This window comes from Neopsephotus bourkii, unplaced genomic scaffold, assembly GCF_033783945.1.
Source record: "Neopsephotus bourkii isolate Nb327-2 ecotype Australia unplaced genomic scaffold, CSIRO-AGI_Nbou_v1 NB_1820, whole genome shotgun sequence".
Classification (NCBI taxonomy): Eukaryota; Metazoa; Chordata; class Aves; order Psittaciformes; family Psittacidae; genus Neopsephotus; species Neopsephotus bourkii.
In genome coordinates, this window is record NW_026902293.1 from 6,420,252 (window position 1) to 6,540,592 (window position 120,341).

The window sequence follows — 120,341 nt, forward strand, 5'->3', positions numbered from 1 at the left end:
AACAGCTAAAGAGAGGTGCAGGAGAGCGTCACGATGTGCCAGGAGTTCAGTTTCCAATCATCCAAGGTTGAGCAGTGTATTAGGCCTTTTCCAAGTAAGCGATTAACAAGGGAAGGCCTGAGAAGGTCATGGTGTAAGGTAAGTCCTTAGCAAATAGGAGCACACAACAACGAAGCAAATAATGCTTAAAAACATCTCAACCCCACAAATCACAACCCAAACTACCAGATGTTTTAGGTAATCTGTTGTACTTGGTGCTGAGGAATCTTGAACACAGCCATTTAAAAAGGAAGTGGGCAGATGTGGGTAAAGGGTATGTGACTAGCTGTTATAGCAGTGCTCTGGGTCACAGATAGATAGTACCAGTAACACCACTTGCCACTGGTGTAAGGGAGAGTCTGGTATCAAGAGGGATGGGAAGACATTATAGGTATTCCAAGCATTATTACTGGTCACTGTCAGCCACAACGTACTTTGGGTCTGACCTAGTACAGTGGTTTAACCTTTAAACATTACACAACAAACTGAAAAAACCCCAAAATACAGCCCAAGAAGAAAGGCTGTACAACTGCAGTTAATAACCTCAGTTCTCCCCCTTCTGACTTTAAATGCTATCTGGTTTTGCTGCACTCCAGTTAACATTATGAGAAAACTAGTCACAGGTCATGCTGTTTAATTCCCTTCACTGCACTGAACTGCTCACTTTTGTGAGCAGCTACAGGGAGATGTACTTCTCTGTCAGATCAGAGTCCCTTGTCCTCTTCTCAGTTGTCACACTTCTATCCTCTGCTAGCCCCAAGTTTTATCACAGAATAGTCTGGGGTGGAAGGGACATTAAAGATCACGTAGTTCACTAGAACCAGGATACTGCCAGGTACGGGGCAGCCACAGCTTCTCTGGCCAACCTGTGCCAGTGCCTCACCACATATTTCTTCCAAATACCTAAATCTCATCTCAGCTTAAAGCCTTTCCACTACCTCAACTTGGAAAAAGTCCCTCTCAGATTTCTTGTAGGCCCCCCTCTGAGCACTGGAAGCTGCTCTAATGTCTCCCTGGAACCTTCTCTTCTCCACACTGAACAAGCCCAGTTCCCTGGGCCTTCCTTCATAGCAGAGGTGCTCCAGCTGGCTGACGTATTCCCAGGCAGCAGTTACAATGTTATAAAGACAAAATGTTATAATCTGTTTCCTATTAATATGTTAATTTCCAGAAAGCAAACTGCAGTGTTTGTTTCTATCTGTGCAGCACTGCAGGGCTCATTTGACTGGTCCACCTACAAGCACCTCTGTTCTTTCAACCAAGGGCACCCACCTATCTGCCCCCAGAGGCCCGGGATTTGTTCCTTTGGAATGAGAGCACGAGAGGCAAAGGAAGCTGTAGGACAAGTAGCTGTGGGTTAGACTGGTTTTGATTGCACTGATGAAAGAGTTCAAAAACTTTATTGACCTATAACCTGATTAGAATATGCCAGATGAGAACCAAATATTGTACAGAAAGTTGTACAGAATTTTTTTTACATAGAAAACTTTACATATCTGTACCATATACATTTTGTCCATCTGAAAAAAATTTCTACATCCATTGTAATACAGAATGCTTGACAATCTTGTCTTTCAACCATCAGAGCACAATTCACAGTATGAATACATTTCCAATAAATTTAACCACCCCCAAACCATGCCAGATTTGTTACTTGAATATATTCAACATTAAATTCTGTACATAAGAGTGAAATCTACATCAAACAAAAAACATCTGACAGCAGACACAACCTAGACTTGTTTGCAGCGATTCAAGTTCCAGTCCTTGAAGGATCGTCATTTCAATGGCTCGTTATAGTTAAAAGCCCTAAAACATGTATATTACAGGCAGTTATGTCAGTCGTGGTATTTCTACCTCTGTTCTTGACAAAAGTCAGCAACACCAACTTCTGGGCTACAACGAAACCAAAAAAGAAGGAAGAAAAAAAAAGAACGAAAGCAAGAAAGAAAAGAAAAAGATCACAACCCCAGAAAAATAAACCCAAACTTCTAGTGCATCTGGTAAAGAGTGAAGTGTTACGGGTTTTCAGCAAATCAAGAATACAGAAATAAAACAATCCAGGAAGAACTGTATAGTGTTAAAGAGTTTATATTACAGACCTGCATCTCTGTACATTTTTCACAGAAGGATGATTCCCAATGTCTCAGACAGCCTGAGTGTGCAAAAATCTTAGAATATCAGACATAGTTGCTAAATATCTTTTCCCATGAACAATACTCTTAATTTTCTTTTCACTATAAACATTTTATCGTTCAAAATACAGCTCTCCTGAGTTGTACTTCTTGCAGAAGCTCAAACCTTTACATATACAGTTCTTTGGGTACATTTTACTTTCACACCCACCATAAATATCTGTTGCTAAACTGCTGTCTAGGACAGTAAAGGATACTGCAGCCCATGCTGACAGGAGGACTGTGCTAAAAACTGGCTTTGGCCTCAGCATGAGCCAGGTAAGAGAAACCAACAGAGATAATCCGTCAGAAAATAAAGGGACTGGAGTATTGCAAGCCTTAATTACAGTTGTAAGCATCTGTACCGTTAACCCTTGGATACACGTTGCCAGACAAAGAAATCATTTTTATGGATATCCAGACAGAATGGCTCAGCTACCTGGTCCTTTTGCTTAGCTGAGGAATAGAAACTTTTCAACAGAGCAATACTCAGTCACTATCTGCTACTGCTTGCTTAACCCAGACTCGTGTTCTGGTGGTTGGGATATCTGGAAAACCATACCAATGCGCAGAAAAAACCTCCGCAGAACAGCTCGAAGTTCAGGAATAAGGTCAAACTGCATAATTTCACACAACAGAGGGTAGTAGAATGAGGCATGAGCCTTGAACTGAGGAGAAAACAAACAGAAGAAATTATTCTATTACGCCTCAATACACCTCAGAGGGCATGCTGCCAGTGAAGGCTTTTAAAACATCTCACAAGTCAAGGTGAGAAACCCACAAAGGGACAAGCAGGAACACTTTGTAACCGAAGCCAGCAGTGTTAGAGTAAGGCTAAGACAGCAGTGAGGTACTCTGACAGATGCTCAATGGCTACACACAGCTCCTTGCCAATGCTTGTTTTTTAACAGAAAAGTTTTCTGTCACCAGGTTTTTGTTACAGGGGACCCTTTTCACTTAGTATTTCAGCCAAGTTTTGTTAGAAATAAAGGGAGACCCAAATATGGATTCATTTACTGCAGAATTGCTTTGGAGAAGGTCAAGGTGATGTACACGTAGCACTGGAAGCAGAAACAGGAATTACTTCCTTGAGTAAATTATCAGCCACTAACCCTCTTCCTCAGCAGCAAAGGGGTAAAAGCAATTTCATACACACCTCTTTTGAATTTTCTCACACACGTTCTATTTCATCACTTCCTGCACCCTCAGCATGTCAAGTGTATGCATTTCAATGTACATTCCCTCAATGAAGAGGGTCTACAGAGCGGCAGGAACTTTTAATGTCAAGTATTTAACTGTGTGTGTGAAGAACTGGCCTCAAACTACTTCTTACCTCTAAGTGGTGTCTTAAACACCATTCCAAACAGTTACTTACCCTTTCATCACTTATCTTCAGGACTTTAGTCAAGAATAAGAGTAATAGATTAGTCCAGGCTTCCCGATGACTTTCTGAAGTAAGAGTAAGGAAGTAACTCAGAGCCTCACTGCAGACACTAGAGAGAAAAGACACGAAACCTAGTAACTAGGATCTGACTTTGAGCTCTGCTGCAAAGAGGGCTTTACAGCTACACCAGTGTAGAGGCCTGGTGCAGAACAGCATCATTTTATGAAAGCTACTGTAAGCCAGAGTCGTAACAGAAAGCAGTGATTTTTGTTCAACTCAAAAGCAAAGTCCCAGGACTCCAGGAATAAATACACTGACAAAACAGGACTGCGCAGTTTGTGCGTGTATTTAAAGCATATCAAGTGCTCTTTGAGAGTTATTAGAATGCGTGTGACAAAACGGTATGTAGACTTCAAAAATTAATCTCATGCTGATGTAACCACTTCTGCTCCCTGGTCTGTAAACCTTAAAATACTTCCACTGTGTTACTGCCATGTTTTAAGCCCTCTGTTATATCAATACTTGCTTGAGCAGCTTTGTAAAGTAAGAACATTCAGGTGAAACTCAGTATTCACAGTAATAACCAAAAAGCCAAAAGCTTCTGTATGCCCACAGGCTCCTCCATCCCAGTGCTCCTTGCAGACAAAACCAAACTGCATCAGTTCCCTAAACTATCTGAGGACAGTGAAAGAAAAAAACAGGGTTTAGGTGACAGAATCATAGAATAGTTAGGGTTGGAAAGGACCGTAAGATCTTCAAGTTCCAACCCCCCTGCCATGGGCAGGGCCACCTCGCTCTAAACCATGTCACCCAAGGCTTTGTCCAACCTCACCTTGAACACTGCCAGGGATGGAGCATTCACAGCCTCCCTGGGCAACCCATTCCAGTGACTCACCACCCTAACAGGAAAGAATTTCCTCCTTATACCCAATCTAAACTTCCCCTGCTTAAGTTTCAACCTGTTAAGCCTTGTCCTGTCACTACAGCCCCTAATGAAGAGTCCATCCCCAGCATCCCTATAGGCCCCCTTCAGATACTGGAAGGCTGCTATGAGGTCTCCATGAAGCCTTCTCTTCTCCAGGATGAACAGCCCCAACTTTCTCAGCCTGTCTTCATACAGGAGGTGCTCCAGTCCCCTGATCATCCTCGTGGCCCTCTTCTGGACTTGTTCCAACAGTTCCATGTCCTTTTTATGTTGAGGACACCAGAGCTGCACACAATACTCCAAGCGAGGTCTCACAAGAGCAGAAGAGAGGGGCAGGATCACCTCCTTCGACCTGCTGGTCACACTCCTTTTGATGCAGCCCAGGATACAGTTGGCTTTCTGGGCTGCAAGCGCACACTGCCGGCTCATGTTCATTTTCTCATTGATCAGCACCCCCAAGTCCTTCTCTGCAGGGCTGCTCTGAATCTCTTCTCTGCCCAGCCTGTAGCTGTGCCTGGGATTGCTCCGACCCAGGTGTAGGACCCTGCACTTGTCATGGTTAAACTTCATGGGGTTGGCATCAGCCCACCTCACAAGCGCGTCAAGGTCCCTCTGGATGGCATTCCTTCCCTCCAGTGTATCAACTGAACCACACAGCTTGGTGTCATCGGCAAACTTGCTGAGGGCGCACTCAATCCCACTGTCCATGTCAGCGACGAAGATGTTGAACAAGACCGGTCCCAACACCAATCCCTGAGGGACACCACTTGTTACTGGTCTCCCACTGGACGCTGAGACATTGACCACAACTCTGTGTGCGGCCATCCAGCCAGTTCTTTATCCACTGAGTGGTCCATGTGGGAGAGGGTCGAACGCAGTTGGATAGCTGCTTCTCTTTTTAAAGAGGAACTACTAACCATCTCTCACCTACCCACATGCTGCAATACCCTCGTTTTTTCATAAAAATGTAGTGAGAACAAAAAGCTGAGGCAGCACTAGAGCTGGAGGCACAGCACCCTTCACACAACATAGAAGTTCTTAATATTAGCTGTGTCCACCACGTTACTGTGTTAGCTCTAGGAAGTTCACTGCAAACAGAGGAAGTCTACCCTTTTAAATAAACATTCTTTAACATCAGAAGTAACATCTACAGGTTCAGCTATGTGGAACTTACTTGAGTAGCCTTTGCTGGACTTCCTCCCATGCACTGGTACGGCTTTCATCCATGTACATACGGAAGAGGATGCGCAGCCCACAGGCAAGACTGCTAGTTTCCTGTTTCAGAAGATTAGGCTTTGATTTGCCTTTAAAACCTACAGAAATTCCAAACATCTGTTTAGCTTCCTGTTTCCTTATAGTCCTCCACCTTCTAAGCATTTTCTGCATATAGACAAAAGAACCAGCTTATGGAATTTTTTAATCATTACATTTAGTACAATGGAGTCCTGCTAAAAATTAACCTATGCATATGTACCAGAATTGTGTTTGGCACCCATTTTTGTATAGGCTTCCAAGTACATCTGAAACGTGGGTGTATGTTAAAAGTGCACTCTAACCACCAGAACAATGGACCAATTTGTCTCAACCATATATATATATCTATAGTGTATACTGGTTTATTGCTGGTTTTGGATTCAAATCTTAATATAGCTAACTCTGGTGCGAAGAACAGACCAGACGCAATGCTAAAGAGAGTTCATTTTCCAGCTATTTCAGAAAATGACACTTATACAACACTGGTAGGTAAAGCAACCACCCTTAATAGTTTTGGAGCTTTCTGGTGGCAGCTTCCAAGTATGAGGCTCACACTGACAACCAGGGATCAGCCTGGCAGCTGTAACACAGTGAATCCTTAAGTCTTAAGAAATCCAAAGGGTATTTGCTCAGATGAGGTGGTTTCCACTTAGGGGTTTTAGGGTTATGAAGTTAAAACCTTCTATTCAATTTCACTTTCAGCATCCAAGTACTTTTGACCTATTTTTGGGTCACTTCAAAGCACAGTAACACATTTGCACAAAACGACTCTCCAACGCGACTGACTCACCTGCTTTCCAGAGAGCAGTTCTTTGTTCGTTGTTGGAGTTAAATGCTTTAGCAAATCTGTGAGATTCCAGCAGACAATCGAGGAGTTTGAAAAGCTGCTGTGACGTTAGAAAACGATACATCCCTTGATCTTGTGTATCCACACGGACATCGAAGTCTACTGCATCTCTCTATTACAGAAGAAGAGATCTCAAGTAAAAATTTGCAACTGACTTCAGGAAGCTCCAGTGATAACTCAGATCGTACCCTGTTTCCATCTGTACTTGTGTTTAAACTTAAAACTGCATTTGGGAGTTGTACCTACATCCCAGTTATAGAAATCCCTTTAAACAATACATGTTTTAACCTCCAGAGTGTGCTGCTCCAGCACAGCAAGTGCAATTTAATACAAGATTTAAAAGACCTTAACAGTCTGCTGGAAATTCTCCAGAACTTCTAAAAACTGTAAATTAGAATATATTATGGGAATTTATGAACTTTTATTCGCTAGAGAAAAACCTGTTAAAAAGAAAGACACCAACCAGTTCTACTTACTTGTGCTGCTGCTAGATTCTCCGCATCCTCTTTTTTGCTAGTTGCTGGGAAGAACACAATGTTGTCGATAGTCTGAATGAGTTCCAGTTGTACAACACATTTGATTAAAAGAGCGGCAAATAACTTCTGTTCTGGGAATTCTTTAAGGGAAAGAAAACTGCTCATTAACTGAAGAACTACAATACTTGCTCCTTTTTGGAGTTATTTTGGGGGTAAGTTGAAGAACAGTTTAATAACTTCAAGCACATTCATAAACCAAACCTGGAATCCACCCATCTGAATTACTCTTCTAAAACCAGGACTGACAACCACTGTTAACAATTGGCAGGTTCTTAAGAACTACTTCCTAACCTTAAAGCCCCCTGACATACACTGGACAAATATTCAGTGCTACCTAAGTCACCAGAATGAGTGATATTGTTAGCATCAGTGCAATGGCAAGAATGACGGGCTAAGACTGCACAAAGGCAGAGGAAGGTTAGGACAGCACTGATAAAATTGATGCTTGCTTGTACTTGTGGCAAGTACTATAACACCACCAGATATGAGCATTTTAAGCACCGACACATTAACTCTGTACAAATATCTTGATATACGCTCTTCAAATCAGTCTAAATACACTTTCCTCCCTGCTCCCCCCTCACCCAGCTATCGCTTTTGTTGATCTCTGCACAGAAAGAACTCGGCTCTTAAGAAAAAACAATATATTGTTTCAGGTTAAAAGCCTGTGAGTTAGCAGCTGAACTCTAGCTTTGTAAGGCACAGGTAAAAAATGTGGACCCACAGGAGCCCAACAGTATTCTGTCATGCTACATGAAGACAAATGTAATTTTCTTCACATCATGTTCCTCAAGTTACAGCTGGGGCTGTAACTAAAGATATTAAACCTCTGCTAAATAAACTTCTGCTAAATACTACTATTTAATGGATATAAAATGCCAAATCACTACAAAACACGCACTTGCTGTTGGCCTGGTTTTACTCATTTCTTCACCTACTGTGGACCCTGTGCTGGGTTGGTATGGTCGTCCATCTGAAGATCTAGGCTGAACAGAATCATGAATATCTACTGACTTCTGTGAGATGGTATCCTGAGAAAAACAAAACAAAACAAAACGATTAAAACTTAATTTACAGAAACCTCCTGTGATCTGATCCTCAACAGTGTTGTGCTCTTTATAGCTTCAGACATCTGCTGTTTCAACACAGACTGAATGCGTGAGGTTTGCTGCAAGGTTTTGATACTGGTAAATACAGTTATCTACCCTGATCTACAATAAAACCTCTAACAGCTTCTGTGAGTATTCCTTTTGTAACAGGTGAAAATATGAACATGCAGATCTTAAATGACAAGTCTGATGAATAAGAGGTATTATCAAACCCTGATTTTTACCTCGCCTTTACTCCCTTGAATGTTCTGATTTACAAGCTCCTAACATGTTTGTAGGTGCTATGGGAATTTACCACAGTAAAACGATGAAGAAGGAGAATATATGTGGGTCAAGAAAATGTTTTCCTTTAAAATGCTCTTGCCAGAGAGCTGCTTCAGCAGCCTTCTTCAGTGTATTCTTATTCTCCATCTTGCAATGTTATATTGTGAGGTAAATCACAATGACTTTGGAAGATGAATTGCTGGGGTTTTGATTTATTTTTTTAAAAAGTATCTTCCTTCTTGAGCAGTTGAATGTGAAGTGTTACGACCAGTGGTAATACCTAGTGTCAATAACGTAATTAATGGCAAAATATGTTATCATTAACTGCAAAGCAGTTATATATAACAGTTGTTGCCCCTTTCAACAACCCAGCATTTCTATTGGCATTTGTTCCCTAAGTGCCACTGGAGACTACACAGTAATTCCCTATGCTGTTAGCAAGATTTACATCTACACATACAGTTCCTATGAAGAATGTATCAGCTTCTCTTGCCAGTGAATTACAAAGGTTTTCATCTCTATTAAGTGTAAACACACTTTCAATATTAGATAATAGAACACTTCATTAGATTTGAACTACCTGAAGAAAAATCAGATGGAAATATCTAAAGCCTGCAAAAATTCTACCCTACCAAAAGAAAGCATCCAAAATGTATCTCTTTTAACACTATTATACAAGTTCTGTTAACTTTGGAGTAATAAAGTGTGTTCTTTTACACTAAAGACAAACTTTTTGAAAACACTTAAACTATTTCAATTAAATCTTTCAATTTATTCATGACTAAGACATTGAATATATTTGCCATTTTGCATGCTGTTATATTTGACATAAAATGCAGCCGAGATAAAACTTTTTATATATCAAACCACTACAAGTGACTGAAGGTATAACAAACACATTCAGTCATGGATGTGAAATACTATCACTGGCTATTTACGCTCTGTTGAAAGTAAAAGATGCTAGCACTCCATGAAGTTAAATGGAGGGAGTCAGGTCTCTCTTAGTAGAACTCATTTGGCACCATATCCTTGAGCAATTTTTATCAAATGCTTCATTAATCTATAAAGAACTCGCAGCAATCTAGTGAGAATATCCAAAAGCAAAACTAATTCTCATGAGTAGTGAAGTAGCTACAGAGCTGCCACTCGTAGGCAAATCTAAATTTTACATCAACTTATTCAATCACTGCTACAGAATCTGACGGTTATACACATTCTATTTTAAATACTGATGTTTAAATTCTTATTACCAGAGAAAATTTGAAAGAAAAAGTCAGTCTAATTGGCAATCTTTCCACCTCCAGCTTTTTCTCCTCATACCAATATATCAAAGAGAATACTGAGCAAAATGAAACAAAAATGATGGCCCAAATCAGAAAACAAACCCTAAATACAGTATTACAGAGACCTACCAGACACAGGACATTACCTAAAACATACACAGATAATGACCAACAGCCAACTTCTGCAAGCTACCTTTGCTGCAAACAAATACATACTTCTTTCTCCTGAGCGCTAAATAGCGCTTTATTTGGAAAAACACCTTTTCAAGTAAATCAAAACTGAGAAATGGTTTTAAACCAAGTGTACTTTTCTACATCAGAACACTTCTGCACCAAACTCTCAAAGTGTATTTTTTATTTCAGCAGCTTACCAGTTTTTCCTTTGCATCAGAGGGAGATACAGAGCCCAACTCCCCACTGACTGGTCGCCAAGTCAGCAGCCTTGAAAACACATAACCAGCACCAAATTAGTTAAGTTTGAAACACAAATCAGAACCGATATTCTAAAATGCCTTCTTCAATATGGTGGGGTTTTTGTTTGGTTTTATTTAAATCAGTTGAACATAGGGTCAGATACAGATAATTCCACAAAGCAATAAACTAGTTGATGCTTTAAGTATATATATATTTTGTTCTTCCACACATACTGAAAAATCTAAGTATTGGGTTTTTTGAACTTCACCATTTCTGCCAATGGCCCTGGACAGTCAACTGGCTTATGTGGAGGCTGATTCACCTTTCTCATAAATACTGTATTTGGCTTTGGACTTGTTACCTCACAGTGCCTTAAGATTCACATGGAATAAGGAATGAATGTACACCAGGACACATCAGCACGAACATCTGGAGATGTTCTGCATTCTCTGTCTGGGATACGTTACAACACTGTAGTTCTATTTCCACTTAGGATTCACTGCTGTTACTAGGTATCAAGTCACTGACAATACTTCTGATGTCTTCCCTAGCACTTTTTTCTCTTAAGGATCTTTGCCTTTAAGCAGTAAAAAATTTCTGCATTAACTATCCTACTGAGCCTGGCTCTTCCTGCCAGGAATTGAGGGAAATTCAATTAAATAACCTAAGTGGCCCCATCATCTTTGTTCTTTCAAATTTACTGCTACACAGTAAGATTAAAGTTATCTGTCATTGTTAAGATCTCTAACTATTTAGCCTCAATCTGTGTGAGGGAACACATGATGGACATTTGTGTCTGCTATCCTAAATGAGATCTTCACCACTGTGTTAAGGATCCTGAATTAACATATCACTGGTGTCCACACAACTACAGATCATATAACTAAAAGACAAACTGGAGATAAGAAAATATAGAACCTTGAGGCATGTAATGAGACAAGAACTAAAGAAGAGCAGAGAACTGAATTGATTCTTGAAAGCCACCAGGACACAAATTGCAGATTATTCTGGACTAGAGGTAACATTTTTATTTTGGGCTATAAAGTCTTACACTTCCATCTGCCAAAGGAATTAATGGAATAATGAGCCATTATAAGCCAGTAAAGGCTAGATCATCATAATTTGTGCAAGGAACCAATTTTACGTCTTGAATTTCCTGAGGACAAGAGGGCATTCATCCTGCCTTTCTCAGCACCAGCGAGCCAAGGGTTGCTCTCATGAAGCTTCAAAACATTTCAATTAAAAACTTACAAACAGAATAAAAATGAAATAAAAAGAAGTCTCAAGGAAGCTGTTAAAATGAGCTAATGAAGTATGGGCTGGATGAGCACACAGTGAGGTGGACTGAAAGCTGGCTGAATCGCCAAGCCAAGAGGATGGTGATCAGGGGCATGAAGTCTAGTTGGAGACCAGTAACTAGTGGTGTACTCCAGAGGTTAATAGTTGGTCCAAGTCTGTTCAACATCTTCATTAGTGATCTGCATGATGGGGCAGAATAGACCCTCAGCAAGTCTGCTGATGACACAAAACTGATATGAGTGCTGCCACCCAAAGGGACCCCAATAAGGTAGAGAAATGGGCTCACTGGAACATCATACAGTTTAACAAGGGAAAGTGCAAAGTTCTTCTGCAGAGGAACAACCCCTGGCACCAGTACATGCTGGGGGCCACCCAGATGGAAAGAAGCTTGGCAGAGAAGGGCCTGGGGGTCCAGGTCAAGGGACGTGATCTTGTCCTTCTACTCAGCGCTGTGTGCAATCCTGGGCTCCCCAGTACAAGAGGGACATAGATATACTGGAGAGTCCAGCAAAAGGCCACAAAGATCATGAAGGGACTGGAGCATCTCTCCTATGAGGAAAGGCTGAGAGAGCTCAGACTGTTCAGCCTGGAGAAGGCTCAGGGAACTCATCAAAGTATATAAGTATCTGAAGGAAGGATACTAAGATAATTGAGCCAGGCTCTTCCCAGTGGTGCCCAGTGACAGCACTAGAGGTAATGGGCACAAATTGAAACTCCTCTAAACATCTGGAGGCACTTTTTCACTGAGCATGAAAGAGCACTGGCACAGGTTGCCCAGAAGCTGTGGAGCTTCCCTCCTTGGAGATACTCAAAAGGCAGGACATGGTCTTGGGGAAACTGCTCTGAGTGGCCATGCCTGAGCAAGAGGCTTTGACCAGTCAACCTCCAGAGAGCCTTTCAAACTCAGCCCTTCTGTGTGATCCTGTGTTAGTATCTTCGCCTATCAAGACCTCAATTATCCTGTGGAATCCTGACAGGAGTAGTTCGGGCTTTTCTAGTAAGTGATCCTTGCTGAAATTGGTAGCTGAGTAAACAATCTAGTGCTAAGTTTTCCAAATAAGGAAATCACATGATCATCCTTCTTGCAAAAAGGGAATTTGCCAAGAATTGGCAGAGGCTAGTACTGCAACCAGGAACTCCTGCAGCCAGTGCTGCACTCTTAAATTGACGACGTGGAAGATGTTTTATATGAATATTAGAAAAGAACAAATTAATCCCACCTGATCAGATTAATAAAAACCTCTGACAAGACACTTTACACTTTATAGAGATTCGTAGCATTTGACTGCTTCAGAACAATTAGCAATAAAGCACTTGCCCATAAAACCTGCATATATATACTGTGATTTGTCTCTGTCTTCATTTCAATGTTAACTACTGTGTTACTTCCACATATGGTGAAACAAAGCTAAAAGGAGAATCTGATGCCTTCTTTAAGTACTGGGACTAACAGAGGGACTACAAAATACAAATATGAAATGCCAAACCATGAAACAGAAAAATAACCACATCACATAAAAAGAGAGGAGAAAAAAGCGAAGAAGCCGTATAAAAACTAGTATCCTTCTAGGCTCAGAAAGAGAAGGAAAAAAGAGGGAGTACAAAGACTCCATTAAAAATGTGAATGAATACCTGTATGTTGCTATCATAATTTTTATCTTACCCACCTAAAAAGCTTCATCTTTCATCAAAACAAAAAGACTGTTTTGAGCACTTTTATGTCACCCAACGATTATTTGGAAGAAAGCAGGCACGCTTTCCCCACAGGAAAGAAGACTGATTATGTGTTTTCAAGGGATTATTTGTGTAAAATTCAAATAAGATTCACTTTACCCTGCAAAAGTTGGGAACTCCACCCCTACCCAGAAATATAAAAAGGAATAATATAAAGAAGTTCTCAAAGAAGGCACAGAAAGATTGGAAAAGGAGATGAGAAGTAAATAATGGAAATCTATGGAAGGAGTTAGATACTCTCCTAGGAAAAATAACCCATTTGAAAAGCAGACGTGCCATAAGCAAAGGGAATAATGCTTGTAGCTGTATCTGCGTTGACACATACGCAACAAGAGTATTTTGAACGTGTCTAAAAACTAAGATGTCCAAAATGGTGCTCTAGAAGGATTTCTAACATTCACCTACAAGAAACCTGTAAGAAATTTTGGTCATATGTGGAAATCAAACCAAATGTTCTGCTAGTGAGTATTTACTTCAAAATCTTTCCAGGTATAGGACACAGTAAGTTATGGCTAATACAACTGGACTTTTACATCTGGAAACTTGGTTTCAAATTCTATTTTTGACAGTTATCAAAATGCAAACAAATTTTCCTGCTAATTCCCAGATGTTCCTGTTTTATTTTAGTATTATTTTTTTGGATGTAAGTAATTCATACCTACTCACACAGAAAAGTGGTTGAGGTAGTGACAGATGGATTAACTCGTCTTTTTAAGCATGAATGAAGCTGTCTTACAGTGCTATCTGATACTTAACTCTAAATTAAGGAAAGACTGATGTGCAGAAGGTTCCCTTTTGTTTCAGTTTTCTTTAGGCCTGAAGTAGGTAATACCCAGAAGCAAATGTTATAAACTAGTTGATAAACACAGAACAAGTAATAGTACAACAGTTCAACATTAAGACCATCAGATTTGAAAAACTAGTGGTGTTTCACCTCAGTATTGCTAGAACAGGGGAAAACAAACCCTCATCTTTGTTAAAATGCTGAGTGTGATCCCTTGTTATTCTGCTCTATGATGTATCTGTATAACATAATACCTACAACAGTACAGGCCTTGTTCCGAGAAATTTCACACAGAGTTAAACATGAAAGGAAAAAGTTACCAAATACGCCAGATAATTTTCATTCAAAAATTAGGATTCATAGAAACCTATGATGGAAGTTAACTATCATCCACAGAGGCTCAGATCTCTTGGATTGTTGTAGTATTTTAGTATGTCACAAAAAAAGCCTCCTAACAAGTCTACCTATCAACAGCATGCTTCTATTATGAAAACAACAAAAAAAATTAGGTAGTACTTCGCAAAAAATCCACCTTTTAAAAACTGAATTAGGTTACCGTTTCAGGGTTTGGGTTTTTTTCCCCTTACTCCAAATGGCAATTCTATTTTTTAACAGTTCCACCATTTACAACACAAAAGTAGTATATCTAGCACATAATTTATCACTACATTGCAAGAGTGCTTCTCTTACCTAACAGCTTTTTGTTCACCCCAGCTACAGTTGGAAATTAGTAAGTCATCTAGCTAAACTATTTTACATAAGTCATCTAGCTAAACTATTTTACAAAGTATAAATATTAACAATCATCTTACGCATGAGGGATTGTAGTTTTGAAAATATCCAGCATGCAAGTACAAGTTTTATCCCAGATTTCTAAGGTAAACTTTTCACCATTCAGGATGACAACATTCTCCAAACAGTTTGTACCAGACCGTGCCAGTTGTTCATTGTCTGAAAGACAAACAGTGCATTTGTTTATTCACACCCAACACAGTAAAACGTTAACATTGTTTAGCATAATTTGGTACAATCCTACCTTGCTGCACACACCAGTACAGCTGTGCAAATATATCATCCAAAAGAACATCACTAAGTACTTCTAAATATTGTGTGAATACATCACATATTGCATAAAGTGCGTGGTTGCAAGTAGTTGTCATCCATTCAGCTTTCTAGAAGGGAAAAGAAAAAAAGTTACAACTTCATTTAACATGAAACTTTTAGGATATACATCCTTGCAGGCAGACACATATTTGTATTTACTCAATTTGAATTGCTTCATAATGACATGCAATTCCTTTCTATTATTTCAAAACACCTGAAACTGGAGCCCCAACTTTTGCTTTGCTAACTAACTAGCAGGTTTAAAGAACTACAGAAACAGACAAAGCAAGCTAAGTTTTCAATGATTCTCATAAATATTTGCCAGGGAATAGCCAGAGACTCCCAACAGCTGACAATTTTGATCAGACTTCTAATGTTAATAATTGATGCATAATTCACATTAAAGACATTTCTTTTTCACTTCCTTGTCAGGACAGTAGTACGTGGTCCTGGTTTGGCAAGTCAAAACCTGTTCGGCTGATTGAAAGGATGTAGTGAAACATAGTGCTGTTTTGGGTAGGCTCTTTTGTTTGGTTGGTTGTGATTTTTTATTTCCCTAGTCAACAAAAAGTTTTGAATTAGCAGATCCTATTTCTTCTGATCATGAAATGATGTGTACTCTGATTCCAGACACCATTTGTAAAAGCTGCAGTTCTTATAAACCCTGGATCTGTTGCATTTTATGACAGTCTGCTATTGTTTGTAGTGTAAACTACTAGGGGTTCTACACACATGGTTTAAAAAAATGAGAAAAGTGACAATACCTCTGACAGAATGCTAATAAAACAAAGTAAATTCACTAGAACCACAGGTAAACTATGCAAGTTTTGAGGTTTGCTTTATATTACTTGATAAGCTATATTACTAATCAGGTGTTCTACAATAAGTATAGACCTCATCTATATAAACATAGATCCCACTTGTTTTCACCTCAGTCTGCTGCTCTGGCAGTTTCATGTTGTCAAATATCCTGAAGACAATCCGAAACAAATCTTGCCACCAGTGTTTCTCGTAAGTATGGCCATATGTCTTCATTATTTCAAACATTACTGTCAAGCCCCTGAAATGAAGAAATAACAACATGTACTAAAGAGTTACGAAAAGACATGCACTAGGTCCATACGTCCAAACGTAACAATTTAACACATATGGACTATAAATTGCATTTAGAGTTGACCTTCAATATTAACATAATGCTGCCTGTTACGTGTTAGGAAAGTTAAAAATTGTCTTTCACATTTTGCTGTGTTCAATGTTATGTTCACTGTGTTTGGACGAAGCCTTGAGTGGCATGGTTTAGTGTGAGCTGTCCCTGCCCATGGCAGGGGGGTTGGAACTAGGTGATTTTAAGGTCCTTTCCAACCCTAACTATTCTATGATTCTGTGAATGCTTAAACTGATTGTAAATTCAGCTGAGCTGTTTTAAATAGTTTATAGGTTCTATAATAAACAGGAAGCAGTCACTGTGTTCTAATTTACTTAAGTGTTAATTCAATTTCAAATGAACTATTTAAATAGTTTATGGCTATTCATCCTAAACAGGTGCTATTTGAATATTTAACTTTAAGGAAGTGAAATAATTATCTATTTAACATAGTGCCATCACAACCACGTAACTTCATTGCTCAGTATAATGGAATAGAATGATTTCATGCGTAAAGAACACAGACTTTCTACATAGCAGCATCTATTTAAAAGGTGTTTTTAAAAAGTCTGTTTATAAAGAGTTTGGTGTTGCCACAGTGGTATCGCCTAAATTAAAATATCTAAGTCATTCTACGATAGCTGTGTTTACTAAGAGTTGTTTCAATTTTAAAAGTACAAAGTAAGCCTTTTAAATTTTGAATTACAAACACTGATTGTTACCTGGTTCTTACATCTAATTTGCATCTATTGATGATACATGACAACTCAAACAGGATTGGGAACCATCCTCGCACCCACACTCTGTCTTCAGGAGCTACATTCATATCATCACTTGTGTATTCCTTGAATGCCTTTAGAAGAAAAGACGGGGTTACACAGAGTCATAAGAGCTAGGTATTTTCAAAACAGAACAGTATCTGAACTGTAAATAACAATCCCAGCTATATTAGTACACACCCTGATACCGCAGTTGAGCTGGCAATCAAAATAATAATACTAAGGTCAAGCGTTTTCAAAGTAATGCTTAGTATATGAATATGATGAAAAATAAACAAAAAGAAATCACCAAACAAGATGAGACATTCAAGCATCAGTTTTTTGCCTGCACTTCAGTGTGAATCTCTTACTCTCTCTTTATAGAGACAGCATTGAAAGTGAGGTTCTACCATAACAGTTTGAGGATATGATGTGTTTTTGCTTATGCCGTTATCCATTCTTCACAACATTTCTCCGCAGAGAGCACATCCTGAGATACTCTGAGTTCCAGCAGCTCTCCGGAAAGCTAACCACTGCTGAACTGGGTGGATGGAGATGGGGGGAGAGATTAAAGAAAAACAAAACTAAAAAACCTGATACTTTCAAACCCTGTGGCATTTTATACTCCTATTGCTTCTGAATAAGGCACATTTCTCATTGATGTCTGAAACTTGAAGGGAAGCCAGTAAGATTAGCATGAGTATTTTTTCTTTGCAAAAGCACTATTGATTAAAGCACTTTTAATTTAGTTAATACAGATAATACCTGAGGTCTGTCAGATACGTATTTTGCACAGTGGCGAATGAGGCGGATCGCTTCCATACTAGTATCTGGAAATGCTGCATTGCAGGCAAATTCAGACAAGCACTTTACTGCATCCTGGAAAGAATCTATGGTTGCTGGGAAGTGTTTCTCAAACACAATTGCTGGAGAAAAGCATGAACAGAAGAAAAGAAGCGTCATGCTTTAAAACCTATTAACTCTAATACGAACTGATTGTAACAGAAGTCATGAGAGACTGGTTCACTGATTGGTGTTGTCAAATGCATGAGTAGGAATAAAACCTAAGAAATGAACACTCAACCATAAAACCACCTAGAGGGCATTCTGTTTTGACAGTAAGTATCTAAATTAAAACAAGGTAGCATTTAATCTAAATGGGGGAAATTTTAACAGTTAAGCAAGAGCAGAGCAATAGGCTGTTATGATCAGAGCTTAAGAGGGATACCTAGAGCAGAGAGTGACATCTACAAAAGGACTTCCTTCAGCACTATAGTCCTGTTGCCTTTATTCTATGTCACTTTTGAGGAAAGAAAAAATAATCAAACCCATTCTTCATCAGTGCTGAAAGTTTTAAGAAGCTGAAGAGGTTGAGACAGAAAAAAAGAGGTCCCTTATGGCACTTATAAAGTCTGAGATCTGAATTAGAATGGGAATTAAAAAGTCATCATAGTGCCACCTTGCTCAGTCCTTTTTCCTTAATAGGGACATAGACAAGCACAACTCAGAAACAAGGAAAAGGATAAGCAAACAACGTAATAGTAAAATGACTATAGTGACTATTTAAGGCTTGACTTGTTTTACTTCAGAATGCTATACACAGGTAAGCTTGTTTTCTTTTTATTTATTTTTTTTTTTTGAAAGGCATAAAGGAAGACAGATAACTATAATCTTATTGAATTAATTTCCTAAGTATTTTTCCAGAGGACTGGTCAAAAGTGTAAAACATTGGTTCTACAGCATGAAGTAGGTTTTACTCTGCAGGCTGTAGAGCCAAAGATAAACAAAGCTGCTCAGTCACTGGAGTCACATGGACCTTTATGATGTCTGAATATGGTCAATACTCACTGACAATGTGTCCTGTAGTCTGGAATGCAAGTTCCACTATACTTTCATCCTGATCTGAGGCTGCCAGATGAAATACTGAAAAAATGTTTTTCCAGCCAGAACGAATGTTAGCAGCCTGGGAATTTACCATCTGTGCAATACAGCGTACAACCATATCTCGAATAGTAGGAGACCTAAATTATGATAATAAACAATAATTGTTTAAACTAAATTACATCATCAATTAGAACAGTATAATTACCCAGCAACTGACTTTACAAAAGCAATTTGAAACATTAATTGCAGAGGTTGGTGCTTATGATCCCAGGTGATTTAGTTAATTATATGTTATTACCTGTTTCTCTTCATGATATGTTCAAATGGTCTTAGAAAGTCCTTCTGGAATCGGAAATTAGCAAGTTCTCCTTTTTCTAAGAACTTCATTGATAACTGCCTTAATGAGTCCACTGCAAAAATAGCTACATCTTCATTGGGATTGCAGCCAACCTGATAACGTAGAGTAGAAATGCATAGTAAGCTTGCATCAGAAATGGATTCTGCCTAAGCTGCCTTCACATTTGATAATGGAGAAATAAGCAGAACTGGAAAATTAACAAAATTAAACAGTAGCCAGTTCCACAAACTGCACTGCTAATGCAATTCAATAATCCCTAACCAATTCAAGTTATATTCTACATTATCTACCCTAGCATTTAAAACTTTCTAAAAGTAAGCAAGCTGCCTAGAAAGACTTCAACAAGTTATATTAAAAATGCGTTGTCAAATATTCACCCGATAAACAGTCAATTTAAACTTGAACAGAAAACAGCCTTGTATCCCAAACCTCATATGACATCCCTAAAAATTAGAACACATAAATAAAGGCACAGTTCTAGACCTAGGTCACAATAAATAACGTTAAGCTACTTATACAGAAGGAAGAAAAAAAACAGTGTAATTCAGAGGAGCACATGCTTTTCCAACAAAACTCTAAACAAAATTTCTTTGTATCAATAACTCAAGGGGTATGTAGTACAATTATTAACAGGAATACCTTATTAAAATGATCTCCAATAACTTCCCAGATTCTAGACCACTGTAGCCTTATCCGGCCCATGTTGTAGTAAGAAATTTCTACTATCTTCTGCAGACTAAACATTCGAGGGTGGGTAGCAGACAGCAGTTCATCCATAGAAACAGCACAAAGCCAGCGAACGAAATCCACTGTTAAATGACCACAGATTTAGATGCAGTGTTTTCAGAGGGTTTAAGACAAAGCTGCTTTGTAGTTTATAGGGAAGGGGGGAAAGATAAAACCTACCAATAGCATTTCCATCCAACCTTGTAGATCCCGTAAATATTCTGTAAAGGGCAGTTTACGACACTGTTACAATTTCTTAAAAAAGAATCTATTAAACATGTACTCAAGATTTTTGGAAACTGTATCTAGACACCATGAAATACTTGTATTTTTTAAAATTATATTAATTATATCAGAAATATTTTCATAATTTTTAATATTTAAAAATAGCTCCCATAAGCAGGTGGGGAGCCTGGGAGGAGAGCACTGATTCTAATACTATTCCGTCTCTGACAGTGACTGATGAATAATGGCAGTAGTTTATAGACTATTCATCCTTGCTCCAAATACAGAAGTCAAGACTTCCACAGTGATCAATTCCTGTTTATCATGACAAATATTTGAAACACTTCACATTATGAAGAGGGGAGAAATACTGCAAATCTAAAGAGCCATTATGTGTTTGACAGTAAGAATCTAGTTCACTTGATGTGAGATTACTGCAAGGCAACTTTCATTGAACTGACATTGATTCTTGCTGCCTATATTCAATCTAATAATTTAGGTCCTCAAACGGCTTGTTGCCTAATCTTTGCTCTGTTCTTTCCTGCAAAAATACTTCTGGCTCCATAAAAAAAGGAAAAAACCCACAAAACCAAAATGCACTTTAATAGTGTAATATTTATATAGCACAAGGTACTGAAATACTGCTTAAAAAATTTGGAGTGGCAGCAGCAAATTTAATCCAATACCTGTCTACAGCAACGACAACACTTTGGGAGCTGGTTTCACCAATGGATTCCTGAATACTTGCTATCTGCTTCCAATCCACATTTCCACCAACTACAATGAACAAAATTGGAAAAATAAGTAAGAGATAACAGAGAAAGGGCTGGGAAGAAAGAAGAGAAGTCATGCCACTATCAGTGTAATTAAATATATTTCTAATTCACAAAAAAGAGAAGTACATTATTAATTTCCCCTGCATGAATTCAGCATCTCATTGAACAGCTGCATGTCAGTCTAATTATCTTAAATTCTTTATCCATTTATAAACTGTATTACTCCCAGAAAATTGTCCACATTGGAACAACTGTCTGAATAGATACAAATGAAAAAAAAATAAAAAATTAATCACAAGCAAAAGAACCACCTTTTTGTCTGTATCTTTCAATGGGTATTTCAATGGTAATTCAGATACTGAAAATACAGAACACAGGATGGATAATACTGCACAGAGGAGGAATTTTCACCCTTTATTAGCAGCAAGTGAGTAAATCTGTCCTGGTAGGGGTTTTTTAATCATTCACGGAGAAGAGCTCCCACTAAAACTCCAGTTACAGCTACATCTCAAGTGCAACAAAATTATCACCTAACAACAGTGAGAAAATCCTGTAAATAAAAATAGCAGTACTGAGTTTGGAGGCTAGAAACTGTCACCCACACCTTGGAAAGATCATGTTAAGAAAATGCTAACTCACAGTGAGCAAATTTCTGGCTATCTGGCTATGTAAGTCTTCTTCCATGCCCCATAATAAAATAAAAAAAAAGCAAATAAGGAAACTTGCAGGAATCTTGAGGAATCTTGCAACCATTGTCGGTACCCTGTATTTTCTGATGTTTTTTTTTCCTTGGGCTGCCTATCAGAAAGATAGGGGAGAACAGAAGACTTGTAAGGAGGCCAGTCGACCTGTTCTCAGAGCTTTGCAAAGACAAGGAGCTCTCATGTTTCAGACTGCCTTCTGAAAGTTTGTCTCTGAGCCTTGCTGTGCTCCACACTCGGAAGTGGCTGGAGATGACTGGCTATTCATTCTATATAAACTACCCATTTTTCCAGAGCACAGTAACCTTTTTGTACATACAAGCACACATACGTAACCTCACACTAGTATTCCAGCAACTTAGATTACTGTTGGGTTTGACTGAGACTTCTCATATCTCTCTATTCTTTTACTGGCACAAAAGCTTCCAGTATCACAGAATCCCAAGGGTTGGAAGGGACCTCAAGAGCTCATCCAGTCCAGCCCCCCTGCAAGAGCAGGGTAATCTAGAGTACATCACACAGGAACTTGTCCAGACGAGCCTTGAATATCTCCAATGTGGGAGACTCCACAACCCTCCTGGGCAACCTGTTCCAGTGCTCAATTAGCCTCTATCTTGGTAATGCTTTAACTAAGAAACATACCAAATGAGCAGCTGTGTGAACTTGAAGGGCTATTTCTAAGAAGTTTGGTAACCATAACCAACTCTGCTAGTTTGCATGAAAATTCCTTACACCACTAGATTTCTAATCAATGTTGGAAAACCTACACAGACAGAAGATTTATGTTCCAGCAGGTACGAGATCTTTTACAATGAAATGTTGAGTCACCTATATAATTCTGCTTTATGAAAAACTGATTCATCACATTCCTTTGTCCAAAGAGGATTTCTGCTTATCTGGGAAGTACTCTTTGGCTATGACCTACTCAGAGCAGCAGGATTTGTCTTTCAATTTTGTGAACAGAAACTAGAGAAGAAAGCTGAACTTCACAGTTACAAGTCAGACAACATTCCTACCAAAGAAACAAAGGAGTAAGACGCTTTTACAACCCACATGATTGTGATGCTTTGTATTTTCAAGCTGGTTTGAAAGATGAAGCTTTCGTGTCACCAGACTGCAACTTCACTTACTCGAATTGTACAACTATTTTCTTTACTGTAAAATATGTGTCTGTATACATGGACATAAGCTATATGGGTTCTCACAAGAATTTAGATTTATAGGAAGGTTGCTTGAAAGCCATAGTTTCAAAGGATCATAGAAAGAAAATGTAAGTATCTGCAACATGGAATTTGTGGAGAAGAGTGAAAAAACTAAACAGTTGAGAAAAATTATTATGTTCTAACAGCGCCTAAATGCAAGAAACCCAAACTGAGTTGGCATTTTCCTGTAATACTGAAGTGTTATTATTAAAAACTAACATATATTTAAAAAAAAGTACAAAAAGGTAAAGTTTCCATATTCCAATTATGCACTGTAACAGGCATTCAAGAAAGTCAATTCAGAGAAACATTTTATGCATTTGGGCACAGCCTGTCTTCCTTAGTAATGTAGTTGAAAGAGGGGAAAAAAGTCTTTATGAGCTGGATCTACACCAAGAACTAGCAAGTATGATTTACAGACACCTGACTACAGTTTACATTCTTGAGCTATTACGGCTTAAAATCTTTAAAGGCCAGTCACTTCAGTATACAGAAACTGCCAGCATTTGGATATAGCAAAGTTGGATGGGCCACTGGGGAACACTAAACTGAAGGATGCATATTAGAAGGGCAGGGAGAAGCTCAGTATATGAGAAGCTGGCAGACGCATTAATTTCAGGTGCAAGGTTTCCCTTCAGCAGCTCTTGGCATGGTGAGGGGAGTACAGAGGCAGGCCAAAGGAGAGCCTGAAGGAAAGAAAATGACTGACTGCAGAGTAAGAAAAACTGTCTGAGAATGCAAAACCAGACATCTAGGACTAGCCGAGGGCTATGATCAGGAAAACTAGTAAAATAATAATTTCTTCTAGAAAAAGAATAGTTACATGAAAACCAGATGGAACACAAAGCTCTTGCTCAGCTGTGGGTTAAGCTGTTCAAAAGGCAGGAATTACTGAGCATCATACTGAAATGGAAACTTTCTAAAGTCAAGTGAAGCTCTACATACTTGCTTAATGCTTTCATAGTTTCCTAATACCCTACACCTGTGGGCCTTCAGCTGTCCCCCTATTTAAAAAAAAATAAATAAAAAATCAACCTTTTCAAGATAGCTGAAGCTAAGGCTGGTATAGTTTTTTCTGGGACAGGAAACAACATCTTACTTACAGAATAAATTTTGGATCTCAAGCCAACCTACAAAAGACACTTCTTCAGTGCCACAGTAACTAAAAGAGGAGGAAACAAGATTTCACCATTTGAGCTAAAATAACCTCCTACTTGGTTTGCATACTGTAGATTTCTTGCAGTTTCATAACAGGATGCTTAACCTACACATACTAACTTGCCTGACTGGTAAAATACTTGGTAAACTAACATTGCGACATCCTTAAATCTACTCATACCGTCCCGTCTGCAATCCATTCTTACTTGGTTGGATATATTGTAATAGAAATTAACAATTTATTATTTTCTACCATTTCCTGCTCACCCATCCTAGCATTAATACTTATCAGAGCAAAACAAATACTCCAGAAATAGGAGTAAGTCTATTCAAAGTCTAAGACAGTTTTAGAACTTCTTCATGGTCTCATCTCCAAATCACACAGCCAACAACAACGAAAACAAAGGACAAACTTCAATATCTGTCTGAACAGAGCCAGTGAAACGAAATACTTTGTATATCCATTACTTACCCAGTCCCAGCCCCACAAATTCATCGGGTGCCTGATCTTTTGTTCCAGTAAAAGAGCCTTCCCTGCCACGCACTGTCCCTGAGATGTAGCGGGGTTTTACTCCAGTTCCTATTAACTGTGCCAGTTCAAGTTGACTAATGCATTTCAGAATCTATTCCAGGAAATAAAGAAGTTGTTTATCAACAGAAAGCAGTCTGAAATAGTACAAAATAAGTAAATAAAAGTCTTTAGGCAGATCTTTAGAAATAAAAAATTCTAAACACTCAAGGTCAGAAAAGTATTTCTGTTCTATCCAAAATGAGTATTAATTTTAATATTACTGGATTAACCTTTCATAATTTAATTTGTCACTTGGACATGTTTTACTACTTTAATTGGCTGCATAATGTGCAATTCTACATTATGTATGTACAGAAGTACATACTTGGCACTTATCTAAAACCCACTATATTCATGCACAAGCAAGTACACTACTATGTTCAAAATCAATACAAGTGCTTTTTACAGTTTAAGTACAAATTACTTTTGTACCTCATGCCAGGAATTTCCTAAGTAGTTTCCATCTGTATGAGCCACTGTGATGAGAGTTTTAATTGTGTCAATATTCTTCTGCTTCATTTCAGTAATACCAGAACTCACTGTAAGTAACGTAAATCTTGCTAATGCTTGGACATAGGCATCTCTTTCAAGCTACAAATGGGAGGGAGAACAAACAGAAAAGTTGTCTGGTAAGTATTTTCTCGGTTTCTTGGTTCTTAGTGCAATCTGTGTGATTTCAGCAACTATATCGTTTACCTTTTTCTTCCTAGAACTGAATTTCTAAAGCATTTCTACATAGGGAAAATGTCTCTTCTTCTTCTGTAGTAAGCTGTGGGGTAAAACCAGGCTCTCTCTATTCAGGAACATGATGTGTAATGCCTGAAAGAATACAACACTTTCTCTGTTGTTTTTTTTTTTTTTTTGTTTCTGGCTTTGGTATTTTGGGGAGGGGTGGGTTTTTTTGGGGGCTTTTTTTTTTTTTTTTTTTTTTTTAGGAAACAGGATGCTGTTTCACAAGAAGCGTGGCTTCTTAGTTAACTTAGTTAATATTCTTGTGCTATACCTGGACCTACTCTGAAAAGTCTGCCTCAGCAGACTCTCTCAAGTTGTAGGATCATTTTGGCAACAGGATCTAAGTAATATATCTAAAAGGCATATTTTGCCAATTCCACAAAACTGCTCTTTAGTTGTTTTAATCCACACAATTTGAAGTACTCCAGAAGCTTGTGAGGCAAGACTTCCATGGGTGGGTGAATCTTACAAAAATAGGATGTTCCACATATGGTACCTGATTTTTATGTATAGGGTACTTATAATATCAAAAGAAGCTTCTAAGATCCCGTATGAACCAATTACAATAATAAAAGGGATTACAGTTGAGCTCAGACATGAATTTTACATTCCCATTATGTATGACCTGAAGGCCATAAAGTGAAATCAGAGTTGTTGGTCATCAGAGAAACAAATGACAACTATGAAATATATTTAGCTCTTTGCATGTTTAAGACTATTTTGAAAAAAATAAATTATTAAGCACATAATAAAATCAAATATAAAATATATAAAAAAGCCCTAGGAAGAATGTCTGTTTCATAAAGACAAACACCACAACAGGCTGCAGTAACAGGGTGGATTCTCACTAAGCCACATAGCATGGCTTCCACATTCAAACCCAATTACTACTACAAGGTTAAGCTGGCAAAGGAACAGCAAATGATGTATAACCACGGAAACATGGAAGTTTCATGGAAAGAGTACTATGCACAGAAGCTTCAGTCTTCTGTGTATCTGCTGTAAAAAGAAAATGTTTTCAGTTCTACCTTCCCTTTCTGTTCCATACAGGTATTCCCCCTTCTGTCCCTTCTCTAAGCCATCAAAGTACAAGAAACATACAATGCGCCCATCAACCAGAAAGTAAAGCTAGATGATACAAGCAAATTAAGTACATCCTTTTGATGTGTATCTTGTCCCAGATGCTTAAAGACAAAAGCCAGACTGTGACAGCCTAAGATTAAAAGCACAAATAATTAAAAACAGACTCTTTAACTGATGTTTTAGAGGTGAACATGCAGAGTTTAGACTGTATTGTGTACTTCCGGGATTTTCTTAGAACTAAAAGTCTACAGCTCCCTCTATTATCAATTAAGAAGTGTAAACTAATGTTAACTGCTCTTAGGAGGCACCAATCTGAGCTTCTGTATATTTATTCAATGAAATAGAAAAGCTGCCAGCACCAGTTAAGCACCAGAGGAAAAACCTGCTTCCAACAGAAAAGATCCCCAGGTCAGCTCAAGTGCAGATGTGTCAGTCTCCTTCAAACCACTAGAGCTATCTGGCATCTGAAGTCAGACTACACTGCCACCTAATCAGGACCTTGTGCAATGGAATAATCCTGGATCATACGTAACATACTGAAATCATCAACAAACCAGTATTGTTTTTAATGACATCAACCAAACAGAATTCCCATAGGAAACCAAGTAGTAATACCACTTATATTGAAAAAACAAACCAAGAGTTTTTAAATTTCAGCAAATGAGAATTGCTGGTTTTGAAACGCCTCCAGTTCAACCACGTTTGTCCCAAGCCAAATGCAAGGGAACAACTGATTCTGGTAAATTCTTGGGGCATGGGGATCTCACAGCATGTGTCCTTGCCCTCCCCATTCAAGGCAGATCACACTGCAGGTCTGGGAGTCAACCTCTGCAGCTGCTGGCACTGATACTTGTACCAGTTCCACTTTTACAACTTAGAAACAAAATAACAGGAGTGTGAATTACATTGCACTACTGAAGGCTCCAGGGAAGGCTCTACTGACCACATTTTTTAAGTCTGTTCAGCTTGGGGGGCTGGCAGGGTGCTTCTCGTCAGCTATCCTTACAATGGATTTACTGCAGACCAGTACTCCATTTATTAACTAATAGTCTACAATAACATAATTATATATTAACTACCAATGATTTTAAAATAGGAGAAAAAAAGTAATCACCCCCCCAGCTTAAACAGAATTACCCTCTGGAGTCAGAGGGTCTGGAATTCCTGGCATTGTGCTTAATGCAACATACATTCATGCATTACCTCAGGAATGACATTTCCAGTGCCATAACTGTTAAAATGGTATCCAATAGAAGTTTCAGATTAGTATAATCTCTCTGAAGCTAGGATCAGTATTTCAAACACAGTTCACAGAGATACTATTTTACTTATGGAACAGGTTAGAACTATTTTATGAATCATAACAAAGGCAAACAGCTTTGTAAGCTAGAAAGAAAATACTTTGACATGAAGTATTCAATTTGTGGGGATACAAAAATTCAGTACATAGGCATGGCAGCCACCTACCAGCTACAAAACACCAGGAAAAATGAAAGGTCACTTTAAAGTGCTTCCAGTCAACTATCAGATGAAGTAGTAATTGCAGAAGCAGGCAGTCTCTAGGTATTGCAGTGCATACAAGGACTCCTAGAACCCCAGTAACATTTTGCTAGTACATAAATCAAAGTATTGTCTCAATGTCAAGTTTTTTACCTGAATGTTGAAAATGCAAGCAATGCGGATTGCACATCGTATACCTTCCAAACAAAGAGAGGCAACTTCTGTGTCATCACAGTCCTGAAGACCCACACTGAATGCAGCCAGAAAGGGTGTCCATGCCAACTGCAACATATGCAAAATAAAAGCTCCGTTAGCAACTGCTGGTATTTGAAGGGAATGATATAGTTTCAACAGCTTGCTAAAGTGTAAATCCTGTCCTTAACTCACATCATTAACCTTGAAGGTACCTTTTGCCAAAAGAGAAATGGAATAGAATAGACATGAAGCATAGAACACAAATAGATTAATGCTCCCCTAAAAAACACTCTCCCTTACTCCCCTCAAAAACACTCCCCCTTACCAACCAACACACACAATCATTTTCAGATACCTTGAAAAAAACCCAATCCCCCCCCCCTAAAAAACCACCCAAAATTCTATGTCATTTAGATGTCTGCTGGAGGTTTGGCACACTTGAGATTATTTTTCTTTCTCATTGTAAAAAGATGAAGGTTGAGTCAACAGTCACTGCAAGAACCAACAGTGTGCAATAGATTCTTTTACGATGGAATGTATGTACTTAAGTTTCGCTCTGATAACACTAGAAAGAAGGGGGGGGGGAAGGAAGGGAGGGTCAGAGAGGGAGAGGGTAGAGAGGGGAGAAGAAAAGAGAGAGTAGGGTAGAATAGGGTAGCAAACTAGTAATTCCACTAAAATTATAAAACAATAGTAAGAGATGGGACACAACTCTTTCCTTCATCTCTTTGCTTTTAATTTTCTTGCCCTTGGCCCTCAATCTTTTTCCATCTAAGGAACTGTAGATGTTTCCCATTCCTCTTGCTTTACTTGAGACTAAGACTGTAATACACCCAAGTAAAAATTATCACAGGAGAGTCCACGTGGTCCTGTCCTTGTGACTAAGGCTCCCTCTCCCACAGGCAGAAAAATCAATCAGTAGATGCAGAGGATCCTGCCATAACTACACGTGGTCATGGATCGAAACCCCAGGATATCTGGATGATTTTAGAAATAATTTCACCTGAAGAGGTGAAATAGTCAATGGGCACAGCAGGGAGCAATATATTTCACACTTCATTTCATAATAAAATGATGCACCACAGAGCTTTGGTTTCATTTAAGCCAGCAATTCCAAAAGCACGAACTCAGAGAAATGTTTTAACACTTGCACTCACCAATCCATAACTTCAGAACAATATTAAAGGCATCAGATGCATTCTTAGATCCAGGACTTGATTTCCTATTGCATGACCTTTAAAGGTTCCTTCCAACTCAAATTATTCTACAATTTTATGTTCCAGAATTGTATGTTTCTCCCCCCCTTTTCTAATTTTTCATTCCTATTGAAACGTACACTGATTTTAAAAATCATAAAATTGAAATACTTTACTACCTAGAGATTGGTATAGTATGCTTTATAACTAAATTTATGCTGTTATTTGTAATAGACTGTTTTGTCCTTCAAGGTGAAAATTAAGTCTCTTAAAATAGACAATTTATGGCTACTTATGTGGGTGCATAAAGTGAATTTTTCTTCTGTTTTAGTAAGTTACCAAATCTATCTGTAAATACAGTTATAATGATAAATTTTAAGTTTGCATCAATAGGTGAGATACCCAGAAACTCATAAAGCTTTGATGAAATGAAAATTAAAATGTCTAAATAAAAAATGTGAAATTAAATAAATTCCACAGTTCTCACATTTTTTGAGAAGACAGCTCTCTGTTCAACATATTACACTGTCCTCAGTACATTGATTATTTTATGAACTAATAAATGTTTGTAAGTAAGAAGACTTTTTATTCATATCACTTTCACAAAATACGTTTAGGGTGTTAATTTACCCCAGTGCTTTGTATTTTGCTCCTTTGAAAATGAATTTGCAAATGTACTTTTCAGGTACTAAAGGCTAGGAATATTACAGAATAATAGGTCTGGTATCTTAAGGAATGATAGTCTGTGGATTTTACAATTGCCTGCATGCAAGTTATTTCATGTCAGCCTTAAAAAAAGTCAACTGAGAGAAATTATCTACAGTACACCTCTGCTAAGTGACACCCTGAAAGAAGATCCTAAACAAGGGCTTCAGGTTTCATTTAGTGTTATTCTGTACAAAGAGAGTACTATTCTACTTCTATTAATATGGTGATAAAGAACTCAAAGGTTTCCCTCATGGACAGCAATTTTACAGCTAGATCCTCAGTGTGCCCAGGTGGCCAAGGTACTCAATAGCATCTTTGCTTGTATCAGAAATAGTGTGGCCAAGAAGACGACTAAGGAAGTGACTGCCCCCTGTTCTCAGCACCGGTGAGGCCATGCCTTGAACACTATGCACAGTTTTGGGCACCTGACTATAAGACACTGAGGTGCTGGAGCATGTCCAGAAAGGGCAACAAAACTGGTGAAGGGTCTAGAGAGCAAGTCTTAGGAGGAGCATCTCAGAGATCTGTGGTTGATTAGTCTGGAGAAGAGAAGTCTCAGGGGAGACCTTACTGCTCTCTACAACTACCCAAATGGAGGTGGTAGTGAGGTGGGTTTTGGTCTCTTTTCCCAAGTAGCAAGCTACAGGACAAGAGGAAATGGCCCTCAAGTTGTGCCAGGAGAAGTTTAGACTGGCTACTAGAAAAAGGGTTGTCAAACATTAGAACAAACTGTCCAGGTAAGTGGTTGAGTCACCATCCCTGGAAGTATTTAAAAGACATGCAGATGTGGCACTTACAGACACGGTTTAGTGGTGGACTTGGTAGTGTTGACAGCTGGACTTTACTTATGCCAAAGACCATATCCAATTGCATACTGAGGCATAATACACTACTGAACATACTCTTTTATTTACAGATCGGAACCACTGGTAAGGAAAAGGCATTTGGGATGCAGATGGCTTTGCATAAACACAATAGAAAGGCAGGTGTTTAGAATAATGTTTCATATAGGTCCATCTACCTCCCCCAAAACTAAATGGCAGCCCTAAGCTTTCTGAAATATCAGTTTGCAACAGACATTGGTCAGAATTTTGATCTGATAATCGCAGGGTTAATGAAACTGGAGTAGAAGGTTCAAAATCCCTTCTTCCCTGAAGCAAGTTAAACAACTTACAAAATGATCATAACACAACAGATGCAAATCTTTTCAACAAGTACTTTTAACAAACCCTGACATTCAGTATTTTGTGTTAAGAAACTGTGATATTCTCAGTGAGTATCAAAATATGCATCTCACCTTAAACATGGGTCTCACATGCTCGAGGTGTGTTGCACTAGTAAAAGGTGCCTGAACGTGACTCACTGCCTCCATAAGTGCTTTAGCTGTTTTGGCCATTTGCTCCATTTCCAAGTTATATAGAAGTCTTCTCTGTTTTTCACTAGCAACACCTGTAAACACATTTTTCCTTTCATTTGTGCACATTTAACAGTGGTGTCTTCATAAATATAATTCAAAATTTTTCGTTAAATGTCACACTCTGATGCATTTTTTATATTAGTTGTACTTCCTAAAATTACACTAGCAAAATATTTCTTTTACAATATAGATAAAATTTAAGTCAAAATAATGTATAAAATGGTTATCGCAGGAAAACACAATGGCCACCTTAGAAACAGAAGGCACAACTACTGTGTGTTTTACGCCCTATGCCGGTCAGCAACATCATTACTTTATAAAGCCCTCAAATGCATTTTCTTATGTTGCTGTTCAGCAGCAAAATCTGTCTTCTCCATGGTCAATGCACTGAATACAGGGAATTCAGCTACAAGGGGAAGTGAAAATAACACTTGCATTTAACACAGGTTTGAACATCATGCATTTATGTTAAAAGGAAAAGGTTATGAAACTAGGAGTTAGGACTCATTTTGAATTAAGTAAGCGGTGCTTGCTTCATTTCTCATTTTAAAAAGGAGATTGTTCCATTGAACTGTAAAGACAACACTGAAGAAAGCTAACACTGTAGCTACTTACTTTGTTTACTGGATTTTGTGGGTATTGTTAATTCTTTTGTTTCTTTCATTGAAATCTTCTTTCCAGCTATTTCATTATAGATAGCAGACAAATATTCTTCAGGGAGATCTTTACTGTCATTGATACCTCTATTCATTTTAATATACTGTTCTTTTGTCATTTTATTCTTAACCTGAAACCCAGAAAGCAGCTATTAATATCAACAAATGAGGCAAATTCATAGCAGCGACAATGCTGCTCATAAAGCACCCAAACAGATGAAAAGTTGACATCAAGGACAAGCCTGCTGATTCAGAAGACATTTTTGAGTATCTAACATATGCGAGATTACACTGTCAAGTCTACAAAATAACACAAGGCTACGTGAACATTACAACATACACAAACATTCAGTAGGATCTGCAGATCAATAAGACACACATTACTAAAAAATAAGTGTTTTATCTTGTCATACAGACCAAGCTAGCTATTACCTCAACTTCAAATATTAGGCTTTGGCTGCAGGTTAGATTGCTACTGTGAGTGCCATAATATGAAAGCAAATCCATACAATTCCTATTCAGAGAGTAGGGAAATGATACCTTACAGAAAGGTCTAATCAAAAGAACTTAAAAATCTCAACACCCATGAAACACGTATTGTTACTTAAAAGATGGATAAAACCATTACTACACACTAAATTACACACACTGCTGTCAAATGTTGGTGTTAGACATGAAGCTTTTACAACAACCTTGGCACAAAGCCTGAAAGTTAGTCTGTGGAGTACACAAATATTTTTCTAGCAACATACCTGTGGACTGTGAAGATCTGTTGTCAACATGATAATTGAATAAGCTAAAACATACGCAGTATCTGCACTAGCAAAAAGAGTTTGCCTGAAGGCAGAAAGGAGAAAAAGAACAGCAAATTTAACATAGTAGGAATTTTTACTTATTATTCATCTTTCCAAAGCTCTGAAGACAAAGTATGGCTTACCCTTGGTTACATTCTAAATATCTAGCAGCAAATTTCTCCATCAGGCGATCAATTTTTTGAGCCTCTCCTGGAAGACGGAATCCCTCTAGAAACATACGCAGAGCTGAAACAAAATCCTTTCCTGAGAAGTCGTGTTGGTCCACATACGCATACATGACTTCTTTGTTAAATTTATCATTGTCTCCCAGGAACTCCCCAACCTGAGTCTAAAATGAGAACAGGAAAGACAACCTAGTGCATTTACAATGGAAAAGAAAAAAGTAAATGTGAACAACAAAGTCATACTACCCACAAGTCCCACAAAAGAAGAGGCAGTTAAGCATGATGTATTTGCTTCTCCTCTACTCTATAAAGCAAAGTATTTTGGCCATATATTACCTCAAAATATGCTTACATGCTCATACGTATCTGCCTGCGTTCCTTTTTCTCTCATTTTACTCAGGTACTATTTTTTGTAATAGGTGAATTACATGAGTGCACAAGACAAAGTTAAGATTACCAATGATTATTTGTTCTTTGCTGTAATGATTTTTGTAATTAGGAAACTTACTACAGGAATGAAAAGTTTACTAAACTTTGTCTTCTTTAATGCTCAAATATAAACAGCTGGCACACTAATGCATCCAAGTTGATCACTGTCAACATGAGACCAGTGAAAAATACTGTGCATTCATATAAAGATGTCTGTATATACAAACTGAGCTTAAAGATCTGTTTTGATGCCTGATTCTAAGTTCCAATTCTGAAATTTGTGACTTCAGTCACAGTTGCGAGCACGGGCACGTATGCAAGCTTTTCCTTACAGAACAATGGGAGTGGCTACTAAGCACAGTGGTGCAGACTGCTGTTTCAGAAAGCAAAGGTTTTCATGACAATACCCATGACATAGTCCTACCCCCCTCTTGCAGGTCTCTTCCAAGTCCAGCAACAGCCGCTAGTTGTAAGTAAGATCAAAGAACTGATCTAGATTAAGTAACTTTCTTTTGGGAGGCAGCAAAAAAAAACGCTTCTCATGCTGTTGCATGCGTCATTTTTTAGCTGTCTCTGAAGGACAGTTACTTCTGGCAGTCCCTTACTAGACTAAAGTACATACTGTTTAGTAAGATGCTTCTAGCTGTATTACCAACTAAGTCTCCCCTTACCCTTCAATGAACTGCAGGACATTATAGTACAGTGTATAGCTCTAACGCATACTCCAAATTCCTTGAGCTTACAATTTTAGAATCTGTAGAGAGAAGTCTCCTTTTCTTTACTGTACAATAAAACTGAGCTCTTCAAAACACTATAAGGTGATTTGCAGTAAGTATAAAATCCATCATCATGAGCAAAAACAACCATCAGGAAAAGAGTTTTCTTACTGAATCTAATCTTTCCTCTTGATGCAAGAACTGAGCAATATCTTCAGGGGTAGTGCCAAGCATTCCTTGTTCTTGCAGGTACTGAATCCCCCTCTTTGGTTTCTTATTGAATCTGTACAACGAAGATCAGGATGGAATGAGAGTTAACACACTTAGCCACACACAAAGCCTCACCAGCTTAGGTAAAAAGATTCAATGATTTTGGATGAGGTAATGAAAAATCTATGTATTAAATATTTTTCCTTCATCAAACTGTGCATTAGACAGGAATATGCTATTCCCTTCTATGATTATTACTCCCTTTATTATTGGATGATTTTATATTTTTTCGCCTGTAAACAGCCTCCTCTTCCTCTCTGCTACATAACTGCCAGCATTGCATCTATGCAACTCCCAGTAAAGAGTCCTAAACAGTATGATTTACTCTGGCACTTGTGAAGAAAAAGGTACTTCACAAAAATAGCAAAGTCTTGGCTTGGAATGGAACAATTACACTGTTGCTTTTGGTTTAATCTGTATGAAACAATCAAGAAATCCATGAGTTGCCTGCAAGAATGGAAATGTATGAAGACATGGAACCATGTAACTGAAAAACTGAAATCCTGAAGGACTAACAGATGTTGTTCAGGTTTGAGAACCATACTGCAGAAAACTTTTATTTTTGCATAAATTGCTCTCACTAAGAAGGCAAGATGACAAAGCTGAAATCCCACAGAAGATTCATGGCAGACTGCACAGAAAAATGCTATCTCCCAGTTCTAATTATGACAAATTAATCAGAAGAAGCGTGAGATTAAGCATACAGATACTTTCATCAGTAATGCGTACACTAGAACAGGTTGTATTCAATTGATCACGAGTTCAATGTTCTTTTTATCCAAATATAAAAATCTTATTTTAGACAAGCAGGTCTGGAGAAAAAAGAACAAACATTCAGAGTACTCATCTTCTAGCTGTGAGGAATTAGGTTAACACAAAACACTGTTGACAGGCTCCAAAGGGGACACCATTCAGCACTCTTTCACCAGAGGAAGTGCTGTTACATCCAGTTTTTTTCCTAACACAAGATGAGTATCTATGAGGAGAAGGAAGAAAAACCCAGGAATCTTCATAGCTCCATAAGAATCCACCCTCCCATGGGTGATAAAAGGGCACTCACAAGTCAATTCCTTGTTCTATTATTTCCTTTTGTTGCTTTAGGACCTCAAACTGCTCTGGGTTGTCAGTGCCAGACATCTGTGTGCTATAACTGCCAATTCCAGATGAAGCAGTAGAATCCAAGGAGTTTAAGCTTCCATATCTATTAATTGTCTCAGGGTGTTTGGTTTCATTGCTATCCTGCTCTGTCGGTTTTTCTTGGCCTATAAATTGGAAAGGGTTACATACATACAAAATACATACAATGAAAAGAAATTAAAATCACAGGTTATCCTTCACATCCTCTCTGAAGGTTTCTAAAACTCATGAGGGTTATTATCTTCAATTACCCATTTGTTTTTACATAAATATTCTGCTTTTGTTTTGATTTGGAAAATAACAAGAAAAAAAATCACTACAATGTATCAAGGACGATTCTTCCAGTCCATCACATACCTGAAATTTAAGCCTTAAATTACAACTATAATTTGTAAACACTTAGAAAAAAAAAATTAATCTAAACAACCATGGCACCATGGAAACTCAGTTACAGATCTTTCCTTTTATTTTCAAGTCTGATGTTACTTTTGACCTGAAGCAAATCACGCTGTTTTTGAAACAGAGTGTCTAAAAGTGTTTATGATCACACATGCTAAAGGAGCTGGTGCTCTCAGTTCACAGCAGCAGCTGTGCTAACCACTCTAAAAAGGTTATTACTTCACCTACCAATATTATCTGCTCAATCTGAAATTTCTACCATAACCTTGGTATTTTTTCTCTCAGGTCAGATGGAAACCAGATTAAAACAAGTAATGATTTATTTACTTCACTGCTTACAACACTGAAAATCCTACACCTATATATTAATGACAAAATTCTCTCCATCCAGCTTGCTTCAGTAGTAATTCGATCAATATGAAGTTAGATGAAATTAAGGGAGCTTCAAAGTAAGTTTTGTGAGCCTTTTAAAATTACAAATACAGAAAATAACAGGATTTAGTAATTTTCAGTGTAGTAGCTTTCTAGGACATCACATGATTAAGAAAAGACAATTTATGACATGTTGTTCAAAAAACGTTAATCCAATTTACCAATACTTCTACCAAATTAAAAAAAAATTATTATCTTTTTTTAAGCAAGAGGTTTTACCTATCTGGAAACCAGCAGTATCAAAATACTGGAAAAAAAATGCACTGAAGTCTTTGAGCTTTAGCATCTCTTGATTAAAGGCAGAAGAATCACATCTTGTGTCTTACCGAGTGTTGTCTGAGAGTTGGGATTTACATATTGATCCTTACTCCACTCCACCATGCACTTCAAGATCGAAACTAAGCATTCCAATCCTTTTTTTCTCAAACTTAATTCCTAGAAAAGATTTTAAAAGCAATATATGAGTGGAATGGAGAGTTTAGACTTAAACTATCATGGCAAAACCCATGAAGCTTCCTGAAGTTTTGGTGGAATTTTTACCTGAACACTGGACATGCCAAGTTCTTGACTACCCCTTCCTTGAGCAATCTTTGATAGGTCATTAACCAGCCTTTCAAATATATTTGCTGCATTTAAATCGCAATCATAGTTCACATAGATGTCAACAACACTCTGGGCATCTATAAAACAATGGGACATTGTCAAACTTATTAGAAAAAATAGATCATTCAATAAAAGGAGTACAGTTTTGTTCTTCAGCATAAAACCATAAAAAAATATAACCAAATGGTCCTTAATACCTGCGCATATCCTTGTCAGCGTCTGTATAACCATCCATTTATGATCAAATGAGCTAGTAGAGGTTTCCAAGATATACAGGAATATTTCTTTGAAGAAAACCTAACAAATATTCCAAGAAGAGGGAGAAAAAAAAAAATCTATTAAAAAAAAGTCACTTAACTTTGACGGCCAACATTCTGACAGAATTCTGAAAGCAGCACTTTAGAGGTACAAGGTAAAAAAAAAAAAAAAGAGGCGAGGAAATGCAACTTACACTTGATACATTCAAACTAGGAATTTGAATTGTTACTGATGTACTTCTGGAGTTCTGTCCAGCTGAAAAATTTGGGTTATATTCTGATCACTCAAAAATGGAAGAACCTGGAATAATGTGAAATCTTGAAGCCTTTTTGAACACTTCAGCCTAACAAGAAGTCTAAGCTGCTGTTAAGAGTTCATTGGTGATCTTGACAGAAAATGTATTACCTCATCCACAGAATATTCTTCTCTATAAGACTATTATGCCACAAACATAACAAACAGCCACTTACACAGATTTAACGTATTGGACCTTCATTAGAAGGGAAACTTATTGACACAATACGGATCACTGTGGTCTTAAGATTATTGGAAGAAGGGTACTAGTCACGCACAGCATAAAAAATGCAGCAGGTCCTGTAACAGGGAAGTTACTCTTCCTTAAAAGAGATATAGTTTTCCCTAAAACTGCTTTAGTACAGATGCTTTTGTTTGGAACAGAGCCTATTTTATCCCCTCTCAATTCGTTCCTCACCAGATTCGTTAGTATTACAAGCTATTTCAGCTCAGCAAGTTTAGCAGCTTGGGCAGGCTTTTTCTCACTTCTCCCCTGAACAGCAGCAACTGCTGAAACAGCGCATGAGCTCAAAATGTGAACTACTACATGGCATTACATCACCATGCCACACTGCATTACACCACTGTTCTGTACTTCTGAGAGCTGACCTCTTCTCAGCCAGTTGTGGCTATCAAATCCACCAACACAGGCATTTTCTAGAACACTGACAACAGTCTCAAGCCATCAAGCTTCTTCAACAGCAGCATACAATTATCCAAATACACAACTACTCTTGTTTTTAATATCAGATATTCCTTTATACCACAGAATTTCTACAAAGATTTTAGGTACGCAGAGATAAGTGTAAAAGTAATTTCGCTTTAATTGAAAGCGTCTGGGGAGAGCCAGCAACACTGATTTTTAAGCAACTTTGATGGCAAGCCATTTCCTCAAGCAAACTGCGCTGCTAATACTTCTATTTTATTGGCCTCTTTAGAGAAAAAGGGACACACAGCACAGTACCAGTTATTAATCTTAATAAGGAAAGCATCCCTATGAAACCTAAGGAGTTCAAAATGTAACAGATCAAAAACTTTCAAGTGCTCAAATACACTCAAGAGAACTAGGCTGGTTTCAGTCACAACTTCGTGTAAACCAACCAGAGGAAGACATTACATTTTAAGAAAGGTCACGCTATGAGCAATCCTTAGTTACAGATTTGCTGTTTTCTGATTTTTTTACTGAAAGACAGTAATGCCATAAACCCTCTGAACTGGGAAAATGATTTTTTTTTTTTTTTTTTTTTGTAATAACGGAATTTTAAAGAAGTCACTGATGGAGCAGAGAAGAAAGTTTCAGGTATGAAATTTAACCCCAAATCTAAGCTAGAAGAGATAGTACCTGAAAGGTCTGCATACTATAAAGATATAAAGACACTTTAGATCTCTATGCTTCCGAGACAGAATTGACTTCTTGCTTCTGGTGTCAACTTTGGACAAGCATTATCTTGGAATGAACAGATTCTCAAAATCGTACTGATTTTTTTACATTTCAGATATTTTAAAATGCTACCTATCACTATGTTACTTTCTGCAATTCATGTCACAAAGCTGAGACTTGACTTTACTCCTAGAGTATCACAGTAAGTTAGAGATTGGAAGGGACCTCAAAAGATCATCTAGTCCAATCCCCCTGCCGGAGCAGGAACACCTAGATAAGGTTACACAGGAACGTGTCCAGGCGGGTTTTGAATGTCTCCAAAGAAGGAGATTCCACAACCTCCCTGGGCAGCCTGTTCCAGTGTTCCGTCACCCTCACTGAGAAGAAGTTTCTTCTCAAGTTTAAGTGGAACCTCTTGTGTTCCAGTTTGTACCCATTGCCGCTTGTCCTATCATTGTTTGCCACTGAGAAGAGCCTGGCTCCATCCTCGTGACACTCCCCCTTTATATATTTATATACACTAATAAGGTCACCCCTCAATCTCCTCTTCTCCAAACTATAGAGACCCAGCTCCCTCAGTCTTTCCTCATAAGGGAGATGCTCCACTCCCTTAATCATCTTAGTTGCCCTGCGCTGGACTCTCTCCAGCAGGTCCCTGTCCTTCTTAAACTGAGGGGCCCAGAACTGGACACAATATTCCAGATGAGGTCTCACCAGGGCAGAGTAGAGGGGAAAAGAGTATTGGAAAAGTAAACCAGAAATGAGCTAATTGTTTAGTCTGGTCAACTGATTGCTCCTGGGTCGGAGCAATCCCAGGTACAGCTACAGGCTAGCTGGAGAAGAGATTCAGAGCAGCCCTGCAGAAAAGGACTTGGGGGTGTTGGTTGATGAGAAAATGAACACGAAGAGGGCTTCAGTGTGCGCTTGCAGCCCAGAAAGCCGAACATATTCTGGGCTGCATCAAAAGAAGCATGACCAGCAGGTTGAAGGTGGTGATCCTGCCCCTCTGCTCTGCTCTTTTGAGACCTCATTCAGAATACTGTGTGCAGTTCTGGTGTCTTCAACATAAAAAGGACATGGAACTGCTGGAACAAGTCCAGAGAAGGGCCAGGAGGATGATCAGGGGACTGAAGCACCTCCCATATGAAGATAGGCTGAGAAAGTTGGGGCTGTTCAGCCTGGAGAAGGCTGTGTGGAGACCTCATAGCAGCTTTCCAGTATCTGAAGGGGGCCTGTAAGGATGCTGGGGAGGGACTCTTCATTAGGGACTGTAGTGATAGGACAAGGGGTAACAGGTCAAAGCTTAAACAGGGGAAGTTTAGATTGGATATAAGGAAGAAGTTGTTTACTGAAAGGGTGGTTAGGCACTGGAATGGGTTGCCCAGGGAGGCTCTGAATGTTCCATCCTTGGCGGCTGGACAGAGCCTTGGGTGACATGGTTTAGTGTGAGGTGTCCCTGCCCATGGCAGGGGGGTTGGAACTTGATGATCTTAAGGTCCTTTCCACTCCTAACTATTCTATTAATTTATGATTCTGTGAAAATGAGAGTTTTAACAAGGCTTATTCAGTTATGGAAGGGTGGTAATGGTAAGTATAGTTAAATGACACCCCGGTATCTGGGAATTGACTTACTGCAAACATATTCATTGACTCATTTAGGAATACAGTTACAATAAAATTAAGATATGGTTATACCTTACTTGAGGGCAGTGATACCTGAATATTTAAGTCAAAGGACCAAGGCAGGCTCAGTTTCAACGAAATCTTAAACTATTATTTTAAAATATGCCAAAAAATGTCTTACATAGATGAAGAATGTAGCTTCATTCCCAAAATACACAGATATTGCATATTATAAATCAGAGCATATGGCTCTCCTTACAGCTCTAAGACACTGAATGTGAAGTTTTCTACTTCTCTGCCCACATCTTCTGAATAACCTTTAGGATCAGTAGCTGAAAGAAGAGGAATTCTTATCTCACAACCAGGAAAAAGAGTAAGTTTCCAGAAATTGCTATGCCCTGTACTTTGTAATAGATGGATACTTTGGCAGCATCAAGGTTTTGGCTTTCCTATTTGTGAGGAGGAAAGGCAGCCCTGCTATGTGCTGATGGTCCTGATTTAGCATAGTCTAAAAGCTGCTACAATAGTGTAGGGTACCCTGTATTCAGTTTTCCTTAGATATGTCTTCATCCCTTACCCAGTTTTCCTCAGATGTGTCTTAATTTTCCATTGGGAATTTGGGGAAAGAATAGCAGTGGTGGAAGCTGATCAAATTTCTGTCAGGGAAGCTGGATTGCAATGCATTTACCACCTACACGCTGACTTGTAACTCTGCAAAAACACAGCAAATCCAACACTTGCTGGGAAGCAGGCTGTGTGACTGAAAAGCAGCTCAGCCCAGTCTGTCTGATGTGCTGAACACCACACATGCGCTACAGTCTTGTTGAGCACACCCAGTTTGTCTTGAAAGTCTTCAGAATGCATCACATTTTCAAGGCACATCACTCACCAAACCTGTATTTCTATCCAACCTATACTCAAGGAAATACTGGAAATCCTATTGCTTTTTCCCCAGAAAGTATCAAAGTAACCTGGTAAGCAATCGGAACACAAGACCCTTCTGACATAATACCAGCAAAATTAGGATCTTTCTCCAAAGCTGCCACAACATACCAACTTACACAGTCACATCCATAGGTGAAGAAATCCCTGAATTCAAGCTCCTTATAATAGCAACGTTATCAACATTTCCTAGCATCTTTTCATGTACTTAATCTCCACACTCAGAGGGCAATATGTAGGCTTCAGTATTCACATTGATTCCCCAAACACAAAATTACCAAAATGGAAAGTAGGAGCACATTGTGCACACTACTATATTCACTGTGGAGGTAAGTTCTTTATCACACAGGATACACAAGGTATCCATGTGGTTCAAATGGCCAGAATCATTCCAAGAAACTGCCTGTACCCTACAGCACAAGAGTCAGAAGTCAAGAACAAAGTCTCTATATATGTCTTGCTTTCCTCCAAGACTTAGAATATATTGATCCAGTGAGAAAATCTGCAGTGTTTGTCAGGACTTGGATAACTCTCATTGCTAAGAATATGGACTTACTTCTATTTATGGCCCAGGGAGTTAGACTGTGCATTCACTTTTTGAGACCAGAGGAATGAGATTATCTTATTCAGGATATTATTGATGTAGGCCCTGATATATGAAGAAAAGTGGTTACACTAATCAAACAGCTGGGATTTCCCTAGAGAAAGAAACTTGTTCAAGCAACCTCAAAGAGAAACACAATGCATTTCAAGGCATTAATTCTTATTCTGAAATCCCTTTGCAAAACCATGTATTACGTATTCCTTTTATAAGTTTACTCTTTTTTAATTTGTACTACATAGTGCAGAGCTAAAACTTCTGAATTGCATTGCTGAGCATTATTTGACCAAACTTATCCACAAACCTACTCATTTCTGAGTTTCATCATCATAATAATACCACGCCACAGCCAACAAAAAACTCTACTTCAAAACAGAGCAAACTAACTCATACAGTAAAAGTAGTGGGTTTGAGCATGGTTAAGTTGACTGTAAAAATTCAACTCAAACACAGCATAAATCAAGGCATGATTTGCACTGTAAAATTTCTTAGTTTATGTTAACATCTATTATTAAGGGATGAAACAGCCTTACTTATTATTTTCCCATCACTTTCCACTTCACCAAACAACACTACCACACATCACATTACTTCTGATCTTAGAGAGTAAATGTTATTTAATTTGTAAATGTTCCAAAGGAAATGTTGCTATTTTATCTGAAGGGGGTTTCAAGGTATTCTTGCAAGCAAGTCCACTGCCCCTGGGTAAAAAATAGCATAGGAAGATCTGGCAAGTATTACACAAAAGCAGAGATACCAAAAAGAGAACAAATTTGTCTAAGAGCAAACTACACAAAAATATAAACAAATCACTTAACAGCCCACCCCTTAAATTAGAAATTCATGTAACATACCTCGATCTGCATCTTTAGATGAGTCTTAAAGTTTGAGAGGAGGGTAAGAAATATGGAAAGTGAAAGCTCAAAAACTTCTGGAACTGATGAGACTCCATTTTTTGACAGTGCAACACAAAGGTACTGTTTAATAGCATTAATAAACATCTCATTTGTCCTGAAGACAGGTCCTGCATTTTGCAGAATGGACAGAAGCAACTGCAATGAAAGAATCTTTGATCGTAGTTCATGAGATCTAGAATAAAACAGTGCAGCATATCAGCTCAGTGTAAGTCATAAAAAAATACAACAGCCTCTTGAAAGGTCAATACACACCACAATGACTTTGTATGTTAATGAAATAAAGCTTACACAACCTGGTGCCGAAAGAGGCATCAAAAGATGTTGACCTTTTTTGTTGAAGTGGTCACTCTTCAGCCAAGAAGTTGGGAGAAGAATAACCTTTTGCAGTTACTGTTTCTCCCTATTACTACTGCACCACTCTTCTGCAAGACATCACTGCAGAACACCAGCAACAGTAGGCAATGCTGCCCATCTTAGCCAGAAGATGAAGGGAGCATTTTTTCCTTGGAATGGTTATTTTTTTTCTGGAAGAACCCGTCTAAAATAGCCAGTCCATTGACAGAACTTTGAGTACCAAAAGGTGGAAAATTCTCCTCCTCCTCTATTTCCACCAGTATGGAGAGCCGAGGGATCATAAAGCCAGCTGTACTGCCTGACCTACTTGCTTCCAACACTGAAATATCTTTTCTCAAAGACTGTTATTTCATATTAGTTATCAACCACTTTCCCCATCACACTCCAAGAGCAGCTAAGATATATAACATGCCTCACTTAAGCACAGAAATAGCAAAGTCAGGCAACTGTAGCGTTGTCAAGGGCTCCACAGTAACATCATGCTTTTTACAGAGTGAGATAAGCTAGAATTCATGTCAGAAGAGTGCTACTATTTATGCTTTAAAAACAAAACAAAACAAAAAACAAACCAGCCCCCAAAAACCCCAAACCACACACACACCAAAGTGTAAAGGAAATCTGTATCTATAAAAATATAATGAATTTAAATAGTACTCTGGGTGAATGTATTCTCTCCCACTTGTGATAATCTGAAAAAAAGACTACAGCTCTTCTGAAGAGCAGGTACAGACACAAATGGTTTTCCCAACAAGATAGTCCACAGTTTTCACAGAACCACCACCCACTGACAGAAGGACAGTTACGAAACAAAAGGAACAATGACAGGAAATTTTTCAGAGTACGGCCCAAACATGGCAAGGAGCACTTCAAGTCAACATGCAACACGCACAGTAGTTGGCTATTTGCTGTATGGTTGCAAAAATACAAGCTTAACAACAACAGCAACAGTAATTCCAGTAGCAAGTCTGTTGCAAATAAATTCAATGCTTTCTAGATGCTGGCAAAAAAAAAAAGAAAAAAAGAGGGTATTGACGGGGAAAAAAGAAAAAAATCAATCTGCAAACATTTCAAACTCATAGAATATAATCCCAAATGTAGACTTTGAAGACGCTTTTGAGAAGAAAAACATTGGCAGTTAAATTGAGTGAAGAATTTGTTCCTCACATTGCTCTTAATGGAATGTAGGTCAAAGTAAAAGCCCCAAAATAGCTCTTCTTAGGAGTTCTGCAAGAAAATGCCTGGCTCTGAACACTGAACAGCTGCATGGAACCTAGCATAACCTTTTGATGCAAAAGGCCTGATTTTTGCATCCCATTGTACCAAGTATGCAGGCAGCATGTGACCAGACCACGCTCTGCTATAAAATGTAAGAATTTAAATATGAATTTCAATAATAAACACAATATTAGATATTGCCTACTTCCAGCAAGAGTCAGCTCATAACTGAAGTCCTAATTTGCTGGCCTTACTAATTCTGTATGATGTGTAAAGTCCACTTAATTTAAAACAAGTTTAAGGACTAAAATCTAGTAAGTGAACCTTAAAGTCATTTCTCCCCCATTTTATTTCTTTCCATGGAAAAAGAAGATAAAGGCATTAAGACATTAACCAGGTTCCCATGAACATAACCTTGATTTCAACTCTCAGCCTTCTGATTTTAAGCTAAAGGTCCATGTCCTGTTAGCTAAATTTAAAATATTTTGAATACAGACTTCACAGCTACTTTCACTGGAAAGACGTTTTTCAGAGAGGCATATAAGACTTCTTTTAAATGCTGTAGATATCCCTACACCTCCTCTTCCAATTACAGCATGTTTGTTACTAGTTGAAAAAGCCATCAACGCCTCAGAACCACCAATAAATTCTAGGCACTCCTCCAAACACAGGACATCTTCAAATGGTTTTGCAGCTAATTCTTGTTGCTCTAAATGCCATTTCCTTCAATTTATTCTACATGAAGGGCTTAATCCATTCCAATACAAATGTCAAGGACTCCATGGATTCAGGTGAGGTTCTCCAAGTGCCTCAATAGCTATTGCTGCTCTTTCCAGAGGGAGTTAACCCTGTAAAGCCTTTAATAAATGGACAGTTTTAGGCTCAGAGAACTGACTAAAACCACAGGATTTTCATGGCATTTCCTCTTCTCAAAAAGTGAGGAAAAAACCCATGCCTTAGTCTTCATTCTTTAAAGTCCTGACTTTCTGTAGTACATCACTAGATAATTTGAAAATGGCTCTAGACTAACCCTTCAAAACCCTTTTTACTCCATCAATTTTTTTGTCAGCTTATGAAATTCACAACACTTATCAGCAATTAAATTGAAGTGTCTTAAGGTTACCTGCTGTAAAAGTTAGACCACGAAACAGTAAAGCTGGTTCAATTTTGAAAAATACTGAGCCTCCATCAGAAGTCATACCATAGTTTTAATATCTTATGAACAAAATAGCAATCTTCTTGAATTGCTTCTAATGCTCAAAAACCATGCATATACATTGCATTAAAGATCACAAAACCAAAGTTCTTTGCCAATACTCACAACTAATATTGGCACCCATCTATAAAGGAGAGTGTTTTTTTGTTTACTGTAAAGCCAAGTTGAAAACATGCTATCTTTAATCAGAGGGAAAGATTTTCAAAATAGCCATATAAAGGGTGTGTTTCAAAACATTTGGTTTTGTTTTTGTTTTTTTTTATTAAGGATGTTTCCAAAATTATCCAATCTGAGCAAAAGAATGGAACATTGTATCATGAGTTTATCATAACCACTATCAGGTCAAAACGAGGAGCTTATATTAAGATGGAGCTGGGTGTGCACTGGATACCCAGTATGCAAGAGATGTAAGAAACTACGGGGCATAAACAGAACCTAGGTATTACTTAAAAGCAGAGCAACATTAGCTGAGACCAAAGATACCTGAAGACCTTCTGTACAGACCCTTCTGAAAAGCATTAGGAAGAGCATCCAGGAAGAGCATCCAGCATAAAATATACTTCCAGAAAGAAAAGCTTTTGTTATGAAACTTCAAAACAGGTCGATGGGTAGCAACAACTGCTTTCATTTGACAGACAAAAGATGGATTAGAACATAAAAGTACCTTTTCAAAGTTTCTAAGTTCACTTTACTATACCATTATTTTCTCAGTGACTGAGGACTCTCAAAATTATTGAAAGAAATTTTTTTTTTTTTTTTTTTCCCAAATAGAAAGATTGGTTAGGAGAACTCTCAATTCTACTTACTTTGGATCTGGTGGTCCATCTGACAGGGGCTTCATGGAGAGTTTACAGAGTGACCTGAATACAAGGAAGGCATCCTTCTGTAAAATGTGGGAAAACTTAGCACCAGGGGTAGGTCCTGAAGAATTTCCAGATTCCTAAAGAAGTTAACATATTTCAGTATTCCATTTTGCATTAGCAGCGTGTGTAGGGAAATCCCTATCTCCTAGCAACAAGATGTTAACATATACAAATATAACCAATTCACTGTAGCTTTATGGTCTCAAGACTAAACTAAAACAAAAGAAAATAAATACTCTGTTGGCCAGTTAAAATAAACTCACTAATAAATATTGCTATCTAAGTTAAAAGTCAGAATTAAAGACTGTAATGAAAATAGTTAGGTCAAGTCTAAGTAAGGTAACTTGCAGTGAATTCCCTTCATATATCTTCAGTATATGACCAGTGTTATAAAAGCTAAACATAACATTTTAATAGAATGCAAGTATTTACATATCTGTGGCAAGATACAATTGGTAAAATTTCTATAGTACAATAATTACCCCTATTACTAAGTACAATAGTACAATAATTACCCCTATTACTAAGTTCTTGCAACTTGTACTTTTGCTCCTTATATAAGCAACATGTTTAATGCTTATCTATTTGCATGGCATATGTGACTACAGCTTTCTAAGCTTAAGATCTAATATTCCCAAACCTAATTACTCAGTACACTTTGGCAACAGATACCCTGTCAGTTGAGACTGCACACATGCTGGTATCTTATACAACAGAGTGTATTTTCACATCTCTTTTGTTAATGAAAATAAAATCCTCTCGGGCATGACATTTTTTATCAGAAATCGCTGCATTAAGGTCATGCTATAGGCTTGAAATACCTATTTATCAGTTGAAAAGAGCACACTGAAATTAGGCAATTATGTCTATAATTGGCTACATTCTTCACCATGTATATTGAATGTTAGTTTTATAGTTTCTCAGAAGCACTTTAAAAACCAGGGAACTAAGCTGTCTAATTTTGGAACTGTGTATCCTATGGGGCAACATATTAACACATACTACTTTTTTAGTATTTCCTAATTTACAGCTGTCTGTACCTGAGTGTCGTTGGAAGAGACAGATAATCTGTCATCAGGTAAAGATGGTGTATAAGCAACAGAAATTGGAGTCCCTGGAATTCCATTTGCCTGAATGTTTTCACTGTCACTGCCATCCTCTAATGTTACAATTGTGCCATCGCCACCTGCACTTTCAGCAGTCCCTTCCACATCTATTAAAAAGATGTAAAAATTATACACAAATGTTACATAAGATTGCAAATTAAAAAGTTTTTAAATCTAATATCTAAATACTATATCAATCATAACTATCATAGGAGGAGCTTAAGGTAGATAGACTTCAGTTGTCATCATATAGCTAAAAAGATTCCCAAATGCTCCTTAATTCTAATGGAAATTATAATTAAAAAACTGATAAAATTTGACATTGATAGGTTCACTATTCTACCAAGTTTCCAAGAAGTACTGGGGGAGGTGGGGGAAGGCATTCACTGATTTGATATATACTTTCTAACAAGCTGAAGTATGTAGTGCAACCCTGCTACTGCAGACAGGACATTTCTGAAGAGTTTATTGTGGAAAACAAACAGGAAAAAAATAAAGGAACAAGAACTTGTATTTTTGCAAAGAACATTAGTCTCCAATTCAGGGAGTGTACATCAACACAGGAAACCTTGTCCGTTTTACTGTTAAATAATGCCCAGCTAGATTTGCAAACCAGCCAAATAAAGACAACTGAAACTGGGTTTTTTTCAGCACATCAGTTCAATAATGACATATTTTAGTTAAATACTCAGAAGTGTTAAGATAATTCTTAATGTCAAGATTCAGACTGCGGTTGCTATTGACTAGACAGAAACTAATAATACCTCCAACCACTATGTTCACCATTTCCTGCACAATACTTTCTACAATTTCTTGTGCCTTCTCTTCACACTCATTGCTTTCACCATCGTAAGTTCCTCCATCAGATTTAGAAAGATCTTTAAAAAGAAAAACAAACCCAAACAAAAATTAGTGAGAAACTGAGAAATTGAGATATTTTCTTGCATTTTTCATTTAAAAAATAAATTACAAATATATTAATAGGAGAGTGTACCTTAAAAAAAAAAAAGTGTTAGGATGCTTTCAAAATAGTATTTGCATAAGATAAGCACTCCGGCATTTAACTTGTAAATGGTAATTAATCCACATGCCTATGTCAACAAAAGATACCAATTTTGTATCTTCAGGTACATTAAACACTGAAAACAGGTGGCTTTGAAATTCTATTCTCCAAACTTTTCACAATATTACATAGGTGCAAAGAGTGCACTACTACAGTGACTACAACCGAGTGTAAGACTAAAAGGTATTCATGATGAAGTTTAACAGTGGTAACAAGGACAACAGGCGTTTTACATTACTCAACTATCTCAAAATATATGCCTGTCTCCAAATTTGGGAGAGGGAGAAAAAAAAAAAAAAAAAGGACAATCCTCAAGCCATTCTTCTTACAGATCTTTTCCCTCCCCTCCATGAAAGAGAAGTACACACTGATTACTTTCTGCTGCTGTGGCTTGGTCAGCTTCTGTCTGCTCATTTTCAGCACTAGAAATATCAGATCCATTTTCTGCCTCTGTATCTTCTTGAAGGCTCTTGTCCACATCATTTGTGCTGTGGTCAAGCTCTCTCTCATGTTCTTTGGACAGCTGTGTTGGAATATGTCTCAAATGGGGTGACTCAGGCTCATGATGGCTTACTGGAGACTGCTGTAGATGGTGTTGCTGTCTGTGTCTTTCCTTTTCCATCTGTTTTGCTTCCTGAAGCTATAAAAACATTGCAATCACACAAGAACTTCACCACTGAAACAAAACAGGGAGCTGTATACATACCGTATGCATTACTTTATAAATATGAAATCTTTATTTTTTTCTGCTTACACAGTGCATTCACAAAGCTGTAACAGTTTAAGAAAATGCATCTTTTGTATTAGAAATACTTTTAATATCTAAACTCTAAACATCCAGGGGAAAGACACAACAAAAACAGGAGTTCAAACTGAAAAGAGCCACAGTTCCAAAACACTACAGAAGACAAATCCTCAGAGAGAAATCATACTTAAAACTATATGACAAAGACTATTTTAGTTTTGTTGGTTTTTTGTGGCACTGTAGATCTCCAAGTGGATGCTACCTGCCAAACTACAACTCAGATAGTTCCTTCTATCATTTGTTAGTGATTATATAAAAATAACTGCCCTGAGCATGCAAAACAAGCAGAACAGCTTATCAACTTGCACAAAGACTAGACATAGTTTGGCAAAAATGAAGAATTCCTAACAATAACAAAAACAACAACAATAATAATAGTAATAACACTCTTCTTTATTAAGTTGCTTAAAAGGACAGTAACTGCACAGATTTCTGAAAACATTCAGGTACTGCATGGCTTTTGTAATGACTTATAAATATGGCATCTCATGAATCTTCAACTGTGACGGTACCATGTATCAACATAGAGTTGCTTCTGAGAGAGACTTATGTAATACATACTCTTAGAGAAAATTGAGAATTTGTAATAATATAGCAGAATTACTTCTAGAGGTAGCTAGGAATTCAACCAGTTCTCAAATCCACACTTCCGCTTATTCATTTCTTTGGTATTTTGTGGTGTTTTTTGTTGGTTTTTTTTTTTTTTGTTTTGTTTTTTAATAGACGTTATGACAATTACTTCACCTTATTGATCTTTATTATCAGCAGTAGAAGGTACAGGGCATATACTGGGGTCCCTGTTGACAATTCGCAATAGCAGTTTCAGTGAAGGAAGTATCTGTGACTTCTATGCATTAAAAGGTTGAAAAATCCTATATATCACTCTTATGCCCCAAAAATACATACCGGACTTGTTCCTCTCCTCAAAGTACAAAAGTTATTAAAGCCAAAAATTTTAATAATCATTATAAACCAAATCTCTCAAGCTGGTTTGCTTTTAAGAGCTAGTTTCTATATAAAGTTACTGAGATACTCACTGCTTGATTTTCCATACGTGCAAAAATGACATTCAGCATTTGTGTTAGAGTGGCCTTGGCTGTGGTTTGATTTATAAGATTTTTGCTTGCTAGATAGATATTGTAACACGTTCTTACAGCCTGTAGCACTGTTCCTTCGTGGATTTCTATGTGTTGAGATGTTACTGCAGTGAGCAAAGCCTAAATAAACACAAACACATATTTTCCAGTAAGAACTTTTCTTATAAATCAGTTTATAGATTAATATAAAAACTGAATTACATTTAAAATATAACTAAGCACATACCTCGAACTGCAGTTCAGTTACATTTCCCTGTGTATTCTTACATCCACATCATATCATACATACCAGTTATATTAAACTGAAAGTGCTTTTAATCAACATATCTATGAAATATTTGGTTCACAGAATGTAACAGCAAGAAATAAACAATGGAGTTATCAGACAGGTAGTTAATGAAAAGTCATCCTAGAATTTTCCAGACATAAAACATCAACAACAGACTACCTGTGAAATCTGGAGGGCAGTCCGAAGGGTTCAAAACCTATGTTACAAATAAATAATGAGCAGAATAAAGGCTGAGTATGAGACTAGGCAGTTCTAACTACTCTTTCTAAACACTCCTCCTGGGTAGATGCCAGAATACTGGTCTTGCCCTCTGTAGACTTTCACTTCTTTCTTTCCATTTGAGGTAGTATCTGCTTCCCTCTTCTAAAAAAAAAAAATAATAATGCAAGCAATCCTCTAAAAGATCAGGTAACACAGAAGTATTATGTGGCGCAGACACAGGGTAGATTAAAGAGCAGAGACAGAGGCAGATGAAAGATGAGGACAGGGCGTGGAGACATTGTCAAGAGGTATGTGTTGGAGAGTGGAAGGAAAGGGGTATAAAGCTTGGTGCACAGGAGACCAGGCTTTATACTGATCACTGCACTCCAGTAGAAAAAATCTGGAAATTTTTATGAATTAAAGACTCTGACAGAGTTAACAATTTAAGGGGTTGTTTAGGACAAGTAAGAAAGATCTGGAAGCACTGGAAAGCTCATACTCCTGTAAGTTAATCACAGTTAAAATCAGAAGTTATGCAAGTGTCGTGTAATCTACCCATCAAACCAAGGCGCATTTCACTGACATTGTCAGCACCTCTGCCCACACATGGCACCAGCAGGTGGACAAAGAGTATCTACTGCTCACTCAAACACTTTAAAAAGCACTGTACAGCTTAATGGGAAAAGAAACCAAACACCCTCAAAGACGCACTTAACTGAGCTTCTGCTGAAGAGATCTGAATTCTACTTCTAGATAAGTAGTCTGCTTAAGGTTCCTTCTTTTACCCATGGTGCCTCAGTTCTTCCATCAGTGGATGTTGGGAGGTACATATATTTCTTACTGGAGAGTAAGACCACTAAATAGCATCTCATCCTACAATCTACAAAGTAGTAGTGCCTAAGTGCCCACTACAAGTCTCTTGAAATCAAAAATAAACAGAAAAAAATATTAAGAAAACCCCAACCAATTGAAAAGAAATCACAAAGGTATGTAAACTGTAGACGATGGCTTTGTTAAAGGAATTTAAGTCTCTGAACACTGGTACCGTTCTTTTCTGTCCTCACAAAATTCAGTTTATTTGTCATTAGCCTTCTAAAAATGAAGTGCTAAGTTGAAACTTATACCACCGTCCTTAATCCTTAGTTTCTCTCTGCAATGCTTCACCACCACCACAGAACTTATTAACACACTGCTTCTGCTAGCAGAAACATCATTCAGGGAAGAGGACATGCAAAAGCCGTAACAAAATTGTGGTGCCTTATCTGGACAGAGATCAGTGATAAATGGTGGCCCTCTGGGGTCTGCACTGGGACCAGAACTGTTTAGTATCTTCATCAACAACACTGTCAGTGGGATTGAGTGCAGCATCGGCAAATTTGCAGACAACACCAACCTGAGTGGTGTAGTGACATGCCGAAGGGATGGGATGCCATTCAGAGAGACCTGAACAAGTTCAAGGAGTGAGGCCATGTGAACCTCATGAGGTTCAACAAGGCCAAGTGCAAAGTCCTTCACTAGGGTCAAGGCAATCCCCCAATCCCCAGTATCAATACAGGCTGGGAGATGAATTGATTAAGAGCAGCCCTGCCAACAGGGACTTGGGAATTCTGGTAGATGAAAAACTGAACATGAGCCAGCAAAAAAAAAAAAAAAAAAAAAAAGAAAACAATCTTGCAGCCCAGAAAGCCACCCATATCCTGGCTACATTAAAAGAAGAGTGACCAGCAGGTTGAAAGAGGTGATTCTGCCACTCTACTCTGTTTTTAAAAGTTACTTCAGTTGATTCTGATTAAATGCATGCCATGACGAAGGATGGACAAGGACACCTAGGCGCAAAGCCTGGATAGAAGAATGCCTCCCTGCAGAGGTCAGAAACAGCAAGCTACTGAAGTGGCTTTACTGCCTATGGAGTCACAGCATTAGGTTGCTCTTTTCTACCACAATAGATTTGCTGCTCAAGGCTTTTTGCAGCCAAGTTCCCACTTCTGGTCGTACTTAGCTCATCTGTTTTCATCCAATATCTTCAGTGTGAGCTAAGGAGAGAGGACTAAAAAACAAAACAAAACCAAACCACCCTACTTTATTGCATTCCTCCCCTTTGCTGTTCTTTAGGCGCTGAAGGAAACCTTTGTGAAAACAATGTTAGTGCTATCTCATTATATTGCAGGTCCTTCCACAAGAGTCGCCTTAGCCACAAAGCCTGCAAAAATACCATCAGCCATCAAGCTTTCTTTGTTCTGAAACTACTGGCTATCATCCCGACTTTGAGATTGTTTCCTTATGCTTTCCTTCCAGTCCTTCACACCTATTCTATATTTGAAAAGGACCTATTGTTCTGTGCCTCTACCTAGTTACTATAAATAAAGCTTATTCATTTTTATAAACAACCATCAGATGGATTTGGGAAAGGAGAAAAATATTCAGGATCATTTCTTGAGTTACAGGCTGTATCTTTGTGCAACACCCATGGTATTTTTACTTTTAGCCTGAAGCATATTTGCCTTTTTAGTGAATTTCCTATTATGTAAAATGAGTGCGTTACAACAGCACACGAGATACCATTATTTGTGAGGCAAAATGGATGTTGTTTAAAAAGATAAATTAAATTTGCGTTAATTCTCTGATAAAAATGTCTATCTGTACCTGTACTTTTCATTCCTCTCACATTGAATATTCTGCAAGAACAGACTGGTTATGGTGAAAGAAAGGAACTACAACAAGGAAAACAATTTAAGAGTGCACAAGAGTTAGGTGCAGCTACATACAGACTTGCTAGTAAGCCTAGTTTTCAACTCAGGGACATTGTTCTCTTCCTCTCAGGAAAACATTCATCTTTGGAAGATTTATGACACAGTACAGTTGTCATCTGATCAGCAACCACACTTACTTTGTGTGAAATACTCATAATTCAGTTGCCTGGGAATTCTCAAGCTCTTAAGGGAGCACATAAAACACAGTGTCCCTAACCCCTCGCTCTACTGTATTTGCTATCGAGACCATGTAATTCCATTTACTTTGAGAAGGGCCATAGGGTTATTTTTAATAATATTTTTTTAAGTCAACTTGAAGTCCAAACGTTCACTTACCACAAAATAGCGTGTCACTACAGACTGACTTTTAGAAAAACGCAGGAGACTGAAGTCCTTTAGCCACAAAGCAACAAATACATCAAATAACCCTCCAGATATATCGTTTTTCAGTATGAATGACACTAAAAAAAACCCATAATCGTACAGAACACAGCAATACAGTTCTCCAAGCAACATTTTCTTTGTAAGCAAGGGGTGATATTATCTCTTATTTTTTACCATTTCAAACTTGTTGTCACTTATATCATACATTTATGTTATACAAATGTTATACATTTACCACAGCTTTGAGAGACTTACGTTTATCTTAGTTTACCAGATTTGAAAACCTATGGAAATACACTGTTAGGGTATGAAAAATAGAAAAATACAGTGTTTGCTTTCAGCATGCTTTCAGTCTAGACAGTGATTTCAGCCAACAGTGTCATATCGTAGATTCTACATCAGACTTCACTGACAGTGAAGCATTAATTAATACTCAGTATTTGATTATTTTTTTCCTACTTAACATCAATTTTAAGGAAAAAAAATAAAATTCCATATTCACAAGCATGTGGTCAGTTACCAGTCCTGAAACACACTGAAGGATTATGGCTGTGGACAGTGTAGAAAACAGAACTATGTTCTAGCTTATCCTATGGAAGATAACATAAAGAATATAAATGATGTAAGAACATAAAGTTTTATCTTTTTCACTGAAAAGTTATGTGCTCAAAACGAACAAGAATATAACATGGAATTAAATTGCTGCATATTTTGCAAAACAGAAGTGTTTCATGTCCAACTCTGAAAACAAAATCCTCTAAAAAAAATAAAACTGCAAACTGACAGGAAAGCATTTCCAGATTAAATAACTCAGTTTTTCTTAAGAGCCTTCTCAATTTGGAATCTGTTTTCACACAAGTTTGTTTCAAACTTATCATTATTCTTACTCCTCAGAATTAGTTAGCTTTTACAGTCTTCCCATTCTGTAATCCAATGAGTTGCCCTCTATTTTTGGTTAGTTTAAAAAGGCGACTTGTGCAAGCAACGTTCAATTCAACTTTCCTTCTTCCAGGGACATTGGTCATATTGACAGCAAGACTAGTTGCAAGAAGGAGTTGACCTTATAAACAGTCTGCTGCACAGGGTAGACTCACAAAGTGATCACTAAAGTAACATCCAACTTTTCAGACTACAGCTATCAAGCACACAGAGAAATTTTTCTTGGCCAAACATAAGCATGTAAAGCTCTAAAAGTATCTAGATGATAACAAACGCTTACTATACAGCAGACCAAGGACAGCAGATCTTGATCTCATGTTCTATCCTTCTTCCTCATTCCTATTCTTGCTTTACAGACTTATAAAAAAATAAATAAATATAATTTCGTCATAATTGTAGGCCTTCAGAACAAAAAGGCCAGACAGAAAGCTCAACTAGAACCTCTGCATGTGTCAACAGAAGTTTGCACATGCACCCACACCTACCCCACAAATGTCATAGTAGCCATAGCAGAGGAAGCCAAGGCAAAAAGGTTCAATCAAGTGAGGCCATTTCAAGAATAAACAATTTTAGTGGCAGCAGCAGCCTAATTACTTGGTTTTTATTTCTACCGCAGCAACCCCCACCATAACAACTGAACAAGAATTTGCATGGCTTCTCATCAAAATAACACCAAATCAAACTAAACTACAAGAGGAAGGAAGGAAAAGGCCAAAGTCTGGTTTGCTGTGGAGTCTGCAGATAGAAAAATGAGGGGATAACAGAGATAGGAGCATACAAGTAGAAATAGGGGCAGAGAAGTTAAACTGGCCATCAACTATCAGAACCACCGCCAAATACACCTCTAAGCTTAGGTACCTGAAGAGAGACAACTTACACTCCTCGGTCTCATTAAGATAATTTCCTTGGTAGTCAGCAGAGAGGTAGTTTCAGAACACCTAAGTGGCTCTGTTTCTGAGAACCTGCTTAAGATGACCCTGCCACTGGAAAGTCATCTAGTAACGAGCACACAGCATCTTGTTCGAACTCTCATCCAACGCTGTCTGCCAGATGTTAGACTAAGGGCAGCATGCTACAAAAGGCAGTCCATTCAGCATGCAGAACTGAGATATTCCTCCAGGAAAGAAGGTGTCTGATTCAGCAAGGTTCTCAGATTTTACCTTGGTGTTAGTGATACAGCTGCCCTGCAGAAGCACTGTTCATATTGTAACAGCCTGGGAGTGCAAGAAGAGAAAGTGGGAGATCCGAGACCTGGCCTTCTATCTCCCTGATGGCATTAAAATTCTTCAGAGAACATACTAATCACCAGGACTACAGGGAGATTGACAAGACACATAATTCACCCTTCAAATCATACTGGAGAACTGGGGTCCACCCTCAGCCCAGAACTGAAGAGTTAATGACACCTAAGAGAGTATGACTGACTTAGAAGTTTCATTACTCCCCCAAAGGAAGTAAAAAGTTCTGAGTTTTGTTAAAGTAATTTCTAATTTTCATGTTTTTTATAGTATCCAGTGTACTGGACAAACATGGGATCAAAGCCAAAACAGTACTCTTTGCTGTCTCAGGCAATCAGCATGGCAATTAGGTAAATCTGAAGAGGCAAAAAGGCACTAAAGGAAGTTACACACTTAACACATTTTACAATTGTTGAAGAATTTACTTTCTCAACTACTTTCTTGGACAGAAGGAATACCAGCTCACAGGTAACTCCCTTCAGGTGGGGAGGACCAGAATAACAATGCGTTCAGAAAGAATGCATTACAGAAAGAGGGAGATATAATGGTTTCAGCCACTGGAAGTTTAAACTAAACAAGGAGCTCCTTTTGAAATATGAAAAATGTCTTAAGTGCTTCGGCAGAACAACACAACAGATCTAGGCAACAGCAGCATAAACCAACACTTGTAACAACTATCTGCTGGAGAAGTGGAGTGCCAAGAGAAAGAAGATTGGAGCTAAGAGAAGGAGTACAAACTCCATTCTGCAGTCAGACTAGTAAATACAATCTGTGAGAAATGTCAACACCTCAGAATACATATACACAAGAATATGAGGTAACAAACACTCCATTCCTCATAACTAACTTTAAATGTATTCCTCACTACTGTTCATCATCACAACCATTCACGGACTGCTGTTACAGGAGTACAGTATTTCCACTAGGTGCCTAACTTCTATTAGTTGGCATCATAATTTCCTGTAATGAATACCCATAATTAATGGGTGCAATAAGAAAACAGCTAAAGTTCCCCCCCAGAAACAGTTATCTGTAAAAACTCCGCATGCAACATTTATGTAAGCTGTAGAAAGAAACCTTAGACCTCCTTCAAACAAAAGTCTATGCCACAGCAGCACAAAGCTACTATGGTAACGCCTGACTGCCAGGTCTAATTGCATTTCACAAAACAATTCCAAAATAGATTTCAAGATTTGCTGCTTAATTACCATCTTCCCCACTGGGAGTGCAGGATTATTTCATAGCAATTCCTCACAATTAGAAAGCGCCACAGGTCTGCTCTGAATGAGATTTCACACAGTGGTCTGTGCACAAGACCTCAGGTCACAACCATAAATTCACCCAAAATGCAGTGGGAGAGAACAGGGAAAGGAGCATAAAATAACAAGTCTTCATCTCAAACAGGATCAAGAAAATATTTTCAAATTACCATTACATTTACAAATTAAACAATTCTGCTTCTGAACTCTGAGATCATGACCATCTTCCTGCTGTCACCACTACAAATACTGGAAGTTATTAATCATTACCTTTATTATTTGTAGCTGAACCCCTTCGTCTGTTTGAGGGCCTTGGAAGCAGCCACATATTGTCTCAATAATTCTATCAATTAATTTTTTGCCTGGAGTTGTACTGTCTGGAGCATTCCCTGTCAAGTGCCCATATGCTATAAGTTTCTGGAGGAAAGAAAAAAACCCCACATAAATAAGAGCTTAAAAAATAAGTCATTTTTTGTTATAATAAACAAATTCCCTAGATCCCTCTAACTTGCACAGAATAATTAAAACAGTACATTTTACCATGTCTCATAAAACATCAAGGATTTTTTTTCATGTCCTCCAGATTTATTCAATTTTCACTCAGCAACTGCAATATGAAGTTTGTCAGCAAGTTTAACCTTAAAGCTTTTGTTTATCAGTCAACAATGTTTTAAAACAAACAGAATTACAAAAAATAACTCACATCACTCAAGTCTTCATATGTAGTCAGCACAGAACTGTTTTTAATACCTGATAAACCAGCTGCAAAGGCTTTCCGTTTAAGTTCATTGCTAGTCTTCTGGTTTTAAATATTCTATTATACCTTTCTTTCTCTAAGTCTTCAATACTTTGAAATGGAATTTATTATAAAATTAACAAAATCATCTTCCAAACACTTCAGGCATGAGAGTATTTGCAAATCTCCACGACCCTCCTACTTAAAAATACGGAGTAGCAATGGATCATAGTGCAACAGCATGCCAGCCCTTCATGTGCCCGTGAATATGAATTTATTGAGTTCACTGTTGGGCTACTCAGGAGAAGTAAATGGCTAAATTCCCTGCTGCAGAATTTGTTCTGAAAACATTACAAGAGCCTCTGACATTTGAGAGGCTTGACATCTCAAAGTGCAAATATTTTACTGCAACTGTACACAACATAACATGAATTTGATAATGCTATGTTTGCTGTGTTAGTTTAACACATAAACACATGAAAATAGGTAGCTTTACACTAATATAATAAAACTGATTCAAGCATATAACTGTGGTAACACGTATCTACACAAATAAACATATAAATGCACTACATAGTATGACATACATTGGCCCTTTGTGAGAAACATATTCAACTTGGCTGTGTGTTTAATAAAGTAAAATAATAGAAAACCAATGACATTATGCTACATACAATGTACTTCCCCTCCAAGCCAAGAGAATTTTAAAGGTGACAGTTAAAGCTGATCTTCATACAGACCTGTAAACAGTCTAGAGATGTACTGACAATCCTGGGGCACTTGGACTGGCATGCCAATTCAAATGGCAGGAAGTACTTGTCTGCTTCAATGAAGCTTGTTTTTGATTTCACAGGTGGAAGAGTGCTTGAACCAGGCTTTGCTTCTCCATGAGGGGGGCTAAACAGAATGATTGTATTAGAATGCTGTAAACAATCACACAAATAGTTACCACCACAATGCTTATGAATGAGATAAAATACCGAGAAAATTAACATTATGAAAGAGTAACTTCTATGAAGTTAACACAACAGTAGTATGGTTGTATAAACATTCTTAAATATTCCTTATAGCTTTTATACTTCATCTGCTCCTTTGTGGATCTGGCAAAGTGTCCCATTTTGCACACTAAGTGGATATTCAGTGGTCCCTGCTGTTTGAAAGGCATAAAAGACTTGTTTCCTCTGAAAACAGGAAGACTCTCCTTACTTGGCTGATGAAGGCCAGAAGGGAACAAGGGAAATCTATTCAGTATAATTTCCACATTAAATAATAACTCTGACAGAAGTCTCATCTGTTACTACTAGAACAGGTAAAAATTCAAGCTGCCAAAAATTTTAATGACCCTGAAAGGTAAGAACTACCCAACTACTGTATTATGATACGAGTTGGTTTAGTACTTAGAAAAAGTACATCTATTTTAGAGATTAAATCATATCTGAACTTCAATTCTAGGCATACTCAGGAAAAAGCAAACCAACCAACCCACCAAGGAAGAGAAAACTGCAAACTCTGCTCTGATCTGTGCTTCAGATGACATCAATGAATTGAAGAGTTCAGTACTTATCAATGCATCTCACTTGGGCAATATATTTGAAATGACTAACTACAAAATCTGAGAAAATTGTAAGCTGTTGAAGTCTTCTTGCTTACAGCACCTTTAGAAATGGCATGCTCATCAGTACTCAGCTAAAAGGAACAATTACGAATAGACAATTTTTCACTAACTTGCGTGTATCAATGCAGTCTGCCTTTGACTCAAAGCAAGAAGTTCAGATTTGTCATTCCACAGAATAGCTCATCACCTTTCTGTAAAGCATTCCTGACCTTTTTTGTGCACACATATGAAGCTTTACATAAAAAGTAAACTACACTGTCTTATGCAGACTTGATAAGTGGTATAAAAAAAAACACCACCAAACCTCCAAAACCCCTCCCAAAAGAGGAGAGTAGCTTCATATTCTGTAGACAAAGATTATAAAATTCTTGCAGCAATTCAAATACATTTTTACAGAACAAGTAATTTCAAACCCAGGCCTTATGCATTCGATGCAAATTAAATCAGATGCTTCAAGGAATGTAGAGGATAGCAAATACACATTTTTCATGTTGCTGAAGAATGAATGCAGTCCCATGAATCAAGGAAAGAGCCTTAAATTAACTGGTATGATAAATTATTAATTTCAGTTTTTCAAGGAGCAAGCTGGATTGTCCTTGAGAAGATGTTTGGAACCACATTCAAATAGCACTTGTTTAGGCTGCTTAAAGAGGGCACCTAATTCTAAGTCTTTACAGTAAATAATTAATACTAAAATTCTACTTTCCACTAAATAACTTCTCTTTTGAAGCTTTAAGGGCTTATTCCTATGCATTTTTTTTTTTTTTCCCTGAAGCAGGGCAGAGGTTTGTTTTCCTGTTGGATGTATAACTTTTTTTATTGCACAATACTGTTTTGCTGGAGAGCTCTTTTGGACAAAACCCAAATTAGGTAAGTTGCAGAGGAAGTACATGACTCTTCTATGCTCTTAAATCCTATAAAAGCTTTTCTCTGAGGAACAGAGAGGTGGTATCTCTTGTCCATGTCTTATGACAAGACTGTTGTCATCTAGTGATTTTGTGTACTGATGTCATTAAATTCAGGTTAAAAGAGCACTTTGCAAATACAACCAGGATTTTTCAGAAACAAGGTCCAAGCCATGAAGAGATTCCAAAAATGAAGAAACTCTATCTACCGCAGAAGCCTGAAGCTTCTCTTAATTGAAAGCTATTTAAAAATGCACAAAATAATAAATACAGAATATAATGATCTATTTATCTCTGGAAAGAACTCAGGAAGATCATCACCTTGCTGATGATGGATGTGAAGGGGATAGCAGGGACAGGGGAGAGAGAAAGCCAAAAGGTCTTTCCTTCTTAATGTCAGTGAAGCAATTACTTCAGCTAGTTTTTTCCAGCAGACTGTGAAACCAGAAACTGTCCCCAGCAAAACTTCTTCCGCCAAAGGATCTGCCAACCACAAGAATTATGAAATATGCTGATGTTTACCTATCAGCCATAGAAACAGACTAAGGTATGTATTAAGCAATTAATTTCAAAAATTGTTTTGGCAGCATTTCCTGTATGACGGTTATATAAATCAGCCTGTTCTTTTCTATTCCATTCCCCTCCATCCCATTACTAGAAACCAGTTCTGTTTAAAAAACAAACAACAAAACAAAAGCAGTTTTTCATGTAAACATTCTGACAGGTGGAAACTATGTATTTTTCACTGCATTCCAGACTAAACATGAGATCACTTTCCTTGAACATGAACCAGAAAAACCTCAAAAAATTATCTTCAGAAGTCCTTTATTAGGACATTCAAATCTCAATTACAGAAACATGAAGCTGAAAATAATTTGATAAACTAAAAGGTTTCTCTTTTCTTCGGGCTAGAAAAACAGTATTTTCTACTGCATCTAAAAATTTGACTCTTTAATAAGAACAGAGCAAATCCATTCACAGTTTCCAAGTCCAGTAGTGCCTTCATAGCAGCAAAAGGCTACAGTCAAAATAGATAGCGCTAAAGAAATCAAAATGTTTTGAAAAAAGGACATACGTAAGGCACACACATTACACCTCCCCAAATCACAAATTTAGATATTAATAGGTCAGAATTTAAGCACCAAAATTTCATAAATGAATGAACCATACTTGTAGAAATCATTATATATCATTGCTCTCGTTATATGCTATTTAACCATAGGATCAGGTATCACTTTCCCTTATTCAATGAGCAGAACAAATATCCCTCACTGAATATTTAACATTAAGCATTTTTTTCTTTTGATGCTTCACAATGTGGACTTCTGCTTTATTTATAATACTCAAAGTGAAGCCTGTTATAAAAGCACATTACTTTGTGCCTGAGACTGTTTTGTGGTGCTTCGTGCAACATTTTCTGAACACTACACAAATATTACATTTAATTTTACAACCTTACTACGAGCTGACGATACTGACTTTATTTTGATCGTGGAAACTGAAGCACAGTGATTCAGTCTGATACATCCACAAATCTGATAAGCTGCAAGACTAAATTTTTAAGCATATTTGATTATTAAATTGTCCATTATATCTTTCAAAACAAACTGCCCACTGGCTTCCTTTCCAGCTACAAGTGCTCACATTTTCCAAACCAAAACTTGTAGATTTCAGCTCAAATGCCCAAGAGATGAGCAGAAATCATTAGTGGCTTATTTTGATAGCTGTGGTTTAAACAATTTGGCTAAACCAGAAATTCAGTTACAGGTCCCCAGGCAGCACTCATCTGCCTAAGCTGCAAGAATAATTTCATCATCAGTTTCACCCACTGCTCCACTTTCAGTAAGTGGTATAAGCAATCTTCACCACACAGCCTTGACTCATGGTTAGTAATGTACACTGAATGAAGATGATCCTGTGGAACATGTAATTAAACACTAATAATGGGTTCCACAGTTTACCAATACCTAAAAAAAACCCAGTACTTGATGATAGCAGCAGAGTGCTGAATAGCAATTTTGGCTTCTTCGCTTTTAGAGCATTTGCCACCAGAAACCTACATCTATTCCCTAACAAGGTCTTTTCCAGACACTGTATTTTCAAATTACACTCATTTCTCTACCCATTCCCACTTACTCCCCCCCCCCAACTTCCTCCCCTTGCTCACTCACAGTTCAAGTCTTTTATTTGCAGTCCAGGCTCTTCTCTCTCCTCTGAACCCCTTCAACAGCTCAGGCCCTTTCACTAAGACTTTCCTCTTGTGCAACCTACAAAGACTTTTTCTAACTCTGATCCCCATCCCTACCCTCTCTGGCCAGACAGTATCAACTCACTCTCTCTAAGTTATCTTCTGCCTCTAGTACCAGACCCTGTGCCTTGCACCATAACAGTCACAGAAGCAGCATTCTTATCTTATTTCCAGACATCACCAACTTTACAAAACATACTGAAAATGGTTTTCAGAGATAGCCCGTACTCCCAATGCAGAATAAGTATGGTATACATTTTAGGAAGTTAAAAGCACTATCACTCAGTAAGATGAACTATCACATACCTTTGCTTTTCTGTTTCAGCCTTTATTTCCTCTGTAAAATGAAACAAAGGCATAGTTATGGAAATGGTATCATAACCACAAATATAAAAATAAGTAACTAAAAATGACTGGGAAACAAAACTATTTAGACAAACATTTGAAACCAGGATTAGTTTAAAACACAAAATACAGGTTTATAAGCAATTTCGTAAGAGCTTCTACACTTCACTTGCACTGCTTACAAGCCATATCAAAATTTCTATACAAACCTTAATATTCGAAACTTAATACTTAATTTGAATCCAGCCATGTCAGCTAAACACCACACCCCTAGAATGTTTCTGCCAAGACACTGTCAAGCTTATGTATTCATAAATAATGATGAAAATGCAAATATTATTAAAATTGTTCATCTACCCATAAAGGATATACTGCGTGTTAAATGCGGGTTACACAGAGAAACAATAAAGGTTCACTACTGCCAATTGTTACATGAAACCTTGATGACTAATTATCATTTTTGGCTTTCAACAGAGACACCAAGGTAATGACTAGAGCGAAGAAAAAAAGAAAAAGTCTGTAGCACCTCTATTTCCTAGTTTTAATGCTGTTGAGAATACAATAAGTAATTTTTAATAATACATTTTAAAAGTAATTTTCAATTACTGAAACTAATTTTAGGAAATTTCAGGAGTACTTTTTGTCTGTATTTTCCAGTTATTTCACACACTTAAATAATAGGAGATTCCGTAAAGACTAGGACTTCCAATGTTGTAGGAATACGTTACTGAAGTCAAATATACAAATGAAGTATATGTGTACATATATGTTTAAAGAAATCTCAGAAAACCTATTCTATCATCAAGTCCTGCTCAAACATGCAAACACACCATCAACTAAAAGCAATGCTTCACTTTGGTTTTTGTGCATAAGCTTTAAACTAGTGGCATGAATTAATCCAAGAAACAGCTAGTCCAGAAGTGGTTCAAACTGGTGTTATGCAGGACTACATAAAACATGAAAAATAATTCAATATTTCACATATTCAATATTTCTGAGTAAGTAACAATAATAACAAGTCTTGTAGTCAGTAATGTTTTGGGAAAGTATGCCTAAATCCTGTCAGGTTATGGTCTTTGATCCATTTAGTTGCTAGAAGACAAATTCCTGACCACAAGAAGGGGGGAAAAAGTCTCTCTTCTTCCCTTCCAGCATCTTCTTACCTTTCATTATTTTACCTCCCACATTAGCATTCACACCCAGGAACTGCTCTTAAGTCTGTCCTACAAACAATATTACCAACCAGATAAACTGCCAAATGGCTTCCGAGTTCCAAGTTTCCAACTAGAACAACAAAACTGAACAGATTTTTTTCCCAATACTCAACTATTTTCAACACAGAATGGAAACACAGTAGACTACAGAAACTAAGGGAATCCTAATGCTCTGCTCAGATAGGAATACCATTAATAACAACAATGAAATATTTATAAATTTGGTTTGTAAAATGACACAAGGTATTAGAGTAGCGTCATTAAAAAGGTGGGGGGGGCAGAACTATACACAAAAGTAGAAATCATGTCTTACAGAACTTGAATTAGAGTGACAAACTCCTTTAAATCCTTTCTTTATGTATATTTAGTTCTTAAAAAGGATTAATACATGAATTTAGAAACCACTTATACAATCTGAAGTCATGCTAAAAAACATTTGTACTGTTTTATACTTATGCGAGATTATAACCCATTTTATGGTATTTAAAATGAAGAAAGATAACTTAATGCAAGAAAAAGCAATGAATATTAACACAAATTTCATTTTATGATTTTATCGTATTTTAATAACCTGAAACAAACACAACAGTTAAACAGTTTTACTTAGGGTCACTTAGATACAGGAGTAAACTACTGACAACAAAGATTCGTGCATTTACAAGTCATTTCATACTTTGCTAGGAAAGAAAACCACCATAACAACCAATCTGGAAAAACAACGATTTCAGACTACTGCTGTAAGTAAAACAACAAGAATGCAAAGCTCCACTTCATGTCCAATTCCAGCTGCACTTCTCAGACTGCACCATGCCACTGGAAGGCTAACCCCCTAAGGCTCACCACTCCCCCCCCCAAGGGAAGGTGCAAATTACAGTGGAACTTGTTCATTTTTCAGAAAAGAAAGAGTTTTGTCTATTGAATTAATATGAAAATTGCTCAAGGAAGTACAAGTAAGCCAGTTCTCAGCTCGCCACCCTCTCCATCTCCCCATGAACAGCTACTTTTCCAGTAAAAGACAGCACATGTCCTAAGCACAAATACTCTTGCGGCACTACTTAAAGCAGATGTGACAGTAGGTGAGTGTTCAGACAACTCATACTAGTCAGCTTTACAGGTTCCAAAACAGTGCTTAAGCACATTTATTGAGCTGAAAACACCGCATGAACAAAGACAAGTCCCTGGCAAACAGACACACATAAAATAACATTCAGGAAAAGAAAGATCAAAACCGGTAGTTCCACTTCGTGCTCTTTTCATTCCTGAACTAAAAGAATGTATCAAACACAGCCAGCTGTCATCTTGATGCTACTCTGAATTTATTCTCTGCTTTGTAAACTACAACAGTACCTGCAAAGATTACCAAAATAACAGTAAAAAAAAACAAAACAAAAAAACAAATCAGAGCTGCTTAAAGCAGTGATACTTATGCTACTGATATTCTAACAAATTATGACTATTCTTTCTTAAAATACTGTAACAGAGTGTCTTCAGAATAGAGCACAATTCATATCTGAAAACGAAAATTTCTGTAATTGAAAGAAGTATACGATTACAAGGAAAAAGCTTATGCAGGTGTCAATCTAATTAAATATTACTACCATCTCAAGCAGCACTGCATCAGCTTATTAATGCTAAAGCACAGATTTTACAACCTTTGTTAAATAAAAAGACATATCCTTAGAGCGGCCAACATCAGTTATTTTAGAAAACTAAAACATTTTAAATGGCAGATAAGCACATGATACAATACAATTGCTATGAATGAGGTAGACAGCAGACTTAAAGTTTACTTTTACCCCTGAGAATAGAGAAAATCTAATTTTCTTCACTGTCTGACTGCTCCCCCTGTTCTCCATGCTGGAACACAGCTTAATCACAGTACAATTTCATGGTCGTCTAACAACCACATCCAGTAGGAAGCATACAAAAAATTCAAGCAGTATTACCAGCAGAAAAACAGATTATGATAAAGGTAACCAACAATTCTCACAGCAGATAAATAATCTGTTAAAGACAGACGAACCAGAACACTGACTGATATATTCTTTTGTATGTGAAAAAGTAATCCCTGCCAAACTAAAGATTATCTGGAAAAGGGAGATGAAGCCATGCTTAGAAACATAGGCTGCTTCCTTGTTTGCGCTTTCTCTCCCTCTGGAACATACAATCAAAACCCCAAAGGAGAGGATCCAGGAGGTGGAAAAGCATCATCTCAGCATATCTATTCATTCTGGGAAGGGGAAGTAACAGGATGCAAGATGCTGGAACAGGAGAAGATGACTGTAGAAAACTAAAGCTCCCAGTCTCCCTCTGTATTATTTGTCATGTCTATGTATTATCTGTCATTACTATGCCAAATACCTCAGACTATTCTATGGCACTGAAAGGATGTGTCCTAAAATGGAACTAACTGGGGTACCTTTAGTACTCTTGAATAAAAATCACACACAGCTCCAGCAGAAGACATCTTCATAGAGCTCTATCACAGGATTAGTGGAAACATATGTGGCTTTTGCACACAGAAGATAGAGCTGATCAAGAATATGCATTATTTTGCAGTTTTACAATGGTACGCATCAACTGTTTCACAGAGCAAGCAAAATAAGTCATGTACATAAGTTTCAACATAATTTTCCATTTCATCTACACTTGCATAGACCATCATAATTTCAAAGAAATTTCTGAAAATGTCTATGATGTTGGTATACAGGTGGTTCTGGTTTTGGCTGTGACAGAGTTAATTTCTTTATGGTAGCTTGTAGAGTGCTTCATTTTAGATTTGAGCCAAAACCAGTGTTGATCGCATAGAGATGCTTAAGTTACTGCTGAGTAGTGCTTACACATAGCCACAGCCTTTTCTGCTACTTGGAGCACTGCACCAGAGAGTAGGCTCGGGATGCACAAGGAGTTGGGGGGGACACAGCTAGGACAGCTGACCCCAACCAACCACAAGGACGTTCTAGACCATGTGTTGTCACATTCAGCAATAAAAACTTGTGGGGGAGCGTCTGCCTGCCATTGCCTGGGGATTACTTGGGCATCAGTCACCTGGTGGTAAGCTATTACTGCTTTTCTGCATCAGTCATGTTTCTGCGTTTTATTTTTCTTTGTTGTGTCATGCCCCCCGCTCCCCCCCCCCCTTTTCTTTTTCCTTACTAACCTTTCTTTACCTCAACCCAAACTTTTTGTACTTTCACCCTCCAGTTCTCTCCTAGATACTAGCTGTGAGCAGTTGCATGGGGCTTAGGTGCTGGCTGGAGGTATGGAGTTAAACCACTACAACAGGTTTCAATAACATCATTCTCACCTCTCCAACTTTTAATTCACTGCTTCAGCACGTCCTTTGAACATTTTTTCTTACCGCCTTCAGAGTCCTTACAGTTTCTAGTATGAAGAAAACAAACTAGTTTCCAGTTTTCTTTATGTCCCTTTAACATCTTACAAGCAGCTAATCTCATTTGTAACTATAAAATTAATAAATCTCTCTGTAATGGCAGTGATTAACACCTAATAAGCAAGGTCAAAATGGGCCAAGTAGGTCAAGCAGGTGCTGTGGGCAATACTGTCTTAACTGGCCTATAATGCTGATCAAACTCCAATTTATAACCAATTCACTGTTTAACTCCACTAATCTGATTCTAAGGATGATTTAAACCTTAACTACACTGAAAGGTATCTCTAATTCCCATCTGAAACTTGTTTATGACTGGTTTATTCCCTTGGTTCCTAACCCAACATTCTCCGACATCCAAAACAGACCCTCTTCTCCAGAATAGTATTATCTTTAGTTAATACTTCCTTCTGCTTACCTACAGTTACAGTTTGGCAGAAGTCAAGGATAACTTTCCCATCAAGTAAGAGGGCAACTAAATGGTTACCTTCAGGAATGGTTCACAGAGCTAAGTTCTATGGTATCAGCTCAGCATTAAGTTGTGCAATAGATTACAAGGAAAAGAGTTCTTCTGGAACTTGTCTGGGGAAAAGGGCAAAATATTTACCATAAAATGCAAAAATACTTCAGAGGTTCATCACAAAGTATGGTGCTAGGAAAACCCTACACATTTAAAAGCATTTAATAAATATCTCACATTGTACCGTTTCCATTCTTGCATCAGGATGTAGTAAAAACCAAGAGCATATTACATTCCCAAATACATTCCCAATGTATTCCAAACACTGCCTGCCAAAAAAGCATATGTGTAACTCTCAGTTGTCCAAGGTTCTGCACATCTAAAGGCTAATAGTGTAAACATCAGAATTAAAAGTTTCTTTACCTAACTGAAAGTAAATCTATTGGAACACAAAACATACTGAATCTTCACTGGGGGTAAAAAAAACCCAACAAAAAATAATTATAAAAATTACATCCAAAATGTAATGCCTGTTCCTCTGCTCACTGGGAGAGAGGCAGAAGCAGCTACTCTTTCACCTAGTACTGCAAAACAATTTGTATTTTCCAACTCTTCTTAACACCAAAAATGAATGCAGATGACTAAAAATCACAATGGTATTACAACTTTAAAAAATAAAAAAGGAGGGTATTAAGTATACCATTAACTCAAGAGAATAAGCAGCGGCATTTTAAAGAATTGTAACCATCCTGGTTAGAACCTACCAGAGCAGCACAGGCTGCAATACTCCAGGGAAACAAATCAATGTTTGGAGCTCACATTATTTATACCATAGAAGATTACTGTGAGAAGGAAGCAATTTGAATTCAATTATTTCAAGTCAAAGCAGGTGGATGAGATCCAAGGAACACACAGTGAAGAGAAATTTAAACTGTATCTGTATCAAACAAAGTGAAATTCTATTAGAACACTAAAGGCTTTGCTTGAATTGACTTGGCTTGCTTCTTCCCATCCAAGCATTCTAGTGACTGTCTCCAATATCATACAAAAAATTAATTTAATTTGGGAATAAAATAACACCAACATTTTCATCATCTACAATACTGAAACTATCCTCCTCCATGTCAAGGTATACGAACCTAGCAGTCCAAAGGTACTTGTCAATTTAGACCTGTAAGACAAAGTTAGCAGTATTTTTAATGATATAAAACTAAAACCTCAGTATTTATTTGAAAAGAACTTTAAGTATATTCCCAACTATGTAATCAGATCTTTACATATATGGTGATAATTAAAAAAATAATTACTAAATTCAAACTCACAGTTGTAAAACCATATGAACATGATGGGAATAAAACTAAGCCCTCAAAACAACCTCTCCTTCAGAGAAATAAAATTCCAAACAGATCATACTAAGTCTTCAGCCAAAAGGTGTTATTAGTATATATTTCCAAATAGATACCCTGAACTTTTCTTTTCTTGGTATCTGATAGCTGTTAGCTTCAAGCTGTGTCAAAACTAAAAAAAGTCTCTTGCCTATTCAACTAAAATAAGGAAGTACTTAAATCCAACAGCCAGTAACAGACTTCAGAAAAAAGCTAAAATAATTAGGTCTAAGGAATCTAAATACTAGAACTGGAGAAACAACGCAGTCATCTTCAACTCAAGCTCCGCTGCATTCAGACAATGATGGTCCAGAGATTATCCTTGTGGGCAACTTCTGCCAAGTTAACACGTCTAAGAAAAAACAGCAAGTTTGTGGAAAAATACACGCTACAAATTCAGCACTTGCTCTTACCTAAACATTGTTTTAAACATCTAAACCCCTTACAGGTCTTCTGCAAAGCTGAGGATTTCCTAAGAGACAAGTTATGTCAAGCACAAAACACTGCATAGAAATTTTCTCCATGCTTCCAGCTGACCACTCTTCTCAATCTCACAGAGCCACCTCACTACCTCTAAACTCTGAACTACTCCAGTTTCAGTACATTTTCTCATGCTGAAAATGCATGAGGAAGAGTAACCACCAAACTCAAATTATGGTATTTTCCTCTCCCATTTTAACTGCAGCACTGTAATCAACTTTCAGTAACGTTTAATACCCCTATCTTCAACATTAATCTATATCAGTGTATGTAAATGGCAAACAGACATAAACCAAAAGCTTTATCAGAAGTCTCAGTGGAATCTCAAATTACCATAGAATAATTAAACAGATTAGTGCAATGCTGTTTGGTATTCCCCTGAATTACCAAATCAGGCTGACTTGCCTGAAACTGGTAATAAGCGTATGTGAATTCATTAATAGGAAGTTACTACTGAAATTATAATTACTTTAGGTGGCTTGCAGAAGAAATCACTCACTATGAAAGCTGAAACTGTCCCTTAAATGGAATTCTCAAGATGCAAATCGCAGCACTGTGTCTTCTTCTAAATCCTATGAACAGCTCTCTCCATCATGCCTTCTAGGATGCACAGAGCTCTCTCTTTCCCTCAAATCCTCCTGAACACAGAGACATAATAGACAAAAAAAAAAAAAAAAAAAGAAAAAATCCTATTTTTGGACAGCCAAGAAGAGGCCAATAGAAGCACTGGGCTTTCAGTTTCTGTTCTGTTTTAATGGAGGAAGCTGACCTAAAGAGAGATGGGGATTGCAAGAAATACAGACCCAAGTGCAAGCATATACAGTAAAGCATGAATTTTACCTGTATACATTCTCTCCATTATAGCATACCATGAGTGTTTCTGTCCTCTCAAAATTTTTAAGCCCAGACTTTAGCATAAAACCCTCACAGTTTACTTACACACCTGTTCATATGACTTCTATTATTTGCTGGGGTCAATGAACCTTTTATTCTACTCAGTTTCCTCTACCTGCAGGATTACAGTTCATGCAGCTATGATACATGGATGGAAAAGAACAAGGCTCCATGCAGATTTAAGAAAGTCACTGCTGTGGTCTTCGTGCAACATTTACCTAACTGCAAGTAACTGTTGTACAGACAACCAACCAATCTTAAGAGTATTTTTGAACACTCCCACTTGCTTTCCATCCCAATGTATTATGCTGCTGCAACTTCATATTTACAGGTATTGAAGGAGTAACTGAGGAAGAACAGATTAATTACACTATTTAAGAAGCAGTGTTCCAAACAGCAGTTATATTTTGAGTCTGACAACTCTTGATGAAATTGTGTAGATCCTCCTTGTTGTGCTCTACAAAATTCTGAAACCCTTTAGCCAACTGAAATATCAACGCATATCTCACTATCTTAGAAAAACAGAGTAGGAAGCTTTGACGCATGTACAGAATTATTCGTGTACATACAAACAAAGTAAAAAAAACCCAAACAAAACCAAAAGCCACAAAGCAAACTTTGTTCAGATGAGGTGCTCCCAACTTTAGAGGACACTAATTTTCTGAAGAGAATGGGAATATAAGAAAGAAACATTGTATGTTGTTACTTCCTATACCATATTTTCCGATGTCTTAGAGGTTTGCAACAAATCCTACTGGAGTATTTCTCCATTTTTATATCTGCGATTCAAAAGACAGTATGTCTGATAGTCCTTATTAGGCTTTTTATCTGTGAAGCAATCTTCTAATTTAATTTTCTTTTTAGATAGTCAAGCACGCAGAGCTACAGCCTCTTCCCCCCCCCTGCTCATGATGCAATATCATTTGGGAATATGCAACTTGGGAATAAATTCAAAAACTTGGACGCACAACCTGTCTCCACTGAGCCAGCCTTGCTACCTGCTCCTTCTGCTCATTAGGTATGACATTTTCAAACAGAGAATCCCTAGCAAATCTACTAAAGAGCAGAGTGGCCTCATTCTGCTTAAGCTTAATTCGGAATCATTCAATCCAATGGGATTTTATGACAAGATTTTCTGCAATAATCTACTTGCTAGACCAAGTTGAGACTACTGTCAACTTGCTTCACTGAGTACTTGGGAAAAAGAGGAAGTGTAACACACATATAGGTCACATATTGCCAAAGATAACTGAATTGTAGTCATTACTAGTAGCATTTATACTCAAACATGTCTGTAATGCTCATTTTCTGCAGCAGTAAATCCTTCTACCTCCTGTCAATATTAAATGAGTCTCCATCCTTTACCAAATCTACAACAAAATCCCAGCATTATCCAAACCTGTGTCTTCACCCCTTTAAAGAATTTTTTTATACTCAAAGAATGGAAATAAACTTTTTTGTTTACCTCTTTAAACACAGAGGTTAACCACAAGAAGTTAAGCCTCTTACATGAGAATAGCCATTTACATTTATTTTAATCTAGAAGGGTTGTTCCAGCATTTTTTGATACCTCATCCCACTATCCCCAAATATTAGTGTCACACTTAAGGGCTCATGGCACAAGTTGCTGAAAAGGTGTATTAACATACAAGCAATCTGGTTGCTTACCAAGTATATAGTCATCTAACCAGTCCCAGGAAGGATCTTGCATAGAGGTACAGTTTTACAACATGCTTTAATCCAATCCAACTGAGGGCGACCACCAAAAAAGGTGGTTCATCCTATTCCCCATCACTTTGTGCTTATTTGTACACTCCTTACACAATCACTGCCAAGGCACAAAGAACAGCTTGATAATTTTAGTTTCCATTGGGTCAGTGAGCTATTTCAACTCAATGTACAGCCGGGTGACCACGAGTTGCCACACCTCATGTATCACATGTTTCACGAAGGAAGAGCTATAACAGAACAGCTCATTGCAGTGGATGCCTACAGCTGCAATGGACTAAATACACTGCTGTGTATTTACCATATGAAGTTTACCCACTGTGTTTACCATATGAAGTTTACCCACTATGTTTCATCAGCATTAGTTTTTTTTTGTAATGAAAACAGTTTTGCAAGGACAGTAACGTTTATTTATTAGGTAAGGGGGGGAAGCCTGCAGCTGTATATTCCTCTTCATATTCACGATGTGTATAGTGTTTTCTGACCCTTCCTTCTCACGCCCCATGTGAAAATTCTTTTGAGTTGTATAAATCCTGGCTCTAGAGGCTACAATCCCAGGATACAAACACAGCAATAGCTATCCAAATAGAGAAGCAAGTAGCACAAAACATCATGAACAGCATCAACTAAGTTCTGTTGGATATTTTTTTTTTTTTTTTTTTTTTTTCAATTTTTTGCTGCTTAAAAGCAGCACATGTACCCTAGGCAGACAGATAAGCCACCTACTGCCAGAACAAAGAAAGATTACTCAGGAAAAAAAGTCTTAGAATGTAGTTCAATGTGTAAAATGGTACAAATGTTTTTGCTACTTAACATCCCTTTCCTCCTGACTGCATCATCATTTCTCCATATTACACCACTATAACTGTGCATGCCTGCTATAAAATCACAGAGGGACCTTACAAGTTGACAAGTAATAAACACTGCATTAAGAAAGTAAATGTTCACTTTTTTAACTTGTATTTTAAAAGATTTTTGTTACAAAATATGGATCGGTTCCTTAATTTGCTTTTACCATGTGGCTAAGGGTATGATGGGTAAGAAAACAAATGATTTAGCCAGTATTATTGCTACTGCTGGGGATATATGGGTGTTAACAGACTGGGATGACAGGAAGAACAGAAAGATAAATTCAATACGGAAACATCAGGATGTGTGCCAAGTGAGGCAATTTCTTTCTTTACTAAATATGAGAGGACAAAATACTGCAGAGAAACAACCAAATCAAGACAGACCCCCTGGAAGAGTCTGATCAAAGTATATACTACAATTATTCAGGTCAGAATAACTGTAATTTACAAAAAAAGCAATTTTAGCAACTGAGTGCAATGGTATACAGTAGACAAAAAGGTTCTTACCAGCTGTCTGTCATAAAAATACCAACATGCTGGACTAAGAAAAGCACTGTGCAAGTCTTTGGATATTAAAAAAAAAAAAAAAAAGTCAAAGCAGCTTCTCTGCCTCACTAATTGATTTTTCTAATGTTCTTGCCAAGAAACGTATCTGCCATCTAAGTAACCCATAGAAAGGTAAAAGAAACTAGTTACCAATTTAAATTCCATAAAATAGGGATTACAATCAGCATAATTCTTTATAGGATTGAGACTTCTCCATCATTACAAAGTGTGTGTGTGAAGTTCCTGGAAGAACCTGTAACTCCATTAGAAAAGTTAGGAATCTACTGACTAATTTAAGTTTAAGGAAGGAGAGGGGAAGATAAGCCTTGCAGGACAACAGAATTTAATGGTTTGAAATAACATGCAACTCCTCTTGTTCCTCTAAAATAGCTTGTACAAGACAACAGGACTTCCCAGCGCCACCACCTCTCGCTTACCTGCTTCAACTGATGATATGTGTTAGTGTCTCAGCATATTCAAAGAGAAACTAGAGCGAAAAATCAAATTCCCAACAGCGTTTCTCTCTTATCGATTTTCTCAACTATACACTAGTTTACTTGAGTATTTGCTACAGTCAGCAGAACCATAGCTTGTACTGTGTGTAAGAAAAGGACTGCAGAGGCTCTGTGAGCAGGGTGGGTTTATGCTTCCTCAAAGCCAGAAGGAAACCAGTAGCTCTGCTGTTTAAGATTGTGAAACGTGTTTGCCTAGTTCTACAGATGATGAGTCAGCGATAACTCTTAATTTGCCATAGCAGATTGACATTTATCTGAAATTTAGACACGTCGAAATGTTGCAGCCTCAGTTCTTCTGCTGAAACCTTTAACAAATTAATTTGGATCTAGGTCTTTATAATTTTCCCTTTGAGCACTGAATACAGTTATTTTGCATTCATAGTAGAAACTAGAAATTTGAGACTCAATTTTAGATATATGTGCACTCATATATATAAACACAAACACATGCACACACAGGATCTCCATATATGTGATTTTTACTCCCTAGATCTAACCTGTAACTTGAAGAGGAAGTTCTAACTAAGCAGGAAACACAAGTATTTAACTAATAGTCTGAACCAGTACATAGGTCATGACTGAAACTACAGTTGGAATACTAATACATTTCCAGCCTCTACCATCGTTTCAGACATCTTGATAAAACTTCTTTTGAAAAGGTACTCCTATACACTCAAACACAACATAGACTCTTCTTTTTTTTTTAATTTGAAAAGCTAAATTTAAACTCCTGAATACAGGCAAATAAAATTATTTATTATGTATGCTATTTCTGGCAATAGCTATCAGATATGAAAGAAGTGCAGCATCATTTCTTACACAGATGTGGTAATGCATATTGTATCGTATCATGTCAAGTACCCTCCCCCTAAACTACCAGAGTAGTTTAGTTTCTCTCGTTTTTAAGATCAGAAACTCTAGCACACCGCTCATACTGTGTTTGGAAAAGTGTGAGTTTCTGCCAAAACACAAAGATTACAGAAGCAGAAACAAATTCTGCAGACACAAAACTTCATTTGATACAGGGAAAGCATTTTCAATCAATTTCCACCTGTCTGAAAAAGCATCTCTGATATTAGATCTATCCAGAACAAAATCCTGTGATTTTTAATTCATCTGAAAGGACATGAGTTTCTCTCTGAAGATCATCTTTAAATCTGACCTTTAAGTTCAAAGCAGGCAATCATGAGCAGCCCAACTTAAAAAAACCCAAAGACCTGATAGTAAGAAATTATCTCACTCCTCTGCAATATAATTGCTGGGTTCTTCCACCATATTCATCCCTGTAGGAGAGAAATTTCTGCACACTCGCAGCCAAACAATGTAATAAATAAAGGCTTAACAGAAACACATCTCAAATATCTGAGTTAACATTTTTGCTTGCACTGACAACTGGAAAGGCATCTCAAATATTGAATGAAATATTCTAGAAGCACAAAATGTCACATTCAGGTTAGGATTCAGTCTGATGTATGTGATGTTTCAATCTGCATTATTTCATGCATACTCTGTGTCTGACCATTTCTAAGTGCAAGTTGTCAATGTAATCAACAGCTGAGAAAGCGGTACAGCAGCCTGGGAGGTGTCAGAAGATGTGCTTCAGGACATGCCCGAGCATTCTTCAAAGCCAGCAGTGAGCTGATCAATATAATCAGTGGAATACAAGAGATTTGATAAATATGAAGGCCCCTAACCTTAGGTATCTTAATCTTTACCCACAGAAGACAGGTAATGTGAACTGAAGTCACAAAGCCAGTTTCTGGCTGTATTTACATAAATTATGACAGAAACTCAAACAAAGGAAAAGACTTTTCCTTTATGCACATGGGTTACTTATGAATCAAATTTTTACAGCTAACCAAATATAAATTGGAAAATCAAGCTGCAGCATATTTTGCAGCACTTGAGCTCTCCTGTTACACAAGCATTCTGTTCTCCCTACTTCAGCTACAACACAGCTTTTTACACCTACATGCGAAGTTTAATTCCAGAATTAGTGTATCTTCAGTTCATGATGCCATTCCCAGAACACTGTATTTTCATCATCATTTCATGTCATAACACAGGAATTTGCATGCAGTAGCTCTAGTCCATTTAGCTAAGAAAACAATTTTCTTTTTTCTTTGTAGCTGAAACATATATTTTAATATATAAAATATTAAAAAAGAAGAAAATTTAGCATAAACATTTTTGAACTTTTACACTACCCAGTTCAAAAGCTGTTTCACCACAGACTGCAGACATACTGAAACTAAATGAGAACATATTTCAAACAAGAGGAATGAAGGCAACTAATCACGCCTGACAGAAATAAATGTTTCATGAGATACATAAACAGGTGAGTGTCCAAAGACGCAAAAGAGAACATAGCACCCCCATTCCAGATTTTTAAATGAAGTCCATGTAAACTTTAAGAACTAGGGAACATACTCAGAAATCAAACCTCAAAACACCAGACTGCACTGGACAAAGACAAATAGAACGGCAAATTTTTCTTAAATCTGAGTGGCCAACAGCATATGCTTAAGGAAATGCAGATCATAAAAGAAAGGGCAAGAATACTGCAATAGTCCTCTCCCACCAGCATCTATCTAGCCATCTGTGGCTTACACTCTTCCTGCACAGACTGCTCCTGCAGGTTTGAAAACCCTTCCTAAATTTTCATTTAATCACTTTTTAAACCATTTAAACTTTTGGGATCAATGTAACTAACAAGCTGCAGGAAAGAGTTGGGTTTTGGAGGTTTGTTTCTTTTTTTATTTCTCTATTTTAAATAAGCTGGTTTCTTTACAGGATCTCTGGATCTGCATTACGATAAATTACAATCAATTATTACCTCTGCACGTCTATGCCACTTACAATCTTACAAGCTTCCTTATGTTCATCCTCCTCATTTATTTCCCCTCCACAGAGCAAGAGGCATGTAGTCTGCTCGATCTCTTCTGGAAAGCATTCCATATGTTCAACCATCGTTGTTTAGTTTCGATGAGAAAATGAACATGAGCCGGCTTCAGTGTGCGCTTGCAGCCCAGAAAGCCAACCGTATCCTGGGCTGCATCAAAAGGAGTGTGACCAGCAGGTCCAAGGAGGTGATCCTGCCCCTCTACTCTGCTCTTGTGAGACCTCACCTGGAGTATTGTGTGCAGTTCTGGTGTCCTCAACATAAAAAGGACATGGATCTGTTGGAAGGAGTCCAGAGGAGGGCCACGAGAATGATCAGGGGACTGGAGCACCTCCCATATGAAGATCCGCTGAGAAAGTTGGGGCTGTTCAGCCTGGAGAAGAGAAGGCTGTGTGGAGACCTCATAGCAGCCTTCCAGTATCTGAAGGGGGCCTATAGGGATGCTGGGGATGGACTCTTCATTAGGGACTGTAGTGGCAGGAGAAGGGGTAATGGGTTAAAACTTAAACACGGGAAGTATAGACTGGATATAAGGAGGAAATCCTTTCCTGTCAGGGTGGTGAGGCACTGGAATAAGTTGCCCAGGGAGGTTGTGAATGCTCCATCCCTAGCAGTGTTCAAGGCCAGGTTGGATGAGGCCTTGGGTGATATGGTTTAGAGTGAGGTGTCCCTGCCCATGGCAGGGGGGTTGGAACTTGATGATCTTAAGGTCCTTTCCAACCCTAACTATTCTATGATTCTATGACTTCCACTGCACCATTTCTAAGCCCACTATTTCTTTGGGAGACAACAGAGAGCAGAACTACACAAGGAATCCTGGTACCTTTACTACATGGTATCTTTATCAACTGCTGTAACAGCTTCATTTCTTTTCCTCTATTGTCTTCATACTTGTCTTTTTGATAAAATAATTATTATTTTGATGGACTCGTTCACAGTAACTTAAATTCTTCCCCCTGACAGATAAGCCTTACTTAAAGCCTGTGTTTGTGCATGCACAATTTAGACCCCTATTCTCTTCCACTCATTTGGAGTAGTTTGCATTTATTAACACTTAACTGCTGCCATTTTATCAACAAACTGATCAGTGTACCACAGTTCCTGGCTTTAACAGGTTTCTTTCAGTTTTTTAAATGTTTTCTTCTGTTAACCTTTGTCACCTCACCCCAAAACACCATGAAACTCTAAGGAACTGAGATACCTCTCAACTGGGAAAAGCAGAACATAATTCTTGTCAGCTCAGTACTTTCAGGAACCTTGGATGAGCAACCTGGTTGATGTAAATGTTGTTAATGTAAATGATGTTAATGTAAAACTGGACTACCTTACACTTACTTACACACTCATCAACTCTGCCTTACAGATTTGTGATGGTAAATTTCCCCTCTGCAAAGTCTGTGCCAATTCCTCCTCACTACAGCACACATATCCATTCTGTCCTCTACCAGCTTTATTGTGTGCTACAGTTCAGACTTGCCATGCTGAAGTTCTCAAGGCTTTCTCAATCCCTGATATATTTGGCACTTTGTAGACTGAAACTGCTCACATTTAGTACCCCTCATCCCTTTGCTAGCAATCCACATAATATTAAAATTTAATTCTCTATTAAACATTCTGTAATTTCAGATTAGAGGGCCTTCAAAAATCCCAATGAGTTAACAGGAACTCTGGATTAAACTCCAAATCGGCGTTCTTTTTCCTGACTCATTCCTTGCAATTCCACTACTGGAAACTCCCTCCGTTTCCATATACAAACCAAACAACGTATTTTGGTCTCCTTACGGATCTTTGTATTCCCCAAATGCTTCCATGATACCATTATAATTTACGAGCCATACAGATATGGGTCTGTTTTCTCCTTTGCTATTTTCCATACCAACTTCATCAAAGGCTTTTGTGGATAGCTGGTATGCACTTCCTCTGTTAAGAAAACGTGACAAAGAATCACCATGTTAGCTCTGAGCACTTTGATCCCTTCAAAGTGTCCTCAATCCTATATTACTCTTTAAAATAAAAATAATACATGCTTTAGTAAGTCTTTTTCACAACTAATATGAAACTGAATTTGAGCATATTGTTTGAGCGTGTAACAATGAGAATGAATGCTTATTATTACAAACCAGCTTCAGTTGCTACATCTTAAGCTAGTTCCTGGGCAGTACTTGAGAAGGACTCAAGAGCCGCTCAATACATCTTAATTAAATATTACCTGTCAATGCAGTTGATTTATTTACCTAACATGACTAAGCTTTCTGTACAGTATAAATTAAACATCCATACCAATGTAATTAGTGCTATGGACTAGAACTTTTTTCCATAGACTCCTCATTCCTGGCCTGTTAAGACAGCATCTTTGTTTTAAAACCGCTAGTATTTCAGCTGACCAGTTTTGAAGACTTCCGTCATGCATATATAAGCAAGCATACATTTGTTTTTGACACTGTTACCTACTGATGAAACTATTTCTTCAGATGTCTCTTATTTTTTTATGTTCTACTTGCTCATCTGCTTGGCTAGTGACAACTAAGACTGAAATATATGTTTTACTAATGCTTTGTATTTATTCTGGCAAAGACAGCCTACTGCTGCAGAACAAGACCATCATTATGTTTCTCCGTCTTGTGTCTGGATCATTTGGCAGCATGAACAAACGCTACATGTCCACTTTTCACACAGCCCATCTTTTCAGTAACATTTTGCCATGTAACACAATCCTTCAAACACTCTTCCTTAAAAGTTTTTTTTGGGTTGTTTTTTTTTTTCAGCAATGGAAATGCATCCTTATTCCACACTTTTTAGAGTATAACCAGCTACAGAATATACAAACTACTGTGACATACAATGAAGTCTCTCAAGTTTCACAGTTTATTCAAGGTAAGAAAGGCTATTCTTACACATCGGTTGTCCCCTCCATGAACAGAAACATGCAGTGTATTAAAATAGGTAATGTACATGGAGAACAGACTCCTGGAATAAAATAACTGCTGGCATATAATGATTATTCTAAGCCAGGCACGTGAGTATATTTATCTAGATGTAGGTGTTTGACTGCTAGATTTCATTTTTTTTTTTTAATAAAGAAAATACAGAGTTAAAACTGATCAAACTATGTATGCAGCAACCCTTCCCACACACTGCAAAAGGGAACCTTCATGCTCTGATGATCATCCTCATGACAGGGGCAATCATTTCCCATAAAATTTTCAATGTCTCTGAGAAGGTTTCATATACCTTTCTGTCAAGCAGTCAGTATTGTGAATTGTCAAAGACTTGATACAACTAGGACAATAAGCTCTTGTGCAATGTGAAATTCTAAGAACAGCTAGAATCAAATTAATGGATTCCTTTGTAATATGGAAAAATCTACATTTTACTTTTAACCTCCATCTTTGCTGGAGATATCCGACTGCAATGTATTTTTGCCTTTTTGAAAATGTGTAGTTTAAAAGATAATTTACAAATTGGAAATTACTAAGTTTTATTTCAGACATAAATATAAGATCCTTATTAGCTCATGAGAAATGGCAAAAAGTCCCACTCAAACATGCTCCCATTAAGCAGCCTGCTTACCACAGTAACTTCAAAAGCGATCTGCAAGTAGGGATGAAAAATAAAGATGCAAAACACATGACACTGCAAGAGTCTTACCCATTTCAAGAACTAAAACTTTAAGGGTCACATGTAAGTCTATACATGAATTATTCTACTGGTAACCTTCTAATTAAAAAGGCATTATGCCACCACCCTTTTGCTGTAGCTCTGAATCATAAGAAAATCATCATGTTTTCCAGATACACTGATAGCCAGAAGACTACAATTTAATGTTTTGTCTATAAAATTTATCGAGCTACATTTGACAGTGGAAAAAAACCTCCTGCCTAACACAGTAGTAGAGACTTCTTTTTTTTTTTTTATGCCTATGCTACGCGCCCCCCAAAGCATATTAACTTTGTAATTTTCAAACAAAAATTTGTATACGTAACAGAAAGCTCAAACTTTAAATCAGAAGTCCTGATCCGAGGTCTTCCAAACTAAGCTTTCAGAGGGATCACACTGTTCCTGATCAGTTACTGAAAGTCCGGTTTTCTTCATCAGATTCCAATATAGGAAGCAGCTCAGACCAGACGCTTGAATGAGCACAAGATGTAAGAATGTGAGTATTACACTACTTTAAAAGCTTCAATGTGACCAACTTCATTACAATACATATGTGAGATTATTAATACGACTTATTTTCCATTTGCTATCTTTTATTTACATAAAAATAACAAATTTAAAGTTCAGTTGTCAGTTACAACAACTACTCATATGACAATTACTCTTATGACAACTACTCTTTTCTTTTCTCAGATGTTGATCAGAAGATTCCCACTTGGAAGACTACTTAAAATAAGTCACCACAACACTGTATTGCTAACTCCACCCACGGTGAACAGTGTTGTAACAAGTGCTCCTATCATTGCTTACCAAAGCTGTGAAGAAGACAATTAAGGTATTTAGTTAGGTATTTTCTGAAACCACAGTTCATAACAAACTCATGAAAAAGGATACTTGCACTGACTACACAAATGGTTTAAGTATATATTTATATATACAATTCTTATTTAACAGTAATTATTTACACTTTTTACTGCACTGAGATTGTATCCCTCCTACCTGTTCTTTAAGAGCATTTTTGGACCTGTGATGAAATAAATGCTGTTATAAACTACACCAGTCTGTCACAAGAACTTTCAAAATAACCTTCTCCATTAAAAAAAAAGATACTTGGGTCTTTTTAACTACTTGTTATCAAAATAATGGATGTTTCTTCACATTTCAGAAGCCAGCACATAACTCTGTGGCTATTTCTAGGCAATCTATTTCTAATCAAATGCAAACACCATCAGGCATCTACTGGACTACATCTAACCTGTGCTAGTCAAGAAATTATTCAGTCACTGGTATATAAAACTAATCTGGCCAAATCTTTTACAAAAGTTAAAGTTGTGAATCACTAGTGCATGTACTGCCACTGGTACAGTATATGTACGTTTTACAGATACTGGCAATAAATAATAAAAGAATCTTTAACCCTGTCTGTAAAAGTCCTCAAAATTACACTTCATTGTTCTTAAAAAAAATATTAAAAATCTTTGTCTTAGAAAAATTTTACCTGAATTAAATTTAAATTAAAAATTAATCTGGAAATAAAAGGACTGAATTTCTAGATATGCCTTTCATGCAGGGTAGGATAAAGCTGCAGCACCAGTGTTCAGAAAACAAGAAATGGTTGTGGAAACAGGGGCTGTCTCTGAAAACAGAGGACAGAGAGCCAGCACATGGGAAAGATGTTATCCCCAGCTAACTTTTCCTGTCTGTCTCTATTTCTCTGTTAAGAGAATTTCACCCTGACACAGCCCTCATTCTCATCCAGTCTCAGAGAGCAGCTTTGGGCAGAGGGAAGGGAGAATTCTGGTTTGGGGGGTGGTGTGGGGGGGGGTGGGTGGGTGTTATTTAAGTGAATGCCTACACAGAAGCATAAAACAAAATCATCCAAAGGGCAGATGTAAGAAATGACTGGGTGCCATGTCATCTGCCTCAAGTTCATCACTGAAATGCCTGAAGAGAACGACAGACAGCAGCTTCTGCTTTTATGTGAAAAGGAGGCCATAAAGGAAAGAATGGTCCAAGCGCTGCTTTTCCTTCAATGTAAAAGACAGTGTTAATAATTTGAACACAGAATTTTATTTCGAGCTTCATAATACAATGTATTATCTGGGATGGAGATCAAACTTTACTCCTCCCCCCTTTCTGCATCTAAGACAAACCTAAAGCTCTCCCAAACATCCCTAGCCATCAGTCTGTTTCCCCCAGTGTTTGATATAGTTTTATTCTCTAAAATTGTTTCTCTGTATAGCAAAGTTTCTAAGCATTTGAGATCTATTTATATGCGTAATTATGCACACATAATCACACAAAATAAAGTGTCATGTCTTAAATCACAAGTGGAAAGCATCTAAGTGTCTCATTTCACTGCAGGTGAAGAAAATTTTAATCATACTTCTGAGGCACTTAGGCAGCAGTTATACAGCTTTCAAACTTCCATGCAAATGCAGCTATCCTATTCTAGCAATTTTACTTACAGCAATTATAAGCCCCTGTTTCCATTTCAGGATAATGAAAACAGAGGTTAGTTTATTCCTATCCACTTTCCCATACACTGCACAAGATCCAGTACAGCATTCTTGCAGATGTCATAGTCCATTAGCCAAATAAAGCAAGCCAAGTTACGACTGCATTTTCCAGGTTTCCCGAGTTGCAGAGAAAAAATCCAGTGAATTTATACCAGATGCTGCACACTAGGTCCATTCAGTAGTACAACCCAGACATTTATATACACTGGCATGCACAGGTATGTTAGTTTTACACACAACAGAACCACGCCTTTGCAAAAAAAATCTTCATTTTAAAAGGTATTCCCATTAGTTTATGCTTATTACCTGCATTAGAAGCACAGTTTTGTGCAAGTACATCTCTGTTAATTTGTAGCATAGTTTTAAAATTATAATATGATGGGAAGCTACCAAATAAATCAAAACACTGCCACGCTACTTATATTTAATTTATATATTTGAAACTTTGTAAGTATACCTAATAGTATTCAACTAGGCAGCTGAGTCTTGCAGCATAGGTTACTATTTAACATTTTTATCTCAGTTTGAAAGTCCAGGAATATCCTGTCCCCAGTTTCTCTCAAACTGCAAAGATGCACACTGCAGTGCTGAAGCATGTTGGTCATTCAAATGTTCCAGACAACTGCAATGTAAACTGATGCTCAGAGTCCCACACTTATGTCAAGTAAAACCACCAAGTGTTAAAACACCCCTCTATCCTGAACTGACTAAAATATCTTGACATTAAATATTTGCCAACCTAATTATACTTTTATTTCTAAATGGAAATAAGTATAACATTACAAAACCTGTTATCATTAGAACAGCAAGTGCTAAAGAGAGTGAGTGCAGAATTTGTATTATTAATGGATCATCTTTTTTAAACTTCATCTGCATTTAAGGGCAGACAGAAAAGAAGGCTTGAATAAACCCATTTATCTCAAGAGTAGCTACTTTCAATTATCTTAAAAATATCTTTTTTTTCTGATAGAAGAAATACATGAAATGAAAAAAAGATTGAAGAGCACTGGACAGCAGACATTACCCACTTGAACAAAACCAAGTATAAAACAGCATAACATCAGTAACTGTGTAATGTACCACATTAGCACACATGACACACAGAGTACCAGAAATGCTGGGGGGAGGGAACTATACCCTACATGCCTTAATAAAAGACTCTCTTGGTTTTGGCAAAATTTACTTAAGCTGTTAAGAGTGTATATACAATTCTGTAAAGGTGGGACAAAAGACAAACACACCCAAGCATGACAAAACAGCTAGGTAGATAATACAGTTAGAATGAAACCTGCTTAGCAGAACGATTAAATGATACTAGAACAGAGCTAGAACAGCACACCTGCAAAAACCAGAATATGAGCCAGTGAAAGAGGCAGCCAAGTGAGTTTATCAAAGTAGACAGGGGCTATGGTCCACTACAGTGATCAAGTGTAGATCTGCTTTATATGGTGGGGTTTGTCTTTTTATTTTAAAATCTACACAAGATGCTACTGAAAAACTGTTCTTTGTTCAAGCCCAAAAAATATCATGGGAAGGAAAAAAAAATAATCAAAACTGAGCAGAAAGGTATTTTGCGAATCTAATCAAACCCTGCAACCAAATACATCACTGCTTTGAGATCCTTCACTAGCATGAGTACATTCCATCACAGCTTAGAGAAAAGCTACAAGTATCCCCTTCAGGGAACAAACACCATCAGAATGCAGCTATGATCACTCAGTCCAGGAAGTTTTGGTGATTTATCTTTCCTGGAGAGGTGGGAAAAAAAATAAATAAAAATCAGTGAGCAGGTGACCAAGGTGAAGAAAGTGGAATTACCTTGCAAATTGAAAGCTCTATTTGTCATTTTTGGGTTTCACACTCACAAACAGCACTTCCACAGTACACTAAATACACAGGCTTTGGTATCAACAAACATAGTTGCACTTACAATGCCCATAAAACCAAGTATGACTTTTTTATTAAAGAAAAAGAATTTCCAACAGAATCTTTTTTGCAGTTTAAAAGGAAGCATCCAGTGTGATGGCCTTTTACAAACTCCTGAAAAGCACAGCCAGATGCAAGACATCTCTGGAACAATTGTTACCTGAATTAAAACATATTTTTTGAGAAGAATGAGAGATACAAAGACTTGCAGAATCAGAGAATAAAACCAGCCCACTGTTTCCTACCTGTGTCTAAATAGAAGCAAGACTTCATCTCGATTCTTGCACTATTTCTTTTATTCTCTAATTTGTATGGCTCTTTAAGCATGTCTGGCTGGTAATAAAATCCACACACTGCTGAAATCAGGTGCAATCGTTACTTTAGAAGTTGTATCAGGTAGTATAACTTCCACATTCCCTACCCAAGCTTCAAAGCTCCTCTTGACTAAAGCATCATATTAAGAGCTCAGTTTCCTCCAGACTTCAAGATATTTTAAAAGCTCCTGCTTCCCAGCTAAGGCCACATCATCAAGTAATACATCTACATTGAAAACTAAAATGTAGAACAGAACTTTAAAGAAAACAATTAAACAAAATCAAACTCAGAACCTCCAAATGAAACCCAAACAAAATCTCCAACCTAAAAGCTAAGACAATGGTTACAGTAAAAAGAAGCAAATTGACAGAAAAATAATAATAAGGAAGTAAATACTTATCAATTCAAATGGAATTTTATCAAGCCTTCTCCTACCAGTTTGGCAATTTCTACTTCGAATTGTGTAAATTAAGAACTGAAGAACACAGAAGTTACACAAAACTGAAATGGGGAGATAATGTCTTAAAATCCACCCCAAACACTTAAACTGGTGGAGGGCACTTTTCTGTTGTAATCTTTTTCAAGTCCTGCCTGCCTGGCATCTTTATTTTCACATAACACATCAAGCTACTCCACTACCTTGCTTGGGATCAACACTACACCAATACTCTAGTAATCACCTAGGTCACCCCAATCATCCTTGCAACAATGTTGGCAAAACAGCTGATCTTCAGTCCTCAGAACTTTTCTCAGTGTCCTAAGATTGATTAGAAATCAATAAGGGAATTCTGCCAGGTATTTTCAAACTTCTGGGACTTGAGAGGCCTATTTTTAGCAGCTCTTCTACTTTTGTACTCAAAAATATACTCAGAACATGTATTTGTATTTAACACTCCCCTGCATTCCATTAAGATTTCTAGAAAACACTTAGGCTGTTTGGTTTTTGCCTTTTTTTTTGGGGGGGGGGGGGGATGATGTTTGTTTTTGTTTGGGATTTTTTTTTTTTTAATTTTACATTCTAGGACTAGGTGGCTTTCCTATAAACAAAACACAACAGCTACCGTTTGTTCAATTTTTTTTTGCACAATATTCTTTCTATAAAATTCCACAGAAGCATTTTATGTTTTCCCTGGTTGTTTGGAGACTTTTTTTATGTATGTGATATCTATTAAAGGTCTGGTTTGCCTAACAGTAACCTGTAGTTTCTTTTACTATTTATTCAATGACATGAAAATAACTGCCAGCTATACACTGAATACTTCTTGGTCTGCATCTACCTGACTAGCACAGCTAGATCACATAGTCTTGGCTTTCAGACACACACAAAAGAACTCTGCCTCCTCATAAAAATTTGCAAGATTCTTACTCTATTCTATTTCCTTGACACCTCCCTCCTTCCTCCAAATCTGAGGAGTTGTGTTTCCCAAGTCACTTCAGCCTCTGAGGCTCTACTGACAGTAGCTGTCTTTCCCAGACTAAAATACTTTCTTCTGGCAAACCACCAATTTACACATCACACATGAAAGCTCCCTGACTTGCAAAAGACATGAAACTGCCTTCGCCAGCCTATCAGAGTCACTGAGTGACTGCTGCAGAACTGAATGAGAGACATGTACAAGTTTGCTGGTCTGGCTGCCCAGGCCCCTGGCAGCATTTGTTTACTTTAAAGTACTAACTAATCAGGACCTTAATAAAAGTATCAACACCAATGGAAAACCCAAACCTGACAGGTAGGTGCCCCAAAAGAAGACAAGGCTTCCTCATCTAGTTCTTTTGAGAGTCCATGACTTCAGCTAGGATCTTCACCAAGAACAAGGAAGACAGACCAATGAGACCTCCACTGGCTGATGCTTCTCTCCATGAACACCCATGTGACAATCCTTCCTGACAGCTAAACAAGCCAGTGCATTTAACAACGTATTACCTCAATGCCGATTTTTCTCTGAGGGACTCCAGAAAAGGTCTGGAATGGACATCTAACATCAACAGCCATGCTAAGGTTTTTTTTCAACTGTAATCTAAGATAATGCACAACAATGGATACTGTTGTCACCCTCAAAATATGAAACGGCAATTAACTGGGGACACAAACCAACAGAATAGAGGAAAAGGTGACAACTGCAGGGATAATATACTGGAAGAGGGTACAGAAAAAGATCCAACTCGAACAAAACCCCACAGAACAGTAAAAATATTTCATCATAAGAAATAGATGCAGCCTTCTCCACAAGGCAACAACTTTCATTTTATGCTTCAACATTCCAGTTACTGCTCCAAACTACACATCAGAACAGAGGTATTTAAAAGCTGCCCTGCATCACAAAGATGTGCTGAAGCCTTTCAAGATTAGATTTTAAAAGATACTGAAAATCAATGTTAAAAATATTAAAATATCAAAGGCTTTAATGAAGGACGTATTTCAGGACAAAGTTGCACCATTTTTTTTTCCTTCCATGACAAAAAGCAGATACTCAATACTCATTCTTTATTAACTCCATTGACATTTTTCTAACCCAAATACCATCTACCTTGTCTTCTACAAAAGTGTTTTTACGTGTACCCTGCCAATCAACCCCTTTCTGAAGACAGATAAAAGCTTGCCAGTATTACCATTCTTTACAGCCAAGAACTGACTATATTTAAAACAATAAGAATTCCCACTATGCACTCCTGTTAAATTAGCCCCATAAATTTGACATAAACGGCACTTTACACCTCAAATGCAGAAGGCAATCTGGAAAGCAGTTTATGGGGCCAATGAAATATTACTGTTATCAAACAAGACCTTAACCACACAGAAACCCTGCTAGTTAAAACCCAAACTTAGCAAAGCAAGCAAGAGGAGGGGAGGGCAGAGGCACTTTTGGAGGGATATATATTTTTTTTTCTCAAATATACATCTTGGTTTGTACTAGCAAAGAAATTTCCATTTATCTTGCTTGCTTACTTCAAAATAAGTGTTTCAGAAGAACAACTACAGCCAGAAAATACATTCTCTATAGACAACAGTAACTTGTATATTGTGAAAATAAATGCCTATAGCACATGCAGACAACAGACATTACACCACCAATTTCTTTGTACTCAACTCCAAAAATCCTGGAGGCTTTGGCTTCTAAAAAAGGATGACTAATTTTGATGAAAGATGGAAGGTTGCTTACTGAGAACAGCATTATCAAAAATACAGACAGAAATTTAGCTCATCCAACACTTGTCCAGTAAAATTAATTCCAGAGGAATAACAAGGCAATGGTCTTCAAAATGCATTTTTAACTGCTTGTGCTAGCTTAGGGTCTTTTTCAATGCACCCAGCATTTGCAACACATACATGCATTTCTGAACTAACTATTAACCTAACTTACTCTGATAATAGAGCATTATTATCTACACATGCAAAGGACATAAGACCAGGAAGGGTAAAAAGAGAGACAGAAAAATTTATGCAGGTGAAATTTTCCCAGGCCATTTACAAAACTGTGTAGGTATAGATGAATCTTCCCACCTCTGGATGAGTTGCATTCCAAACATTACCCATTTTCAGTAAAAATAAGATTCAGTGCTTAATTATATCCTGCTGCTGCATCATCCTACACATGCATTTAATGGCAGCGCAAACTGAACCGTGCTATTACTTTCACATTGCATGAGACCTACATCACCCAGCAGAATCTTTATGTGACAGACTAAACAATCCAAGGAGCACTGAAGAACCTTTTAAAAGTAAGTTTCAACCCTCTCCAGACAGTACATCAAGAATTCCAAGCAGCACATGCATGCTTTTCTTTAAAGTACATACTAGGTATCTATCTGTACCATTTTACATTAGTCATGGTTTGGAGTTTTACAGGACAGTTGCTTGACTCCTGATTTGCAGTTGAACTAGCAGCCTTTAATACATCCAGGGAATTCTGGTTTGCTCAGCTTGGTCCTTTCCGCAGACAAATCCACACCCCAGATTCTGACACAAAGCACTAACCATTTTTGATCAGTCTATTAAAAACATTACATTAAGCTGAGGAATCACACCACCCCCCCCCCCAATAACTTTTCTGGTCTCTGCATAATGCAGTGCATTTACTGTAAAGCTTCCTAGACTGTAATATGGCTGAAAACCAATGCAGAAACAGCAGTGCAGAGAACTGACTAAGAAGGGAAGGGATCTCTGAATCTAATCCTGCTGTCAGCCAGTTTTCTGCCTGATGCCCTCTGCAGTGGCCAGTTTTCAAGATAAGCTCATTCCTTACATAAACAGTAGCTGCTATGCAAATATACGTATGAAGTTCTAAATTAGCTGTATTTCGTTAGGTGACTTGAGAAAAATTTTACATTTCTTACGCAGAGAGAATGTCTTTCAAAAAGGACAATGATATGTGAATAAGTACATTAAACTTGGGAGTCAACTGTTCTGTATTAATCCAGACACAACCTGGTGCATCATTACATATGGATGCAAATATCGGGCTTAATGTCATCCCTGTTAAAACCCCCAAATATCTATAATTCAAGCTGCAGTATTTAACTAAGATTTTGCTTTATATTCTAGTAGCCCAGAAAAATAGTTATACTAGAAGGACCTCATCTTAGCACCTGTTCAGAGGTCAGACTACCACAGCAACATATACCAGGAATGTTGTGGGGCTTTTCTACCTCAGAATTCACAAATCAAAAATAGCTTAAGTATAATTTTAATGGAATGCAACAGCACAGGTTTGTAAGAAAATACACAGGGATTTAAAATGACAGAGGAATATTCTTAAAGATTCTTAAAATACTGCTTGTCAATCGCAATCTAAAAAAGCAGAGTTTTAAATTGCCTCTTATACAGGAATACCTGTATTCCTGGTCACTGCTTGCTTGTTTCTCAAATACTTGAACAGCAGCTCATCTTATGCAAACAATGTAAAACAATGTAATAATTGATTTAGAAAAAAATAATAATTTGAAAACAATTCCAAAAACCGAAACAAACAAACAAACAAATCTGGTAGTCACAACTACTAGTTATAACATTTGATATAGTAATAGTAAGCAACATTTTACTGCGGTCATGTAGTTGGAAAAAGATCTTAATGGCACAGTTTGGTATTACAACAGATTATTTCAGTGAAGACTAATAAATTAAACATTCAGACTGAAAAAACCCGTGATCTTGCTTTGAGGATTTACAATTATGGTTTTTAAAAGCTACTTTTTATTCACCATTTTAAAAAACCCAATAAAACCTCAAAATTAGACTTTGCAGGATTAACTCCAACTTGAACTTAACTCTAAATTACTATTTTTCAAATGTTTTATCAATAATGTTGTTTTCTAAAATAAAGCAATTCCTCAGGAATAAGAAGTCTGCACTCCTTACTTCAGGTGGTAAAGAAGTGTTCAGTAGAAGAGTACTCTCCAACAGATGAAGAGCTACAGGAAGAGAGCACAACACATGCATCCCATTTCCAACTCTGCTACAAAAACCACAGCTCACCTTTAACACCCAGTTGCCTCACATGTTAAATATGGAGAATACTTTATTGCGAAAAGCTTTTTATAGTTAAGACATAAGTACGACTCTATTCAAGAACAGAGTATCTGAATTAGGAGTCTATGACACACAAAACCAGATAATGGACCATACTACACTTACAATCACCAACTATATCTCATTGTGCCACAAGCTAAAAAGTATTTCAGTAAAAGTCTACGCTAATTAACTTAATGTCTGATAGTTTTCAAGTTCATGAAGCCCTTCTATGTACATTAGCTACTACACACATTCTTGTATTTCTTTTTTCCTGCCTCTGGCTTTTATACCCAGACAGCATATAATTTTCCTGTTTAAGCTCCAATCACACAATCAGATCCACAGGAGAAGGTTTCAATGAAGCTGTGGCACAGAAATCACTGGGATGTGTGTTTGGGGGTCCCCTTACACAAATTGGTTTACAAGATAAAAGATGCAGACTCTACAGTCTAGATGGTTTGCTTTATAATCTGTGTAATACAATAGAGCAGTGCTTGGAGGCATCTGGGTGATATTTAGGACAGATCAAACTACTGAAGTAAAAGTACAACAGAAACACAAGATTAATACCAGTGTCTAATTCTATGGATAACATACAGGCTGGATAAAAACTCAGTATAGTAATAAGAAAATATTTCTCCATTTTATTTCTAGCTTGACTACACAGTCTAAAGTTAACAGAAAGGACAAAGACTTATCAGTCTAATCCCATCTGCCTAAATCATAAGATTATTATTAACAGCTCTACTGGTGAGAAATGTAAAAAAACCACCAACAAACCAAAAACCAACAAAACCAAGTAACATAAACCCTCTCCGATCTGCTTAAATCATTAATAAATAGTTCAACTACTGTGATCTGTCACCTTCCATTTGACAGTCTTTAATAAAGAAAATAAGAAAATGAATGTTCTTTTAACAGACACAAAAAAAATTAATGTATTGTAAAAAATGAATAGAAGGACAAAAAGAACAGCTTGAAATTACTTATATTCACTTTTAAAACAAGGAAGTTTCAGTTTAATAGTATCCCTTCAAACAATTCATTTAAACAGACATTATTACCATATAAAATCAAGATAATTATCTCCAAACCCAGAAACAATTACAAAAGAATGGGAGGGGCACAATGCATTTTTGTATTATTTAAATAAAGGCCTTTCTCCAGAAATCTTTCAGTAAATACATCAATATTTTGCCACATAGGTTCAAACCCTGCCTATACTCATCACACGAGAATTTTAAAGACAAAGTTTGTTCATGCTGTCTGTTACTAAATGTGTACATATGCTTTGTACTATCCTGCCCCGGCACTTCCCTGGCGCTTCTCAACGAGGTGGTGTTGATACAGCTGTACTACAAACCTAACGCCCCTCTTCAGCCCGAGGCACACAACTACTCCCTCGTCTTCAGTGCCTGCACCAGCTCACGCTGAGGGAAAACCCCTTCCCCATCAGCTGTTTCATCCACCAGTAATCACATGGCTAAGGCTCTCCCTAGAACATCTCCAGGACCACCCTCTCCCTCTCTAGGCCTCCTGCCAGGGGCCAGCAGCCCCCGACGTGGCCTGGTGTCATTGTTTCTCGCTGTCCACCAATCCCGTCCCTCCTCCCTTACCGCTGCCTGTCACCTGCTCCCTCCCCATCGGCCGTCTGCTTCCAGGTCAGCTCAGCTCAGCTCGGCGCTTCGTCTGTGCCTATTCATCCTGCGAGCGGGGAGAAGAGCCCGCTGGGCGCCGCAGCGCCCTCGTCACCGCTGTCAGCAAGGGGCAGTGCGCGGAAGGTCCGCGCTCAGCGACGAGCGACGCTCTTCCCCTCGGCCCAGGGCCACGGGCACTGCCATAGGGCTCCGCAGCAAGACGAGACGCTTCAGCCTTTCCGCGCACCCGCCCCGAGTCTCACACAACTAAGCAGTTCCTCCGCTCGCATCCCCAAACCCATGCCACAGCTCAGCCTGCAGCACCACCTCCCTCAGCCCCCTCTGCCTCATCTCCCCAAAGAGGCTCCAAAGCTCCTCTACTCCACCCCCCCCTTCCCCCCGCAACACAAACACCAGGCAACAGGGGAGGGGGGAATCCGAAACGCACCCCGACAGCCTGCCGCCCCCTCCCGCCGCGGGTTGCGCCTCACCTAGGGCCACCTCGCAGGCTTTGCGCAGTTGGGAGTGATGCGCCTTCTTCACCTCCTTGTCGGCCAGGATCTTCTCCAGGGCCCGGGTCAGGAACATGTTTTTCGTCTTCTTCCCTTCATACATGGGCGCGATCGAGACGGGAGAAGAGGAGGGGTGGGGTGGGGAATGAAGAGCGGGGCACCGGCCGCTCCCGCCGGGGGAGGGCTGCGAGGGGCCGGGGCAGGCCAAGCCAGGCGGGGGGGAAGGGCTCCCTCAGAGGGAGAGCCGCGGCGTCCCGACGCCCCGTCCGCGGTTCCCCCCGGGGGGCGGCTGGGGTGGGCCCGGGCGGCGGCGACAGGCAACCCCCGCGGCTGAGGGACGACGAAGCCTTGTCCTTCTCCTCCCCCCCGCTGCGTGCGATCGCGGACAGCGCCCGCGACGCGCTCAGTCCCTGAGCCGCCCCAGGCCCGCACCCTCCTCCATTAGCACTGGCAATAGCAGCAGCGGCGGCAGCAGCAGCAGCAACAACCTGCCTTCGCCATGTTGGAAGGAAACTACGTCAGGGCCGCAGCCGCGCGGCTGCGGAGAGAGAGGAAGCGGCTGTTGTGCCCCAGCCGGGCGGGCGGGCGGAGGGAAGCGGGCAGGGGGGGGAGAGCTTGCCTTCTGCCCGCCCCGCGGGCGCGCTACAGGTGGAGTAGACCCGCGGGAGGCGGTGGAGAGGGAGGTACGGAGATGGCTGCTGCCACCTGGAAACGGGTTGGAGGAGGAGAGAAAGGGCTTCCCTTCCGGGCCACTAGGGCTAGGAGGAGCAGGAGGAGGAGGAAGAAGGTTCCCCTGGGCAGTGTCACCTGCCCCTGAAGGGGGGCTCTGCCAGGGGTAGGGCAAGAGGCTTTCTCGCAGACGATCTGCTGTCCCTCCCCTGGCTGCGGTCTCCCCTGACGAGAAGCACCGAGGGCTCCGCCTGACGGAAGGAGTGAGGGGAGAGCAGCTCTTGTACTGAGAGTGCAGAGGGAGGAGGGAGCGCGTTAGAGTGCAGGAGGCAGCCAGGCTCCCCGCGCCGCTTCTCGGGGGCGCTCCCTCAGCCCTTCACCTCTCATTCCGGTGCGGCCCAGCCTTCGCCGTGTGGGAACAACGCGTCCAGTGCTTCTGGAGCCGTGTGTCCTCATCATTGCTGCCCATCGCTCTCGGGCGCTGGAGGGACGCTTCACCCGTGAGTTCTCGTGGTTCCGTCATCCCATCGCTGCCATCCTCTGCCTTTGGGATACAGTATATGCATATGGAGTATGCATATGATATGTATATGCATTAGGAGTACAAAGTATTGAAGAAAAAAAACACACATTTGCACCTTCATTTACAACTAAACAGTTACTTCTGTGTTATTAAATTAAGATTTTGTTATTTTCTTCTGTAAAATTGATGCTTTTTGTCTTCACTTGCTTTCTTTGGCTTTTTTCCGTCCCAGAGTGCTAAGGGGTAATTTCCTTATGCTTTGGTCAGGTCCAAGAAAAGCAGTGAAGTGGGCCCTGCCTAACTGTTCAGCAGCAAAAACATAATAGGGCAAGTTTTGCTTTCAGTGGTGATATAACAGTATTTTAAAGTAGTATGTGGCACTAACTGAAGCCAGGTCCCTTACAGAAAAAAATTACCTGATAGAATAAAATAGTAATTAAAAATAATCTGGAAATAGACTGAATTTCAGGCAGAGTGGAACAAGGCTGTAGCATCAGTGTGCAGAAAGCAGAGATGATTGTGGAAACCAGGGGCCTTCTCTGAGCTCAGAGGACAGAGCCAATGCATGAGAAGGAGGTTATCCCAGTTAACTTTTCCTGTCCTCTGGTCCTTCTGCGTCAGCTGGGACAACAACCTTCCAAAGTTAAGCCTGATCCCTTCCTCACAGAGAATTTGAGAGAGCTGTGCCAGGTTGTCATGCCACCATGCTAAGGCATTGCAAGCAGCCTTGTGTTCTTGACTGAATAGTGTATTTGAGCACCTCTGTTTGCCTGCAATGCTATGGTTGTAGCTGAATTCATAAAGGTAAAGGGATCCCAGGTAGAGGGATCCCAGGTAGAGGCAGCTAATGTTGTCAGGATAGTTTTAACCAGTTTCCCAGATGAAAAATGATCTGTGTCAAAATGATTCATTGCTTTACAGGTATCTATATCTGGACTTTTTAAGGAATAAAGTAGCATGGTGAATTCTGATAAAGCTATAGGTGAATGCCAGGCCTGACAGAGCAAGTGAAGAACTTTTTCCTAATACCCATTCTAAACCTCCCCTGGAACAACGTGAGGCCATTGCTCTCATCCAGTCGCTTGTTATTTTGGAGGAGAGACCAACCCCTACCTTTCAGGTAGGCGCAGAGAGCAAGGTCTCACCTCAGCCTCCTTTTCTACAAGCTAACCAGCCCCAGTTGCCGCTTGTTACAGGACTTACTCTTCAGACTCATCACCAGCTTCATTGCCCTTCTCTGGATACATTCCAGCAACTCAGAAGGTTTCTTGTAGTGAGGGGCCCAGAACTGAACACAGTATTCGACATGCGGCCTCACCAGTACTGAGTACAGGGGGACAATCACTTCCCTAGTGCTGCTGGCCACAGTATTTCTGATACAAGCAAGGATGCTATTGGCCTTCTTGGCTGCCTGGACACACTGATGCCTCATGTTCAGTGTCAGTCAATCAGCATGGCCAGGTCCTTTTCTGCTAAGCATCTTTCCAACAACTCTTGCCCAAGCCTGTAGCGTTGCATGGGGTTGTTGTGGCTCTCACCTTGTTTCTTGTGTTAGTGCGGTTGTGCAACTGGCAGTCAGTTCAGCCCAGTAGTCCAGCCAAAGATCAGCCTCATAAGAAAGTTTTCAGTGCGATCAGTGAATTGATCAGACTTGCCTGCATGTTCAGTAACTTACCCAAGAAAGGATATGGGGAAATGTGGTCAGGGTGATGAGAAGAGCTGGTCTACTGCTCATGGTGGCACTGTCTTCATAAGTCATCTTGATGAGCTTTGAAACAGCACAGTAGTAGTTAGATTGTGATCACTTTAAGATAGAATAAGATAGAACTGCCACTAAAAGAAGCAGTCCTTCTTCCTGCTTCTGCTTATATGTTTCTTGCTTCCTTGGTCAGTATAAGCATTTACATTGTCATGTGATGAATTATATCTGAATTATATTCAGAATTTAATTAGGTTGAAATTAATCTGACAAGAAACAGGATTTTTAATCTGGGTATATTCCATATCCTGATTCATCAGGCAACCTCACAAATACTTGCGTAGCTCAAGGGAGGGGATAACCCCAGGACAGGAACAAGAAAATGGGCAGGAAGAGGGCAGACTTGCACTTTTTGGCAACAGTACCAGTTTATGCCAACTTAAAGTATTGTTTAAACTACTACTATTAATACAAATTTTGTTCAGTATTTCACTGTGCAAAAAACCACTCAACCCTGTCTCTCCATGTGACCCCATATATAGATGGATGGATGGGTCAATAGATAGGACCAGTGTGTTAGTGCCAGTGTATATGATCCTTTAATTGTAGTGGCTCACTTGTCCCTTTCGTTAGCTGCAGTTTAGTAGTTCACATTTGTTCCAGTTCTGTTCTCATGTACCAGATGCAGATAATCAGTGCATGATGGATCAGGGTCCAGATGTATCTAGCAGATGGGAACCTGGAACAGGAGAGAAACAGTGTTTCTGTTCTGCACCTGCAGGCACCTTGGTGAAGAAGTTTCTAAGTCTCTTGCTGCATGCATAATATTTAACTGGTCTGATGGTGGTTCTTGCTCATGTAATACTAAGGTACAAAGAAGGCATACCTTTGTGGAGTCACAGGACTGCCACCCTTGTAAAAAAAAAGTGAAGCAGAATTCAAAATATCCACTGTATCCATTATGCAAAGGATCACAATCTGTGAACTGAAATCTAAGAGATACACTCACAATATGTACTTGAATATTTGAAGAAGTTTGGTTTGGTTTGGTTTGGTTTGGTTTGGTTTGGTTTGGGGTTTTCTAAATAAATTCAGGAGCTGAAATTAAGAGTTCATAATTTGTAGAGTGAATGTTACAAGAGGTTAAAACGGGCTGCAGTATATCTGCTGCTGCACTGAAAGAACAAAAAGCAAATATTTATTAGCTCAGGGAATATAGATCATTAGGTAATGCCTAGGTTGGTTTCAAACATTTGTACAAAAGCGTATGACACCCTGGAGTGACCAATAACAAAATAAACATCCATCACTTTGAGGAAGTTCTTCCAAGGTGACAAATTTATTCCTTAAAGCTAACATATACAGGCTCTTGCTGTTTTGAAATACATTCTCAATAGTGCAGTTAAGTGATACATCGTCCTAGTAAAGCATTATATCTGTCAGTTGGTGACAGCTGCAGGAAAAATGTCAGATAACAGTGAAGAAAAAAAACAACTCACCTCTTGTAGTCAATGGAATAAAGTTTCAAATTGTGTCTGGAAACTGTGGAGGACATCAAACGTTCCCAGCTGTAGCTTGCGCTTCTGTGCTGTAAGTTATACTGGTGCATGTGCTGGAATGTGATCTTTTTTTGCTAGGATTTTTTTCTGTGGGAATACATTTTATTCTAGCTTACCTACAGAAACTGTCAACTTCTTCAGCATTTTGCTCCTGCTTATAGATGAATAATTCAGTTCCCAGATTCCATGGCATCTCAGCATGCCATTCCCTAATATTGTGAATGAACAAGGAATACAGCTATCCATCTTAAACACAGAAGGAAAAATATATTTTTTTTTAAATTCTTATATAGGGCTTTTTAAAAAGTTTCTTCATTAATTTTTGAACTTGAGGACTGATTATAGATATATCAGCCATTAGCTATCTGGAAGGTGATTTTTTGAGATACCCTGTTGGAGAAAGATAGAGTTTCTTTTGAGGAACATAGAAATGAGTAGCACATCTTCACCCTGAACTGGGAACCTACTATATGGTTATTGTTGTGTGTGAGGCTATGCAAATGTAAAGGTAAACCCAAGTCAGAGTAGTGACTCCTTCATAATGGCAAACATTTCTGTCTCTGAATGCCAAGAGTACAAAGTTCTGTCAATTTCCTGAGAGCCTTTCACTGCAAAAGAAGATTTATGGAGGATGTATGGCAAAGGCAGCAATAAGAGCCACTGATTTATTGCTTCTCCTGGCCAGCTGCAGCAGATAAAATTGCTAAGGAACTGTTATTGGAATTTAAGGAGAAACTATTGAAAGGGGGGAGCCACAACCTGCCTTCCTCGTTTCTTGGAAGGTGCTGTCCCTACCATTACACTTTGCTAGATTACTCTGTGGGGGTTGAGTCTGCTTAATTAGTTATCTCCCCAAACACCTGTAATAGGAAGGACTTCCATAGTATATAGTTATCCCAGATTCTTAATCTCCAGTTTCAGTTTACAAAATGAGATTATTCTGACTTGTTGCAGATTAGAAAAGTAATAAGTTGTCGGAGACTCTATGTCGTCACGATGCGGAGGGAACACAGCACAACCAATATGATTGATAAAAGTGATCCATTTATTCTGCTTAAGCCTGGGGTATATATAGAGCTAGGCTGCTATTCACACATATTCTTGGGAAACTTATGTGGTTTTATTATTTACAGGCACATCCCTTTTTCTAACATCCTTATTCCTCCCTTCAAGATACTCGTTAACTACAAGGTCAGTTTACCCCTCTGCACAGCTGGTGTTTTTTACGGAGCTGGGTTTCTCACTGACTTTTACAAAACTGGTCCCTGGCCAAGTTCAGCCATGGGAACGTAACCCTTGCCTGCCAACCACACTTCCACAATTCCCCCTTTTTCTTTTTCAAGTGTATTTATTACAATTTTCATAAGGCTTTGCTGAATACATTGAATAATACAAGGCAAACAAATCAAGATAAGCAAAAGCAAGACACATACAGGCAGAAAATGGCTTAAAATACTGCTTAGCCAGGATCCTAGTCCCAGTGATCTTAACCAGGAGGTGAGATCCCAAGAGTCACCTTACTTTAATTTATACAAGTTGTTGCAGCTCCTTGTGAATGTAACTACTATGGTCTGAGAGGTTCATGCAGCACATGCCCTCAAAATCTTCACATCTATGCCCTTGGGCTAATAGCAAAAAAAAAAAAAAAGCTGCTCTGTTTTGTAAAACCGCATGATTCATACTGACTACATCTGTTAATTTGCTTAGGATATCCGAGGTAAGGTTTAATTCAGTTCGTGTCCAGCATGCCAGTCGCTTTATTTGATACCATGCCTGGGCTGCTGACGTTTGAGGTAAGATTACTGATTGAAAGAGAATTCTAGTATCAGACCAAAAGGTAGGCTGTCCTATCTCATCACACTTTAATTCATGCACACTCCGTTTGGAGCGGGCAGCATTCCCACGGGCCCATTGCATCAAAAGTGAAATATTGGGGTGAAATGGCAATAGCTTACCAAGATAACATGGACCTCCATGAGGACTGGCAGGAATACCATTCCAGGCACGACCACCACAGATTAAAAAGATACCTGGGGGGCGTCATCTGGGAGGTGCACCGGTGGAATTACACTGGGAATATGTGAACTGTACAAGGGTTGCCAAATAACTAATGTCTGAGTCTACTGTGGCCCACTTCTTCCGATCATTATTTAAGAGTCCTATTGTGGGTGGCTCAAACTGTATCCAACCACCTCCGGTGACATTTGTTGCGTTTACACTTCCCAAAAGATCCAGTTCCTCTGGGGGGGAGGCGAGAGTGCCATTAAGGGCTTTAATGATGGCACATTGCCAGTTTCCATCACGTCTTGCAGCCGTACAATTAGTGCAAGTCATTGATGCATCAGCAGTGGTAAAGTTTAAAACAGTGGCATTATCAACATACCCCAGGAACTCTTGCGGGCTCCACATAGGATCTCCTATGAGACAGGTACGAAAGGGGTTACTTGGAGAAGCCAGACTTAGACAGAAAGCCTGCTGTCCTGTGATATTTGTTATGGTAACCCAGACATTATTTTGTGGCCTGGCTAAATCGGGCAGGAGAGCAAGTGCTTCACTAACAAGAAAGGTTATCGTCAGTGGAACTAGGACCCTTTTCATTATTGCCTTGATTGCTTCCAGCCTGGCACCACTCACTGGGAATAAGTGAACAAGCTGTTTGGTTGGGTTAAACCACGACAGTTCTTTTTAGCGCCCAACGTGGGGCACGAAGGGGTTGAGATAACAACAGATCTGACCGGATTAATAGTCACTCATCACAATGCTGATTTATTGGCTCTCAAAGTTGTTCCTCTTGATCTCACAGCTTCAGAATGTTGTAATTTACTTAGATCTGGTATTTGCTGTATTAGTGTTTTTCAAGTGTGGGGCTTGGGCTAAAGTTCTTGTCTCAGTGTACTTTATGATGATGACTTGTAACACAATAGAATTATTGATCATGAAACTTATCTGGTTTATGTTCCCAGTATGGTCACCACCTTTATACTTTGGGAGGTATATAATAAAAGTGCTTAGCAATTACACATATTCTTTCTCCTTCTTGGGTGGTCAACCTGTGAAGGAGGCATTCTTTTACCCTCCCAGTTCCCCCCTAAAAACTTTTTAAAAAGAACTGCCGTGGTTTAACCCAACCAAACAGCTTGTTCACTTACTCCCAGTGAGTGGTGCCAGGCTGGAAGCAATTGAGGCCCACGTTAGTCCGCCTCCCCCCCCCCCTTCCCCAGGGGTTGCCGCCCCCTTTTCCCGCTCCCAGAGGGGTGGGGAGGAGAATCGAAGGAATGCAACTCCCACGGGCTGAGATAAGAACAGTCTAGCAACTAGTGTACAATACGAATCACCACCGGTACCACCAACGACAACAATGATAAGAGAAAATAGCAAAGGAAAGGAGTACAATACCACGCGCCGAACCACCAGTCCGACCAGGCCGACCCCCTCTCCTTCCGGGTACCTCCCAGTTCCCCCCTGGGCATGACGTGCTGTGGTATGGAATACCTCTTTGGTCAGCTTGGGTCAGGTGTCCTGTCTCTGCTTCCTCCCGGCCTCCCCTCCTCCCTGGCAGAGCATGAGACTCACAAAGTCCTTGGCCAAACCAAAACATCATTTTTATCAGCTTTGTTCCCAGCCCGAAAGTCAAAACACAGCACTGCACCAGCTACCAAGAAGGAGAAAAAAATGACTGCTGCTGCTAAACCCAGGACAGTTTTCTATACTAACAGCGTTTTTTAGGTATCTTAGTCTATTTTCTAAAGCTTCAAACTCTACAAGCATTCATAGTAAGCTAAACTTATAATAAGTACAATTCAGGCTACTTCTACTTTCAAATAAGCAATTAACCGAAGGTCAGTTGATCAATGATCTTGCAAAAAATGCCTTAAAACCACAATAGGATTTCTGTTGCGATAAAACCACTCACAACAATATAAATACAGTGGTTCTTGCTTTAGCTAATTCTGCGGCAGACCTTACGACTCAGAGGCCAACAAAGTCAAGAGGGCTTACAATATAGCTCATTTGCTGGTTACAGAAATAGATACTGACAGCTTTGAGCTGAGCCTATAAGAGTAATGTTATCTGAACACAAAACTACGTTTGAAATAGTTAGTCTGTTTAACTTATCAATTATTGGGTTCAGGACGTGGCTCCGTCGATTCTTCTCCCGCTCGCTGGCTGCGGGGCCCATCTGAAGAGGGGAGATTCACTGGACGAATCCATTTAGACGGAATCCATAAGGGGCCTGTTGGTGACAAAACACAAGCATAACCTCGGCCTAAATATAGCAAGTCTACAGGGTCACGCCATAAGCCTGATTTAGGATCTCGATAGCGGACCTTTGGTGTCTGGTGAACACTTCTGTCTCTGTTGGGAGAAAAATGGATACAAGCGGCTGGCCATTCAGAATCTCCAAATATACACAGATGATTTAGAACAAACAAGGTTTTAGAAAGTCGTTCATAAGTATCCGTGACTTCGCAATATTTTTGTAAGTATCTTTTAACTGTAGCATGGGCTCGCTCAATAATGGCTTGGCCCGTGGGGGAATGAGGGATACCGGTGATATGTCGTATTCCCCACAGCTGGAAAAACTTCCTGACCCGTTCACTTGTATACGCTGGACCGTTGTCGGTTTTTATTATAGCTGGTACCCCCATAACTGCAAAGCAATTAGTGAGGTGCCGAACAACATGCAAGGTTTTTTCTCCCGCTTGGGCAGTTACCCAAATAAACGTACTATATGTGTCAATTGTCACATGTAAATACTTTAAACGACCTAAACTATTTTCATGGGTGACATCCGTTTGCCACATTTCATTACTCTTAAGGCCTCTAGGATTTACTCCAATACCTAAGCCTGGGCCGTGATTAGAGCATGTGGGACAGGCTCTAACGATGGCTCGTGCCTCGGCATGTGAAATTTGAAATTGTTTCCTGAGACCTCTGGCATTTTGATGGAAGGTGGCATGAGCTTCTCGTGCCAAGGTATACTGATTTTGTGGCACTTGAGTTGACCAGAAGGCCTGGTCGTCGACCAACTGGTCGGCTACGCCATTCCCTTCTCCTAAGTCACAATCCCATTTATGACTTCTAATATGCAGTACGGAATACTCGACAGTTCTCAGCTTCACTGCTCTTCTCATAAACATTAAAAGTTCAAACAGTCGTTTATTCTGGACCTCTCTTAAACATGCAATTTCAATGCGCAATGCTATTCCTACAGCATAAAGGGAATCTGATATAATGTTTAGACGATGAGTGGACCAGTGAGCTAAAGACCAAGCTATAGCCCATAATTCTAATGTTTGCAATGAGTCAGATTCGCTACCAGGGAGGATTGTATGTTGCCACTGACCGTCTTGCTGCCAAGTGACAGCAGCTTTGCGTGATTTTTTTCCCGCATCAGTAAACACAGATAAAGCATCTTTCAGAGGTCTTGACGATGCAAGTGGCTTGGCTATCCAATTCTGAGAGCCTATCCACTTTAAAAGAGGCATGTTTAGAGATCTTGTGGATATGGCAATACCTTCAGACAGCAAGGCCACAGGTAACAATGCTGAGTTTTCCATAAACCATTGCAAGACATCATTTTTTAAAGGTAAATAAATGGTGCTGGGTTCCCTTCCTGTCACAGAAATGATCCCATGGCGACCTTTAATAATAAGTTCTGCCAAATCCTCTATTTCTGTTTGCAACTTTGTCTTAGGTACTAGGGCGGTAAACAGCCATTCCAACACCAGGATCTCCCCCTTTTTCTTTTGTTGTGCAATAGCAGCAAGGAGCTGTGCAGTACCGCAGAGAATGACGAGATCCACAGGGAGCTGTGGGTCACGGCAATTCACCTTTGCGGTAACGATACGAGCTCCGAGTTCTTGCAGTTTTGATTGCTGCAGAGGGGTAAGGGTTATTGGTTTAGCAGGATCAGTACCCTTTAACAACGGCCGAAAAATTTCAAGATCATCATTAGAAATTCCTGTGACAGGGCGAAGCCATTGCAAATCGCCCATTAGGGTTTGTACATCATGCAGGGTATGCAGCTGTGGATGGAATTCAAGTTTCAATGGTGATACCATTGATTCAGTAATAGACCATCCCAGATACTTCCAGGGAGCAGTTAACTGAATTTTGTCTGATGCTATTGTTAGGCCAAATTGTTGCAAGTGAGTCTGAATGTAATTATACTGGGAGTTAGTAAAAGGTAACTCTTGGCAAAATAAAACATCGTCCATATAATGATAAATAATAGTAGCTGGCCATTTGCGGCGCAAAGGTTGCAAGGCTACATCAACATATAACTGACACAAGGCAGGGGAATTTTTCATCCCTTGTGGGAGTACCACCCATTCATAGCGTGACGCGGGCGCTTGACGATTAATAGCTGGAAGAGTAAAGGCAAAGCGTTGACAGTCATTAGGATGTAAAGCAATATTAAAGAAACAATCCTTCAAATCAATTATCAACAGGAACCAATTTTCAGGCAACATAGAAGGAGAAGGGAGGCCTGGCTGCAGGGCGCCCGTAGCTTGCATCTGGTTGTTAACTGCACGTAGGTCATGTAACAAGCAATATTTTCCTGATTTCTTTTTGGTGACAAAAATAGGAGTATTCCAAGGACTGGTGGAGGGGTGAAGGTGGCATTGTTGAAGCTGATCAGCAACTAAGGCATGTGCTTGTTGAAGGCTTTCCTCTTTAAGCGGCCACTGCTCAATCCAAACAGGGTTGTCACTTAGCCAAGTCAGAGGAATTGGGAAAGCCCATGCAGAGGCCGCTATCAGAAACTTTGCTCAGTAGTCAGTCATGCTCCAAGCTGAGCAAGTACATCACAACCAAGTAGCATTGACACACTGATCGGCAAAGGCATGACTGTTAACATTACCGTAACAACACTGCCGTCTATAGTTAACTGAATGGGCGGGCTTTTATAAACAGGTTGGGATCCACCGACACCCTCTACTTTAGCGGCACTAGGTTCCAAAGGCCATTCCTTAGGCCAACACCTGATGGCAATTATAGTAATGTCTGCTCCAGAATCGACAAGGGCTTGCACTTTTACAGTTTTGTCCTTATATGTAAGCTTAACAGAAATCTCCGGACGTGAATCCAAGGGAATGGAGAACAGTGCAAGCTGTCCAGTCAAACCAAAACCTGTTTGCCCTCGAACCTTAGTCACTGGTCCAGCTACGGCTTGAGTCATAGGTACAAGCTGAGCAATTCGACTACCTTGAGGAACTAATAGAGGCGGAAAGTCAGTCTTCACCGTAACTTTAATTTTGCCCGTATAATCAGCATCAATAACACCGGGAATAATTAAAAGCCCTTTTAAAGCAGCGGAGGAGCGCCCCAGCAAAAGTGCCCCTACTGCCATTTATCTTTAATGGGCCATATACACCAGTAGGTAACAACTGGACACTTTTGTCAATTAATGTAGTGTCTATTGTGGTTGCCAGGTCCACTCCGAGGCTGCACTGGTTGCTGGTTGTAAAATGGTGGACTGGCTCGTAGTACTTGCAACTGAGGCACAGCTGGGGCTTGCCGAACGGGACCTGCCCTTGGGGTCTTCGCGCAGCGGGTCTTGGCGCTCGTCGGGGAGTTTCCCGACTTTGCCTTTCGGCGAAGACAGGTAGCGGGGCAGTGGTTGTTTAGTTGGCAATTCGGACACCAAACCGTTGCGGAGCATTCCCTTCGTATATGCCCGCTCTGACCACAGCGAAAGCAGCGTGAACCTTTCCCTCTTTTTTGACCTGGTTTCTGCAGTGGTGTCAAAGCTGCCAATATCTTATCACCTAAAGTATGAACTGCCTCTACTAGCAATGCCTGGTGTTCTACTGGTACGCGAGACATCCGCTCTAGCATTTGTGCCACAGACGCGTCTGCTGGAAGCTGTACCAAAATCTGTCTTGTGGCATTATTACAATTTTGCAGTGCACATTGTCTTAGGGGTGCGCCCCTCATATACTCAGGTAAATTATGAGCCTTTGAAATTGCATTTGCAATACGGTCTAAGAATAAATCAAATGGCTCATTTTTGCCTTGTGTGATTTTCATATAAGCTGGATCTGTATTCGTTTCCTTAATTTGTAATAATGCTTTCATAGCTGTTTGCATCGATTCCTTCAGTAAATTTGGTCCCATAGCAGCCTGCGCCTCCTTACTAGCCCACGCACCTATCCCCATAAGGTGTTCTATAGTCACCCCTACCAAAGGGTCTCTAGGATCTCTTTGTACATTACATACCTCCTGACATTGTTCCTGCCAGTACATCTGCCACAACAATACTTGCGAGGGAGTCAATATTAATTTGATAATGCTCTTAATGTCTTCAATGAGCAACAAACCTGAGCCCCAAATATAGTTTAACATTTGTTTCGCGGCCTCAGACTGTAAGCCAGATTCTGCCACGGTTTGCAGAAGTTGATTCAAGATTTTCCAATTTAAGGGCGTTATATTTACATCAATATTGCCTTGTGCATCAGGCATATATATTACAGGAAAGGCACTCGATTGGTGGAGATCTCTAGCTCCTTCATAATCCTCATTTTGAATAGCTTCTCTATAAATGGCCTTCCAGTTTACTGTCTCACATTGTGAGGTCTTATTTTGCCCACAATCACTGCATCGGGCCCCGGCATCTTTTAAGGTTTGCTCATCTGAGGGATCCGAGCCAGAAGGTCCGGAATCCAGAGGAGCAGAAGGCTTCATCAGTACAGAATCAGCCAAAGAGGGGACTTGAGGTAACTGAAAAGTAGCCACAGAAGGCGGCATCGGGATTTCCCCACTTCCAAGTGCTATCGCTCCAAGAGGAGGTGATGGCTCAGGTACAGATACATTATTTAATTTTTCTTTCGCGACAGCAGTGATACGCTGTTCTGCAGCATATTTCTGCATGCATTGCATAACACATCTCCAATTCTTTGCCAATTTGCGTGCTTGCTTATTATCATCTATGACCTGTTCCCAAAGGATATCACCAAATCTTTTCCATTCAGCTAGTTCAAACACCTTATCTGAATCTTAAAAGCACCCCACACCCTTGCCGTAATCAAGGAGGGTGGTAAGCTCTTTCCCTAAGTCCATTTCTTTCCCTATACCTCGCTTCTCTAAGAAGCATTTAAATAAATCATGGGCTGCCTGTCTTTCTACATCCATTTTTATATTCCTCACAAATTACACAGCTTCTTATATTCTTACACAGCTTGCTATTCTTTGCAAGTCACACAGCTTTGCACAGCTTTGCACAGTTTTACAGAGCTCTTTATATTCTTGCAGCGCTTTTTATATTTACACTTGCAGCGCTTTTTATATTTGCACAGTTTTACAGAGCTCTTTATATTTTTACAGCGCTTTTTATATTTTTCATGAATTACACAGCTAGCTTTTTATATTCTTCACAAGTTACACAGCTTTGGCGCCAATGCAGCTTACCCCACAGACAGCCAAATTAGCGGGCGGCAAAGGCAGAGGCTCCTCTACTGGTGAACCGGCTCCTCTCCTCCAGGTCCTCGAGGCGACTCGGTACTCTTGTCCAGCAAGATTGGTGTCTTTAACCCTCCGGATGCGGCTTTTCCGGTGCTTCCCCGCTCCGCTCGTGTGGACCCCAGCCTCTGCGGATACCTGGGTTTCTCTGTCTCGCCTGGGTCTAAGTCCCTTGTTCAGGCGCCAATTTGTGGGAGACTCTATGTCGTCGCGATGCGGAGGGAACACAGCACAACCAGTATGATTGGTAAAAGTGATCCATTTATTCTGCTTAAGCCTGGGGTATATATAGAGCTAGGCTGCTATTCACACATATTCTTGGGAAACCTCTGTGGTTTTATTATTTACAGGCACATCCCTTTTTCTAACATCATTCCTCCCTTCAAGATACTCGTTAACTACAAGGTCAGTTTACCCCCCTGCACAGCTGGTGTTTTTTACGGAGCTGGGTTTCTCACTGACTTTTACAAAACTGGTCCCTGGCCAAATTCAGCCATGGGAACGTAACCCTTGCCTGCCAACCACGCTTCCACAATAAGTTTATTGAAAATGATGACTGTCCTATCTTTATATCCTAGCTTCAGACTCCTGCAGGTCTTTGTAACCAATATGGCATGACCAATGTAATGTGTGCTGAGTTGTTTTACAGATTAGGCGTTAAACATCCCAGCCCAGCTCCCAGCATATTGGGAGCATAAAGCATTAGTTTTAACCTAATTTTTATATGCTGAATGACACTCTTCCCCTTGATCTGAGGTGAATTCAGCATATCATTTTAGAACTTGTGCATTTTCAAAGGTTGATGCAGATCTCGCTCAATAAGCTGATAATAACAAAGGATGGGTTGAAAATGAAAAGGGACAGAGAAAATCTGAATGGAATTCAGCTAAAGAAAAATATCCCTTTAATCTCTGGACAGGGTAAGTCAAATGAATAACAAGGATGGTTTCCAAGTATTTTAATATCCGTGTTGAAAAGCTTAGACAGAAAGGTCATAAAAGTCATGTGAATTAAGGTGAGAAGCGACAAGACTGGAGCAATAACTACTTTTTACTGCCATGAAATTATCTTTGAAACTGCCTGATTGTTTCCTTCAGCAACTGCAGTGGGTATTTTCCTGTCAAAAATGCAATAACAGATATTTCAGCATATACATTATAAGCTGGGCTTTGTGACAGGAATGAACGATTTTGAATATGAATAACTAGAAAGATACAATTGAATGGGAGTTAGGGGTATTCTTGCCTAGAAGAAAGACATTAAAGAAGCACTGTAGTGTTTCATTCCAGTATCCCAGTTAACTCGTTAAGTATTTACTAGATGTGTATTCACTGAGGTATCTTTACAAGACATTTTGAAATACCTACAACCATTTTGGTTAGACTTCCAAGATGTTTCTAATTTCAAGACAGATGTCAGAGCTGATGTGCAATTTGGATCATTAAAAACTGGACTGACTGGTTCACAGCATATATAATAGATGGTTTCTTGTGACAGTCGAAGCTGCAGTTGTCTGGGTTTGAGCCAGGCAGACCTGGAGTGTTTAATTTTGCTACCTGAAAGTGTGTATTGTGTGCTGTTTCTTGATAGAAGCTTTGTAATTGTAGATCTCCTCATAGAGGAGTAGGACAGTAGCTATCAGAAAGTACTGATGTGCTACTGGCGGAACTGTTGAGGTGCAATTTGTAACTGTACCTGAGAAGGCCAAACAAACAAATATTGTTTGACTGATAAAATCTCATTTAGCACAGTTTATGAGACATGCAGCAAATAATTCTACATGACCAAGTTCCTGCAAATCCATAGAGCTATTATGGATTTTTGGGACTGCTTCTCAGTTCCTGACAAATGTGATTTGAGGTAAGTTGTGCTTATCAGTACCACAACCCTTGCTTAAACAAGGAGTCTGTAAGGAGAAGGCTTTGCGCAGGGACCTTATGATAGATACGTAACAATACAAGTCAATGCTAACAGTAATTTTTATGGTATTTTGTATGTGCTTGGACCAGACTCGCTTCCTTGGCTCACACTGGGACTAGATAAATTCTGCAGTAAAAGCTTACTTACATGAATTCAGTAGCAGGTTATAGCAGTGGAGCTTCAATTGGTCTACTTGAGTATTCATGAGATGGGGTTCACACCTCTGGAGAGATGCAGGTGTCATCCTTAAACTGCTCACTTGACAAAGCACTTCTGTTCATTAATTTGTTCTTTCTTAACTTTTCCTGAACTAAACTCCTGTCAGCACATTGCTTCTCCTTTGCTCACCATTTTAGAACAGAAATAATTTGTGGGATATTATTGTGCAAATGGCATGAACACAGATGTCAGAAGGAAACAATATGGTATGTTTTTTTCAAAATGAGGTATGCTGGCAGTAACCTCTCTCACATGGATTAAGTCATCCCATAGCTGGATACTTAGAAACCATAACATTCAGTACAGGCAACATGAATTTCTGCACTACGTATGGCACCTGCAAGCTTGCTTCCTTAATCTTAAGGCACAATAGTCCGTGAAAAAACATGTAAAGGAGGGCAGAGAATTGCCAAGCATTTGGCACTGTCCCGCATGACATCCTTGTCTTTAAATCAGAGAGACATCAATTTGATAGATGGACAACTCGGTGGATAAAGAACTGGCTGGATGACTGCATGCAAAGAGTTGTGGTCAGTGGCTCAGTGTCCAGCTGGAGACCAGTAATGAGTGGTGTCCCTTAGGGATCAGTGTTGGGAGGGGTCTTGTTCTACATCTTTGTTGGTGACATGGACAGTGGGATTGAGTGTGCCTTCATTGAGTTTGCTGATGGCACCAAGCTGTGTGGTTCAGTTGATACACTGGAGGGAAGGAATGCCATCCAGAGGGACCTTGTGAGGTGGGCTGATGCCAACCTTATGAAGTTTAACCATGCCAAGTGCAAGGTCCTACGCCTGGGTCGGAGCAATCCCAGGCACAGCTACAGGCTGGGCAGAGAAGAGATTCAGAGCAGCCCTGCGGAGAAGGACTTGGAGGTGCTGCTTGATAAGAAACTGAACATGAGCTAGCTTTAGTGTACGCTCACAGCCCAGAAAGCCAATGGTTTCCTGGGCTGCATCAAAAGGAGCCTGGCCAGCAGGTCGAAGAAGGTGATCCTGCCCCTCTACTCTGCTCTTGTGAAACCTCATTCAGAATATTGTGTGCAGTTCTGGTGTCCTCAACATAAAAAGGATGTGGAACTGTTGGAACAAGTCCAGAGGAGGGCCATGAGGATGATCAGGGGACTGGAGCACCTCCCATATGAAGACAGGCTGAGAAGGTTGGGGCTGTTCAGCCTGGAGAAGAGAAGGCTGCGTGGAGACCTCATAGCAGCCTTCCAGTATCTGAAGGGGGCCTATAGGGATGCTGGGGTTGGACTCTTCATTAGGGACTGTAGTGATAGGACAAGGGGTAACGGGTTCAAACTCAAACAGGGGATATTTAGGTTAGATATAAGGAGGAAGTTCTTTACTGTAAGGGTAAGGGTGATGAGTCACTGGAATGGGTTGCCCAAGGAATTTGTGAATGTTCCATCCCTGGCAGTGTTCAAGACCAGTTTGGACAGAGCCTTGGGTGATATGGTTTTGTGTGAGGTGTCCCTGCCCATGGCAGGGGGGTTGGAACTAGATGATCTTAAGGTCCTTTCCAACCCTAACTATTCTATGATTCTATCATTCTATCATTTAAAAACAGTCATTTCAGGCATTCATGTCACAAAATGTGAGACCTCAGCAGAATTTTCCCCAAGTTTTTGAAGGCTTAAGTTCATGGTTTCAGTTCTTTACACTGTAGTGCTGGATCAAAGGTAGAAGATTAAAACCCAAATTGACTTTAAAATCACAGTGTACCATATAAGAATGACATTGTGTCCTTTGAAGTGGGTGTGAGCCCTCTACGAAGCTGAGTGTGCTCTTTTAAAAATTTGAGTGATAACAGCAATACGGTTATAAGCAGGCTTTGAGTATTTGTGTCCATTTGGTAAATGTGGTCACCATGTGAAATATAACATAAAAACGTTCTGGTGTATCTGCAAACCTAAATCTTATTGCAATAATTGCAAACATTAATTTATTAAAAAAAATAAAATCACAAAACACAAAAATCTGTAGTCACTATTTCTATGCATAAATTCTGAGGTTATTTTTACTGTCACTGTAGTAGAAAGCATTTAGTTCACTCAGACAATTCTAATAAACGTTTTACCATAAAGCTATGACTGCGTTTTGATTTTCTTGCTCATGAAAAGCTCAGAGTAGATTTTCTTTTTAATGAAGGTTTTGGCTTTTATAAGAACAAGATTGGTTTCTGCAGTGGGAAGTTGAAGGGGCTATAGCTTACTTTGTATGTTTGTTTACTAGTCTCAATTATTGATCATTTGCATCAAACATGAGGTTCTTACAGATTCTTATGAAAAGAAGATAACATTTTCACTTTAAATTCAGGGAGCACTTTAAACTCAGTAGCCTTTAAATATCACATCATGGCTACTAGAAACAGGAAAAGGAGATAATTTACAGAAGAAACTGACTGCTAAAAGGGGTATCTTGTATGGATTCAGCAGGCAGCTGGCAGGCACTCAGCTGCTGCTGGGGTGAAATCCATAGGGTCTTACCAACCCTGGAATTTTCTGGTTTCAGTTACAGATTTAGAACTAGCTTATGATGGATTTTGAATACTCTACATTGCTTGATTATTCATGTACTGATATGTTGTGTATCTTTGGTGTTTTCTGTATACTGTATGGAGCATTTGTTTAACTTGTAAAAAATCTGGCCAGGAAGAAAGAAGAGAAAGAATGCATCAAGCAGCTAACTCAAAGCCATGCACCTAATTGTTATTTATGGGGCTCTTACGTTTTTGTCTCTCTCCAGCAAACTACAAGGACAAGAAATGAAATGTGAATGTAGAGTAACAAAGTAACTAGCAGGATTAAAAGAGAGGGACTGAAGTGGAGAAGCATTCATGGTCCACAGCACCTGAAAGAGACCAGGCTTCACTTGTGGTGGCTGAAGAAATTAGGTCTGCCTGAATTTCAGTTGAAGTTACATGACAGAAATATATGTAGACAGTTTTCTGATTATGTGCACATTACTTTCTATTAGGCAAATATTTACAGCTAAAATAAATAACATTTATTTTTAAGAAGGCTGTTTGTTCCTTGAATGTCCCACGGGTAACCCTGAGAGTAAGAACTTCAGGCATCAGAATTAAGCCAGAGCTGGCACGTAAACGTGGTTGATGTACTAGAAATTAAAGGGTAAGTCTCATCCTAGGGTGGAATTTGTCTTAATTAATTTTAACAGTTGTAAAAACTAGTCACCTAGTCTAAACTGTCATCTGGACTCCTGCTATGCAAAAAGATTAGCATCTCATGAGTAATTCATGCAGTACCAATGGTACCAAGATAGACATGACCTGTCATCCTCTATATCCTTTGTTTTTCTCTACTGAAAAATATTACTACTTGGTACCTTGACTACAGAGGGTACCAAGTGAATTTAGGTTAGGTAAACAGCTTTCATACAGTTGAAGTCAGATGAGTAAAAACCCACCTTCAGAACAGGACTGTAAAATTCTCTTCCCAGACAGGTGAAAGTTGAGGTTTGCTACCCCAGGGAATGAATACAGAAAAAAACAGAAGGTGAATGGTGACATTGGTAAGCCTGTAACTTAACACTTTTTGTCAATATGCTGAAAAATAGTGACTGTTGTTAAGATTTGGATCTTTTCTTGTGGTGGTGTATGTATTTGTCAGGTAAACACAGATTTGTAATTGAAGTATGGGAGCTCTGATAAATACACATAAAAATAAATTTGCAGATTTTAAGCATTATTATTTCTTTATTATTTATTATTTTTAAAGATATATACTAGGCAAATAGACCAACTCTGGCTGTGTTAAAATTATTTCCCACACTGAACGGCAAGTAAAATGATACATATCCAATAGTTTTCCCTTTCAGTGCAGCCTTGAGTTCTATACTGCAGTGACTTTAAGCAAAAACTGTGGTTTAAGTAGATACACATTGTCAAGATTTAGTGAGGCCTAAGAGAGCTTTACTTGGAAACATTCCCATGTAAGTCCCATTTGCTGGGTTCCAGTGCTGCTTTCCACTTGGAATTTATTGCATGCCTTTAATTTCATACTGTGTACTGGTGGTGCAGTGACTTTATCCTTTTCAGGTATGGTATCAATCTATACTTGAGAAGTTGTGTACTTACAAAAGTGCACTCCAGTGCAGAAGAATAGAGAAAAATCAGCATTGCGTAGCATGATGAAAAGTGAAAGAAGAAATGTGCTTCTGCCATGCAGGGGGATCAATATTTTGATGAATTTTATGACAATTCAGGCTTTCTGTAAAAGAAGCTAATCTTAACCCTCTTTACCTTTTGGTCTCCAGCATCTTAACGCAGATATATGGTGCTTTTTACACTTGCACGTGTTCCATTGTGGAAATATGGCTCAAATACAATGCAGACAACTGCTACCTCTGTATAGATCCCACTGCACTACTTACTTGCACAGCAGATACCAATCTAGTTTTGCTGTCTTAAGGCTTTATCCACATCTACAGTTGGAAGGGTGGAAATAATGTGCCAACTTGTATGGAGTGGGAAACACTGGAGTTGCCAGTGAAGGCAGTAAGCATTGCTAGACAGAGACCTTTACCTCTTTGCTAACATACACACACACTAAAAACTAATTATGTCACAGTATTCCAGAATATTAGTTAACATTGTCCCCATGGGGTTATTTCAAGGGCAGGTAATTTTTTAGGTAAGAGAAGCTTGATTGTGGACTCTGACACTATCAGGTGAACAGAGAAGTGATTCTCGCAATTTCAGCATCCATTTGGTCTTCTCTGCTTGTTTACTTTTAGAAAAATCTGAGCAGTATCTGCTTACGTTGCTTACTCAGGATGAAGCTATTTTTACACTTCTCAGAGTGTCATTCAATACAAAATGATTAGTCTCTGCTTGTTTGCCAGTTTTTTTCTAAGTTTTGTTATTCCAGCTGTTTGTTTAGTCACAGATAGCCAATCAGTCTCCCAACAGGCTATCTGACCCAGCAGTCCTCTATTCAACACATTAACATTACTTAACATTATTTCCTTTCATCTTTCTGAAGTATTGGTGCTTCACTGATTTTATTCCTGATTAAAAATAAAAATGCCTTTTCATACAAATCCAAGTAATTGCTGCTGCTCTTGGGGCCTAGAGTCTTGCTTTTTAATTTGGACTTTCTCGGCTATACTGTGTTAGACTTCTGTCCTTTATTTTTAGTCCTGATACTGAGTGAAAGACATACTCCAAATGTTCTACCTTTGGTCTGTGCATTCCGAATTACAGTATGAAGATGATACATATTGTACTTAGTATGGTTTTGCATAGAACTTTTCATAAATCATTTGTCTTCTGGGATTGTTTCCCCCCCCTCCCCCCCCTCCCCCCAACATATGGACTGTTTTCAACAGAAGAGAAATTTCTGAACTCAAAAAGGAATTTTTAAGAAATCAGCTTTTCGTGTGTCCTTCAATAGACACTTAAATGAGGGAGAGTTATTCTTGTGCGTATTCAGGCTTTAGCACTGATGGATTGTTTAGAATACTCACAGAGACACAAGGAAAACAAGGTAGTGACTCCAGCAATTGGAAATAACACTGTTTCTGATGGGCTAGGTGCCAGCAGATCTGCAGCCAGGCACACCAGTGAAGGAGCCCTTCCCTTGGTGCCATGCAGTGGAGCAGGAAATGAAACGGGGACCTTCCTTTCTCTGTTAAAACACTGATGCAAATTTCAACTTTTTATTTTATGTTATATTTTTCTCTTTTTATAGTGCAGTCCTGACAGCAGTTTAAACATGAGTGCTTACTTTCAGCTCAAGAGGAGAGAGCTGTAGACGAGCTTTCCAACATTCATTAGCTAGTCTGCATCCAAACTGCTGTCTGAAGAGTAGCTCTGTCTCCAGACGTTTGCAGGGAGGTCTCTGCTGAGACATCTCCTGAAGGTTGCACTTATTATCTGCAGTGTTGGTAGGTGAGTGTTTGACAGGTAGTGGACTGCATACACTGACTCCCTAAACAGCTTTCAGCATCACAGCAGCTTCAGGTTACTTCTACCTCAGCTTCTCAGAAAAGACACTTAATTTCTTGGAAAATACCTGAAAACAATCACAACAGCTTCAATAGAAAAACCTTTAAAATGTATAAGAAAGGTGAGGATTTGGGGCTTTTTTTTGGTGTTTGTGTGTTGGGGTTGTTGTTTGTTTGTGTGTTGGGTTTTTTGTTTGTTTGGTTGCAGGTTTTTTTTGTCTAAAATTATTGTTTTAAACATGTATTCCTGCAAATGGCTAACATACAGAAGAATTGTTCATGGTCTGAAGCAGCCCAAAAACGCTGGTAGCAACTGGTATGGTCTTGTAGCCTCTCCAGAGCTACTTTTATACACCATGACATTATGCCACCAGACTTTCCAGGAGCAGGCTCAAGGCACCTTTGATCACTCTGGGCAATGGTATAGGACCTTTATAACTCATGAGGTCACAAAGGCTTTCTGGGATGCAGTCCACATTGGGAGTTGATGGCATAACACCTTCTTACAGCCTCTGCCCTAAGTGTTGACAATAGCAAAACCCCTCTTGACTCTATTATAGGGTGCAATACATGAAGGGCTTGCCCCATGTTCTGAGCTTGTATTTGCTATGTTAACAGGAGTAGGGGATAACCCACACAAATACACCGGAGAAACTCCAGGAAGAGAGCTTTTTGTGTTGCACCAGTGAAATAGTGTCCAAGGCTTTTAGGGAACTGGCCAAATAAGCTGAATTTGCATGTGCTTCCAACAGGCAGAAGAGAGATGCTGAACACATGCTGCCTGCTATCAGCAGCCCTGTGGTTGCCAAGAATTGCAGCTACACCATTACGTAAACCATCACACAGTACACATTGTGCAGACAGACATCTTGTTTGTGTGTGAATGAATCTGCGTAGGTATGTGGGGAAGTTCACACATTTTAACAGGTTCATGATTTAAATTTAGTACCAAAAGTTAGGCTCTTTTATAGCTGAAGTTGTCACTGACAGACAGTATTCAATTCTGTTTTGAACTGGAGGAAGAGGAGACGCCATGCAGCATGAAATAGCATATTCATCCTGTTAAGAGGAGGCTCAAGTACATCTTGTCTTTTGACATACTCTGCACTACCAAGGCCAAAGAGCATCTCTGGTTCTTGTACCACAGTAACAGGCATTCACTCATTTAACCCTTAAACCACTGCCTGGCTCACAGGAAAATTATCTTTCCAAACCATAATAAGCTCTGCAAAGGTAATAATTGAATTTAAAAAGAGTAAAGCAAGTACTCTGTATAAAGAACTTAAAATACACCAAGTTGCCTTTTTTTTTTTTAAGCAGCTATTTCTAGCTGATTAAGCAGAAGAACCCTGTACACTCAGCTTTTTGACTGTACTCCTTCAATTCAGCCCAGTCCATCCAGATTTTCTCAATCTAGAAACAAAGTGAAATAAAACAAGGGAAATGAAACAGTAAGCAAATTGGTTGTTTCTGCTCAGCTTTTATATGTATATATATATATGTATATATTTCTATACAATTTTTTTTTTCAGTTATGCTATGAAAGAATAAACCACCTGAAAACTCTGGCTGTGATTTTAACAGATGAATTATTTTCAAGAAAATTGAAAGTTCTGTTATAAAATGAAGCTTTCTCAGATGCTTTCTCAGTGTGTGTATGTATTTTCAGACCTAACATAATATTGTCTAATAATTGCTAAAAGAAAAAAGAAAAGGGTTCATTATTTGGTTAAAAAAGAGGCAGCCCTCCCAGCACTGAGCCATCCTGGTATTCAGAGGAATAGCTTGGCACATTGTAGTCAGCACAAAAGACTGAAACACCTGCTCACAGTCATTCCACAGTGTTTATTTCATTATCTATTATTTGAGATAAAATATATGCTCCTGCCAACCCAGGGGTACATTAAAATACTTCATTGTTATGACTGTTTCTCCACATATATTTTTCAATAGCGCTGAGCAGTGCTAAGGTGGCTGGACTCTAAGAGCAGGCAGGATGGATGAAATATATTACCCCACATATGCCTTTATGGCAAATGGATGGATTTCCTTTGTCGTGGGCAAAGTGCACTTTCTGCATGGCTGGGGACAGTGGCAGATTTTTTTAATTAACATTTGAATCTATTATTTATGAGTGCATTCCCTGATGTCTAAATCCAAGGGCAAGCCCTGCCGTGTTTGAGTCCGTCTCTCAGGAGAGGGCTTGAACTACTCCACTGAAAGCAGGGAGAGCCAAGACTTTATGCTTGATCGCTCCTGCCTGTCAGGCAAGGACAAGCATTCGGGATCTAAAGAATTGCCAATTCTAAATGTCCTTGCTCCAAACATCATTTTCTAAGGAGGGAACCGTGTGTTCTGTTGTGACTCTCGTTATCCAAAATCTGCAGATATTAACAGAAGACCTTGTTAAGGCAGGCCTTTTTAACACCACATACAGCCTAAAGCAATGAATTTCCAACAAGCTGCATTGTGCTTGTGGTGACAGGCGCATTGAGCTGAGGACTGTGAAAACCACTCTGGACTTGTTCACCTTCCTCCAAGACAGGCCTGCCACCAGCAGCAGTACTCCTGACTTCGTGGTGCTGATAGGGCTTGAAAGCCTCATGGTCCAGTCAGACAGAAGGCAGCTCTCTCCACACTCTGCTTTCCTCCTACACAGTGAAGGAGGAAGCAATTATACCTGTTTGGACCTTAATTTTATCCCGAGTGGGTATGAGAATTCAGACATACATTAAGCATGCCAAAAGGCCTATGTTTTCTGTGGACAGAAGACTTTGAAATTTACAATTCAGAAAAGGTGTTTTGTGTGGTGAGCGTTTAAAAATGTTTTAGAGGAGTGCAGCTAACCTAATAGGGTTTATATTTTCAAAGCATCTCTGTAATTTATTTGGATTTCTGTTCTCTTGTCCTGTTTTCTACAGCAGAGGGGTAGCTGTGTCTTTGCACATCTAAGATATTATTATGGTGTTTTGCCATCATTTAAGGACTGTATGAAAATGGTAACATCTGGCTTTTAGGCACAAAAGTCAAAAGCAAAGTCATCAAGTGTGAGACTGACATCTTTTATCAATGAATGTGACCACTGTACAACAGTGAGCTATGGGAATGGTATAATAGTTTCACACAGCCAAAGGAAAAATCAAAAGGGCTTATGAAAATACTTGTACTCTATTGCATGTATTATTCTTCAAGTGATACCATTAAATTGAATGTAAACATAAAAATAGAAGGTATTGTTTAACATTAATAAAGTAGAACAGTTGATTAGTAGCTTACTTTTGGTAGGAAATATAATGCTTTCTTCCCAACCTTAAGAATTAGATGCAGTCTTTTCAATAAGCGGTTACTTTGCACAGTCCTCAAGTAGGCAGTGCAATCTGCACTCTGCAGTTTCTTACAGGCAAGAGGACTGGCACTGGATATTTCAAAGTAGATGCATGTTGGCACTCAAGGTCATTTGAGCTCTTTCTATTAAATCTTCAGAAATTTCTAAAGAAGCACTGCAGTTTCCCATAGGCTTTACATGTTACGAGTGATCAAATACATTTCCCTTTTCAAAGTGACTTCTGAAAAACACATGGGGAGCTTCACCCATTAGTCTGCTATTTTTCAAGGTTTGAAGCCAAACTCAATACCCTTTTTCACCTTTGAAGGCAAGGTTTTTTTATCAATTTATGAATAATGATTCAAGGTAATTTCAGGGTAATTGTTTTGTTAAGGAGGGTGACTTGAAGAGGCATAGGCCTGTTTCCTTCATGTTAGTCTCAGTTTGGGTTTTTTTCTTAATAAAAAATAAAAGCTATCAAATGCCCTCAGATGTTCACAAAAGGTTGTCTGAGCACTTTTTCAAATTTACAGAAGTGGTTACAATTATTCTATCAATAACCAGTGGAAGTAACTCCTGGGTTTCACATAATCATTGTATATGTCATTTTAAATGCTGGGCTAATCACCAGTGTTTTGCTGTTCGTGTACCTTTTATTGTGTCGGATGATAAAGTATACCTACAGTCATAAAATAAATTCACTTTTCTCAAAATCAGTTATTGATTCTCTTGTCCTGTAGTCAATAAAGACTGCTGAAGAGTAGTACAAAGGGAAGAGAAGTAATTATGGGGGTAAAAAAAGA

General features: G+C 38.8%; 1 protein-coding gene across 2 annotated transcripts; it reads right to left on the reverse strand.

The window, feature by feature from the left end:
* Positions 1 to 1,422: 1,422 nt before the first annotated feature.
* ARFGEF1 (ADP ribosylation factor guanine nucleotide exchange factor 1) lies at positions 1,423 to 94,705 on the reverse strand. Of its 2 annotated transcripts, XM_061342899.1 has the most exons (39): positions 94,170 to 94,705; positions 63,711 to 63,741; positions 59,377 to 59,533; positions 58,171 to 58,317; positions 50,781 to 50,960; positions 49,314 to 49,578; positions 48,640 to 48,753; positions 47,810 to 47,982; positions 46,713 to 46,846; positions 43,059 to 43,293; positions 37,303 to 37,402; positions 37,043 to 37,182; positions 36,829 to 36,937; positions 35,595 to 35,796; positions 34,436 to 34,547; positions 33,078 to 33,283; positions 32,893 to 32,977; positions 32,100 to 32,271; positions 31,365 to 31,516; positions 28,122 to 28,250; positions 25,086 to 25,244; positions 24,555 to 24,705; positions 20,932 to 21,022; positions 20,201 to 20,241; positions 19,934 to 20,103; positions 19,235 to 19,386; positions 18,901 to 19,073; positions 17,818 to 17,978; positions 17,017 to 17,147; positions 16,081 to 16,210; positions 15,083 to 15,218; positions 14,859 to 14,997; positions 10,187 to 10,256; positions 8,061 to 8,190; positions 7,100 to 7,239; positions 6,567 to 6,735; positions 5,697 to 5,835; positions 3,589 to 3,706; positions 1,423 to 2,881 (listed from the first exon to the last, which is right to left on the reverse strand). In XM_061342899.1, the coding sequence occupies exons 1-39, from the start codon at positions 94,291 to 94,293 to the stop codon at positions 2,717 to 2,719; spliced, it is 5,532 nt and encodes a 1,843-aa protein (XP_061198883.1). In that variant the 5' UTR covers positions 94,294 to 94,705; the 3' UTR covers positions 1,423 to 2,716. The 2 variants fall into 2 exon arrangements, with proteins under 2 accessions (XP_061198883.1, XP_061198884.1); XM_061342900.1 differs by lacking the exon at positions 48,640 to 48,753.
* Between the last annotated feature and the right edge of the window lie 25,636 nt (positions 94,706 to 120,341).

Bases quoted from the DNA above. Each gene is read 5' to 3' on its own strand.
- ARFGEF1 (XM_061342899.1), bottom strand. From the start codon at position 94,293: ATGTATGAAGGGAAGAAGACGAAAAACATGTTCCTGACCCGGGCCCTG. The intron at 25,245-28,121 runs GTAAAAAACTTG...TCCCATTTGTAG, and splicing joins CTTGCATTTTCAACATTCAG to CTTGAAAGAGATGCCTATGT. The intron at 16,211-17,016 runs GTAACAATCAGT...TCTTCATTTCAG, and splicing joins AAATTAGATGTAAGAACCAG to GGGCTTGACAGTAATGTTTG.